The 121,896-nt window shown below is 48.5% G+C and overlaps 2 protein-coding genes and 1 long non-coding RNA gene across 17 annotated transcripts; 1 reads left to right on the top strand and 2 right to left on the bottom strand.

Annotated features, from left to right (window-relative positions):
• Positions 1-2,674: 2,674 nt before the first annotated feature.
• Positions 2,675-57,790, bottom strand: TSPAN14 (tetraspanin 14). Of its 10 annotated transcripts, none has more exons than XR_009536023.1 (10): positions 16,129-16,387; positions 14,370-14,420; positions 12,481-12,627; positions 10,776-10,946; positions 8,657-8,782; positions 7,310-7,354; positions 5,391-5,510; positions 4,924-5,001; positions 4,688-4,798; positions 2,675-4,291 (listed from the first exon to the last, which is right to left on the bottom strand). XR_009536023.1 is itself a non-coding variant. In XM_060125985.1 (10 exons), the coding sequence occupies exons 2-10, from the start codon at positions 31,053-31,055 to the stop codon at positions 4,220-4,222; spliced, it is 891 nt and encodes a 296-aa protein (XP_059981968.1). In that variant the 5' UTR covers positions 31,056-31,072; positions 57,701-57,790; the 3' UTR covers positions 2,675-4,219. The 10 variants fall into 10 exon arrangements, 8 of the variants coding, with proteins under 8 accessions (XP_059981968.1, XP_059981969.1, XP_059981966.1 ...); XM_060125985.1 differs by lacking the exons at positions 4,688-4,798; positions 16,129-16,387 and adding exons at positions 30,975-31,072; positions 57,701-57,790; XM_060125986.1 differs by lacking the exons at positions 4,688-4,798; positions 16,129-16,387 and adding exons at positions 30,975-31,072; positions 56,996-57,015.
• Positions 57,791-58,046: 256 nt separating this feature from the next.
• On the top strand, positions 58,047-62,486 carry LOC132506837 (uncharacterized). 2 transcript variants are annotated; one of them, XR_009535970.1, is made up of 3 exons: positions 58,047-58,248; positions 59,111-59,245; positions 60,900-62,486. It is a non-coding gene; the product is annotated as an uncharacterized LOC132506837 (long non-coding RNA). The 2 variants fall into 2 exon arrangements; XR_009535969.1 differs by having other exon boundaries at positions 59,985-62,486.
• Positions 62,487-89,412: 26,926 nt separating this feature from the next.
• On the bottom strand, positions 89,413-110,623 carry PRXL2A (peroxiredoxin like 2A). 5 transcript variants are annotated; one of them, XM_060125581.1, is made up of 6 exons: positions 110,485-110,623; positions 99,657-99,819; positions 97,226-97,317; positions 93,945-94,085; positions 93,177-93,341; positions 89,413-90,336 (listed from the first exon to the last, which is right to left on the bottom strand). In XM_060125581.1, the coding sequence occupies exons 2-6, from the start codon at positions 99,799-99,801 to the stop codon at positions 90,223-90,225; spliced, it is 657 nt and encodes a 218-aa protein (XP_059981564.1). In that variant the 5' UTR covers positions 99,802-99,819; positions 110,485-110,623; the 3' UTR covers positions 89,413-90,222. The 5 variants fall into 5 exon arrangements, with proteins under 5 accessions (XP_059981564.1, XP_059981561.1, XP_059981560.1 ...); XM_060125578.1 differs by having other exon boundaries at positions 99,657-99,836; positions 110,485-110,618; XM_060125577.1 differs by having other exon boundaries at positions 99,657-99,836; positions 110,434-110,592.
• Positions 110,624-121,896: the final 11,273 nt, after the last annotated feature.

The raw sequence follows: 121,896 nt of genomic DNA, 5'->3' as shown, positions 1-121,896 counted from the left end.
CAAGATTCAACCCTGGGGACAGGTTACCACAGTCTGGGGGCCCATATCCTACAAACCCTGTGGCCAGACACCTCACATGACCCTAGAGCTAGAAAGCGCCCACCCATGCAGGTCATACAGCCACCCCACTCACCGGGGACAGCTGAGGGCCCTGGACCACAAGGTGACAGGGCTGAGCTCCTGACACCTGAGGAGGAGGATGCCCTGGGTGCTGGGACCACGGCAACAGCCCCTCCCCTTTCTCTGTGCCTCTGCAGTCCACACTCTGAGCTTGCTGGCCGAGAAGCGATCAGGTGGTCTCTACTGGCAAGACTGAGTCCCTCCGTCCTCTGCTGGCCTCTCACCCCGCCTCCTCTTCTGGGGAGCTCTCCCCTGGGGTCCCTAAGATGGCAGTAGCCTACACTCACAGGCACGCCCATTACTGCCCCAGTGGCAGCCCCCAAGTAGTGTCTCCTGAAGAGAAAGCTATGCCCGATCCCTCACCGCCCAGCAGGCTTGCTGGGTGGACGGCAGCCCTGGCCATGCGAGGAAGCGAGCGCACTGCTGCTCAGAGCCGGGGCCTCCAGCACAGGGTGGGGCTGAGCTCCTTGGGGATGACATCATGCTCCCCCAAAGGTCCCCCCAAACCAAACCAGGCACCCAAATCCAGGTATAGAGACGGGGATCCGCACCCTTCCTCCAGCTGCTTGTCGACGTGCCTCAGAGCCCAGTAACTGGCTCATCCTCAGGACACCGATGCTTCCCAGTCGTGCCCTTGGTGCTGGTTTTGCTCCGCAGGCGCCAAGCAGAGGTTCAGAATCAGGAGCTGGCAGGCACCCAACCTCCTATTCTAGTTGCAGGTGCAGGTTCAGGGGCAAGAGGCTCCCAGAGTTTCAACCCAGCTCTTCCAAATCCTTGATCAGCAACTTACCTCATGTTTTTAGCATAAAAATGGCTTCCCCGAGCTCTTCTGGTGACAATCTGTTTTTTTTTTTTGCGGTACGCGGGCCTCTCACTGTTGTGGCCTCTCCCGTTGCGGAGCACAGGCTCCGGACGCACAGGCCCAGTGGCCATGGCTCACGGGCCCAGCTGCTCCGCGGCATGTGGAATCTTCCCGGACCGGGGCGCGACCCCGTGTCCCCTGCATTGGCAGGCGGACTCTCAGCCACTGCACCCAGGGAAGCCAGACAATCAGTTTTTAAGTGTTAGGTACTCTGTGTACTTCCTAGGTTCCAGGAAGTTCTGGATCCATTAATTTTTTTGTTATTCATGTGGAGAAGACCAGCACAGTCTCATGCACCAGCACAGATGGCTTTCCTGCCCGGCTCACAGCCCTGCCTTGGGGGCACGGGAGCCCCAGGAGATAGGTGAGCCCTGGCAGGTACAGCTGAAGGTGGGACAAGGATGGGCCGGAGAGACCTGAGAGCCCTGGCGGCAGCAGAGGACTTTGAGGATGGGGTGGTCCAGAGTGCCAGGTGCTGCAGAGGCCAAGAGAGGCATGGAGGCCGGTGACTGGGGTGTGTGGCTTTCAGTCAAGTGAGGAGAGTACTGGGTGGTGGTGGGAGGGGGACAGAGCCCGGACGAGCAGCCGCCTGGGAAGGAAAGCAGTGGTGGGGCGTGGGCCGGTAAGAGGGCAAGAGGGCCAAGGCAAGCTTTCTGGGATGGGGATACGTGGGATGGGGTGAGGACAGCAGGTGGGAAAGATAACAGTGCAGAAGCCCCAGGAGGAGGTGGGCAGGAGGGTCACAGGAAGGATGAGCAAAGACCCTGAAACTTCAAAGCGAGAGTGTATGGGGGGCCAGGAGGGGAAGTGCAGAGGCACAGGCTGGCCTCTATCCCAGTCTGAGAGGACAGGGAGTGGCTGGAGACTCAGGGTAGGCTGGGCAGGGAGCGACTGGGAGGGCTGCACTGCGGCTCCATGGAGGGAGCCCAGTGTGCTGGAGATGCCACGTGAGCATCCCTTATCCTGCACTTCTTTTCTATTCTCATCCAACTCAGAGTCAGATGAGATGGCTGAAAGTGGCCAGCAAGTTCGTAAACTAATTGGAAAACAAACCCAAACTCTGAAAAAGTCACAGCTAGACTTCACCCTGAACTGGGCTGTGACCTGTGAAGACACTTGCAAGGGGTCCAGCCACCAGGTCCACGTGAATAGATGGGACAGCAGGAGCTGTTGGTGCCCACACACCAGCGGTGAGGGCCTGGGGCCACCGACTCCCCCAGGGCAGCCTGGGTCAGAGGTACCTGGCACTGCCACTAACCTCCTCCACAGATGGGCCAGCAGGTCTAAAACACACAGCTCATGCAGTGGCAGTGCCCAGATTCCAACCCAGTGTCCCCAAGCTCTTTTGCCTGGACCTTACTGCCTGGGGCTGTACAGTTATAACCTAAAATAACATTTCCTCCGGGCCTGTGGAGTCAAAGTTCTACCTTATGCTTCCAGCTGGGCATAACTAAGCCACAAGCCAGCTTGTTCCAGGTGTAACCTCCACACAAAGAATCACTGAAAGTGGCACACAGAATCTAAAAAAAAAATCACCCGATGAAATTTATTTCAGATTGTGCCAACCACCTACCTTCCCGTCATGCCTACCCACACCCGATCCCACCGTTTCCCTCGGCAGCCAAGTTCACCACTGAGATGCTTAATGCCATCTTGATATGACCCAAAACAAAAACAATCACAACAACAGCATTAATATAAAGATATATTCCATAAAAGAGTTTGGCAGTCAAAGAAAAGCATCACACTTCCTAAAAACACAAGCATTCTTCCCCTAGTCTACAGAGAAAATTGTAAAAAAACAAAACAAAACCAACATCGTCAACAAACACCCACCAGTATATACCATTTTAGCATGTACACTTCGGCAAGTATGTGAAGGTGGCACTCCATCCCTGAACGACGAGGACAGAACGGGTACGAGAGCCAGAGAGGCGTTAGGGTGTAGACCAGCCAAAGATGCACGAACGCCCCAGCTCCGCCTGGGGGGTTATTCAGTACATAAGACAGACTTCATTTCCAACAGCAAGCCCCCAATAGCCCTGACAGGAAAGGTGGACACGGTGACCACAGATATCCCCGTCAGGGGTTGGAAGGTCACCATGAAAGTGAGCAACGAAACGTCTGAGCCTCTACGCAGCTGCAGGCTGGGGTCCGTGGCTCGGCCCAGGGGCCTGGCTACGGGGCTTCTCTTTCCAGGGAGAGGCGAATGCCAGGCCGGCCAGCCGGCCCTCAGCATGTGGCCTGGAGAGGAGCCCTGGCCAAAGGGGTCCAGCTGGCCATCTCTGGCTGGGGCTCCCCGGCCTTGCAGTGGGGGAGGGTCAGGATCACGATTCAAGTTCCGGGTAACAGTTTCAGTAGCACCAAGACCAGAAGACAGTGAGGCCAAGTTGGGAGGGGAGTGGGGGTATGCATGTGGGGGGTGCACAGACGAAGGGGGAGCATGTATGTGCAGCTGGGTTACTAGGGGTGATATGGAGAAGCTGCTGGAGCTGGTTCGTGGGACACTCAAGGGAACTGAAAGGGACGGCGTCAGTCCCAGACGCCGCGTAAGGCTGTTGAGAGGAGAATGCCAGAGGAAATGAAGATGTGGTGTGAGAACATTCTTGCCCTATAAATAAACTATTTACACACTTCAGGAAAAGGAGAGCTGACTCCGCAGGAGAGCCATGCCCACTGCCCCCTCGGGCCCTCAGGGCATAATGCTGTTGAGGCTGGAGACAGTTCCCGCCCTGGGCGCCGGGGGACGATGGACGAGGCACTCCCGTGGCACCAGCCCCCGCACTGGCTCAGGCTTACTTCACTTGACATGGCCGAGGATCCTGCCAACACCCCGACCTGTGCGGACACTGCGGGCCCCCCTGGCACTCAGAGGGCCACAGAAGGTGTGGCTGCCCCCTAGGCCAGCACCAATGACATGAGCGGTGAGGAGGCCAGGGTGCAGCCACCAGAGCCGTCTGTCCCTCAGAGTCACCTCCCCCACTTAAAGACATACCCTCTGATTCCAGGCAGACCCCAGCGGGGCTGCTGGTCACAAGTCTGTGCAGGTGCGAGGGGGCCCCTGGGTCTCCAGCACCAGCAAGCAGAAACAGAGATCATGTCACGCGGATGCTGAAGGCGGGGTGCTGGCTCGGGCTGGGTGCGTCCGTTTCTCTCCCTCTGGACATGAAGTTGATGGCGGTGAAGGGCTTCGGCCTCCACGGCGTGGCTCAGCTCTGCTCGCCCACCTGTGGCTCCTCAGAAGTGGTGGCCTGCCTTCACTGCCTCAATGTCCGAGATCAGGGTCCTCGCCAGGAAAATGCCAAATATCTGACAACAAAGCCGGCAGAGGCAGCGGCCGTCAGCATCGGGGCCGAGGGGGAGGTGGGGCAGGGCACCCCGCACTTCCCATCACCTCCACGCCCACCCGCAGAGGCTGCAACTGGGTACGTGGCCAAACGAGACCAACCCACAGTTAAAACAAATGAGCCCGGGCTCTGCTTTGCTGTGTGAAAAACAGTGGGATCTTCCCTAAAGCCTTGAAGGGGCAAACAGCAGGCACCACAGAAGCAAAACGGACGTTCTGCCCTGCCTGCAACATGACCACGCACATCCCATATCACAGGCCGCGACTCGCTTTGTACCCGGGGTGAAACGGAAAATGACAGGGTCACCCTGACTGGTTCTGATTCCCCAAATACCAAATCTCGAATGTTTCCTGCAAACCTGGATTCCACCATAAAAACAAGACTGTCCCCGATTTGGGCCATGCTGGTGTCTGAAGCTACACCCCGACCTCAGTGACCAGGATAATCACGTGGGAAGGCTGATCTTTTCCTACCAGAAACAGACTAATGTGAACTTGGTGACCTGAGGAATTCTGCTCCCCTCACCCCCCACTTTCAATCCCTCTTGTGGCTGGTAGCTGATGGGCCAGGCCTTCTGAAGTAAGAGATCCTTGCCTGCTTTGCAAGTAAATTTTTTTCTTTCTTTTTCCAGATGCTTCTGTCTCTCGGCCTTCCTTTGAGATCAGTCAACCACTGAGTGAAGGAGGAAAAAGGTGCGTGGATGGCTGGTGACCCCGAGTCCACCCCAGTCACCCTCTTCAAGGCAAGGTCAGAGCCGAACATTTTCTAAATGGTGGGTTTTCCACAGAGCAGTAGCCTCCGCTGCCTCCGAGGCTGCCTGGGGGGCTGCCGGCTTCTCCTCCCAGCCCTGGGCAACCCTGGAAAAACTCCTGGTTTTTCTGATTCACTGAATTCTTGACTTTCTCCCACCAGTTCTTCTCCCGGGAGACACTCAGCAGCCTACTCACCCTGGGCCTCACGCGCCCTCGGCCACCGGCATCTTTCCCAGTGTAAAATCTGGCTCAAGGGAACAGGTGCGGCCACAAGGGGAGAGGAAGCCACGAAGGGCAGCGGGGGCAAACCTGCAGCAGTGAGATGGCGATGAAGACGCCGGCCACGATGTAGATGTTCCGTGGGAGCCACCCCTCCAGCGCCTGGATGCAGCCTTTCGTGAAGATGGACTCGTCCCATTTGCTCTTCAGCTGCAGGGAAACAGGACAGCGGCCTGAGCCCGAGACACGCAGGCTGTCCCCACCCTGGATCCCCAGAGGGCTCCCGCCGGGGGCAGAGCAAAGCTCGGCGGGGGTGGGGGGGAATGAGGGATCCGGGAGGCTGGTGCCGAGGACAGACGGACAGACAGAACTCTCCAGGAGAAACACGTCTATTTGCCTCGGTCTCTGCCCCTCCCCGGGCAGTTCGCATTTTATAACCTGTCTAAGCAAAGGCTCCCTGGCTGTGATCTTTAACCCCTTTCTCTTAGGGCCTCCACACATTTCAAGGTCAGCTTGTTCAACACACCTCCACAGCCCACGTCTGGAGAAAGGGGAGGGGGATGAGGGCTTGGGGAAGGAAAATGTGCCTTAAAGAGAGAAACTGGGGAAAGAGGGTTCAGCGTCTTTTGAGTCAGGAGAGGGAAGGGACAACGGCTTCTCAGAGTGTGCCCCCGAGCCCAGGTGAGCCTGGCTCCAAGAAGCAGAGCCAGCAGGAACAGGCTGAAGTCGACCCTAGCGGAGGCTCAGGCAGTACACAGGGATGTGGCCTCGGCAGACACCGTGTCCTCACCCACCCCGAACACAGCAGTCAGCCCCGGCCCCCCTCCCCTATCAGCCTCACCCATGAAACACTGACGGAACATTCATTCGTTAGCAGTGTTAGGGGCTGAATTATGTCCCCCTAAAGTTCCTATGTTGAAGTCTTAACCCCCCAAGACCTCAGAATGTGACTGTATTTGGAGAGAGGCTGTTTAAAGAGGTAAATAAATTACAATGAGGTCATTGGAGTTGGCCCTAATCCAATATGACTGGTGTCCTCGTGAGAAGAGATTAGGACACAGACAGACACAGAGGGAAGCCCATGTGAGGACACAGGGAAGAGGAGGCACCATCCAAGCCAAGGAGAGGGGCCTCAGAAGGACCAACACTGCTGAGGCCTTGACCTCAGACTTCTAACCTCCAGAACTATGAGAAAATTAAATCTCTGTTATTTTAGCCGCAGGGCCTGGGTACTTTTTTACAGCAGCCCTAGCAACTGATGCAAGTGGCGAGGAAATTGGTCACTGAAGAAGCTGATGCTGACATAGGCCCACCGCTATGAAGCGGAGCTCACTGCAGAGGGAGTTGAGGTTTCCCAGCCTGGAGGGTCACATCCCTAGTGTCCACGGCCAACGGCAGGGTGCCTGCAGTTTCCCCGAGATCCCTCTCCTTCAGAACAGCTGTCATTCACATCACCAGAGGCCACCACAGCAAGGACTGGGGTGGGTCCTCGCCTCTTCACGTGCAAGCGCACACTCCGTACGGCCTGAGGAAGCCCTTAGAGGGCTGAGCCCTGCTCCTGCCCTGAGCCTATCTCCCTCCCTGTCAGCATGGCCTCCATAATGGCGGCTGGACCAAGCCATGTGCCTCCTGCAACTCCACCCTGAGCCCCTACATAACAGACACCTCCTGGGACCCCCAGGGCCTCTTAAACATGTCGCCTTTGTTCCCCCAAACTTTCATCCACCTTATTTCCACTAACGTAGCAACTGCTAGATTTTGTGACTGTGGTTCACAGAGCTTGAAATCACACCCATTACTGTTCCCATGAATCTCGACTTGCCAGCGGCTCAGGGAAGGCGTGTGCATGGCCGTGTGCTCCCGCTTGCCTGGTTCCCAGCTTCGGTGGCCTCTCTGAGCTTAGTCTCCCCTGGCTTTCCCACTCCAATTTGCACTTGTGCTAAATCGGGAAGGTGGACCCTAGAGAATAAACCTGAAGAATTCAAAGTCATATGCATTGGAGCTCTCACCTGAGTCCTGACATCATAGCCACACTGTGTGTTCACAACTTTTTGCTGTAAGAAAAGCAGAAAGATTAGTCATTTTTGTGCTCCAGAAGCCGGTGGTAGAAAGCTCTAGAAAAGTCACAACCAAACACCAGCAAACACCTGCACCAATTCCATTACAGCTCATGCCTTTCCATCATGCTGCCAACTAACCTTCCATGCTAGGACAAAGGTTGGCAAATTTTTTGTGTGAAGGGCAAGATAGTAAATATTTCAAACCCACCTACGTAGCTACTATTCAACTCTGCTGTTGTAGCATGAACGCGGCCATTGACAATATGTAAATGAACAGGTATGGCTGTATTTCAATAAAACTTTATTTATGGACACTGAAGTTTGAATTTCATGATTTTCACGTGGCACAAAATATTATCCTTCTTTTGATTTATTTTCAACCACTTAAAACGGCTGAAACCATTCATGGCTCACAAGTCATCCAAAAACAGACAGCAGGCCAGATCTGGTGCAGGGGTTGTAGTCTGCCAATCTCTGAGCTAGAAGGGAAAAGCTACACTTGCTAAAGATTTCACAGTCACGGTGGAGAGGTCAGACACCGCTGTGCAGCCTCTGCAGACCTGAACCCCTCCCGGGCTGGGGAACGCGCCTAGAGCCCCGTGGCCCAGCACCAGGCAGTGTGATGGTACTGACGGCCGTAGGGGCTCCCTTCTGCTCAGGCTAGGTTTGGGCAAACATTCAATGCTCCTTCAAGGACACCCAAGGGAATTTCCTGACAGTCCATTGGTTAGGACTCGGCGCTTTCACTGCTGTGGCGCCGGGTTCAATCCCTGGTCAGGGAACTAAGATCCCAGAAGCCGTGCAGCGTGGCCAAAAAAATGGGGCGGGGGGCACCGAAGAGCTCAGTTTCTGGAACCCAAGGATGTGGCCTGTGGCCTGGGGATGAAGACAGGTGAAGAAGAAAGAACAGTGAAAGAATTCTGCACCACCCCCGGATGGCGATGTATGCCACCGCCCAGGGCTTCGGAGGACTGAGTGTTTGTTTTCTCCAAAGAAAGGAGACCAGGCCTCATTATATTCACAGCATCTTGTCCAGGCGCCCCTGAGTGAGAGCCCCTCACGGGAGGGGGACCGCTGTTTTTTGCCTGCTTCACCCAGCACACCAGAGCCAGGGTGGGCCATGCAAAAACACTTATGGAATTTATAGGTATAGGATTTCAGAGCTGCAAGAGCCCTGAGGCGAGTGGAGGGGGAGCCGGGCACTCAATCCATCCGCAGAAGAGAAGAAGCCAGAGCCCTCAGGGAGGCAGGAACTGCTCCGCTCCAGAGGGACCGTCCATGCTCGGGCAGACTCACCGCGGGGTCGGGGACACAGCAGGAGAAGGGCACCCCACACTTCTCGCGGCTGTAGCTGGCGCCACTGCAGTTGAAGTAGACGTTGAGGTCCCAGTCTTCAGGGCCATATGCCCCACAGCACTGGTTCTGCAATCATAAAGCCGAGAACTGTCGGGGCTCTGAGCCAGGGCTGTCGTTGCCCCACGTAGGGTGTCTGTCTTAGGGACATGGGGTTCAGTGCACCTCTGTGTATCACACAGAGAAATCGAAGCCCGCCCCACGGACCTCCCATCACTGAGATGTGAGCGAGGTGACCCGAGTGGACCCTTAAGAAGGAAACTGTGTCCAGGTCCTGTCTGGGCCCAACACACCAGGCCGGCTCGGCAGTGCCCTGGGAGTCAGCTCCACTCCCTCCTCACCCTGGAACTTCCCCTTCCTCCCCAACTGACCCTCAACCTGGGAGAGCGGGCTTCTCGCTCTCCTTCTGATGTGGTCCTCTACTGCCCCCCGAGAGAACACCTCTTCGTGGGCAGTGTGCTTTCCTCCCCAGGAAAGGTCCAAGCTGACCCCAGTCACCTTTCGTGCCTCTTTACAGGAAACAGCTGCTGAAGTCTACTCCCAAGGAGAGTTATGACTGGGGTGAAAGGTAACGCAATCAAAGCTCTGCCCCTGACCCGGGGTCTCCACCCTCCCTTCCCAGAACCCCCCACTATCTGGTGAAGCAGCAAAGAAACACCCCATTTGTCTAAAAAATCGTAAAACCAAACACAGTGAAAGCGGCACTGTGACGTCAGTGGCGTCCCAATCCGAGAGCAGATGTCGTTTTCACGCTTGCCCTTACAGCTGTCACGGTTATGGCCATAATCACAGGCCCACAACCAGGATTTTGGCTTCACTTTCGGTTCTAAGGTAAAAATCCCGCCTCCCCTGCCCTGTCCTCCGTGGTTCCAGGTGCTCTAACGACTACCTGATATTCTACCATGAGGAAGCTCCATCATTTACTGAATCTCTAAGGAAAGGTATTTTTTAAAAGGAGAGGAAGGCAGTGGAGAAAACTACAATGTCGTTGAGGCCAGTGCAGAGAGGAACCACCCTGGCATCCTTGACACCAGCAAGCCCAAGGTTATGTGGAAGTGAAGAGAGAATGGCAGCCTTGAACAGAAAAGGAAAAGGCACAGGAGGCAGTGATGTCAGAAGAGGGTGGGATGGGGACTTTCGCAGACGAACACGGAAGAGATCTAACAACAGAGGAAGGATCTAACGACACAGGAAGGATCTCTGATCACATAAATGGGTTTTGTGGGATCCTACAATACATGAAATAAGGGGTAAACAAGTTCTGGTTAATAAGGAGAACAGCTCATAGTTATTTTTAATGCTCTTCTATTTTCTCCTCAGAACAAAAGGGTTCCATATAGAAAGTTCCTGAGGAAGCTAGGTTTTCTGGCAGAGCACAGATCAAACAACAGCCTTGCACAGGCTGGCATGGTGGGGAGCTGGTTTCTCCTGGGGCCGGGGGGGGCGGGAGGGGTGGCAGGGATGGGGGACAGCAGTGGTCCCAGCCTCCAGGTACAGCCACACACAAGGGGGAGGAAGGCCTGACAGAGAAAAGGCCACGGCCTGGGACTGCTTAGACAAACCCCCAGGAACAGAGTCCAGGGAGGTCACATTCCTCTCCATCTGAAGAACCTTCCTCCAGGCAGCTCTGCCCTCCCAAACAGGAAGGGGAAAAGGTCCCGAGGAGGAAGGGGACAAGAATAGCCTCAGTCGGGGAGTCACGCGCCCAGCTCTACCCCTCAGCACACACAGCACCTAGGAGACTGCAGCCGCCCGCGTGGCCAGGGCTGGAGAGACCCGGGCCCTGCGGGGGTAGAGGGTAGGGTGGCCGTGGGTGCAGCTGGACTGCCTGCCCAAAGCAGATGGGGGAGGGCGCCCTGAGAGCAAGCCTGGCCCGCCAGCAACCACAAGCAGACAAAGCTAACCTGACCAGAGTCGGGGGGGAGCACCTCCCCTGGCCTCCCGGCTGTGGGCAGAGCTGAGAAGGGAAGGCCCAGTGTTCCCCACCAGCCTGGCCCCCGAGCCATGCACACAGACTGAAGCCAGAAAAGCCAAGCTCTATCAGGGAGAAGGTGGTGCTTACAGCTTTCTGAAGGGAGTCGATGAGGTTCTGCAGGTCAATGTCATCCCGGTAGGATCTGATGTTGCTCTCGAAGAACTCCCGGAACCGGTCCCTCACCCAGTCCTGGAACAGGAAGGCCAGCACGGCCACGGCCAGCTCCAGGAAAAAGATGAGCACAATGGCACTGCAGAACTGCAGGGGGACAAGCACAGGAGCAGAAGTCACTACACCTCTGGCCTCCCAGCCAGACGCGCATCCTTGTCCGACCCAGAACCTCTGCCTGCTGCAAACAGCACGAGCTCGGCACCCAAGAGACCCACGTTGGAGTCTGGGGAATCCCACGTTATTAGCTGGGTACTCTGGGCAACTCATCCCTACTCACACTGCTGCACTGTTGGTAAAAGTCAGATGAGTGAAAGTATGAGAAAGCTCCAAGACAATGTACCAACCACCTCCTATGAAGTAGCCCCCACTCCAAGGAAACTCCATCACGGGAATGAATGGCTATCCTACCCCACCAGGTATCAGCTCCTTCAGGGCAGAGACTGTGCTCCAGACACGCTATCTGACCACTCTCCTCGCACATACAACCATCCCAGTTGCTAGAAACTTGTTACTCCTACTTTAGGGATCAGGAAGCTGAGGTTCACTCAGGTTACATACCTTAGATACAGGACATCTGAGTTCCCTGGCAGGGCTCTTTACAACTCTGGAGTTGCTAACGTTATCAGTACCTACTCTGTATGTGTGTATATGATAGTCAACTGCATAAAAACCTCTGCAGAAGCAGAGCTGTCCCTGGCCACAATAGTGGTGGAATTCTGTAAAGGCCACTGCAGTCACAGGTACACACCCCCTCCCATCAAGGTGGGGCTCCAGCCTGTAGAGCTCAAGTTATCACAGCCGTTATCACTGGCCATACAGCACACTAAGCAGCTATGCAACAACCAACAATATCTCAAAATAAGACAGGCACATGTACAAACATATACACACATAAGGCCCTCCAGAATGAAATCTCCATTCATAGAGAAGCAAGGTAACCAAACATAATCTTTAAGAGAAAAAACAATGAGAAAAAGCCCACGTGTTTTGCTTTCTAAATGAAGCCCAGAAAAAAAGGCTTGATCTAATAAATTCAACAAAAACTATAGTGCAAAACACAATTATGTGTTTTCCCCACCAGGTGCTATTTAATTTTAGCTGAATGCATTTCAAAATGAATGTGTACCTAAGTATAAAACTAAACTCTTAGTAACTCGAAGTTCTGCCAGGAAATTAAGGATTCTGCATTGCACAGCCAACAGTTTCACACACCCTGGAGGAGGGAAAAGATTTCCTAACATTACTGACATCTTTTGATCTTAGCCAGGAAGGGCAAAGGTGAGTAGCAAACAAACAACTGGAACTTCTTAAGGGAGATGAAAGGCAAGGGAAGGGGAGGAGAGCAGGCCAGGGAGCAGCCGACTCTGCCCACTAGGAGATAAAATCCAGAGGGGCCCAACCTCTCCAGAGATGAGGATCTGGTTCATCTGACTGTTCCCTGAAATCTTACCTTTCGTTAGGCAGCAGGGCACCAAGGGCTGCCTCCTCCCCCCACTGCCAGATCCTGGGGGAGGCTCATAAGAGCTGCTACCCACCCCCCAGATAAGGGCTAGGCCTGCCCGGCAGAGCCCACACCCCTACCTCCCCAGCTCCTCCCACCCACGTGTCTAGGGCCACTCACAAAGTTGAGCAGGCAGATGTTCTCCCGCAGGGCCCCCACACAGCCAGCGAAACCCAGCGTGAACATCACCACGCCCACCATCAGCACCAGAACCACAGGGTCAATGCCATGCATCCGGGTCACTTTGGTGAGGTCGGACAGCACCCCCTGAAAGAGGCAGAGAAAGCAGGGTAACATCAGCTTCAAAGAGAGTCGAGGGTGCCCTGGGGGGTTGTGTCCGGACCTAAATGAGGACAGGGACCCGCCTTCCAAGGCTCAGTCTTGTCATTAAAAGCCACGGCATGGCACGGCCCCTCCCCACCTGCCCCCTTAGAGGCCCCTCTGCCCAGTAGATCTTTGCCTACGTCAGCCCCCAGCCACTCTCCCGTTCCTGGTCTCCATCTAGGCTGTGACCGCCTCCCAGGCAGACCCCACACTTCTTTTGTAGCCTGCAGGGTACTGACGCCAGGCCTGGGGTGGAAGAGGCCCTGAGGGGCCCTCTGGTCCGTGGTCAAGGCACCCCAGGGCCCTGGCCTCTGGCCATCTGGTGGTTGACTTGGCACTCAATTCATGGAGCACCCCACTATCCTGAGATGAAAACAGCTTCAACATGAACACGCTTGTGAACAGCACACCCACCAAGGACAGGCGAAGGCAGCGCCACCCACTAACTTTCTGTGATGATGCAGATGTTCTATATCTGCACTGTTCACAATGGTAGCCATTGGTCACATGTGCTGCTGAGCACTTGAAATGTGGCCTGGTGGAACTAAAGAACTGAATTTTAATTTGTATTTCATTTTAATTAATTTAGATATAATTAGTCATATCTGGCTAATGGCAACTGAAATGGACAGAGCAGTTCTACAGGATTCAAAGGAGGATAGAGAAAAGAGCAGCCGGACCAGGCACCCAGCTAGAATCAGGGAGCCAGGGTAGCCAGGCCTAGGCTCAGGGCTCCATTGGCTGAGATGCTGCTGTTCCGGAGGCGGTCACACGGTGGCACTACGAGTCATGGTTTGCACCAGCTTCTTGGTCACTAGGGCAAAGTGACATTGCACTACAAGCTCTTAAAGGGGCCCAAACCCAAAGGCAGACCTTATCCAGTTCCTAAGGCCATGGCAAGAAAGCCCACAGACCTAAGCGCTCCTGTCTCCTCCTCCTGAAAGCAGAAAGAGATTCCACTGAAGGAACAGAGGGCCCTGGGCCTGAGACTCGAGAGGAAGCTTAGGCTCCCACTGTTTCCAGCCTGGTCTCTCTACTTCCCCAGCACCCACCTACCTGCAGAGCAAAATGTGGCACCAAAGCTCCACCCTGCCCACACCCAGTCTAGTCCCATCCTTGGAGTTCCAACTGCCCGTTGTCCTTCCGGACAGTAAGAGCCTGGTCTTCTCTCCTCCCCTCTCCTCTACAGGCTGGGCAAGGAGATTCAAAGGTGCCTATAGGGCGCCCAGGGGGCACATCCCAGAGCCCTGCTCCCTGACTCAGGGGTCCTTCCCGTGGACGAGAACAAGAGCTTCAGGAATCAACACAACTGTGTTCAGGGTCCTGCTGGCTCCCAGAGGCACAGACAGGGTCCATTCCAGAAGGTAGCCCCAGGCCTGCCCTGGACACAGCTGTAGACATGCCCCAGGGTGACTCAGGGCTTCTGGGAACAGGAGAGAGGGCTCCCCACACTCACAGGGCTCAAAATCCCAACCAGCCCAACCTTGACCTCTAGCAGCGACCCTACCATGGGGAAACAGGGCCAGCAGCAGGACCCCAGGAGTTTTCATCATAAGTTCAGTAACTTCCAAGAGCCTGCTCTGTAAAGATTAATGACTACGAACCTCGTCAGGGAGGAGTTTGGAGGAAGGGACAAACAAACCTGGCGGACTGATGCTCAGGGTCCTAGTGACAGTCACACCTACCTTTTCGCTCCACGCCCATAGTCCGACACCCAGGAAGACAACTCCAGCCAACTGAGCAGGCACAGCGGGAAGAGAGAGAGAGAAAGGTAGGTCAGAAACCAGCTCCACGAACATGCTTCTCATAGAGGGACCACACTGCCAGTCAGGGCGTGTTCCTGGCTCGTGTCCAGGCTGGGCAGAACCAGGGCAAGGCGGCCCCCTTGGCCCCTGCAGATGACAGGGACTCTACACCAGCACAACAGGACGGTGAGGCTCTTCAGATAACCCACACCTATCTTCCCTGACCACTGGGACCAATTCCTTCAACCCCAGAGGTCCCCATGCTCTGGAGAGCAGAGACAAAGATCTCGGAGCAGACTCTGTCCAGGAGAGACTATGGAGTTAGAGACGTCAGGCCACGCCCCATTTCTTCCCCATTCCACAAGCCCCCTACTCATTTCAATGCACTCTCTGGTGTGTAAGAAGACATCACCCCTCATGATGGCTGCCCCAGGAGCCTTCATGGGCTCCCAGTGCAGGTGAAGCCCTGCCTAGGACAGAGCACCCCCTGTGCCGCCCGCCTCAGGCCTCCAGCCCCGGAGACAGACTCCAAGCACAGACAAGCAGCCGCCCAGGCCATCTGCTGGCAAGGCTCAGGCTCCTCACTGTGGTGCCCACACTCGGCACTGCAGGGCATGCCTGCGCTCAGGAAATGCCTGGTTATGTTACCGAATTAAAAGAAGCCTGCACCAGGCCAAGTGCTCACCCCAGAAAAGCAGTGCCCCCCAAACCTGACCTCCTACACACAGGAACCCACCGGGGCTAAGGTGCCTCACGTGCACCATGACAAAAAGGGACCCCCAAATACACTCCACAGATTCCTACACCCCGGAGGATTGTTTCATAGAAAACAGACACCACGTGGCCTCTACAAATTAAGCAGCCCCGCATCTTTCTGCTTAACTGCTTTATACTCTGCTGGCATTTTGCTGCCGTTTATCAGGACCTCTCGGTAAACAACAGGGCAAGGTTCTCTGTGGCTGCAACTTTCCCAAGTGTATTCTCCAGCTTTAGGATACTCCTGTCTACTTCACTGCAAGCCCCAGAAGGCTGCACTCGGAAGAAGGGCCTTCAGAGAAAGCCCCGGAGTTCCCAACCTCCTCTGGGTCACAGGCCACTTTCAGAAAATGTGCACATGCCCAATGTTTTGGAGGGAATTTCAGAGGGTTCTCAGACTCCTTACTGCGGGTTCCCACAGCAGTCTGTGGACCCCAAGTGATGGAGTCCTGCCAAGACCTGATTCCCCCACCTAACAAAGCAGCATGAGAGCTGAGAGGGCCAGGACCAAAACTCTGAAACCGAGTCCCTCTGAAACCGAGTCCCTCTGAAACCGAGTTCCTCTGAAACAGAGTTCCCTGACAAGTTGATGATTAATCTCTCTATCCACAACTTTATTCCCTTTCTCGTCCCGCCCCTGTTTCCCTCAAGATTGAGGAATATCAAAGAAAAGGGGTGACTGAAACCGAGCAGGACCCTGCGGGGCCTTCTTGGGTACAATGAGCCCCTCTGTGCCCGCTGCTTCTTGTTGGTCTCCCCTCCCCTTCTCCCCCCATTCCAAAGAGCAGACTCAAGCAGCTACTGATTAGAACAACAGAGTCACAGGACTCCTGGTTCCTCCAGAAGGGATTTAGATAACAATATGACACTATCTTTGAGCTGTTCTGCAGAAACTAAGACCACCACCCCCCAACCCTGTAGAGGATGGTGATTACCCGCTGACCTGAAGAGGTATGTGGATCCCAGACTGACTGGAACCGGAAGGCAGATGATTCAGATTCCCCAACCATCTCCCTGTTACATCACCACTAACCAAGCAGAAGGAAGTCCACAAGTTAATCATATACCCTGTGACTCTCACCCCTAACATTTCCTTTAAAAACCCTTGACTGAAAGCCATCGGGGAGTTTGGGTCTTTTGAGCACGAGCTGCCCGTTCTCCTTGCTGGGCACTCTGCGATAAACCTTGTACTTCCCTTCACCACAACCTGGTAGCAAAAGGACTGGCTTTGCTGCAAGTCGGGTGAGCGAACCCAAGTTCAGTTCAGTAACAATCCCAAGCAGTAAGTGAGAAGGCCCAGATCCCAAGTCTCTGTTTAGTTCATTCATTTACTCACTCACTCATTCATTCAACAGGCATTGAGTAAGTGCCAGGCACCATCTCAAGCACTGGAGACAGCACTGCGCCACGTGGGCAAAGACCCCTCTGCTGCCAGAACTTAGGCTCTCCGGAGCCGACACGTGGTCCTTTCCACCACATTGTGCTGATTTCCCACTTTTCCATCCTCCCATTGGATTAATGAGTTGATGAAGAGGGCTTCGTTTGCCTTGACGGGGTACACGACCAGTTCCCTTCCCTTCCCGAGTGTCTGACACTGCACGGTAAGCAAGCCTGAAGGTGACCAGTCGCCACCTGCCGAATCCCCGTAGGCCTCTCTCCCCACCATTCCTCAAGGTCTCCAATGACTCACTTCCCTCTTGCCAAGCGGGGGGGTCACGTCTTTTGCCTCAGCTTACCTGATCTCACCCAACACAGCTGGTCATTCTCTCTGTCACTGAGGCACTCAGCTTTGGGACACCAAGTGTACACACACAATTGTCTTCCACCCTCCCTGTTGTTTCTTCTCGGTCTCCTTTGTGGGTTTGTCCTCGTCTTTCAGAGCCCTCTAAATGCTGGAGAACCTCACTGCTCAGTCCTGGACCCCTGCCCTCCCCTGATCCCTCTAGATGATCTCATAACTAACACGGCTGACTCACAAATCCTAACCTCCAGCCATAGCTGCTCCCGAGTCAAACACCCCAATGCCTACTTGACTTGTCCAATGAATATGACTAGTAACATTTCAATCTTCACGTGCCCCCAAATGGAGCTGTGGTCTCCCAACCCCGGAGCAGCTCCTCCCCACCTCTCCCCTTCTCACCAAATGGCACCACTGACCATCTACTCATTTAAGACAGAAAACCTAGACCTCAGGCTTGACAGCTCTCTCCCTCCAACTCCACATTCAGCCTATCAGGACCCCTCTGTTAGTCCTACCTTCAAAATACATAGCATACCCTCTCTGCTCCCACCTGTCCATGCTTCATCCCTGCAGGGGCCTCCCCACCGTCTCCCCACAGGTCCCCAAGCAACTAGAACAATCCTTTAAAAATATGTCTAGATCACTCCCCTCCTCAAAATGCTCCGATGACTTCCTTTCACACTTAGAATAAAATTCAAACTCCTTGCCGTAGACCACGAGAACATGGGCAGCCATGCTGTGGTGTGCGTCTCCAACACCATCTCCGACCCGGCTCCCCGGTCCCAATCCCCTTCTCTGGGCCACCCTGGTATTGTTACTGTTTCTTGAACTCACCAAACTCATCCCTGCCTCAGAGCCTTGACTAGATCCCTCAGCCTAGAATGTTCCTCCTCCATATCCCTTCCTGGCTTCCTCCCTCATTCCATTCAGGTCTCTTCAAATTTCTCCTCCTCAAACACATCTCCCTTTGCCATGCTATGTGGACGCTCCCCATCCATCACTCCTGATCTCCTTCCCTGCTAGATCTTCTTCATGGCACATATCCTAGACCACATGAGCTGTCTGTCTGTCTACTGTGCCTCCCCCCCACTTAAGCCCTCTGAGGGCAGCGATGTTTTCTATTCTGTTCAGGGTTGCCTAACCACTTTCCATGGCAACCCACCCACCACCCGGTGCCAGGAGGGACAGTGAGGAAGGTCTGCCCCTCGGAAACCCTTCGCCGAATGCAGTCAGCTTGAGACACCAGCTCCCTACCACCGCAACCCAGTTCTCCTTCTCTCACAACAACGGGGCTCTAAGAATGAGAGCTTGTGTTTTTTTCCATTCTGTTTTACAGGAAGAACTAAAGTTAACTTTGCACCAGAAAGACAGGAACTGGGGGGGCAGGGACCCATGTCAGATCATGGGTTCAGTGAACAGTGGTCCAAGGCAGGACCTTCAGGGACCAACAGTTGTTTTAGAGACAAGGAGACTGAGGGAGAACCAAACTGGGGAAGTGACCTGTCTGGGAGCTCACGACAGCCCCCTGAATGATCCAGGACTCTGGCCAGCTTTGCCTGGCTCCCCGTGGAGACCCTTCCCTGGACCTCCCTGGGACAGATGGTCTATGGAGCTGGGCTGTCCTCCTGGCTGCCAACCACCTGGGAGTGACAGTTAAGGTGCCTTCCGGCCTCAGAGTAACCTCCTTTGTCTCTCTTCTATGACCTGATTAAATTCCTTACCAAAGAATGGAGCCCAACTCCCACCAAGCCCAAAGGGAGGCCAGCCTTGGACCATCAGGTGCATACCCTGCGGTGGTCACCAGGGCACCACCCCTTCCTGGGTGCCAGGTGCTGCATTAAACACAATACACCTAAAGAGGCCCTCCACACCCCATAACACTGGTACTATTACCCCCATTTTTCAAATGGGAAAGTTCCGATGTAAAACTATTTGGTTATTTGCCCAAAGTCAGACAGCTAGCTGGTGGCAAAGTCAAGAAACAAACCTGCGTGTCTCTGTCCTGACATCATGTCATCTCATTGCCCTCAGGGCAGCCACCCAAGGCAGGAAGAGCGGGCACCAGCCTGTGCCCTCCACCACACGGGGCAGTCACAGTGCCCGGCGGCGTGGCAGTCCGCAGGAGGGGCTTCTAAGCTGTGCAACCCTAAAGCCAACGTCCCACATCATCAGGTGGGGAGGATCACTCTGTGTCCAGTCAGGCCCTCTTTGGGGGTCACTGTGAAGATTCAGTAGTGATCTCTCCACCTTAGGCAAAGGCCTCTGTGAAAGAAGGTGAGAGGTTTCCTGGGGGGCATTCTGGGCTGGTCCAGCCCTGCCTTGTTCCGGAAGCCACACGGAGTCCACTCACCAAGTGGGCAAGCCTTTACCCAGCAGGTCCCAGACACAGCGGAAGTGTAGACATGTAGCCAGGCCCTGCTGGACTGGAGGAGGATTCCAACGCCAAGGAGGTCAAAAGCAGCCCCTCATCACCCACGATGTAGTGGGCTTGGTCTCCTGTAAGATTTCACTTCAGTGCGCGAACGCACTTAGGCAATTCTTGCGGGCTCCAGAGGACTTTCCTCCACAAGCTCGAGACAAACCGCCAGCAGCTGCGAGACGCTTTCAGGCGTGCCCTGCCGGCCCCTGATTCTTGCAGACTCCCCTGGCTGAGGAAGGGTGACATTCACAGAACCCCTGCCCCTGGGCCACCAGAGGGAGCCTCAGAAAAAAACAAGAAGGAAACCCAAGAGTAAGCACCGAGACCCGAGGGAGTCCAGGGCAGCGCTGAAAAAATAGCATGGGTCAGCCAGTCCTGGTTCCGGCTCCACCCTGCAACAAATGACAGGACTTGTGCGAGTCCAGAAATTTCTCTGAGCCTGTTTTTCTTTGCAAAATGGGGATGACCCTTCCTGGGTCATAGGAGGGTTGTAAGAATTCAAAGAAGTATCCCGAGTGATGTGCTTACCCTGGAGCACTGAGCGAGCCCTGCCCTGACATGGAGGCAGAACAGAGGTCGCGGGGACCCTCAAGACGCCACAAGCATTTGCTGGATTGAAAGCACTCTGCGCACCATCCCCCAACGACTTGCAGCTTTGTCCTGAGACAAGGTCCTCCTTTCCAGAGGCATCTGTTTCATTGGGCTTCTGGAGACAAGAGTAAAGCAGAGTTTAAGGAAACAGATGCCTTCTGGAGGCTTTTCAAGTGAGGTGGGGAAAGGATGATGGAAAGAAAACAGGGCAGGGAGTGGAAGGAGATAGAACTGTCTCAGCTCTGTTCCTAACTCACCCTGTGGCTCTGAGCAAGCCATCCCTCTCTCTTGGACTTCAGTTTGCCAACCTGCAAAACTGAATAGGTAGAGACCAATGATCTCCAAGGGCCTCTGCACCTCCCACTGCCTAAGCTCTGCCACCATAAATCATGCCAGGTGGAAACCCAACAGTCCTTGGCACTCACTCTCCAGAACTGGAAATCCAGAGTCCAGGTCTGGGGAGTCCAGGGAACACCAGAGATGCTCGTGGTCACTTGAAAGGACACCAGAGGGCACAGACCCTAGACCCAACCTGGCCCTGAGAGCCAGTGCACTGAGGGGGAGTCCCAGGACATCTGTTGGGATCAGGAGGCCTTGCCCCTCCAGACTGCGATCACTCTGGACCCTAAACAGAGCATAAAAGGATCGCCTCTTTCAAAACAGTCCCACATGAATAAAAAGCTTAAACCAAGCCAGTTCTTTGTGGGAGTTTGGAAGTTCTGGGAGCTGGAAGGGACGCTAAAGCCCAGCTTCTTTTCCCGGAGGGAAATGGGCCCAGGGCAGGATGGTGCCTTGCTCAGGGTCACACAGCTATCACACACCAGCTCTTCCTCCTGCCGGAAGGGTGGTTCTGAAAACCAGAAGCACATGTGCCCTTCCCGCAGAGCCAGTGAACTCCTGCGAGGGGCCCGAGGAGGAGGTGGGGAGGACTACCCACAGGGCTCTGGGGCAGCTTCCACATAATCTCCGTGCTCCCTGATAACAGGGAGCTGACGCCCACCACACCCTGCCCAGGAATCTGACTGTAGCAGCCTTTGAACGAAAGGAAGGCAGGGAGGCAGAGTTCTCCAAGGGAGGTTACAGGCAGCGCCCCAGGCAATGGAGAGAAGGAACCCCCACCCCAGCCCCTGCCATCGCTGGCACAGTTCAGTGATTAACAGTGAGTAGAGAACAAGATACTAAGCTAGGGGTTGACAGTTCTGTAAGCCAGATAGTGTTTTCAGCTTTGCCTGCCAGAAGGTCTCTGTTTCAACTACTCCACTCTGCTGTTATAGCGGGAAAGCAGTCACAGATAATACGTAAACGAATGGACAGGAGTGTGTTCCAGTAAAGCTGTACGTGCAAAACAGGCAGACAGCCAGGTCTGGCCTGCGAGCGTAGTCTGCCAAGTCCTGCACTAAACTATCACACTGAAACCATCTGGACCTAGACAGGATTTCCTTCAGCTCAGCCACACGAACCCCAGGACATCCCTATAATCCGGATCCCCAACCCTGGTAGGTTTTTATATTACTTCAACAGGTCTTAATAGCCTAAAACTGCAAATAACCCAAATGATATATTCCCACAATGGGATATTCCACAACAATGAGAATCAACGATCTACAATTACGTACCACAGCATGAATGAATCTCACATACAAGATTTAACAAAAGATGTCAGACTCAAAAGATGTCCCTCCAAAATACATATCTTGAAGCCCTAACCTCCAGTGTGATGGTATTTGGAGGCGGGGAGGTAAGTAGGGTTACATGAGGTCATGAGGGTAGAGCCTCCATGATTAGAGGAAGAAAGACCAGAGCTTGGGTTCTCTCTCTCTGCCACATGAGAAAACAGCAGGAAGGCAGCCATGTGCAGGCCAGGAAGAGAGCCCACACCAGAACCTGACCATGCTGGCAAACTGATTTCAAACTTCCAGCCTCCAGAAATGGGAGAAAATAAATTTCTCTTGTTTAAACCAAAGAGCCTGTGATGTGTTGTTATGGCAGCCCAAGCTGACCAAGACAGGAAGAATACTTCGGCAGAAAAATGAGATCTAGCATCCAATCAAAAGTTACTAGATAGGCAAGAGGGAAAATAAAAACATGACCTATAACAAGGAAAGAAATTCAGTAACTATAAGACACAGAAATGAGATAGAAGATAGAATCAGCAAAGACTTTAAAACAGATACTGTAAATATGCTCAAACATTTCAAGGAAAATAAACATAATGAAGAGACAAACAGAAAATATAAAAAAGATCCAAATAGAACTATTAGAAATAGAAAATACAACATTAGAAATGAAGAATCACTAAATGGGTTTAATCGCCAATCAGGCACTATAGAAGATGAGTGAACTTAAAGAAAAAGCAATAGGAAACTTCTAAACTAAATGGTAGAAGGGGGTTAAAAACAACAACAACTGAGCAGCACCTCAGTGACCTGTGGGACAACAAGGAGTCCAAGGGAGGGAGGGTGTCCGTTTGAAGAAATAATGATGGGAGTAATCACATATTTGATGAAAAATACAAACCCACAAATCCATAAAACGCAATGAACTTCAAACAGAGCACAGAGAAAACACACCAGCACATATCATGATAAAATTGCTGAAATCCAGTGACAAAGAGAAAATCCTGAAGTAAGCCAGAGAGGGAAAGAAAAGACACATTATATAAACAGTATGCATATACAAGACATTTAACCAAATGAAATGAAAACATATCAAAATGTGTAGGATGCAGAAAACGCAGGGCATCAAATATAGGCATACCTTGGATGTACTTGGGTTTGGTTCCAGACCACCGCAATAAAGCAAGTCACACTAATTGTTTGGCTTCCCAGTGCATAGAAAGATTATGCTTACGCTATACTGTAGTCTATTAAGTGTGCAACAGCATTATGTCTAAGAAAACAATGTACATACCTTAATTTAAAAATACTTTACTGCTAAAAAATGCTAACCATCATCTGAGCCTTCAGTGAGTCATAGATCTTTTTACAACAGTAACATCAAAGGTCACTAATCACAGATCACCATAACAAATACAATAATAATGAAAAAGCTTCAAACAGTCTAAGGATTGCCAAAATGTGACAGAGACTCAAAGTGAGCCAATGCTGCTGGAAAAATGGTGTCAATAGACTTGCTCAATGCAGGCTTGCCACAAACCTTCAATTTGCTAAAAATGCAGTGTCTGGGAAGCACAATAAAATGAGGTATGCCTGTACTTATACTATAGGAAAGAAGAAAGATCTAAAAGCAATGACCTAATCTTCTGCCTTAAGAAGCCAGACAAAGAACAAAATAATCCCAAGATAAGTAGAAGAGAGAAGATAACAAAAAGAGCAGAAATCAGCGCAATAGACTGGAGATGGATGGTGGTGACGATTGCACAACACTGTGAATGCACTTAATGCCACTGAACTGGGCACTTAAAAATGGTTATAATTCTAAGTTTTGTTATGTATGTTTTACCACAATTTTTAAATATAAAAATATGATTTTTGAAAAACTTTTAAAGAAATTAATAAAATAAAAGCAGAAAAACAACAGAGAAACATCACCTAAACTAAAGGAAGTCAGATCGGAGAGTGAAATCTAATTTATATAAGTGACAGGAGGCAAATCAGTGGTTGCCAGAGGAAGGGTGGGGAGGGAGTGACTACAGAAGGGCATAAGGACAGTTTCTAGAGGGATGGAAACGTTTCACATCTTCATCGTGGCGATCATGATGAGAGGGGAGGGAGGATACAGCTGCCAGCTCAGTGCACTGAACACTTGAAATGGGTACAGGTTCATCCTTCCTTCCTTCCTCCTTCCTTCTTTCTTTCCTTCCTTCCTCCCTCCCTCCCTCCCTTCCTTCTTTTTATGTATGTATGTATCAGTATGTATATTAGAAGTGGATTTATTTATAGAGATACATATTCCATAGTCAGAATGCAGTCCGTCTCAAAAGGCGAGAATGGCCTTGGGAGAAATACACTCCACAGACAGAGTGTGGGCCATCTCAGAAGGCGAGAGGCCTATTCTATTTAATCTACACTTCAATAGAAGTGATTTTTTTTTTAATTTATTTGGCTGCGTCGGGTCTTAGTTGTGTCACGTGGGGTCTTTCCGTTGCAGCGCGCAGGCTTCTCCCTAGTTGTGGTGTGCTAGCTCCAGAGCGCACGGGCTCAGTAGTGGCGGTGTGTGGGCTTAGTTGCCCTACGGCATGTGGGATCTTAGTTCCCTGACCAGGGATTGAACCCCCGTTCCCTGCACTGGATGGCGGATTCTTAACCACTGGACCACCAGGAAAGTCCCTAGAAGTGATTTTTTTTAAAGCATTTCTAGGAAAAAAAAAAAAAAAAGGTACAAACAAGATGGGAATAGGGTACTCCCCCATAGATGACAAATCACCCCAGCAGACTGGGCCACGCTGACTATTTACCGGCCAAGGAAGCAGAGTTATACACACCACCAGTTACTTAGACCTGACGCCACCCTGTGAGTGTGTAATAATCATATGTCCTGGGGAATAATCACAGTGCACCATACGGCCCATCCTCACAAATCCCTCCTGGTGGTCCCAGCCGCAGATGCGCCTGAGCCAGTGAGATCAGGAGCTGAGGCCCTAAACGGATCAGCAACTCCTAGTTCTAGCGGAGTCTCTAATTAAGCAATCCTCGCCCTCTGTCTTGGCAAGACAAAATGTGGAAAAATACACAAACACACACCCCTATGAGCCAAAAGATAAGGCGGTCTATTTCCTATGAATTGGGGCAGCCCTTCTGGAGAATATGACCATATAAATGTCAGGACGGTCAAAACGATGGACACACCTTCTGACTCATTTACTCTCACTCCTGGGAATCTATCCCAGCAAATAATTTCTCCCCTTTCCCCAAAGGGAAGAATCTGTGTTACAAAAGCTAATCACCGCTCCTTATCTAGGATAGTAGAAAAATTGGAAACAACCTAAATGTCCAATATAGGAATTTCCAAAAATACAATCAGGAAGACTGTGCGGCAACCTGGAATGTTCTACACTAGGTGATGCTGATACGAAAACGCACACTTCAAGATCACGTGGATACTCTCACCAAGATGTGAAACTATGTGTGACTGCAGACAGGAAAATGGAGACTGAAGGAGGGAACACAGTCAGGTTGGGATGCCTTGTGTAGTCTTCTAGAATTTCCATGCAGTTACAAAAGTTTAGTAAATAAAACTGGAAGGGAAAAAAGGTACCACCTCTCAGCAGTGGAAGTGAAATAGTCTACACATGTTATTAAAACACTAGACTTTCCCTTTCTGATTGCATTGAGTTACCAAGAAATGGAAACAGAGAAACCATCTGCGCTCAGACCTAGGGATCAGGCCTTGGGGTCTGATATCACATGAACAGAGTTCAGCTCAAGTAAGGGCAATTCTCTAACGGTTAGAATGATCCAGAGTCAACAGCCCATTGTGGGGCCAGACAAAGAGAGTTAAGACCATCCACCCACAAAAATGCCACAAACGGGAGCAAGGGTAGGGAGCTGCCGTTAGGTCCTTCCACATCAGACTGGCTTTGCCTCTCTCGGGAAGGGTTAGGGTTAGGGACTGTCCTGGTTTGCCTGGGGCAGTCCTGGGGCACATCTGTTGTTCCGGCAAAATTCTTAATAATCTCTCTTTCATTCTTAAAAGTTTCCCAACTTGGAGCACAAATTACATGCTCACCCTACTCGTGGGAGGCATCTGTTACTTCGAAGGAAGGGGCCTCAAGCCATGCGGGTCACAGAGCACAAATGTTCATGTTTCTCACCCAGAAACAGGCTGCACATTAGGGTCAGCAATGAATTCCCGCATTTTGCAAGCAGGGAAGCTGTGGCTCAGACCTGCCCTTGTCACTGAGAAGGTCCACAGCAGAGTGGGGGGCTCTCTGTCGTCTGTGCCTACAAGCAGTCTCCGTTTTTCACTTTTAATCCACCTCTGAAATAAATCCAGGCAAGGGCTTTATCAGAATCTTTGCAGATTAAACTCAGTGTCTGTGGTGGGAGCTGCAGGCATCATCAGAATCATCCCTCGAGAGGATTCATTCAGCAAAACCAGGGAAGCTCAGATTCTCTGTGGAATCAGGTGGGGTGAGAATGAACAAAGACAAAGGCTGTAAGCCCCTCCCAGCTTCCTTTCCTCTGCAAGTCAAAGTGAGATTTTTTTAAGAATTTTAATCATAGTAAAGTACACATAATATAAAACTTACCACCTTAACCATTTTTAAGTGTACGGCTCAGTGGCATTAAGTACATTCACAGTATTGTGAAACCATCACCACCGTCCACAGAACTCTTTCCATCTTGCAGAACTGACACTCTGTCCCCATTAAACAGTAACCTCCCATTTTCCCCTCCCGCCAGCCCCTAGTACCCACCATTCTACTTTGGGTCTCTGAAGCAGACTACTCTATGTACCTCATATAAGTGGAATCATAGAGTATTTGTCCTTTTGTGTTTGGTTTATTTCATTCAGCATAATGTCCTCAAGATTCACCCATGTTGTAGTATGCGTAGGAATTTCCTTCATTTTTAAGGCTGAATAATATTCCACGGCCTGTATAGACCACTTTTTGTTTATCCATTCATCCTTCGGTAGACACAGGGGTTGCTTCTAGCTCTCAGCTATTATGAATAACGCTGCTACGAACAAGGGTGCACAAATATCTATTCAAGATCCTGCTTTCAATTCTTCTAGGTATATGCCCAGAGGAGAACTGCTGCATCATATGGTAATTCTATTTTTTACTTTTTGAGGAACCGCCATACTTTTTTTCATAGCATCTGCACCATTATACGTTCTCACCAACAGTGCACAAGGATTCCAGTTTCTCTACTTCCTCACCAACATTTGTTATTTTTCTGGTTTTTAATAATACCCATTCTAATGGGTGAGAGTGATATCTCATTGTGGTTTTGATTTGCATCTTCCTGTGTCAAAGTGAGATTTTGCCCTAGAAACAGGTCTAACACATCCAAGGAATGATTGTAATTTTAAAAAACCAGGCTTCCCTGGTGGCGCAGTGGTTAAGAATCCACCTGCCAATGCAGGGGACATGGGTTTGAGCCTTGGTCCGGGAAGATCCCACATGCCACAGAGCAACTAAAGCCCGTGTGCCACAACTACTGAACCTGCGCTCTAGAGCCCACGAGCCACAAATACTGAAGCCCGCGCACCTAGAGCCCGTGCTCCACAATAAGAGAAGCCACCACAATGAGAAGCTCGCGGACCACAACAAAGAGTAGCCCCTGCTCGTGGCAAGTAGAGAAAGTCCAGCGCAGCAATGAAGACCCAGTGCAGCCAAAAATAAATAAAGAAATAAATTTATAAAAAGAAAAGAGAGAAGCCACCGCAATGAGAAGCCTGCACACCGCAACGAAGAGTAGCCCCCGCTCGCCGCAACTAGAGAAAGCCCGCGCACAGCAACGAAGAGCCAACAAGCCAAAAATAAATAAAATAAAATAAATTTTAAACTAATAATAATAATTTTAAAAAACCGAGAAAGGGTAAAAAGTGCTAGTGCCCTCAAAATGCTGTGGTGGCAGCATTTTCCTGACATCCCTGTGATAAGATCCCCATGAAGCCCAGCTCCATGTACACCCAGTAAAACATGCAGTTCAGAACACACACAAACACTGCGGGCATCCACATCTCTCGCCTCAAGCAAGTATTAATGGTCCCTTGGAAAAATCTTGGCCTTGAAGTTGGAAGGAGACAGCTTAAAAAGAAAAAACACAAAAAAAACAGTTAGAGTGCTACAGGTGTTTGCTATAAAGAACGTTACTGTGAAAATAATTCTGGATGGAGCAAACTGTTAAATAAAACCTCTGCTTGTTCCAGCACCTGGAATTGGTCAAAGAATTCAACAGGTTGCTTCTGCATATTCAAACCTGCCTAAGGAGCCCAAGTCCACCGTCAAGGCTGTCATCCTTCTGCTCCGCTTTCTCACTGTTAATTCATCGAAACCAAACAAAAACTCTCTGCAAAATGATCCATCTGTGCTTTGCTTCAAAATAATCCAAGGTGGGGGAAGATATAAATTAAACATGATAGGCTGAGTTGGTAACTTCTGAAGCTAGCTGATGGGAACATGGCAGCCGGGGTGGGGGGTTCATTATATTCCTCTACTTTTGTATTTTCTCCATTTAAAGAAGAAAACTTCTCTGAAGAGGTAAGGGCTTGGCACATCATCTTACTCATTTTCAACAACCTTGTGAGGCAGGCAGCAGGCAGGTGACAGCAGTATTTCACAAAGAAATCAGCTCAGGTTGAGAGTCCAGACCGGCACCCAGGAACCCCCGCTGCACCATGCACTTCCCTAAGGGCTCTGCGCCCCAATTCCCAAGCCTCATTCCACATTCCCAGCTCCTGTGCAGATGAAGACAGCAAATCTCCGCCTAGAACCCAGCAGGGAGGGGCCGGGCAGCCTACCCCTCTCATTTTCCCAACAGAGCTCTCATGCCTCGTTTTCCTGACTGTTCCCGTTTGTCCTGTCCTGTTCTGCCCCAGTGCACACTAACCGAAAAATGATTAACTCTCGACCACGGACACTGCCAATTCTGCAAAACTCCGATAACGCTGTAGCCCCCTTGAATCACCAAGCAGACTTGCTACAATTCTGGATTCATGAGCTCTGCTATGTGAATCTGGTGCTGCAAATGTATTATATTGGGCAAGTTAGTAAAGCTTCCCAAGAGCAAAGAATCTATCCCGAAGACGCTCTGAAGAAACAGAGATTACCAGGGCCCTGGGCCACAGCAGCAGCAGGAGAGTTTCACCCCAGATGCAAAAATCAGGATGCGAGTTAGAGGTCAGGATGTAAGGCCAAGCAAGCACAGCGGGCCACCGGGCAAGGGGTACAACAGGAGGGTGGACAAAGTGTCTAAAGTGTCAAACCACCTGCCTAAGCCAGGTGGCCCTCAACTGTGCACCTGGCTGGGGGCTGGGGACTCCAGGTGAGGCCAGAAGGCTCTCCTCCAGACAGGGAGCAATGCAGGTCTGAGAAGCCACACATCTCAGGGAAGGGGCAACCACAGTCCTCCCATTAGGAGGGGCCCACAGGAACCACCTCAAATGTCCAGCACTGCCCTACCTCAGGGGCAATAATGAGGCTGCTGGTGAAAGGTTGTCTGGGCACCAGAAAAGTCCTGCGGTGAATGGCCAAGCCACTGAATCGCACCCTACTTCTCCAGGACAGAAAACCCCCCAAACTTTGAGATAAATCATCAGGGGGTGATGCTGGAAAAACAAGGGTGAAAGGCTGAGAGATCCTGGTAAGTCGGCCTCGATGTCAAAAGTTCCAGTCCAAATAGGAAATGCCAAAATCCTCAGTAGAGGCAAATGTGGCATCATGACCACTTATCCTGTCCCTCCTTCTCCATCAGGCCCCACCCAGACACTAGCTGCAGACTCGACGCTTGTATTAAATGAGGTTTTAAAACCCTCTGTGCATGGTCATGTCACCGTGCTCTCCTGCACAGAATCAATGTCTGCCTCCCCCTGGACCAATGCCACTGACATGCTCTGATATCTCCCTTAACCCCTTGACCAGTTCCAGCCAGTACCCATTGCTCCTCTTTAAGGCAAGAGTCCTTGAAAGAACTGTCATGAGTCACTGGTCTCCACTTTCTCATGTCCCATGGGCTCCTGGACCAACTCCAGGTGGGTTTCCATCCCCAGCAGTTCTGGTCAAGGTCATACCCTCCACCTTGTCAAAGCCAATGTCAATTTTCTGTCCTCATCCTACTCCCCTCTACATGAAGGGCTTCCTCTCAAGGCTTCCACGACACAAAATCTCCTGGTCTTCCTTTTACCTCAGGCCACTCACTCACTCACAGCCAACTTTGGAGAGGACTTTCCTCCTCAACCCCACCTCTAGCATCCCCACCTCAATATTCAGACCCCTCCTCTCCTCAGTCAATACACTCTCCTTCGATGATCTGGTCACCCCTTCCTCTGATGGTGGCCAAGACTTTCATCTCCAGGATGGCCACTGGTACGGGACACTGACATGTCCATGTGGCTGGCTAAGAGACCATTCAAACCCTTCTGCCCCAAATGCCCATCTCAGAACATGGGACCACCATCCATGCCTTCACTCTGCAGAATCACTCCAAAATCAGATGATACCATCCAACTTATAACCTACCAAGAGTTACTGACAGAAGTAGAATTCCAGCTACTTACTGGGAACCATACAGTCCTGCATGACCTGGCTTCTTCATGCCCGCGTCCTCACCTGTGTCCCCTGTGCCCTGTACTCACTCAGCTCCAGCCACATGCCCTTCTTTTTGCTTCTTGCACATGCCAAGTTCATTCCTGCCTCAGGACCTCTGCACATGCTGCTCTCCCTACCTGGAGCTTTCTTCCCAAGACCCCATATAGCTGTGTCTTCACTAGTACTCAGGTCTCAGCCTACAAGCCACCTCTCCTTAGAATGTGCTTCCCAACCACCCTGGCCAAGCGGCTTCCCCCTCCCTGCTCTGAGGCTCAGTAGGCTAACACCCCTTCTGATTGAACACCAGCACCACAAGGACAGAGTTTACTCCCCTTGTCCACCCTTACCTCCCAGAGCCCAGGACAAGGCCTGGCCCACAGTCCAATGTGCACAGAGGACCCGGCAGCTGATGCCTCTTTGGGGCATTCCTGGGGTGTGGATGGAGGGAAACCGACACGCATCTGGGTCAGAGCCCCATCTTCCTAAACCCCCACAGCTGGGGTAGGGCCCCTTAATCTAGTCTTCAATCACCTTGGCCTTCCCCATCACAGCACCTGATGGTCTACTTTATAATTTATTGGGTTGGCAAAACAGTTTGTTCTGGTTTTTCCGTTTTGAACGGAACTGGATTTTCCAGTTTTTTGAACAAACTTTTTGGTCAACCCAATACTTGTCACTGGTTTCATGAGGGCAGGACCCTGACTGTCAGCCACCTCACCCAGAGCCTCACGGGGCTCTGGCAAATCAAAAGAACATGAAGAAGCATGATTTACTAATTAAGGACTATGCCAGGGAACATGGCTGCTCTCATCCACTCACCCAGAAGACGATGTTGTAGCTGAAAAGGAGGTACTTGTACCAGCAGCTGACCTCGGCGTTGGAGTATCTATAATAGTGCATCTTCTGAGAAGCAGGATCTGTGGAGAGAGGAGGAGTGATGAGACAGCTGGTTCAGTTTGGAAACATCTCCCCAAAACCTGCTCCCCAAGGAAAGAGCAAAGGCAAGATACAGACTCAGGCTCCAGAAATCCCCAAATTGTCCCCTGTGCTCTTTTACTAGTCCAGACGTGGGTTTACTATCAATGGCAGCTACAGGTTAGACAAAAATCAGGTGAAGTCAACTTTCCATAAACAGCCAAAAGAATAAGAGGAGAATTTTTGAAAGAATGGAGAACGGTGATTTTTAAAAAGTGTGTTCTAAATACCAGGACTTCTGCTGGGAACCTTCCCAAACATTATCTCATCACCTCTCCATTGGGTTGATTTCCCCACTTCCTGATGGGGAAACAGGAGTTCAGAAAGGTCATGTGACTTGCCCAACAGCAAGACAAAAACAACAGGGCCCAGGATCTAAACCAAGGCGGGGGCAGGGGGGGAGGTTGGGGGTTCCCCACAGTCCACATTCTTTCCACCCACGGCTACCTGGGGCAGAGCAGCCAGGAGTTGAGGGAACCAAAGGAAGAAATGAGGGCTTGACCACTGAGAGCCGCGTTTAGGAAGAAGAGATGAAAGGGCAGGCCTGGACGTGACCTAACAGTGACCAGTCAGGAAAAGCCATATTTGTTCATCTAACATTTTCTGAGACAACCTCCCAAGCTCACCCTCAAAGGGTAAGGAAGGCAGATCTCCCGGGCAGGGAGATCCTGTGAGCCCACAGCAGCCAGCCCTCACCCCATTGCCCCTTCCTCTGCCTAACCTCCCACCTACCAGGACCACTGTTTTGGCCTCTTGGGGCTGCAGTAAAGCTTGGATTACAGAACACTGAACTGCACAGGGTGAAGGAGGGGCCACTCTTTTTCATCTGTGTCCATCCGCCAAAGCCTGCACAAACGAGGGTACCCTCAAAGGGGAGTGAATTCCGAGGGCCTGGTCCACCTTTACAATGTTCCTTTTTGAACCCCAATGGCAACCTAGGTGAACCCTTAACTCCTCCATTATCCCCTGCTGTCAAACAGTGGCTGAATGGTGGGGAAGGAGGCAGGTGCCTGCCCCAAGCTGACCCCCAGGGTGGGATCTAAGGCTCACGGGGAACGCTCCCCCCCACCCCCTATTCGCCCCACTCCCCAGGGTGAGGAGAGGAACAAGATGTAACCCAGAGCCTAAGGCAAAAACGAACAAGGCTACTCTGGCAGTGGGGAGACAAACCACCCGCAACGGCAAAATCCCTTCCTGTAAGGTGGCCTCGGTGGCCTGGCCACTGGTCTGTAACGTTCTGAGAAAGTGTTGCCAAGCAGGGACATGAAAACCACATCCTTCTGGAAACGGGTGCTCTGACTGCTCCACCATCCTTCCCACAGAGCAGAACCAACAGGCAGAGCCTGGACACCACCATCCACTGGCTCCCCTCCCTCCAGGAGCAATGGGAGCGTGGTCAAGGCCCAGCTGGGAGTGCAGGCCGGCCTGGCCTCAAACCCAGCCAGGGAGGGGCAGTGACCCAGCAGCCCCATGCCCACTTCCCCATCCCACCAGCAGAGCAGCAATTCTACAAAACTGCCCTCCGAGAATGCGTGTGAACACAGCCCCAGGTAATGAGGGACAATACTGGACACAAGGACACACAGGAGGCCTGAACACAGCCTGGGCCACACAGGGTGGCTGCAGGGAGAGGAAAAGGAGCTCTCAGGCAGAGATTCCTTCCTTCAGCGACATGACCTGACCTGGGCAAGCGTCTGCCTCTCAGGGCCTCAGCATCCTCAACTAAAATGGGGCCTTAACGACTGATTCCTAATGTCACAGGAGATCAGCCAGCAGCATCAAAATGACTTACTCTAAACACAGATTTCTGGAGATTCTGATAAGCAGGTCTGGGTTGGGGCCAAGAATCTCCAGTTTTGACAAATTCCCCAGGTGATTCCTGCCATGCCTAATGGACGAGGTATCAGCTTGGGCACAGAAGGCTGTAGTCCCTCTGGGGATCTTGCAAAGGTGGAAGGACCTTGTCAGCTGTATTTGCAGCACAGAGACTGGGAATGCAGTAGTGATGGCTCCTGGTAAGGAATTAACTAAAAGTAACCAAAATTCACCCACTTGTGTTTTGCAGATTACAAAACCCCAAAGCACTGGTTTGTCTTCCTAGCTGCAGATGAGTGAATTAATCCACACAGGAAAAATTTTTTTAATCTAAAACTCAAGTAAGTTTAAGACAGAGAACAGCCAGCTTGGCTGGAAATGACCTATGAGGCAGAAAAATGTTTAAGTGGTAGAAACCCCGTTCTTTGTATGGACAAGACAATCCTGCTCCCTGGAAGGCCAAATGCACCTCCCCATCTGTGCATCCTAAAGAAGCCAGAAAGTGGATGGCCGTGCCCTCCATGGAACTGGGCCCCAGAGACTGGGGAGGGCTGCTCAGGCATGGTACCCGAATGTTCAGGAATCCAAGAGGGCGCTCCTTGGACATCATTTAACCTAAGCATAGTAAAGAGCTCTCCCCAGAGCTCTGAAGCAGTAAACAAAGCCAGGTTCCCTTCTTTCTCCTTGGTCTTGGCTCCACAAAGAAGCCAGCTAATTAGCACTGGCCTGTATGCTTTCCACAGCACTGCAGACCTCATCCCTACCCGCTTGCCCAGGGCCTCTGAAAAACGATGACCCTGAGGTGACACAGGGACTCTCCATGTGGAGATCCCTGGTCTCCTTCAGCTCCAGCCAGGTAAGCAGGGAGAACATGGAAAGGCCACAGGGATCTCCTTGGCACACAGGCTGCAGGGAGCCTGTGCTCTGGAATGTGGATTCTCTGCAGCGGGCTGCTTTTCTCACCATCTGCTCCCCTCTCCTCCACTGGGCTCCCAGGGTCTCACCCCAGCAAAGACTCACAACCAGGAAATAACTCTGCTTTCACAGATGTCAGGGTCCGAACCCACACCCGGAGAATCTCAACAACCATGACGTAAACCCCAAGCCCTCACTCCCTGGTAACTTAAACACTCGAAACTATACCAGCCAGGTCCATGCCAGGGAATGATCAGAGAGAAACACCCTAATCATCCATCAGATGATGTGTCACACTCAGATATGTCCCCTTACATGCCTGCCACCCCCCTCCCCCGCCAGAGCACTCGCATGAGGACTGTGCCATTTGTGTTGGACCAAAATAACCTTATGAGGTCTTGGAGCAGGGTGTCTCAATGACACTTATTTCCCCATTCCAACCCACAGAAGAGGAAACTGTTGACAGGAAACCGTTTAGTCTTTCTTCACCCACTTGTTTATTCCTCCTCCCCATGGGAAGAGAAGGCACTCAACGAACCAGGAGGTGAGGAGAGTGACCCCAGCCCATACTTCACCTAAGGAGCAGGGAGGAAAGGCTGCCTCTCACTCCTGACCTGCTCGCTCTGTTCTGGGACCAGGAGGTGGAGAAGCAGGTCCTGAACTTCAGCCAGAAGATCCAGGTCTCCACACAGGCAAGTCCCAGAATTTAAATGGAAGGAGGTAACAGTTAGACCTGTTTGGACCCTAGCCTAAGCCACATCCTCCAACGCAGGGCCTTGGGTTTGGGGGGGAATGAAGCCAATGAGCATCTGAGGTCTGGCTTGGCAGCTTCAGAACCTCAGTGAAGGAGAAAAGACTGTTGAGTGCTCCGCGGACACCAGCCTGAGGTGTTACCCAAAATTTACCAAGGACCAAAGAACAGAAGGCGATGAGGACAGCGGCGCTGAAACCAAAACCGGATCCGACCCAAAAGTTAGCCAAAGTGACTCCAGAGTGACTGTGGTCCCTGACTTCTCACCTTCTTTGGTCACCCTAGTCACGTCAGAGGAAGGCAGAACTCAGCTCTCTACCAGCTAACCAATTAACACCAAGACCATTTACCCTAAAATACATACACAGACTAAGAACTTTGCCTCCTAACAGAAGATGAATAAACTTCTCACAAATACTAATTACCACCACAATTGAGAAGAATCTCCAAAAGCTATTTTGTGTTTTTTGCATAGAAAACAATTATCAGAAAAATTTAATTCCAAGTCCACAAACTGTCTCAACTCCAAAAGTTATCAAAACAGAATAAAGCATTTATGTGGCAAATAGGAGGCATGTGTTTGTCGAAACATCAACTTCTTAAAACAAGGGGGAAAGTCAGAATTATTTTAAGTGTTGAGATAGCTCCTTTGCGATCAGAGAGGAACTGAATAACACACTAAACCAATCTAAATATTAAAGGCTACATGTACACACACACACACGCACACACACACACGCACCAATCTCCTTCACTTTTGAGCCAACAGGAAAACACAATCAAAAGTACAAAAATATCAATATAAAACAGGTAAGTTTTTAAATTCCCATACAATTAAAAGTAACATTAAAATTAAAAAGGAAACACAAATGATAAGCTACCTGCAGCTGCAGCTATTATGACAAAGGGTAAATACCATCTGCAACATATAAAAATTCATACTTTAGTCGATTTACAAAGTTGTGTTAGTTTCTGCTGTACAGCAAGGTAATTTTCCATTATGGTTTATTGCAGGATATTTTCCATTATGGTTTATTGCAGGATATTGAATATAGTTCCCTGTGCTATACAGTAGGACCTTGTTGTTTGTCTATTTTATATGTACTAGTTTGTATCTGCTAATCCCGAACTCCTAATTTATCTGTCCCCCACCCCCTTTCCCCTTTGGTGAACATGAGTTTATTTTCTATGTCAAAAAAAAAGAAAACAAAAAATTCATACTTAACAAAAGATCCTAGTTTTAGACAAATAGACAAAGGATACGGGCGTTATACTGAAATGGAAGGACAATACAATTCATAAATGGAAAAATATTCATAGTCACTGGAAATGAAACTTAAAGACAACTCGCAGATAGTGTTTTACACTTTTTAGTTTAACAAAATCACCACCACTATTGCTGGCAAGCCACGGTGAGGCTAGTGCATGCATACCTTGCTGGCATGGGAGTAAACTGTTACTAACTCTTTGGTAAGCAATACAGTTACAGACATTCAAATTCAAAAAAAGAAAAGTCAGACCCTTAATCCAGTAAACTCATGACTCAGAATTTGCCTCAAGGAAAGAAACCAAAAGAAGAAAAACAATATGAGTTAAGTATGAAATCTAAACATGCTGGTTTGCAATTATGAAACAATTTGTAAGCATGCGGTCAAAGGTCAAAGTGGAAACTAAAAGCGTGAAAATGGTTTCATGGGTTGGTAGACATACAAGTGATTTTCTAAAAAGGTTTTCATCATCGCACTTACCATTACCACCTTTGTATTAAAACTATAAACTGAGGGTCTTCCCTGGTGGTGCAGTGGTTAAGAATCCGCCTGCCAATGCAGGGGACGCAGGTTCGAGCCCTGGTCCAGGAAGATCCCACATGCCGTGGAGCAACTAAGCCCGTGCACCACAACTACTGAGCCTGCGTGCCACAACTACTGAGCCTGTGCGCCACAACTACTGAAGCCCACGTGCCTAGAGCCTGTGCTCCGCAACAAGAGAAGCCACCGCAATGAGAAGCCTGCGCACCGCAACGATGAGTAGCCCCCGCTCGCCGCAACTAGAGAAAGCTGGCACGCAGCAACGAGACCCCAGGCAGCCAAAAATAAATAAATAAATACATTTATAAAAAAATAAAATTTAAAAAAATAAACAGAGGCCACTGCTGGTGGAGGATGCTGGCCCCCCAAATGTGATGACCTCTGTAGGCAAAGTAAACAGGGCTCGTCTACTTTGGGATAATATTAACTTGTAAGATTCCTTCCTCTTCCCTCTTCCTCCCACTTTTTAATTTAAAAAGTAGCACACGCTCAACTGTAAAATACTTGGACAATTCAGAAGTGTGCAAAGGGAACTGGCAATGAGAAGTCAATGGCTTTCAAATTTTTTACGATGGTCCACAGTAAGCAGCACATTTAACAATCAATCCAGGGCACACATAGTTACATGCACCCCTGAGTTTTGTGAAACAGGACTTCCCCTTATCACAGGCCATGTATTCTAGATTTGCTGTTGCTTTAATTTTTTTCAAAATTGTCCCTGCACATAATCTACGAATCAGCGACTGTAAAAGCTGTGTTGAGAAAAACAGCAGATCCCAGGTCTCAAGGCCAGGCCTTGCCCTTTCCAGGGACTCCCTCAACTTCTAGCTGGTCTTGACGTTAACTTCCCAAATATCTCTTAGAAATTTCTGTATATGATATGTTTGTCTTACCATGATTATTTTTCCTAGACAACTTTTTGTTCTCTGGAGTTAATAATTCTTATTTTTCTGTTTGTTTAATTTTCTATGAATTTATTAATAGTCAACCCCAAATTCAATGCCAGTTGTCCAAATCTCCTCTCAATAAGTTCACTCACATAAGATGTCCTACTTCTAGTTCTTCTTCCAGAAGAAACCTCTCCTGGAATCCTCTGAGCGGCTTTAATCTGGACTGGGTCCCAGAACTCCCTTTTGCCTCATTTGGAATACAGCCTACGAGAGAGCCAGTCTTCGTTCACCTTTGTGGAGGAAATCTTCAGGGCAAAAGGGAAGTTTTTCAGACCCTGTATGTCTGAAAACATCTTTATTTTACCTTCATTTCTGAATAAAAGTTTGGCTGTGTATAGAGTTCTAGGTTGGGAGTCAATTCTACTGAGAATAATGAAGGCGTCGCCCTACCTATAATCCAGGGTATTGAGAAGGCTGAAACCACTCGGATTCCTGATCTTTGTATTTAACCTGTTCCTTTCTCTCTGTAAACTTGTAGGATCATCCCTTTCTCCCCAGCACACTGACATTTCAGGGTACTGGTCTATCTTCATCCACTTGGCTCAACATCTGATGAGTCCATACAATATGGAAACCTATATCTTTCTAGGAAATTTTTTTCTGGATGATTTTTCCCACTTGCATTTTTCTCTGTTCTCTCCTTCTGCAGCTCCTATATTAATGGATATGGGAACCCGGGCTGATTCCTTAAATTTCTTACCTCTTCTGCTCTATTATCCATCTCTTCATCTTTCTTGTCTATTTTCTGGAAGACTCTTTCAACTTTATAATAATTCTAATTATTCTAATAATTCTGATATTTTTGCTCTGCTCTTACTCTTTTAAACTTTTAATACTTTTTTGTTTTCTAAATGTTCCTTTTGTATAGTATCCTATTCATATTTCATAGATATAATATTTCTTATCTCTCTGAGAAAATGTCTAATTTTTTTCAAAATATTCTCTCTAAATAGAATATTTATTTCAAGTTGCCTTTTCCCCCCTACTTGTTTTGCTTCCTTTCATGTTAGGTACTTTCTTCAGATATTAGCAATCTTTGGTAATCCTCATGACTACGAATAGATGCCTAAGAACTGACTAGTAGCACTGAGTTCTTGGGCAGGTGAGTTTCTGTGCAGGGAGATCTGGCTGGGCCATCTGCTAAAGATGTCATCAGCATCTTTAGTTCTTTCCTCTTAGGCCGGTCAGGTTCCCCAGTGAAGTGTCTTTTAATCTCCTGCCTGAAAGGTAAGGGGCTGGCTGTCAGTGTTTTAGAAGCCAAGTGGGATAAAAGGCTGGGGAATGGAGGTAGTCTTCATATGAACCTCCCAGAACACCTGGAGTCTCCCAGGCCCTTGGTTTCTCCTTCAGCAGAAGGAATCTCCAATGTCCAGCTAAAGGGAAGAAGCAGTCACCAAGCACCACTGAGAAAGGAAAGGGCTCTAACCACATCAACTGCTTTCAAACAATTCTTATATTTAGCCACCTCTGATGCCCCTCCCCCGCAAACCCCCCTAAAATAATAATATGGTGACACCAACTCCTACATTTCAAACTGAGCGCCTCACCCATCTAATTATTGGTTTGCAAATTTTTTCTTGCTGTTGTTTCCTTTCCCATTCTCCCTGTCCTCGTAGATTGATTGCTTTTTAAAAATTCCCTTTATCTTAACTTTTGTGGGGTTTTAGGATAAAATAAAATTAGGTGTGTCCACTCAATCCACCATTTTTACATGGATCTCTAGGATGACTTCAACATTTTTTTAATTGCCATCTTTTTACTGAGCAAAGTCAAAAAACAGGAAGTATAATTTATAACCATATAGAAGAAAGGACAAATGAGATTTTGCAGATGTAATCAAGATAATCAATTTACTTAAAATAGGGAAACTGAGTGGGTCCAGTGTAATTACATGAGCCCTTAAAAGCAGAGCCTTCTCCCAGCTGAGGGCAGTAGTCAGAGAGATTCCAAGCATGAGAAGGATGCAATGCATTGTTGCTGGATCTGAGACAGAGGAGCCACATACAAGGACCAGAGAGGCTCCAGGAATTAAGGGTAGCCCTGGTTGACAGCAAGGAAACAGGACCTCAGTTCTACAACAAACAGCAAGGAACTAGGTTCTGCCCCAGAACCTCTTCTGAATGCAGCCTGCCTACCCCTTGATTTGGGCCATGTAAGACCCCTAAGCAAAGAACCCAGCTGAACTCTGTTGACCTGGACAACACCATCCACCCATATCCCGAGCTAGAACCCAAGTTATCCTGCTGGCTCCCCCCTGCCTCATTCTCCAGACTCAGCCATTCACCAAGATTCAACCTTTCTACCTGGCCTTCGAGGCTCCCAGTACTTGTACCTGCCCACAGGCCCATCCCAGGGAAGGGCAGCCATATTCCCAATGGAGCTGGGAACCCTGCTGCACCTCCAAACAGCACACCTTAGGCCCTGGACTTTCCAGGTCCTCAGTACCCACTGAGTACTGGCCGCAGGAATAGGGAGGCCCAAGGGGAGAAGTCTAGGAGGAGACAGGTGACTTTCAAGGGAAATGGGTTCCAGTAGGAGAGATGGTCACAAAGGCAGGCCAGAGTAGGCTGCCTCACTGCCCATGGGAATCACACACAGGAAGGACGTCCTGCCTCAGCCCTGGGGCACCGCCACCCTGAGAGGGGAAGGAGGGGTCAGGTCCACGGGCTCCCCACTCAGCTCTGACTCACCCTCAGAAGTGTCTAAGTCCTCCCCTAACCCATACCCCTCAGGACCCAACTCCCCATACTCAGAGTCTGCCAGAAACAGTGCAAGGTTGGACATGGTGGCAGCAGCCACTCACAGGGGTCTGGAAGTTTGACTCTTCACTATGGGAAGACACTACAAAGCCAGCCAGGCGTTAGGGTGGGCCACCTTCCCTTATCACAGGGTCACAAGCACAGGCCCTGCCACACAGGTGTGGGAGAAGGGAGGTTCCCAGAGTTCAGAGACCCTCAGGCCCTTGACTGCCGGACCTGGGATAGCCTCCAGGTGGAGGTCCAGGAAAGCCTAGGCCACCAGCTCTGAGCCCCACCAGGCTCTCCAACGGGCCTAGGATTCTAAGTGCTGTATGAATTGGCTTCCTGTATGAAACTCTGTTCTTAGCAAACACGGCATTATGAGCTTCCACCACCAAAAACCCACAACCCCAAACCTGCTGAGTTTGAGGAGCACCAAGGGGCCCCTCACTAATCTGGTGAGGAGACATCTGTCTACCTCAGTGCTGTCACCAGGGAAGAAGCTGAGGGAGCGAGGGATGTAGGTCAGAGGAGGGAAGTGGGGAGGTGAGGGCTCAGCGGGAAAAATGCTGGGCCTGGAATGGAGGTCACCTAATGCAGCAATTTTCAAACTTACTATTTTTATTACTTTTCAAGCTACAAGAGCTTTTGTACAAAGAGACTCTGACCCAGAAACCCAGCATGGAGGTGGGCATAGCAGGCCTCTTCAGGTGGCTGGTGGAAAGGGGAGGCTCCATGAGCTACACACTTGAAAATGACCGGCCTGGTCCAGCTGATCCCAAAGTCCACAGAACAGGAGAATCCCTCAAGGAGCTTTTTCCAAACTGCACATAGAGACTAGTTTAATAGGACTGTGACAGACCTGGAAATTCACATTTTTAAGAGCTGTCCTTCACAGCCGTCAGTTTGAAGGGACCCCCGCTGGCCCAGTCTGGAACAATGTGAGTGTCAAAATAAACAATAATACTAATACATTTTAACTCATTGAATAAAGTAAGAATCCATGAGTCCATTCTAATATATATAAATGGATAAATAAACAAGTGGAGGAGAAGGGAAAGTTCTTTACAGCAGAATGATAAATGTAAAATTAATGTAATTAAATCATTGCCACTCAGCAACCACAACAGAAATAACTGATAATGGGTTTTCAGTCTGTTCAGGCTGTTATAACAAAACACCAGACTGGACAAAATACCACAGAGCAGGCAGCTTCTAAAGCACAGAAGTTTACTCCTGACAGTTCTGGAGGCTGGGAAGCCCAAGATTAAGGTGCCAGCATGGCCAGGCAAGGGCCTCATCCTGGTTCAAAGCTGGCGCTTTTTCACCATGTCCTCACAAGATGGAGCAGCAAGGGAGCCCTGTGGGGTCTCTTGTAAGGGCACTAATCCTATTCTTGAGGGCTCCACCCCCATGACCTAAGCACCTCCCAAAGGCCCCACATCCTAACATCATCAAACCAGGCACTAGAATTTCAATATGTGAACTGGGGCAGGGGATGACACAAAAACATTCAGTAAACAGGTTCTAAAACCAGTTGATCAAAGTTTGATGAGAAAGCAGCATGTTTACCTAGTCTCAAAGTATCTCCCCATAGGACACTTACTAATTACAAAGAACATAATAGTAGCTCAGCAGTGGAGAAACCCAGCAGATACCGCCTTAACCAAGTGACCACCACTGTCATCACTAGTAATGAGGTCCTCAAGCCAACATCCATCCCTCCTGAAGGGATACACTGAGGACACACCACAAAATGCATAACCTGAGTCTTATCATGACGAAAGATCAAAAAACAAACAAAACAAATGAAGGCAGAGTCTACCAAATAACTCACCTCCAGTAAAATGTAGAATTTGTGGCCATTTTCCATTAAACAAACGAACAAAAAAACATTTGGGCAACAAACAAGTCTGGGGCCCAAACACAGATCTTGAAGATGATTCATCAGGAAGCTTACTCAACTGCTCAGGCAGCACCAGGGTGGTGCCTGCCCACCCAGATGAGGCAGGGCCAGGTCACCCACAGCTGCTGCCCCCCAGCCTCTCAAAAGGCTGTGGGGAAGGAGGCCTGGCACCGTCCTGGCCTCCCAGCTGCCCTCCCTCTGCTGCTGCAGGTGAAGCCGCCTGCTCACGTGAGGATGGGGAGCCCTGCCGTCATGGTGTACGGCACCTTGTGCCCCGATAATCACAGCAGGCCTGTTTCTGAAAACCTAAGTGCACACAAAATGTCTACACCCAGAAGCCAGGTGCACACAAGACGTGGTAATCTGGACCCAGTTTACAGCAACATCCTCAGCATGGACAAGAACCCATGAGGCCTATGTGCTGTGACCTCCAGACCTCAGGACCCAGAGGCCTGGACCCTCTGTCCACCCTGAGGTTCCCTACGAAGGGCGTAAGCCAAGGCCAAGGCGCGACTGAAGCCAAGGGCACAGCAATCCACCAGTGCCCTAACTCACTCTGCGAGCCCCTGGGGGAAAGGCTTTTGTTGTGGGAGATGAACACCTCAGGACCTGTTTCTACATGTCCCGGCACCTGCTGCGTGCCAGGCACCTAGAATGGGGCTGTGGACACCAAGAACTCGAGTGAGACCCGTGCCCGACGCAGGGGGCTCAGGACACGCTTCCCTCTGCTAAATGCAGTCAGGCAGGGGCAGGAGGGCAGGATGGGGCCCAGGAAGGAAGGAAGGAGGAGGCGGGAAGCTGGTCAGGAAATGTTCCCCACAGCAGTGGGTTTAACCGCTACAACCCAGCATGGTGGCAGCCGAGAGTCTCAACAGAGCCCCAGTGTGGCCCCAGCTCTGGGCCAGGCCCTGAGGATGGCACCAAGACCCCACCGGTGTGGCTGCCCTTGCAGGACTGACACAGTTGCGGTAGGGGCCACTCCTAACAGCCGCAAACATACTGAGTGGCAAGTGGGCCTGCTCTCAGAGAGGAGTAAATTCTGCTCCAATAGCTGAGTCCTGGGCAGCCCTCAGGGGAGCTGCTCCGGTGCGAGGATGTGACCTGCCCGTCTAATGTAGGTGGGAAATGTTCTCTTTGCAGGGGTTGCCCTACCCCCACCCTCCTCTGCCCCAACACAAAGAAACTATATAGGAGAACTTAGAATTACACACATTTACTCCTTTTCCTCCATTTCTCCACGCCTGAAAGGCATAAAATACTGTGGCTCTAAGATAGTCAAAATCTTTGTATCCAAAATTGCACAGTTCACTACAATATACCGTGTTGTAAGACAACCAAGCAACCCACTTCACTCCGAGGTCAGCATTGGGAGCACCCCCTAATCCTGCCCTGGGCAGACAGGGGCTCACCAGGCCAGGGCAGAGCCTGGCTCCTGGCCTCCGAGCAAGGCAAACAGCCTGGGGTCAGGCTCACAGAGGGACGAAAGCAAAAGGTGAAGCCCGCTGGAGAAAAATAAATAAATATAACAAAGTGCATTGAAAATGTAAAAGAGAAGAGGAATAAGAGGGGTGGGGGAGGGAGAAGCAGATTTTTTAAAAAATGCAAATCAATGGTGGAACTCTACTGAAAAAAGCTGAGAAGAATCCACAAAGAGACAGAAGATTACCGGCTTAGTCTCTAAAACAGTCCCGGAAAGCCAGGGCATCCCCAGGCCTGGGGGCCCAAGCTCACACCCACGAGCCCTCCACCCACCTCAACCAGAATGCAGGGGGAGGGCAGGCAATCCTAGCGAAATCAGGAGAGTCATCTCAAACATTTTTCCACTAAAAAAAATTAATTTACAATCCCTTTTCTGGACTTTTTATTTGAACTTCAACGTCTACCAAAACATCTTTATATATAGAATGCTTTGTGTTTCTACAAAAAGCAAACAACATTTACAACCTGATTTTGATCTCCTGTCGCCCAGCTGGACGGATGGGGCGGGGCAAGTGGCACCAGATGGCCGAGGGAGGCTCTGCACCCCCTTTCACAAAAGAGGGCTCCAATTACCTCCTCGGCTCAGTGCCCCAAAGTTGACCTCGCCAGCAGGCTTCAGGGAGCCAGCTGCCCGCCAAGGCTGCTTCCACGATCCCCAGACCCACCTCCCAGACACCGCCAGGGCCCAGGGCTACCTGCTGCAAACTGCGCGCCCGAGGGGGTGGGAGCCACGGAGCCGGAGCTGGCAGAGCCCTTTAAAGTCGGCAGCTTTAAGGAGGGCAAGAGGGTGAAGACAGCAAAACCACAAAAGAGACAGAGGAAGGTGCGAGAGTCTCAGGGTGGTGCAGGGCGGGACGAGGTGTCTGAGCCAGTGCTTCTCAAACTTGAAAGCGCATGAAATCACCTGGGAATCTTGTTCAAAGCAGATTCTGCGTCAGCTGCTGTGAGGCAAGTCTGCAGCGCTACAGGCTCCCAGGTGTTGCCAGTGCTGCCCAGTGGGCAGTACTCTGAACAGTGGGGTGTAAGGGGCCCAAAAGAAAAGCAGTAACACTGATGGAGGGAAAGGACCTTTAAGGCAAGTCATGGGGGAAAGCCCACCCACCTAATCGTGCGTCCACTGACAGGGATGCAATCAGCTCTCTCGGAGGAATGCTTTAACTGTGGAATTTGCTCAGTATTTTAGTGCATCCCACTGGATCCTCACAGGTTATTTTTATTCCCATTTCACAGCTGTGGAAGCTACTCTAAACCAAATGTTTATCAAAGCTGGACTCCCTGCCCCTTGGATATCTTCCAAGACCACAGACCTCCTGTGACGCAGGGCAGAAACACACAGCCCAGAACAGTGACAAGGCTGATCCCAGCCCAGCAGACAATGGGAGGAAAGCCATGGGGCACGGGAGGCCTCCCAGGGGGTGGAGGCTGGGTGGGGAAAGGCAGATAAAGGGCCAGAAACCCGTTTTTGCCTCCTGGAATTTTTAACAAAATAAAGACAAAATGTAAATCTAGCCGCCACCCCCAGGACCAAGTTGGATATTTAAGGACAGATGGTATCTCTGTCTTATAGGTTTTGTTTTTACTTTTAACAGCCTGGCCTCACTTTGGTGGGAGGTAAAATAAAGAGCTTTCTTTCCATCCCCAGAGGTTCACCAAAGAGGGAATGTGGTATTTCCAAGAAAAGGGTCAATGCCATTGTCTGAGGCAGGACTATTTCTCAGTGGGCTCCTTGGTGCCACACTCAGCCCCTGAGGACTGGCCGTGTGCTTTTGGGCTCAGGATGGGTGGGTTTCACCATCACCAGCCCCTCAAGAACCTGAGGAAGAAATGCCCCGGGGAAGAGATGCCCTCCGTTAACCCCATCTGATGACATTTCCTCCAAAAAGGTACCCTGAGTTGGTGCGAGGGGCTCAGTGTAGCGACCAAGCATTTTAGACTTAGATTCATAGAACTCAAAGAGTCACGGCTCAAAAACGTCCGAAGTTCATCTGAGCAACCCTTCCATTTTCCAGAGACCTACCCCCATGGAAATGAATCGCCAAGGTCACCCAGAGGGCCAGTCGCACAGCTGGGACCCAACCTCAGCCTTCTCCTTACTTCCCGGCGCTTTTCCGGAGCAGCGTGCTGCCTCAGTCACGACCTTTCCCACACTTGTTTGGGCCCAACTACCCTAAAAGCTGCGTCTGTGTTTCAATGCATATGACTGCGAACTTAGCTATTTTTGCTGAGTCTTGTACAACATTTGCTGAAACAAGGGCACTCCAAGGGGCAACCCTGTCCAGGGCTGGGACTTGCTTCCTAATTTGCGAGGTTGGCTGATAAGAGTCAGATAAGACAGCCAGGCTGATCTCAAGACGGATGGGTTTTGAAAAGATAAAAAAAAAAAAAAAAATGCTAAACACGAAAAAAAGTAGTGAGAGCTCCGGAGTTCTCATACCAAACAACTCTTATGTCAAAGGCAGAGGGACTACATTTCAGCTTCCGGCTGCGGTTTAGAAAGCTGGAGATGTATGAGTTGGGGCGGGCACACTTCCAGAAAGAGATGCCAGAGAGTAACCCTCAGCTTGGCCTGTGACCTCACACTGGGTGAAATCAGACCCCCAGGAGGAAGCTCCTTTTGCCCACCAAAAACTGGGGATGAGAGACATGCAGATGCAAAGGGGCAGGAGATGGATGGTTCCCCTCAGCTGGAGAAAAATTCCCACAACCACAGAGACCAAAAAAAAAAACCTACTGTTTTCTCAACTACCCCTGCCACTAAATGCTAAGAGCTTTTCCTACACAACTCTTTCATGGAGAAGGACCAGGAGGTAAAGGGATCAAAATTTACACTTGGGAGTGGCTTTTTCTGCCAAAGACCAGGAGGCTGGTGCTCCCAAAGGCATCCATGAACTCGCCCTCCTCCCCATCCTTCTCCCTCTCACACACCCTCAGTGGCACAAACAGGCAAGCCCTCTCTCTGTCCTCACTGTACAAGTCAGCATCACTGTGATCCAATAAGATGCAAGACCATCTTTAAACAAACGGAAATCTCAGCACCACCGGGGAGCTGGGGGTACAGCTGGGGGAAGTGACGGTACAGCCGGCAGACTGCACACCATCGGCTCAGTGGGAAGATTCATGTCGTGAGGGCTTCCGCTGGTGCTGTGCACCCGCTGCCTGCTGCCTGCCCAGCCTGCCGCCGCCTGCCTGAGATTCAAGAGCCCGGAGATGGCAGAACAAAGGAAAATGGCCGTGGCTCAGGCAGCGGGGTGGGGGGGCGGGGGTGGAGAGACTGCAGGCCGGCCTGCCAGCAAGCAGGCTTTTCTACAGCTGAGTGCTCCAGCGAGGCACAGGGGACACCGGGCTGAGCGCTGAGGTACAAAGGAAAATGGGGCCCTCAAGACTGACAGCTACCCAGGCACACGCCTGGCCCCCACCCAAGGGTGCAGCTGGGCCGGGAGAGCTCAGGCAGACACCACTCCCAGAGGCAGCGGGCAGGTGGCTGTTAAGACAGGCACTGGGCACCGCTGCTCCTTGCCCAGCTGCTCAGAGCTCTCACACCCAGGGGGGTTCCAGGCATAGCTAGGGGGCTTGAGGGGGGAAGGGGAATCTTGACAGAGGTACCCACAAAGGGCAGGGTCCCTCCAGATTTCCAGGGATGGGGAGCACTGGGAGAGGGCAGAGTTGGGCTAGGCAGCTCACCCAACATCAGAGAACATGAGTGGGGCCCTGGAGTGGCTAAGATCTGTTCACTAAAGGACTTCTATTAGCATAATGGGCTCCCGCTACCAGCAACAATGGAGCCACTGGCCACCCCCTCTCCTCCTCCCCTCCCCCCAAAATAATTCACAATGGGAGGCAGCAGGAAACCGGGGCAGAGCCCATGAATAGCTCCACTGTCAGTTCCCAGGCACCACCTCCTCAGCCCCACAGGTCAGCCCTAGCTGCCACCCGGCCACAACAGAAACTTCTGTGCTGCCAAGCTCCAAGCCCCTTACAACAGAGCGGTGGGCATGGGAAGCTGTGGACTTCTCACAGGGGCGGCATGTAAGGGCAATGGTGGGAGAGACAGGGCAGGGACGCAGGCCTCAAACTCACCAGGTCAGGGTCATATCGGGCACCTTTCTTTTTAGGGGGGCTATCTGCCAGCCAACCCTAAAATCTCCCCGCTTCCTGCCCTGCCCTTTGCAGGCACGGGGTGGCCAGAGCCAGATAGGGGAAGATTATGGTCCTTTCTGGGGTACACGGTGGCCACAAGGATGGGGAAACAGCCAGAGCACTCCCAGGACTCCCAGAAGGATCCCAGTAGATGGCTCCAACGTAAGCCCTCTCCCTGCCCCAACCCATCCCAGGAAGAAAACCTCATCTGCCCTCACCCCCTGCTTCTGCTCTGCAAGGAAGCCGCCTGCTCAAAACAGAAAAACCCATCTATTATTTACACCAGGTGCCTTGTACACAGGCTTTTAAAATCACAGGGTGGCAGTCAGGCCCAGAGCCCTGAAGCGGTACAAAGAAGGCAGAGCCTCTGGGCAGGCGGGAGATGGGGGATCCCAGAGCCGCGGAAGGTCCAGTGGGGCCTGGACAAGAGGCTTCACACCAACCCCTGAAACCCAGGGAGAATCTGCTCTTCTAAAAACTGATTCCCAATTCTTTGTGTGTTTCTCAGCCAGGATGCCGGACCTCACACCTGGCCCAATTCCTGCAAACTCCCGGGGCCGCTCAAGCCCAGGTACGAAAAGCCTCCCCACTCCCCGCCTCCCCAGAACCTCCCTAGACCCTATCTGGCTCTGACTGCCTCTTCACACTCTTACATCACACTTTTGGACACACAGGCAGGCCCACAGGGCACGGCCAAGAGCTGCAAACACCAGGTGCCCTGGAAGCAGGCTGACCTGAGCTGAAACAGACAGGCTCTGACTGCAGAAACACAAGATCCCTCCAAAAGAAAAACTCTGAAATGTTCATGCTCCCTCTTGGAATCAAAACAGCGTGTTTCTTTTCTGGTCAAGCACCCCATGCCTGGATTCCCCGTCTAGCCATCTCTACGACAGACCTCTGAGAATGTACATGTGAGGCATTCCTGCAGCTTGGCTTGGAGGAACCAAACACTGAAAGCAACCTCAATGTCCATCCACAGGGGGCTGATAAAGTGAATCATGGTTGACCACACAGAGGAATAACATGCCGCCGTTAAAAAGAATGGCCTGCACTGCGTGTGCTGAAATGGAGCAATCCCAAGATAAACTTTAGGGTAGAAATCAGAACACCCTAAGTAGTGTACGGCATGGTGATAAACAAGAGGAGGCCAGAGACGCTTCACTAGACACCCAACACCTGGTGATGGTGACAGGGCCTCAGGGGAGCAGAACTGAAGGGGTCAGGGGTAGAAATATTAATTTTCACTATATATTTTTACATATCTTTCATTATGTACTTTTTTAAAGAAAAAAGTTAAAACTAAATTGACATTTAAAATCCCTAAAGTTCGTGGCACAAAAAATTTGGCTTGTAGCTCTCTGCAGGCAGTTTCTGGCATCTCCCTAGAACAAGAAGAAGGGGGGAAAAAGGGGAAGAGAGTGCCAGCCTCTGGAATAAAGACAGACTTACCAACTCAGAGAGTTCCCTGTTCACAACTCCTCCCCAAGTCCCAAAATAGAAAGCCTTCCTAGGAAGACCAAGAGCCGATTTTGACCAAGGCAGAAGGGAAACCTAAGTTATTCCATACAGAGGACCATCTGTAGCCAGGTCCACTTGGTCCACGATGAGACTGTAAGACCCCCAGGTTCTGGGGGCACTGAGCCGCAGGCATCCCAGGCCTCAGCATGGACCCTTCTCAGGGCCCTCCCCAGTCATCAGTGAGGCTCAAGGTCCTGGTGTTACAAACTCATCCCAATTTTAGCAGCTGAAGAAAGCTATTTCAACAGATTTCTAGGCCTGGCCCAACTCCAAGAACAGGCTAAAAACAGTTTCTCCAAAATCCCAGCTCTAAACTCCAACCCCTTAACCACTAAACTCCCTGTACCTTTCAGGAAATGCAAGCTGCAAAATGGAGCTGTGAGATGGGTTTGCACATTTGTTCCTTACTAAGGGAATACGCACATGTTGTTTAAAAGCCTACTTTAACTGACGCGTCAATAAATACTCTGCACTCAGAAGCACTGATGTATTTCCTCCAAGTGATTTTCCCCCTAAGGAACAATATAATAACCATCCCAGTCTCTCTCCTGCTTCTGAGGGGTATGACACAATGCCTATTAGAACCAGGACTGGCCAGACCGTTTGGGTGAGACCACTTGGCGGGCGGGGAGTGGTTCCTGGATGGCGCTCTCTCTACCTAGCAGAAGTTCCCTGGCCCACCTCGCAGCCCACCACAAAGACCTCCTAATGACTCGCAGACCATCCAGACCACAGAGAAAGGTGGCTGGAAAGAGGGAAGATGTTAAGTTTGGCTCCCCTATCCTATTAGAGGCTTTCTGATGAGTGTTCAATGTTCGACAAGCAGCCCCCAAATTAAGGAGCACAAATGAGACTCCACAACAAGTAGAATCACGCAGGCACTTGGAGCCCTCAGACCTCAGCTGCTGGAGACAAGTTCCTGGGCCCTCAGTGGGCCCTCAGCACCTCCGGTGCAGAATCCTACAACCCTCCATCAACCCAAGGCCGGCCCCTCTCTGACCGCCTTTCTGCATGAGCACGCAGTGCCCTACACCCAGGTAGGCACTGACCCTCAACACAACGAATCCTGCAGCCCCCCAGCTGGCACTTGCCCCACCTCCCCGCATCTGTCTTCCCACAGAGAGAGCTTCAGGACTCCCTAGCCCAAGGGGCCCCCGACAGGCCTGCCCATCCCACCCCTCCACCAGGGCACACACCACTCGCACCTCCCTGCTCCCTCGGGAATGAATGAATACCCCATGGCTACCACCAGCTCTTTTGTTGACAGGCCCCCTTGTCCATGTTTATATCATTACTTGTATTTCACAGGAAGCAGCTAGGACACCAGGAGACGATGACAGTGGAGGTAGGATGGCTGCACAGAGCCACTGTCCCCTGCAGGGGTGGAAGCCAGCCTTCAGGAAGGGGGGAAGGCCCGAACTCGCAGCCGTCAGATTTTCTGCACACACCCTTTTTTCTCACAACAGCGGGGGGTCTGGTTCCTAACAAGCTGACTGTCGAGACAGGAGCCCCCCCAGGAGTAGCAGACACACCCAACAGGGTCATCTGCGCAGGGTGTGACCAAACAGACAAGAGGGGCAGAGAAAACCAGGAGGATCGAAGGCCTTGGGCAGCGGAAGGAAGCAGCAGGGGATCAGGCCAGAAGGCCCCTGGAGCGGCATTGTGGGGGAGGGAGGGGATCACCCACTGCACCTCCCTTGGCCCAGCTCAGGCAGATTAGACAGTCGGGTCCCAGGCCTGTGGGAGAGGGAGATCCATAAAGTTGTCAGACTGGTTTGCCCAGGATGCAGTGAACAGGAAACACAAGGTACACAGGTCAAGGAAAGAGGGTCAAGTAGGGAGGGTTGTCCAGAGTCAAATGGCTGTTATCTGGCTCCCAACAGATCTGGCAACAAGGGCAGCCAGCACTGGCCTGGGGGCAGGGGGCGGGGGCACAGGGAACCAAGGCCACGGGTCCATACTGTTTCCTGGATGCAGAGGGCGGTCCAGGGGCCAAGAGTGAAGGAGCCAGGGGCCAAGGAGCCAGTAGGTGCTGAAAAGAAAAGGACTAGGTTTCTGGAAGCAAGGGAGTGACGCCCACAAAGCGGGCCACCACTCCTGAGTGACAAGCGTGAGTGCTGATGAGCTCAGGCTAGTGCCTCGTACACTGACAGTGTCTTTTTGACCAAACTAGTCAGGATCCTCTGAGCCCTCTGCCCCATGAGGCCCAAACCCGGGCTTCTGTCTCTGTCCCTGTAGAGTCCAGTTTTAGCAGGAATCCCGCTAAGGCAGTTTAGCCAGGATCTCCCACCCTCCATAGCTGATCACCTTCCACATCTGACCAAATTCCTCCTCCTCCCCGTGTAGCACCTGCCACATGACACCTGATCACCCTAGCCTGCCTTCAGCAAGAACTGTCAGGTCAGTTAGCAAAGAATTACCCTCCCCTCCTATAAATTTACCATCCATCCAACCACCCACCTCTGCTCCCTTGTAACATCTGGGGTTGAGCCCAATCTCTCTCCCCTACTGCAAAACCCCATTCCCCACTGTTGTGGTCCTTATACCTATCACGACACTCCTGAATAAAGCGTGCCTTACTGTTTTCACGAGTGTCAGAATGATTTTTTTTTAAACAATATGGAGCTCCAAGTCTTCCTGGACCCCTCACCCAGAGTGTGAGAACCGCTGGGGCTGGGGCTGGCCTCCCCGACCAAGCCCTGGGGGACAGACCCTGTCTGTCTGGCGCAGGGGTGAAGGGCTGAAACCAGACAGCCAAGCTGCAGGGTGGCTGGACATTAGGGAGGTCATCTGGAGAGGAAACAGGGTCTCTTCGTGGCAATGGTCACTCAGTGGGCAACCAGAGCCTTTCCTTGGAGCAGCTGGTGGCAGCAGCCAGAAGCCTGGAAAGAGCAGGGACCTGAGCAAGCTGAGTGGGCACCCCAGACTGGGGATCAAAACACTCCAAAAGCTGAGAGTCACACATGGCCCGAACTGCTGCAGTGGGTGTGTAGGGCCCAGTCGCCCATCCCTGGGAGGCCAAATCTGAAGCTGGGGCGGCCATATCCCTTATTTCCACCTGCCACTTTCCAACAAGCCCGGTTATCCCATGGTGCCCTGATGGGCTTCTGATGCATCAGCACAGACCCTGCCTTGGAACTGTGTGTCCTGGGATATGCTGCTGCCCTCGACCCTCCCAGGCTCACCACTCAGACTTCAGGGTGTGGATGAAAGAGATACAGGGGACACTCATTTAATTCCAGCTGCTGTGAGGGCCCCTCTCTGGAGTATCAGGACGACAAATTCCTCAAAGCCGCTTTTTCTTTTTTAATGCTTCCTGGGCCCTGCAAAATAGACTGGCACAGGCCCCAGCAGCTAGTACAGGTAAACAGGGAAAACACAGAGAGGGGGTTCATCGAACCTCTCCTCAGGGTCAACCTCTGCCTAGCCCCACGTCCCGACCCCTCCCCAAACCTTACCCATGCAGGAAAGCCCAGCCTCAGCTCTCCCAAATTCCAGGACATACGCAGAGTCTGAGGCAGCACCAGAAGTGTAGCTCTGACCCAGGATCCCGATGGCCCCGCCACGGCTCGCAGCCACGCAGCACAGGCTGACAGAGCCCAAGAAGGGAGGAGCTGGTCCCTCCAGCTATCCAGCTGATAGACATCAGGGCTCTAGGAACTTCTCCCTGGCTACTGGGCAGGCGAGACGTAACAGACCTCCAGGAGCCTGCCCAGGCCCACTTACTCTCAGATTACCAGCCTGCGGCCTCCTGAGGAAAAACCACAGCAACGCCCAGCCAGGCCCAGCCCTGGCCAACACCACCAGGCCCAAGAATGGAGGAAATGGGCTTCCCAGAATCCTTGGCTGGTGAGCACTTTGCTGAGAGCCGTCAGCGTGACAGCAGCAGTCCCAAACCAGGGTATCACCCTAACTCAGGGGCTGCACACACTGCTTCTCAAACCTGAAGGGTGTATGCTTCACAGTAACCCCACGAGGGACAGGAAGGGCAGATTCTTCTCACTTCACAGATAAGAAAACCAAATCCAAGAAAAAAAGAAAGAAAAAACATCAAAGACTTGACTTCTACTCAGCTAGAAAGTAGATACAACTCTAAAGCTGGCCTCACCACTGTCCACTCTAGGTGCTGGACAACATTACTCATCGTTATGTTTCATCGGCACTAAACATTTCCTACTAGCCAGGCCCTTTGCTGGTCCAACACAGCCACTTGCCCTGTCTGAACCAAAAAAAAAAAACATGCCCTTAAGGGAGAAAACAGATGTTGAGACATTATGAATATCCCACTGCTATAATGAAGATAAGACAAATCAGGAATGCTGGCATTCACTTAGACCAAAGATTTTCAAAGCACAGGTCTACACAGTCCCCTGAGGACTCCGATGGCCAGCCAAGAATGGGACCACTGCTGTAGACCACCGTTACCTCTCCCTCTATTCCAGGTAGGAGAGAAAACAGAAGCCCTGAAAAAGGAGGAGACAAGCCTAAGGATAGTACGTTAACCACGAGCAGAAGAACCTGAAGTCCCACCACCTCCACCAGTGTTTCTTGACCCTGCTGGAAGTCACCAGGGACAAAGTCGGTGACAAACCACAAAAGCAAGGTCCACAGGGTAGCCAGCTCTTTGACACCCTGCAAGCGTGGCCCGGGTGGAAATATGCAATTAACAAAGGGGTTCTAAACCACTTTGCAAGACAGAGAACCACCCCAGCCCCATATTCAAGCCTGTCCTCGTGTGGCTCCATCCTTTAGTAACCTCACCACATTACCTTTCCATACCCCTAGGCCTGCAGGCTCAGCCCCAGAGTCTCACAGGTGGAAGGGGAAGGGCAAGGCCTATAGAGGTGCTTCTACATGCTCCTGCTTCCAAGAAAGGTGGCTGCCCCTACTCGCCACATACAGATAGAGCATGAGGAAGTCCAAGAAGTCCAAGGGCTCATGTGCCAGGGCAGAGAGAAAGAGCAGGAGCCTGCTTCGCTTCCCATAGACAATAATATCCTTCCTTAAAGGCCACCAGGACCCAGCAGCAGGAAACAGGAATCCTGGAACCCAGTTTACAGCCCCTAGCACCAGGCTAGGAGCTAAACAAGTGCTTAGTAAGAATCCCTGGCCTGGGACTCATCACTAGTCCTTGGGCTCATAAACTAATGCATGAATAAATGAATGAGCAAAAGAAGACCCAAGGGGCTCAAATAACTTGCCCAGGGTCAGAGGAGCAAGCTGCTTCTGCAGACAACCTCTTACTACCCTAATAAGCATTTTTGTTCACCATACCTCTGCCCTTCAAATGTGGCACCTCAATTCATCTTTAACCTAAATGACATTTCTTTGACTAATTCATGATCGATGTTCATGGTGACACAGAAACATACGACATTCAGACCCAGACCTTGGGAAGTCACAGAGAAGGCACAGTGGTGGGCAGATGGCAGGCATCAGTGCTGTTCACCAAATGTTCCCAGTCCTCTTTTGCTCCCCACCCTGCAGGGAAGTACGTGGCCATGTGACTGCTTCGACCATTGAAATGCCACTTCCGGGTGGAAGCTTTAAGAGCCAGGGTGAGATTCATCATGTTCTCTGTCCGTCTGTCCAAGTGACCAGGAACATTTCACTTAATCAGCATGGGTCCCACGGTGAGAACAACATAAAACAGACATGCGATGGATGTGGTATAAGAAATAATCCTTTGTTGCTTTAATTCTCCGAGATTTGAGGATTGTTACCACAGCAAACTCTGATCTATCTAGACAGATACAGGCAATGACTCGCTCTTACTGTGCATGGCCGTGCCGGTCTTCCCATTCCCTGGCCTTAGGGAGACAAAAGCTACATCACCAGTCAACCTGCTATGTGCCCAGATAGTTGAGATGCTTTCAGAAGCAGGGAACATAAGGGCACCTGCACTGAAGAACTTACTAGTTCCTCTGTGGGCCAGGCTTGTTCAGTGTATTAATCAACTTTATTCACTTCTGAGAGGAAGGCATTATCTAATTAGGTATGAGGAAACCCAGTTCACATTCAGACCTTAAGCAAGTTACTCTGTGACCTCTCTAGGCCACAGTTTCATCATCTGTAAAATGGGACGTTAACATTATCTACCATACTGTGTCGTTTCACGGATTAAATGAATGAATACAAGTAAAGCTTCTAGGATAGTATGTGGTGTAAGTCTCAATCATTAAGTCTCAATAAACTTAACTATTACTACACATTTTAAAACCAGCAAAGGTTTCCCAGGACCGGCACAATGGCACTTTACAGGCATTGCCAAACTGAATTCTATCTCAGTTGAAGTTAAACAAATAACAAGTCAAATCCCTGAGCGCACTGTAACCTAGAGTGAGACCTCAGGAAATGTTTCCACAAGCCAGAGCTTCCAGAACTCCCTGCTCCCTCCCCTCCTTGGGAATTCACTACCACCAGGACCTGCAGGGCAGGGCCCCCTCCTCTCCCACACAGAACACGTGCTTTGTCCTCCCACTCCCAGTCACCGGAAGGGAGGCGCCCTCACCTGTCCTCAGAGATTTGCACAGCTGCCCAGCTGGTAAAGCGGGGAACTTCCCTGGGCAGCCAACCCTTCTGCAGCCCCTTTCTTCCTAGAGGCTGCCACAAACCTCCAAATGCACCAGTGGCCTTGAACTCCTGTTTGCCTGAATAATGCTGCTAAGCAGAGATCAAGCTCAGATTAATAAACGCTACAGAGCATCTACTACATGTCCAGCCTGGGTTCTAAGACCACACAGAGCTGACAGTCAGCTGTGAGCCTGGAACAATGCTTGCAACAGCTCCTGGCACCCCACAGACTCTCAACCATGCTTTGTTGAATGAACTGAAGACCATGTTTGGTAGTCCAAAAGTGGAGTTCAGAGATGTGGGGATGCAATAAGAGGGGAGGGGAAATCCGTCTGGTAGCCTGGGCTTCCAAGGCCTGACCCCCAGACGTTATGGATCCTCAGGATGAGACAAAGCTTGGAGACAGCTGAGAGAGGAGGTGAAAGGGCAAATGGGGCCATCATGGAGGAATATGCGCTTCATTCTGAGGGTGCCAGGGCCCAGGAGGATCCCTGGAAACAAGGGTGCTTTGGCCTTCCACAGGGCTGACTGAATGTAGAGGGAATGTAGGGGTGCTGGGGTGCTCTGATGGCCTAGGCCCCAGGTTTCCCTTCACCAACAGGGAGGGGTGACCTGAGCACTCTGCAGGCACTAACTTCCCCTACTTTGAGGTCAAGGGTAAGGGGGAAGGCTACTTTTGAGGATTTGGCAAGCAGCTCCACCCACTCCTATCAGCCCCAAGGCAACCCCCATCTCAGAAGAGAGAAGGACTCCTACAGAGCAGGCCATGGGAGAGAGCACACCTGCAAAGGCTCCAATGCAATGCCCTGAACTCACGGCCCAGGATGACCGGATGCCCCCAGACCCCAGCGCGCTGCTACACAGCGCCGCAGCCAGCCGCCAGGGCAGTACCGGGGCCAACCATTTCCCGACTCCTCACAGCACCGACCCCTTCTAGCCTGAGACCAACTTCTTCGTGCCTCCCGGATTCGTGTCCCAGCAGTCCCGGTACCCAAGTGTTCCTACACACACACACACACACACACACACACCCCATACCCACTGGCGGCAGTGTCCCTACACACACACACACACACACACACACACCATACCCACTGGCGGCAGTGTCCCTACACACACACACACACACACACACCCCATACCCACTGGCGGCAGTGTCCCTACACACACACACACACACACACACACACACACACACCATACCCACTGGCGGCACCACCACTCCTCCCCGCAGGAGCAGTGGCCCCGGGACAAGCCAACTCCGCAGCCACAGACCCAACTCGACCAAAGCTCCAGTTAGATCAGGAGTCGGGCTTTGCTCCAAAGCACAACCCCAAACGACCAGCACGGAGAAGCTGGATCACCACCTACTCAAACTCCGCCCGCCCCAAACCCGTGCAGGGCAGAGTGGTACACACCGCCGGGGTGGGCGACTTGGAGCACACTCGAGGCGGGGCGGGGAAGGGGACCGCCCTCCCCAGTCCGCGCCGCCCTCCACCCCTGGCCCGAGCTCCGGGCAGCCGAGGGTCCGTGACGGAAACGAAAGGAGTGCCCAACCCAAGGCTCGAGGCTGGAGAGAGGGGCAGAGCCCAGAACCGCGGCGGTCCGACCCCTCCCTCCCCGAGTGCTCCCACTCGCGCCCGGTCGCAGCAGGCACCCGTCCGGGGACACGGACAGGGCGAGGGCCGCAGAACCCCGAACGCCAGCCAGGTCGCCCGCTGTGGCTCTCACTCCGCCCGGCGCCCGAGTTCGGCTCAGCGGGGTCCGGGCCAAGGCCTCCGGCCCCTCACGGGCGATCTGGGCAGACAAAGCCAGCGCCGCCCGCCGGGCCGCCCCCGGGGCAGGGGCGAGGGAACCGGAGGGACCTATCCTGGACATGGGGAGCAGTCCTAGTCCCCAGAGGGCGCTCAGGGGGATCGGCCTCAGACAATGAGGGCGGCAGGGCCCGACGCTCCAGCGGGGACTCCGCGCTCTACTCACCCGGGCGCGGCAGCGGCGGCGGCGGCGGCGGCGGCGGCTACGACGACTGCAGCGGTGCGGCCGGGCTGGGCCAAGGAAGTTAGAGCAAGTTCGGCGGCGCTGGGCGGGAGGGCGCGACTCAGGCCATCCGAGCGCGGGGGCGGGGCGCGGAGGGGCGGGGCCGGGGGCGCGGCGCCCGGCGGCGGCTGAGAAAGGGGCGCCACTTCCCTGCGCCGCCTGGCGCGGCCCCGCCCTCCACGCCCCGCCCCCACCGCTCGCCCCGCCCGGCCTTCCAGCCCGCGCCTGGGCAGAACCCGCGGCGCCCGGTCCCCGGCCCGCCCCTTTGTCCCGCTTTGGGCGGGGCCGCAGGCGGGGGGCGGCCCTGGTCGGCGCTCGCCCCTTGGGTGAGCGGGGCAGGCTGAGGCCGGACCCGCACCCAGCGTTTGGGGGCCGGAGCAATACGTGGACGCCACGTCGGCCTTGTCACTGACCCCACCGGAACCCAGCCTGAGAGAAGCGCGAGTTGTGGGTGTCACAACTCGGGGCTACGGGGGTGACCGGGTAGAGAGGTGAGCGCAGGGTTAGAAAAATGGCTGAATTGAAAGTGCTGGAAGGCATTCCTGCCGGGCCTCGGAGACTGGGGTTGGGGTTGGGCTTCAAGACTGGGGTAGTAAATTAACATTTATTCTTTGTAAACCGGCCGGTAAAGACTGGCTGCTTGTAGCCTTCGTGCTAAAAATACCACGCTCTCTTTCGACTACCTGCCGAGATTCGTCCCTCACCTTCATCCTGACAAGATGGCTGAGAGGATTCTTGCGGGGGGAGGGGGTACTGAAGGTACAGCCTGTGTTAGAGAGGTATTCGCACCGCTGGCTGGGCTCTGATGTTAAAAAGGCTGACCTCTGGGGTCTCAATCCACCTATCTGAAAAATGAGGCCCGAGCACGCCTCATTTTTTAAGGAGCCTTAAACTCATTCAGATGGAGGAGGGCTAAGCGATTTGTTCTGGGGACAGCAGGAAACTCGGATCTGTTAAAATTGGGTCAAGAGACTAGTTGCACCACATTCTAGTAAAAGCAACCAACAGGTTAAGTCCAATGTAAGGAGGAGATCTTGAACTGTTCAGTCCATTCCCAGTTTTTTCTTATTAAGGGGGATGCAGTCTGCTTGTGACACCCCAGGCAGCTCAGAGACCCCCTTGCAGAACCTGTCTGTCCATTCATCCTCTAGCAGATAGTGGGTGCTTGACTGAGCGCCTGGTCTGTGGCCAGGCCCTGTTTTGACGCTGAGGATTCAGCAGTAAACGAGACAGCTGAAGCCTCTTGCTACATAAGGCTGATTTTCGGTGGAGGGCACATTATTGCAGGTTGAAATAAATGCTGGGACAAAAACAAAGGACTGGGATAGAGAACAAGAGCTGTTTGTACTTTAGGTGGAGCCAGCAGGGAAAATGTCTTTGAGGAGGTGATGGTGAAGTTGAAGTCAAGAAAATGAGGAGATAGCTTTGGGAAAAGCCAAGCAGAGACATTCCAAGTCAAGAACAGTTTGTGCCGAGGCCCTGAGGAAGGTAAGCTGTGAATGTGTGAAGGAGCTGAAAACAAAACCTTGTGGCTGGAGTTCAGCAAGCCTGGGAAAAAGAACAAGGATGAAGTGGGGAAGTGGGCAGGGACCAGGCCATGCAAGACTGTGTTTAGGAATGGAGACTGTTTATTAAACCATCGAGGGTGGGCTTCCCTGGTGGCGCAGTGGTTGAGGGTCCGCCTGCCGATGCAGCGGACGCGGATTCGTGCCCCGGTCTGGGAAGATCCCACATGCCGCAGAGCGGATGGGCCCGTGAGCCATGGCCGCTGGGCCCGCGCGTCCGGAGCCTGTGCTCCGCAACGGGAGGGGCCACGGCAGTGAGAAGCCCGCGTAATGCAAAAAAAAAAAAAAAAAAAGTAAAAAAAACCATTGAGGGGTTTTATGCAGAAGACTGTGTTTTGATTTTCTGCTGTGTGAAAATAAATTGGGTGGGTGGCAGGCACAAATAAAAGCAAGGAGATAATTAGACTGTTATGGCAGCCCCGGCCAAAACTAATGGTGGTTTGGACCAAATTGGTGGCCACACTAAGGTGAGTAGTTGAAAGATGCTGTTTTGGACATGGACACTGATAGGATGGATATAGGGGCAGGGAATAGAGAAACCAAAGATAACTTTGAAGTTTCTGGCTGGAGTAAGTGGGTGAACAGTGTCTCATTTATTGGGTGGAGTAGCCTGGAGGAAAGAGACTACAGTTCAGGGAGACACATCAAGAATTCTGTTTTAGGGGCTTGCCTGATGGCGCAGTGGTTAAGAATCCGCCAGCCAGTGCAGGGGACAGGGTTTCAATCCCTGGTCCGGGAAGATCCCACATGCCTCGGAGCAACTAAGCCCGTGTGCCACAACTCCTGAGCCTGCACTCTAGAGCCCGTGAGCCACAACTACTGAGCCCACGTGCCACAACTACTGAAGCCCACGCGCCTAGAGCCCATGCTCCACAACAATAGAAGCCACCGCAATGAGAAGCCCACGCACAGCAATGAAGACCCAACACAGCCAAAAATTAATTAATTAATTTAAAAAAAAAGAATTCTGTTTTAGTCATGTTGAGTTGAGATGCCCGTCAGAGATCCAGTTCAATTGTCCAGTCACTAGGTGCTCAGAAGAGAGGCCTGGGCTGGGAGTGGGGCTTTGGGAGGCATCATTTTAATGATGGTAAACACCTTGGGATCTGAGGGAGTCACCTAGGTTGAGGAGGTAGATGCAGAAGAGGAGAGGGTTCAAGAGGGACCCAGAGGAGTCAGACAGAGGAGCCAGAGCAGGAAAGAAGACTGAAAAAGAGGCTGGGGAGGCGAAAGGAGAACCGGGAGAGTGCTATGTCCCGGAGACTGACAAAGCAGTGTTTCCAGAAAAGAGTGGTCAGCTGTGGTAGATGCTACTTCCAGCTCAGATAAGATGAAGAAGGGGAAAGATCCTTTGACTCTGGCCCCATGAATGTCATTGGTGCACATGATAAGGACAGTGTTCCAGGAGTAGTGGGGTGGCAGCCAGACCATGCTAGAGCTATAGTGTTTGGACAGCTTGTCCAACAGGGAACACAGAACAGGGAGAGGTCTAGAAAGGGATGTGGAATCATAGGAGGCTTTGCCAGAGAATGCTAGATGACCCTAATAGCCATTCTCCCCCATTTCCTTTATTATAGACTTTCCAGTTCCAGCTGGCCACATGGCTTGCCTGAATAAAAGCAAGTTTCTAGGACTCCCTCATGGCTGCGTGTGGTCACATGACTCAGTTCCAGCCAACAGGAAGGAAGTGGAGGTGTCCACGTGCAACTTTTGAGAAGTAGCTTTAAAGGGAAGTGGTGTGCTTATCTCAGCCATTGCTCTCTCCTGCTCACTGGAATATGTAAATAGAGCTGCAGACAGCCTATCGAACTTTGAAGCCATAGCCATGTGTTGAGGATGTTAGTGCAACAAGTTAGAATAAATCCGGGTTCCTAATGTTTAGGGAGCCACCGTACGTGCTCTGGGCTATTACCTCTTGATTTTGTATTTGAGAAAAAGAAATTTCTGTCTTGTTTAATCCTCTGTTTTCCAGTGCTCATAGCCATATCTAATTTTTACTTCTGTTAGGGTTTTGTTAAAATATGGAAGTTACTAGAGCAGGTTTGAAGAGTGATAGGAATGATGCAGGAGTGATGATTCTGAAGAAAAGGTGGAAGGAGATGTTATGTGAGCATGAATGGTGAGGACACCTCTGGTAGAGGGATGACTCCACCATTATTAGAAAGGGGGGTGTGGAGACAGAGAAGATGTTTCCAGGGAAAGTTGCAATTGGGAAGATGATCATCCACACCTGATGATTTCTGGTTAACCCTGGATGTGAAGGAGGTCCTGAGCCTAGAACAAGGAGGAGAGAGTAAGGCCAGGTTTGTGAATCATGGACCCGATGATGTTGGAGGTCCTGCCAGCCTGAGCAGCCTCAGGGAGACAGCTGCTTTCTGGAACAGTTGGCCACACTGCTGCAGGGCATGAAGAGGGTGAGGGGAGTGCCCACAAAACCGGCAAGGCCTCCACCCCTCCCCCACCAGGCCTCACTGACAGTTACTTATGACACTCGCCTGCCATTTCCAGCTGCCCTTTGAGACCCACCAAGCTTTACCTGACCCATTTTTACAATAATACGGGGTGGCTTCAGAAAGCATCAGGGACACTCAAAGCAGGGCAGGCCCATTTTCTCTTCCTTTCTTAAAAAGTAAAAAGAATTGCAGTGGTGATTATTTAGAAATGTATAGAAATATCAGATCTCTATGTTATGCACCAGGAACTGCCATAGTGTTGTAGGTCAGTTATATACTTCAAAAAGCAAACAAGCTCATAGAAAAAGAGATCAGATGTGTGGTTACCAGAGGTGGGGGGGTGGGGAGAAGGGGAATTGGATGAAGGTGGTCAAAAGGTACAAAATTCCAGTTGTGAAATAAAGAAGTACTAGGGATGTCATGTACAACATGATTAATTAACACTGCTGTATGTTACATATAAAAGTTCAGAAAGTAAATCCTAAGAGTTCTCATCATAAGGAAAAAATTTTTTTTATTTTTCTTTTATTTTGTATCTGTATGAGTTGATGGATGTTCACTAAACTTATTGTAATCATTTCATGATGTATGTAAGTCATATCATTTTGCCATATACCTTGAATTTACACAGTGCTGTATGTTAGTTACATCTCAATAAAACTGGAAGAAAAAAAAGTACAACGTAACCAAAAGACAAAATAAATTAAAAGAATTGAGATATGGACAGTCCCAACTCATAAAAGGGCTGTATTGTAAACAGTGACTTAGTTTCCGGGCTAGCCCCCAGAACTGTAATTCCCAAGAATATAACTGAATTATTGCACAGACTGCAAGCCTTCGGTATAGATTATGGGAACAAAAAACATTACAAGGAGGGGTAAAAGAAAAAAGCTGAGAGTTTCTTCTCCTCCTGGACCTGGAGTTGGCTATAAATTTTAAATGGAGGAGCTTGGCCTTTATCATCCTCAGACTTCCTCCTTACCCTCCTGTCCCAGTCTGGTCCCTATCCCAGTGCTGCTTTTACTATCCCTGGGCTCCGCTCTGTAGCGCCTATGTGTGTGTGTGTGTGTGTACAAGCTGGGGGGCAGGGGGGCGATGAGGGGAAGCAGCTTGAATAGAAGAGGAACTTGGTGTCCAAGTGCTCCTAATTCTCAGCCTCTGGATCTTGAGCAAAATACTTTACATCTCTGAGCCCTACTTTTCTTATCTGTAAAGTCAAGATAATAATAAAACTCACCTCACGAGCTTATAGTAAGAATCAAATGAAATAATGTTTATAAAACATGAGCTGGAAGGAACTCTTATTTGTTTTGTGGGAACCACCAGACAACCAAGGATCTTCACTTTAGTCAGGGTGTTTTGGTTGGAAGTGAGAAAAACCTATTCAAATTAGCTTAGGCCAAAGGAGGGAAGATTACTGGAAGGATACTCAGGTCACACACAGAATCAAAAGACGAACTGGAAACCAGATTGACTCTGAACACTAGGGGCTGATCCTGTGGGCTGCCCAGTCCAAGACCCCCTTCCTCTGCCTCTCCTAGTGCTCAGAGTTTGCCCCATGTTGGAGATGTGACTCCGAATAACTACACTCTAGGTTGGTTTGAACAAATCCCAAGGGAGGCCTCTAATTGGCCCAGCTCTAGTCACGTGCCCAGTCTTGGACCAATCACTGTGGCAAGGGAGAGGGGTTTCCGTAACTGAACCAGGTGTAGGTCAATATTCCCATCCCTGTGGTCTGTAGAGCAACACCTATGCCAAAGAGGTGGTGTTGCAGGACCAACATCATAATTCCGGCAAAGTCTTACAGTATATGCCTGGTATTCCTCAGGCCCTAAGCCATCTCTGAAAGGTTTTAGGCAGAGTAGTAACATTATTACATTTGTGCTTTTAGAAGATCCTGCAGTAGGGAGAATGGATTGGAAGGAGCAAGATTAAAAAATAGGAAGGAAACTGTTACAATGGTTCAGGAAGTCGGTGATGAGATCTAAGAGGTGAACAGATTCAAAATATATTTAGGAGGTAGAATTGAGGGGTGACAAATAGGATGGTGACTGATAGGATTCTGGCTGCATAGATGGTGATGCTGTTTACTGAGACCAGGAATCCAAGTGACTCTGTGTGTGTGTGTGTGTGTGTTTCGTGAGGGGTGACAACTTGGACCTCTTCCATTTGAGGTGTCTGGACAGAGAAAAGAGGTCCAGTTTGCTGTTTGAAGTTCAGGAGAGACATATAAGCAAAAACTGTACATTTGGGAGTTGTATTAATCAAAACTTGTGTTCAGCTCCTGTAACATCAACCCAACCACATTGCTTTGACTAAATAGGGTTTGTTGCATTTTGCTGCTATACTCATTGAAAACTCTGACATAACGCACAGTCTGAAGGTAAGTGGAGTAAGACTGGTCAGCAGTGCCACAGACATTCAGGTCCCAGGTCCGCTCTGTCAGTCTGCTCTGGCTCTCCTTACTGGGAAGCTTGCATCCTCAGAGCCAGCTGTGGTCATACCATGGCTGCTCCAGCTCCAGCTTCCTACCTTCATTCCATATAGGAGAAAGAGCAAAAGAAGGATGAAAGAGTAGCACCTATGTTGGGACAGCAAAACTTCCCCAGAAATCCCTGCCGACTGCCGCTTATGCCTCATTGGCCAAGTCTGGTCGCATGGCAATCCATAGCTCCACAGGAGGCTGGGAAATGTAATTTTTAAAAATTAGGTTATATATGTTATATATATTTTACCACAATAAAAAAACACAACATTTTAATGCTAAAAAAAAATTAGGTTCCGAGCCTGTTTGAAAGAAAGAAGAGGAGAATGATTATTGAGAGAGCTGCACAGAGTTGATGATTAAAACCGTGAAAGTAGAGGAAATTATCCTGGGACTGGGAGTTGAGAAGGAAAAACGACAGAGGCAGAATCCTGATGAATGTGGAGACGACTAGGAAGAGAAAAAGGAGAGGGATTAAGGAGCCTGAGAAAGAGCAGCCAGTGAGATAGAAGCAAAGCCAGAAGGATGGTGTGTGTGCAAGTCAAGGGAAATGAATGTTTCAGGAAGGAAGGAGTGGCCCCCAGTTTCCAGTGCTGCAAGGAAGGCTGCGAGACAAAGGCTGAGGAGTGACCACAGGTGTCGGGAGCTTCAGAGAGCTGGGCCAGTGGATAGTTGGGTCACAAGCCTGTTAAGTGGGCTGGAGAATAAATGAGGATCAGAGTGAGGTCTTTAGCTGGAAGATGATGAGGGTGAGAGGCTGAGGGAGAGGTTTGTTTGTTTAAGAAAGGAGAGACTTGAATATGTTTAAATGATGTAGGGAAGAGGCAGTAGAAGAAGAGAAATTGAAGAGTCTGAAGGAAAAAAGATGATGCTTGCTGGAGAAGGTGGGAAGGATTGGGGTTCAGAACAAGAGGGCAGCCAAAGACTGGAGGACAGATAGGCCTCCATGGAGACAAGAGGATGGGGGAAGAGCTGAGTGAGATGCAGATGTTTGTGGATTTAGTGGGGGTTCCTGAGTGAAGGCTTCCTTTTTTTTTCTGAAAATAGGAGGAATAGGTCACCTGTTTAAGGAAAGTGGATGTTTGGTGGGATCCAAGGATTTCAGAGAAACTTAGTAGAAAATGAGAGAGGCTTCTGAGGAGGGGCAGACAGAAGGATTTGAGGAAGGATTGGGAGCCCAGGTGAGGATGGCGAACCAGAGTCAGAGTTACAGCTCAAATGGCACAGCCTTCATCAGTCTTCAGCGGCTGGGGTAAGTCCAGGTGCAGAGAGCACAGGCAGTAGGATTGATCAAAGTTTGAGGGTCTGCTAGAAAGGCATGATAGAAAAACAATAGTGCAGAGGATTGAAGAATATTGGAAGGAAAGCACTGAGGTGTTGTATCATGAGTCTTGGCTGGTAGGGGAGAGAAGTGACAGCTGGAAGGGCCAGTAGATGGGAAGAAAGGAGAAGGTAGGGGTGAGGCAGGAGGGCCCTCATTGACCGCAGAAGACAGGAATGGTTGCACGTGGCTACGGTCAGACAGAGGGATGTATCCACGGGAGTGAGTGATCAGGATGAAATGAAGGAATCAGTGGCCCTTGCAGTGAGGAAGTCAGGGCCAAGAGGCCAGTGGGAGGATGGGTCACCCCATGAAGTATGGCAGGACTTGGCTGAGCCAGGTGCTAACATCTTTGGTAGACCTTTCACTCCGAGCTGTTTTGAATTGATGTTGCCTTTCTTGAAAAGATCAAGGAGCCCTAGAGAAAGGTGAACAGAAAAGAAATTAATTTCTTGGCCTGTCACCCAATGCCTGCCCTATTTGTTCCAGAACCATCTATTTTTTTAAAAATCTGCAGGACTTCCCTGGTGGCACAGTGGTTAAGAATCCACCTGCCAATGCAGGGGACACGGGTTTGAGCCCTGTTTCGGGAAGATCGCACATGCCACGGAGCAGCTAAGCCTGTGCACCACAGTTACTGAGCCTGTGCTCTAGAGCCCGCGAGCCACAACTACTGAAGCCCGAGCACCTAGAGCCCACTGAAGTGGGAAGCCACTGCAGTGAGAAGCCCGCACACCGCAGTGAAGAGTAGCCCCCACTCGCCTCAACTAGAGAAAGCCCGCGCACAGCAATGAAGACCCAACACAGCCAAAAAAAAAAGAATAAATAAAATAAATGAAATTTTTTAAATGTTAAAAAAAAATCTGCAATTTCCCAAGGGCTTCTTGCTCCTATTTGCATCTGCAGCCACAGCCCTGAGACCTCTGTCCTCAGACAGTGTCCCCTACCACACTATAAAGATTTGTGATAGGAACCCATGTGTTAGCACACGACACAGTGGAGCATACTTTAATGATGGAGGCCAGGACTCATAGATGATGGTGACAAGGAGTCTTATCACCCCTTAGCCCTTAGTTGTCCAGGTGGGAGGGAGAGGACAGTTGTTTAGTAGGTAACCTCCCAGAGCCCTTCTAACCCTGACTGCCTGTGAGTCAACCCTACTGTTATTTCTCCAAGTGGAAGAAGACGGTTTTGCCAAAGAAGGAAGTCCAGATGTGGCCAATAAGACATCAGAGGGAGGAGGCCAATCAGAGAGGTCGAGAGCAAGGTCAGACTGCCTAGGTTCAACCCCAGCTTTGCCCCCTGAAAGCTCTGTCCACCAGGGGAACTGTGGACTATGTGCAAATGTGAATATCACTTGCCAGTGAAAATTTTTTTTCTTCTGAAATAATCTCATGTGAACTGACTTTCACAGAGCTATGCATTTGTAGAACAAATGTGGAAAGTAGGCTCAGAGGGAGTCACTCTCCCCATAAGTGGTAGAATCAGAAGTGTTAGCTTTATGTCCAGACCTTTGTGTCTCAGTCTTCCACCCAAGACTGTAGAGTCACGAACACACGGATTTGGGGGTCCACTAAGCCCCTGGGACCCCTATGTTCAGGCCCTGCCAGGAAGGACCCTGATAGGAACCCCTAGGAAGGGGAGAAAGAGGCACCTGCCCCACCCACCTGAAGCAGAGCAGAGCACAGGTGGATGCTGCAGGCATCACAGGTGCCTCTGCCTGTCCCCCGCACGGCTCTGGGGACTTTTCCCTGGTCCCCTGGGAGAACCTGGCCTTCCCTGGGGAGCAGTGTGGGACAGCTGCTGCCGCATGCACACACTGCCATCTAGAGGCAGCCGGCTGAACTGAGTTTACGGAGCCACAGCTGGGTGTGTTGGGGCAGGAGACAAGGTCTTTTCAGTCTTGGTCTGAAGATTCCTTCCTGGAGCACTTGTTCTCCTGGCTCCCTCTTCTAGTTACCCACTCAGGCAGCACCACATATTGTAGTAGCGGGACCACGCACCTACTCCTCTGAGTGTCCTGATCTCCCCTCCCTGTAATTGTTGCTGCTCTTCCCCGTGCCCCCATCTCCACAGGGCCTCTGAGGTCTCTGCTGTTCCTGTGTCTTTAGATGCCTTCCCTGGCCACACTTCATGTTTATCCCCAGACTTGCTCTCTCTCCTGAGCCCCAGCCCCAGTCTAGAAGGAAAATCTGATCCCATCATCCCCTTCCCCCAGACCATGAGAAATTCATTTCACTGAACACTCTTCAGAGGCCGACCACACCTGGTCACTATAACCACATCTGAGCAGGTCTCTGTAACCACATCTCTGACCACAGGCCTCCTTCACACTCGGTCACCCAGTCTGTCACCTCTAGTGTAATGGTGACCACACAGACTTCAGGACCAGGTATGGAATCTGATAGGGAATTGCCCCGGGTAGAAGGGAGCTACCTCAATCAGGGTTCTTGGGCCCAAAGCTCACCAAATCCCCCTTTGCTCATTTCTGGACAACTAATGAGTGATCCCGGCTCCAGCCTCCCCATGAGGTCAATTGAGGCCTCCCTTGGAATAACCTCACAGTTCAATTTCTCCCCCCACCCTGTCCTGCTTCCCTCACTTCCTGCACATAAATCTCCGGATCAGCTTCTGTTTTCTGTGCACTTAGCCTCAGCACATGTCATCACCTGAGCTCAGAACATCTTTTGCCCATTCCTTTTGCCTGTGTGAGAACACTCAGGGAAGTAGAAACTAGCCAGCCTAGCCCCTCAGCCAGGCTCTTCAGGAGAACGGGCCTGGGTGTCCCCATGTCACCAGCTCCCAGATGGTCACTCATGCTCTGGCACCAGTGTCTCACTTTGTTTCTCCAGCTCCAGCTGCCTCTGGCCAGCTGGTCCCCAGCTTCCCCTCGGGCCCTGCCTGAGGTCTGCCCACTGTCTCCTCTGTGAGTCTTCAGCCCTTGCCCCCTTCATCTCTCAGAGAGGCACATTTATGTACCCCAAGAGTGAGATGCTGATTGCTTTGCTCAGCTGTCACCATCCACATCCCTTCTTGGGCAGAACTTTTGTGCCAGCCTTGCAGGTTGGCATGCCTTGCATGTCTGGCCAGCCTATGAGGTCCTGACTCAGAGTCCAGGACCAGTGACTCTGGTCCAGTCACTCTGCCCAGGACGGACAGTTTGGGGTACAGAGCTCTGGTGAGGCCAGAGCCGCGTGGCCAGCTCTCTGAGATCCCCAGGAGAGGGCAGTGATGGGTGACAAATGGGCACAGAGTGTCGTGTCTATCGAGTCTGCTGCTAGGGCTGCTGACTCGAGATAATAAACAAATTTAGACCTACACATTAGCATTTGTCATTTTCGGGATGAGTTTCGGTATGAGTATGCAGATCTGGTTTTGTGATGATTATATTCTTATTTGTCGATTTTTAAATGTGTTTGAAACATTTATGAGACTGAAGCATTAGAATTGGGAAGAGTGTAATTGATTACATTTAACTTCAATTGTTCAGGGAACTCTACTTTGTTAAAATTATAAAAAGTCAGTTTGTTAGTTATACCAATAGTATGTGAATATTTAGAGAAATGTTAACTGTTTCAGTTTTCCTACATTGCACGTGAGACAAGGTGCGGAGTTGGCTATGTTTCTCTGTGGGTAAAGAGCTCCTTGGGCATTAAAGAGCAGCTGTGGGGAGCCCATGGGGTGCTGGGAGCCAGTCCAGGGAGCAGGACCTTCACTGTCTATGCACCAGGAGGTGGGAGGGTGTCTGTCCTGTGCTCTGCCCCATGGCCCAGCTGGGGCCGGTGAGGGGCCTGACCCTGTGCACTAGGGTGAGGGGTTCACTGCTGGTGGCCCCCAGCCCTCACCCTACATAGGCCCAAAGTTACCCCAAGGTTCTCTTGAGTCACAAATGTTGGGATAGAAATGAGAGCCAGATAAGGGCAGCCAAGGCCTCTGCCTGGCAGATGCTTCAAAGGCTTTCTGCTTGAAAGGGCAAGCCTCACGGCCCACCCCAGGAGCTGGCTGTGTCTCCAGGCCCAGCTCCCAAGCCCCTCCTGTCCAGAGGGCGCTGGCTGCCTCCTCCTTTTGAGTATGATCGGTGCTGGGGTAAGGGCCTGGTAGCAGAACTGCCTTCTGTCCCCCTAAACAAGCACAGTCAGGAAGGGCACAAGGAAGGCCCAGTGCCAACTGGGTCCACTGTCAGGGAGAGCAGCTCTCCCAGCTGCTTATCTGAATTTGCATTCCTCTCCAGGCCTCTGCCTGTGCAGGCCCACAGGGCTTCCCTGGCTCCTCAAGCCATACTGATTTAATAGAGCTTAATGTGGCCCAACTTTCATGCCACATCTATAACCCTCTCTGAGGGGCTGAGGGTGAGGGCACAAAAAACTTTTGATCAGTGAATCAGATATGGAGGTTTACTAAGTGCATAGGATATTGCTATTTTATTACTTTGTTCAAAATATTTAATTAGTTAATGCATTCACATGTATTAAAGTTCAAAAGGGCATTAAAAGGGACATTTTCCTCTCACCTGTGTTCCCAGCCACCAGTACCCTATTCCTAGAAGCAAATACTGTTACTGGTTTTTCATGTATTTTCCTCTCAATGTTATGGCAGACACTGTTGGTTGAACCCTAAAATCCATTCTGTTTCCTTTTTTTAGGGAGAGAGTCACCAAAGTTTGGCAACATATAAAGCCATCCATGAGAAAGACTACATTTCCCAACCACTCTTGCAGTTAAGTACAGGCATACCTCATTTTATTGAGCTTCACTTTATTGTGTTTTTTACAAATTGAAGGTTTGTAGGAACCTGCATCAAGCAAGTCTATAGGTGCCATTTTTCCAACAGCATTTGTTCACTTTGTGTCTCTGTATCACATTTTGGTAATCCTAGCAATATTTTAAACTTTTTCATTATTATTATATTTGTTATGGTGATCAGTGATCTTTGATGCTACTATTGCAAAAAGATTATGACTTGCAGAAGGCTCAGATGATGGTTAGCAGTTTTTGGCAGTATTTTTAAATTAAGGTATGTACACTGTTTTCTTTGACATAATGCTACTGTCCACTTAACAGACTATAGTATAGTGTAAACATAACTTTTGTATGCACTGCAAAACCAAAAAATTCATGGAACTCGCTTTATTGCTATATTTACTTTATTGCAGTAATCTGCAGCTGAACCCACAATATCTCCAAGGAATGGATGTACGGCCCTTAGTCCTGGCCAAAGGGATGTGAGCAAAAGTTATATGTGCTTCTTCCAGGTCATACCTTAAGGGAAAGAAGTATGTTTAGCATTTGACAAAATTCAACATCCTTTCATGATAAAAACTCAACAAATTAAGTATGGAAGGATTATTCCTCACCATAATAAAGGCCATATATGACAAGCCCATAGCTAACATCATACTCAATGGTGTAAAGTTAAAAGCCTTTCCTCTGAGATCAGGAGCAAGACAAGGATGCCCACCATCACCATTTCTATTCAACATAGTACTGGAAATCTTAGTCATAGCAATTAGGCAAAAAAAAAGAAATAAAAGTCATCCAAATCAGAAAGAAAGAAGTAAAAGTATCTCTGTTTGCAGATGACATGATATAGAAAACCCTGAAGACCACCAAAAAAACTGCTATAACTGATAAATGAATTCAGTAAAGTTGGAGGATACAAGATCAACATACAGAAATCAATTGCATTTCTATACATTAACAATAAACTATCTGAAAGAGAAAGAAAGCAATCTAAGCTTTCTAAGTTAATACACATCTAAGCTAATAGACATCTGTAGAAAACTCCATACAACAGCTGCAGAATACATTCTTCTCAAGTGCCTATGAAACATTCTTCAGTAGAGACCATATGTTAGGCAATCAGATAAGTCTTAAAAAATCAAAAGAATTGAAATCATACAAAAAGTTTGTTTTCTGACCACAATGGAATGAAATTAGAAATCATTACCAGAAGGAAATTTGAGGAATTCACAATTATGTGGATATTAAACAACATACTCTTAAATAACCAAGAGGTCAAAGAAGAAATCACAAGGGATATTAGGAAATATTTTGAGATTAATGAAAACAAAAACACAGCATACCAAAATTTATGCAAACAACACAGTGCTCAGATGGAAAATTATAGCTGTAAACATCTATATTTTATTTTATTTTATTTTATTTTTATTTATTTATTTTTGCAGTACGCGGGCCTCTCACTGTTGTGGCCTCTCCCGTCGCAGAGCACAGGCTCCGGATGCGCAGGCCATGGCTCACGGGCCCAGCCGCTCCACGGCATGTGGGATTCTCCCAGACCGAGGCACGAACCTGTGTCTCCTGCATCGGCAGGCGGACTCTCAACCACTGCGCCACCAGGGAAGACCAACATCTATATTTTAAAAAGAAAGATCTCAAATCAATAACCTAACCTTACACCTCAAGACACTAGAAAAAGAAGAGCAAACCAAACCAGACACAAACAGAAGGAAGGAAATAATAAAGATTAGTGCCAAAATAAATGAAATAGAGAGTAGAAGAAATATAGAGAAGAAATCAACAAAACCAAAAGTTGATTCTTTGAAAGGATCAACAAAGTTGACAAATCTTTAGCTAGACTAGTAAAAAACTAAAAGACTCAAGTTGTTAAAATCATTAATAAAAGAAGGGCCATTATTTTATTTTCAGAAATAAAATGATTATAGCAAAAAAATAAAGCAATTGCATTTACAATAGCATCCCCAAAAAACAATAAAATATTTAGGAATAAATTGAACCAAGGAGGTGAAAGACCTGTACACTGAGAAGTATAAGACATTGATGAAAGAGACTGAAGAAGGCACAAATAATAAAAGGGAAAAAGAAGACACAAATAAATGGAAAGATAGTCCATATTGCTTGATTGTAAGAATTAATATTGTGAAAATGTCCATCCGGCCCAAAGGAATTTACAGGTTCAATGCAATCCCCATCAAATTTCCAATGGCATTTTTTAAGGATATAGGAAAAACTATCCTAAAACCCCAAATAGCCAAAGCAATCCTAAGAAAGAACAAATCTGGAGGCATCACACTTCCTGATTTTGCACTATATTACAAAGCTATAGTAATCAAAATAGTATGGTACTGGCATAAAACAGGCACATAGACCAGTGGAACAGAATAGACAACAGATGACATGATAATCTGTGTGGTTTTAAAATAGATATCAAGTTGAGGAAGATCCCCTCTTTTCCTGTTTACTGAGGAGTTTTATTATGAGTAGGTTTTGGATTTTGTCAAATGCTTTTTCTGCATCTATTGATTTGATCATGTGGCTTTTTTCTTTAGCCTGTTGATATGATAGGTTACATGAATTGATTTTTGAATGTTGAACCAGCCTTACATACTAGGATAAATCCCACTTAATTGTGGTGTATAATTCTTTTTATATATTGTTGAATTTGATTTGCTAATATTGTGTTGAGGATTTTTGCATCCATGTTCATGAGAGATATTGGTCTGTAGTTTTCTTGTAATGGCTTTGTCTGGTATTGGTATTAGGGTAATGCTGGTATCATAGAATGAGTTAGGAAGTATTCACTCTGCGTCTGTCTTCTGAAAGAAATTGTAGAAAATTGGTATATTTTCTTATTTATTTATTTATTTTTGGCTGCGTTGGGTCTTTGTTGCTGCATGTGGGCTTTCTCTAGTTGCAGCAAGCAGGGGCTACTCCTAGTCGCGGTGCATGGGATTCTCGTGGTGGTGGTTTCTCTTGTTACGGAGCACGGGCTCTAGGCACGTGGGCTTCAGTAGTTGTGGCACGTGGGCTCAGTAGTTGTGGCTCACGGGCTCTAGAGTGCAGGCTCAGTAGTTGTGAAACATGGGCTTAGTTGCTCCGCAGCATGAGGGATCTTCCCAGACCAGGGCTCAGACCCCTGTCCCCTGCACTGGCAGGCAGATTCTTAACCACTGTACCACAGGGAAGCCCGAAAATTGGTATATTTTCTTCTTCAAATGTTTGGCATAATTCACCAGTGAACCCATCTGGGCCTAGTGCTTTATGTTTGCAAAGTTATTAATTATTGATTCAATTTCTCTACTAAATATAGGCCTCTTCAAATTGTCTATCTTTTCTTGTGTGAGTTTTGGCAGATTATATCATTTGTGGAAATGGTCCATTTCATCTGGTTATCAAATTTGTGCATATAGGGTTGTTCATAGTATTTCCTTAATATCCTTTTAATGGCCATGGGATCTATAGTGATGTCCCTTCTTTCATTTCTTATGTTAGTAATTTGTGTCCTCTCCCTTTTTTTCTTAGTTAGCCTGGCTAGAGGCTTATCAATTTTATTGATCTTTTCAAAGGATAAACTTTTGGTTTAGTTGATTTTCTCTATTGATTTCCTATTTTCAATTTACTTGATTTCTGTTCTAATTTTTATTTCTTTTTTTCTTCTTACTTTGGATTTAATTTACTCTTCTCTCTCTAGTTTCTTAAGGTAGAAGTTTAATTATTGATTTTAGATCTTTCTTCTTTTCTAATATGTGCATTCAGTGCTATAAATTTCCCTCTAATCACTGCTTTCACTGTACCCCACAAATTTTGTTAAGTTACATTTTCATTTTCATTTAGTTAAATATTTTTGAGATTTCTTCTTTGACCCATGTATTATTTAGAAGTGTGTTGTTTAATCTTCAAGTATTTGGGGATTTCCAGCTATCTTTGTGTTATTGATTACTAGTTTAATTCCATTGCAGTCTGAGAGCAGACACTGTATGATTTCTTTTCTTGAAGAACAGAAGTTACGTTTGATGGCCCAGACTATGCTCTATCTTGGTGAGTGTTCCATGTGAGCTTGAGGAGATTGTGTATTCTGCTGTTGGACAAAGCAGTCTATCAGTGTCCATTATATACATTTGATTGATGACTGTTGTTGATTTCAACTATGTCCTTACTGGTTTTTTGCCTGCTGGATCTATCCATTTTCTGATAGATGGGTGTTGAAGCCTCCAACTGTAATGGTGGATTCATCTGATTCTCCTTGCAGTTCTACTGATGTTTGTCTCATGTATTTTGATGCTCTGTTGTTAGGCGCATACATATTAGAATTGTTTTGTGTTCTTAGAGAATTTATCCCTTTATCATTATGCAGTGCCCTTCTTTTACCCTGATAGCTTTCCTTGCTCTAAAGTTTGCTCTGTCTGAAATTAATATAGATACTTCTGCTTTCTTTGGATTAGTGTTAGCATTGTATGTATTTCTCCATCCATTTTTTTTCTTTTAATATTTTAAAAATAAATTTATTTATTTATTTATTTATTTTTGGCTGCGTTGGGTCTTTGTTGCTGCACGTGGGCTTTCTGTAGTTGCGGCGAGCCGGGGCTTCTCTTTGTTGAGGTGTGTGGGCTTCTCATTGCGGTGCCTTCTCTTTGTTGCAGAGCACGGGCTCTAGGCACGTGGGCTTCAGTGGTTGTGGCATGCAGGCTCAGTAGTTGTGGCTCACGGACTCTAGAGCACAGGCTCAGTAGTTGTGGCGCACGGGCTTAGGTACTCTGCGGCATGTGGGATCTTCCCAGGCCAGTGCTCGAACCTGTGTCCCCTGCATTGGCAGGCGTATTCTTAACCACTGTGCCACCAGGGAAGTCCCCATTTGTTTTTAATGTATACATGTCTTTATATTTAAAGTGGGTTTCTTGTAGATAACATATAGTTGGGTCTTGTTTTTTGGTCCACTCTTGACAATCTTCTTTTATTGGTATATTTCAAACATTGACATTTCAAGTGATTATTGATATAGTTGGATTAATTTCTACCATATTAGTTTTTATTTGTTGACTTTTTTATATTGTTCCTATTTTTGTCTTCCACTTTTTTTGCTGTCTTTTATAGTTTTAATTGAACATTTTATATGATTCTGTTTTCTTTCATTTCTTAGTATATCACTTATCCTTCTTTGTTTACTTCTTTTAGTGTTTGCCCCAGAGTTTGCAGTATACATTTGCAATTAATCCAAGTCCACTTTCAAATAACACTATACCACTTCATGGTGCAGTGTGAGTACCTTATAATAATAAAATAATTACAATTCCTGCCTCCCATCCATTGTATCATTGCTATCATTCACTTCACTTATACATAGCATATATATAAGCATACATAATTGAATATATTTTTACTATTATTATTTTAAACAAACTTATCTGTTAGATCAATTAAGAATAAGAAAAATAAAAATTTTTGTTTTCCCTTCACTTATTCCTTCTCCAATGCTCTATTTTCTTTATGTAGATCTGAGTTTCTGACTATATCATTTTCCTTCTCTCTGAAGAACTTCTTTTAACATTGATTGCCATGCAGATATACTGGCAACAAAGTCCCTCAATTTATGTTTGTTTGAGAAAGTCTTTATTTCTCCTTCATTTTTGCCAGCTACAGAATTCAATGTTGGTGTTTTTTTCCCCCACCACTTTCTTTCTTTCTTTCTTCCTTCCTTCCTTCCTTCCTTCCTTCCTACCCTCCCTCCCTCCCTCCCTCCCTCCCTCCTTCCTTCCTTTCTGCCTGCCTTCCTTCCTTCCTTCCTTCTCTTATTTATTCTATTTTTTTGGCTGCACTGTGCAGCATGTGGGATCTTAGTTCCCTGACCAGGGATCGAACCTGCACCCCCTGCAGTGGAAGCACAGAAGCTTAACCACTGACCATCAGGGAAGTCCCTCCCCCAACACTTTAAAAATTACACTTAAAAGTTACACTCTACTCTCTTCTTGCTTACATGGTTTCTGAGGCAAAGTTGGATGTAATTCTTATCTTCATTCTTCTAGAGGTAAGGTATTTTCTCCCCTGATTTTTCAAGAATTTTTCTTTTTGATTTTCTGCAATTTTAATATGATATACCTAGGTGTAGGGTGTTTTTTGTTCTTGTTGTTTTGTTTTTGCATTTATCCTGCTTGGTGTTCTCTGAGGTTCCTGGTTCTGTGGTTTGGTGTCTGACATTAATTTGGGGGAAATTCTCAGTCATTACAGCTTCAAACATTCTTTTGTTTCTCTGTTCTCCTTCTGGTATTCCCATTATGCATATGTTACACCTAACTTTTAGTTGTCCCACAGTTCCTGGATATTCTGTTCTACTATTTTCAGTGTGTGTGTGTGTGTGTGTGTGTGTGTGTGTGTGTTTGCTTTGCTTTTCAGTTTTGGAAGTTTCTTTCTTTTTTTTGAATTTTTGAATTTTATTTCATTTATTTTTTTATACAGCAGGTTCTTATTAGTTATCTATTTTATACATATTAGTGTATATGTCAATCAAAATCTCCCAATTTATCCTACCACCACCACTGCCTCCGCCACTTTCCCCCCTTGGTGTCCATATGTTTGTCTTTACATCTGTGTCTCTATTTCTGCCCTACAGATGGGTTCATCTGTACCATTTTTCTGGGTTCCACATATATACGTTAATATACGATATTTGTTTTTCTCTTTCTGACTTACTTCACTCTTTATGACAGTCTCTAGATCCATCCACATCTCTACAAATGACCCAATTTCGTTCCTTTTTATGGCTGAGTAATATTCCATTGTATATATGTACCACAACTTCTTTATCCATTCGTCTGTCGATGGGCATTTAGGTTGCTTCCATGACCTGGCTATTGTAAACAGTGCTGCAATGAACATTGGGGTGCATGTGTCTTTTTGAATTATGGTTTTCTTTGGGTATATGCCCAGTAGTGGGATTGCTGGATCATTTGGTAATTCTGTTTTTAGTTTTTTAAGGAACCTCCATACTGTTCTCCATAGTGGCTGTATCAATTTACATTCCCACCAACAGTGCAAGAGGGTTCCCTTTTCTCCACACCATCTCCAGCATTTGTTGTTTGTAGATTTTCTGATGATGCCCATTCTAACTGGTGTGAGGTGATACCTCATTGTAGTTTTGATTTGCATTTCTCTAATAATTAGTGGTGTTGAGCAGCTTTTCATGTGCTTCTTGGCCATCTGTATGTCTTCTTTGGAGAAATGTCTATTTAGATCTTCTGCCCATTTTTGGATTGGGTTGTTTGTTTTTTTAATATTGAGCTGCATGAGCTGTTTATTTATTTTGGAAATTAATTCTTTGTCCATTGATTCATTTGCAAATATTTTCTCCCATTCTGAGGGTTGTCTTTTCATCTTGTTTGTAGTTTCCTTTGCTTCGCAAAAGCTTTGAAGTTTCATTAGGTCCCATTTGTTTACTTTTGGTTTTATTTCCATTACTCTAGGAGGTGGATCAAAAAAGATCTTGCTGTGATTTATGTCAAAGAGTGTTCTTCCTATGTTTTCCTCTAAGACTTTTATAGTGTCTGGTCTTACATTTAGGTCTCGAATCCATTTTGAGTTTATTTTTGTGTATGGTGTTAGGGAATGTTCTAATTTCATTCTTTTACATGTAGCTGTCCAGTTTGCCCAGCACCACTTATAGTAGAGACTGTCTTTCCTCCATTGTATATCCTTGCTTCCTTTGTCATAGATTAGTTGACCATAGGTACGTGGGTTTATCTCTGGGCTTTTTTTTTTTTTTTTTTTTTTTTGTGGTATGCGGGCCTCTCACTGTTGTGGCCTCTCCCATTGCAGAGCACAGTCTCCAGACGCACAGGCTCTGGACGCACAGGCTCAGCGGCCATGGCTCATGGGCCCAGCCGCTCCGCGGCATGTGGGATCCTCCTAGACCGGGGCACAAACCCGTGTCCCATGCATAAGCAGGCAGACTCTCAACCACTGCGCCACCAGAGAAGCCTAGTATCTGGGCTTTCTATCCTGTTCCATTGATCTATATTTTTGCTTTTGTGCCAGTACCATATTGTCTTGATTACTGTAGCTTTGTAGTATAGTCTGAAGTCAGGCAGTCTGATTCCTCCAGCTCCATTTTTTTCCCTCAAGACTGCTTTGGCTATTCGGGGTCTTTTGTGTCTCCATACAAATTTTAAGATTTTTTGTTCGAGTTCTGTAAAAAATGCCACTGGTAATTTGATAGGGATTGCATTGAATCTGTAGATTGCTTTCGGTAGTACAGTCATTTCCACAATATTGATTCTTCCAATCCAAAAACATGGTATATCTCTCCATCTGTTTGTGTCATCTTTGATTTCTTTCATCAGTGTCTTATAGTTTTCTGAATACAGGTCTTTTACTGCCTTAGGTAGGTTTATTCCTAGGTATTATATTCTTTTTGTTGCAGTGGTGAATGGGATTGTTTCCTTAATTTCTCTTTCTGATCTTTCATTGTTAGTGTATAGGAATGCAAGAGATTTCTGTGCATTAATTTTGTATCCTGCAACTTTACCAAATTCATTGATTAACTCTAGTAGTTTTCTGGTGGCATCCTTAGGATTTTCTATGTATAGTATCATGTCATCTGCAAACAGTGACATTTTTACTTCTTCTTTTCCAATTTGTATTCCTTTTATTTCTTTTTCTTCTCTGATTGCCATGGCTAGGACTTCCAAAACTATGTTGAATAATAGTGGCGAGAGTGGACATCCTTGTCTTGTTCCTGATCTTAGAGGAAATGCTTTCAGTTTTTCACCATTGAGAGTGATGTTTGCTATGGGTTTGTCGTATATGGCCTTTATTATGTTGAGGTAGGTTCCCTCTATGCCTACTTTCTGGAGAGTTTTCATCATAAATCGGTGTTGAATTTTGTCAAAAGCTTTTTCTGCATCTATTGAGATGATCATATGGTTTTTATTCCTCAATTTGTTAATATGGTGTATCACATTGATTGATTTGCATATATTGAAGAATCCTTGCATCCCTGAGGTAAGTCCCACTTGATCATGGTGTATGATCCTTTTAATGTGTTGTTGGATTCTGTTTGCTTGTATTTTGTAGAGGATTTTTGTATGTATATTCATCAGTGATATTGGTCTGTAATTTTCTTTTTTTTTCTTATCTTTGTCTTGTTTTGTTATCAGGGTGATGGTGGCCTCATAGAATGAGTTTGGGAGTGTTCCTTCCTCTGCAGTTCTTTGGAAGAGTTTGAGAAGGATGGGTGTTGCTCTTCTCTAAATGTTTGATAGAATTCACCTGTGAAGCCATCTGGTCCTGGACTTTTGTTTGTTGGAAGATTTTTAATTACAGTTTCAATTTCCTTACTTGTGATTGGTCTGTTCATATTTTCTGTTTCTTCCTGGTTCAGTCTTGGAAGGTTATACCTTTCTAAGAATTTGTCCATTTCTTCCAGGTTGTCCATTTTATTGGCATAGAGTTGCTTGTAGTAGTCTCTTAGGATGCTTTGTATTTCTGCGGTGTCCATTGAAACTTCTCCTTTTTCATTTCTAATTTTATTGATATGCGTCCTCTCCCTCTTTTTCTTGATGAGTCTGGCTAAAGGTTTATCAATTTTGTTTATCTTCTCAAAGAACCAGCTTTTAGTTTTATTGATCTTTGCTGTTGTTTTCTTTGTTTCTATTTCATTTAATTCTGCTGTGATCTTTATGATTTCTTTCCTTCTACTAACTTTGGGTTTTATTTGTTCTTCTTTCTCTAGTTCCTTTAGGTGTAAGTTTAGATTGTTTATTTGAGATTTTTCTTGTTTCTTGAGGTAGGCTTGTATTGCTATAAACTTCCCTCTTAGAAATGGTTTTGCTGAATCCCATAGGTTTTGGATCATTGTGGTTTTGTTGTAGTTTGTCTCTAGGAATTTTTTGATTTCCTCTTTGATTTCTTCAGTGATCTCTTGGTTATTTAGTAACGTATTGTTTAGCCTCCATGTGTTTGTATTTTTTACGTTTTTTCCCACATAATTGGCTTCTAATCTCATAACATTGTGGTCAGAAAAGATGCTTGATATGATTTCAATTTTCTTAAATTTACTGAGGCTTGACTTGTGACCCAAGATGTGATCTATCCTGGAGAATGTTCCGTGTGCACTTGAGAAGAAAGTGTAATCTGCTGTTTTTGGATGGAATGTCCTATCAATATCAATTAAATCTCTCTGGTCTATTGTGTCATTTAAAGCTTTTGTTTCCTTATTAATTTTCAGTCTGGATGATCTGTCCGTTGGTGTAAGTGAGGTGTTAAAGTCCCCCACTATTATTGTGTTACTGTCGATTTCCTCTTTTATAGCTGTTAGCAGTTGCCTTATGTATTGAGGTGCTCCTATGTTGGGTGCATATATATTTATAGTTGTTCTATCTTCTTTTTGGGTTGATCCCTTGATCATTATGTAGTGTCCTTCCTTGTCTCTTGTAACATTTTTTATTTTAAAGTCTATTTTATCTGATATGCGTATTGCTACTCCAGCTTTCTTTTGATTTCCATTTGCATGGAATATCTTTTTCCATCCCCTCACTTTCAGTCTGTATGTGTTCCTAGGTCTGAAGTGGGTCTCTTGTAGACAGCATATATATGGGTCTTGTTTTTGTATCCATTCAGCCAGCCTGTGTCTTTTGGTTGGAGAATTTAATCCATTCACGTTTAAGGTAATTATCGATATGTATGTTCCTATTACCATTTTCTTAATTGTTATGGGGTTTTTTTTGTAGGTCCTTTTCTTCTCTTGTGTTTCCCACTTAGAGAAGTTCATTTAGCATTTGTTGTAGAGCTGATTTGGTGGTGCTGAATTCTCTTAGCTTTTGCTTGTCTGTAAAGCTTTTGATTTCTCTGTCAAATCTGAATGAGATCCTTGCCGGGTAGAGTAATCTTGGTTGTAGGTTCTTCCCTTTCATCACTTTAAATATATCGTGCCACTCCCTTCTGGCTTGTAGAGTTTCTGCTGAGAAATCAGATATTAACCTTATGGGAGTTCCCTTGTATATTTTTTGTCATTTTTCCCTCGTTGCTTTCAATAATTTTTCTTTGTCTTTAATTTTTGTCAATTTGATTACTATGGGTCTCGGTGTGTTTCTCCTTGGGTTTATCCTGTCTGGGACACTCTGCACTTCCTGGACTTGGGTGGCTATTTCCTTTCCAATGTTAGGGAAGTTTTTGACTATAATCTCTTCAAATATTTTCTTGGGTCCTTTCTCTCTCTCTTCTCCTTCTGGGACCCCTGTAATGCGAATGTTGTTGGGTTTAATGTTGTCCCAGAGGTCTCTTAGGCTGTCTTCATTTCTTTTCATTCTTTTTTCTTTATTCTGTTCCACAGCAGTGAATTCCACCATTCTGTCTTCCAGGTCACTCATCTGTTCTTCTCCCTCAGTTATTCTGCTATTGATTCCTTCTAGTGTATTTTTCATTTCAGTTATTGTATTGTTCATCTCTGTTTGTTCTTTAATTCTTCTAGGTCTTTGTTAAACATTTCCTGCGTCTTCTCGATCTTTGCCTCCATTCTTCTTCTGAGGTCTTGGATCATCTTCACTCTCATTATTCTGAATTCTTTTTCTGGAAGGTTGCCTATCTCCACTTAATTTAGTTGTTTTTATGGGGTTTTATCTTGTTCCTTCATCTGGTACAAAGTCCTCTGACTTTTCATTTTGTCTGTCTTTCTGTGAATGTGGTTTTCCTTCCACAGGCCGCAGAATTGTAGTTCTTCTTGCTTCTGCTGTCTGCCTTCTGGTGGTTGAGGCTCTTCAGTTTTGGAAGTTTCTATTGAGATATCCTCAAGCACAGAGGTTCTTTTCTCAGCTGTGTCCAGTCTATTTGAAAGCTCATCAAAGGCATTCTTCGTTTCTGTTCCAGTGTTTTTTATCTCTAGCTTTTCTTTTTTATTCTGTCTTAGAATATCCATCTCTCTGCTTACATTGTCTATCTGTTGTTTCATGCTGTCTACTTTATCCATAAGAGCCCTTAGCATAGTAATCCTAGTTATTTTAAATTCCCGATACGATAATTCCAGTCATCCCTGCCATATCTGAGTCTGGTTCTGAGGCTCATTTTTGTCTCTTCAAACTATGATTTTTGTCTTTTAGTATGCTTTGTAATTTTCTTTTTTTGATTGCAGGGCATGGTATACTGGGGGAAAGGAATTGCTGTTTAGCAATTTAGTAATGTGGGGGTGGGGTAGAGGGAGTGTTATTAGTCCTGCGATTAAGTCTGAGTCTACTCAGTCTACTACACAGTCTACTGAGCCTGTGTACCTGGACTGTGAACTTCTCAAGTGCTTCTTAGTATCCCATCCCCGCATAGGTGGGACAGGTTGGCTAGAGTGGGCTGTAGTTAGGGATTTCCATTTTCCTACATGGAAGGCTAGAGTCTGCTGGAGTAGGGTATTTCTTTTCCCCCATGCCAGCTAGGCTCTGGTTAGATAGCTCTGGCATAGTTCAAAATGGTTGCTTTTCCCCTCCCCCTACCAGAAGCATGAGGGGATTTTTCTCCAATACTTACTGTGAGAACCTGGTCAAGTTTCTGGAGGTAAAACTCACAAAGGTGTGGGAACTCCCTATGACTTAGTGCCCTGGAGTTTTTGACTCGAAGACTTGCCCACACTGAGCCTCCAGCAATTCATCAGTTACAGTTTAGGTATTCCTGTCCTAGAATTGGTGCCCACAGAGGTTTCTACACATGGATTTGTGCTTCAGTAAGTTGTAATTCTCTGTATTGGCCTGTTGGACTCTCCACTTTTGGGGCCAGCAGTTTTCCCTGTTGCCTCATGTCTTTTAAAGATCTAAGAAGAGTTGTTGATTTTCTAGTTTTTTACTTGTTAGGATAGAGTATTAACTTCCAAGCTCTTTACTTGGGGGGACTGGAAACTGGAATTCTGTTAACCTTTTATTGATTTGTAGGAACTGGTATTTGAAAAACCATCCTTTTGTGGTTTGAATTGCAAGTGTTTTTTCCCCATTGTTTATTGGCCTTTTGACTTTTCTTATGGCTGTTTTTGCCATCCAAGCTCTATTATTTATTGAGGAACAGGCTCTATACTGGGTGCTGAGGAACCAGGATGAACAAGATCAACAATTCCCTGCTTTCCTGGAATGTCCAGTCCATTGATCCAAGGAGGGCTGGTTCTGTAACAACAGCATAGAGATCTGGGCTATAGGTTTGACCTGATGAACGAATTATATGAACTATACAGGGCTTGTAGCTACCAAATCTAGAATAGCCCATAGATGACACAGATGAAGAAATAGGCCTAGAGAAGGAAGAGACCAGCACAAGGTTTCCTAGCAAATTGGTGTCCCAGCTCTGGAGGCTTAGTTCAGAGCTCTTTTCTCTCCCATCAAAAAGCTGCTCCTGACCAGTTCGGGTCCTATAACATCATCTCCCCAGAATTCTGTTTTCCCCCATAAAGTGAGGGGTAGGATCAAGATTTTAACTGACTCAGTCTGTACTGAGGGAGCATTTGGAGTAGGAAATGGAACCAGAATGTCTTGCTGGATGTAGAGAGTAGTTCGAGGCATCATCTGCTAGGAGGAAGCTTGTAAGGAGCTGCCCTGTGGACTGAGCCAGAGAGGCATTTCCAGGGACTTGGCCTCTCCCACTGGCCACACCGCAACCACTCCCATTCTAACTAGGCTGGACCAGCCCTGAGCAAGTACTTCTGTAATGAGAAACTTCTCTCATCAACTCTTTGGTTACTGTGAAGCAACAAAGATAGGATAAGTGCTTATTTCTTTATTCTTTTCCAGGTTTTAAAATGAATTGATTTCTTAGTATCATCCAATGATTGTTTTATTTTTTAAGGATCATTATGAACTTATGGATATCTGATGTGTTTTAGTCCATTTTAACTAAAGATGCTCATATTGTCCCATCTTTAGCAAGAAAGAACCTTTTCAAGGTGGATCCTGGGTCCTTTCTTTCTCCAGGCCTTCAGTAGTGTTTGGGAGCTTGCTTGACAACCGATATGACAAGATGTTCCAGGCTCATCTTGTACATTCTCTGCCCTAAGCTTGTAATCAGCCATTTCTCCGAGGAGGTCCTTGGATGTTAGAAGACCACAGTCTGGGCTCATCTGCCTCTTGGGAGAGTTTCTTCTTGTGTCCTGGCTGAACAACATCGAAATTAGGGCATGGGTGTCTCTTGCCTAGCTCTAAAACAGATACTCTATTCAAGCCTTAGATATAAAAGGGGAAAACTCCTTGTACTTCTCTAAGATATCACAGTTGTTTCTCAATTTAAGGCAGTGGTTTTCCACCTTGCCTACATACTAGAACCCCCTAGGGAGCTTTAAAAAAAATACTGGATCCATCCTGGATGCATGCCCAGAGATTCTGGTTTAACTGGACTAGGATCTGGCCTGGGCAATAGAATTTGTAAAAGTGCGAAGCAGCCAGATGGTGTGGAACCCTGGCTGCACGTTGTTTATCATTCCATATGTGTTGTTACACTTTACTACCTTGTTTATGGAGTTTTAAAGGTTACTGTTGTGCAGTCTTAAAAATTTGTATAAATTGTATCCTACTGAGTATACCACTGGGAGCTTGTTTTTACCTAGCATTGTTTTGATGCATCCCAGTTGATACTTACACCTCTGGTTCATTCATTGTAACTATTATAGCTGGTTAAAACCTTACTTCTACACCATCATTTTCTGCTCTCTTTTACTGCAAAATTCATGTGCAGTTAGTGGTTCAGGTCAAAAACCTTGGAGTCATCCTTGACTCCTCTTTTTTTAATGTCCCAAATCCATTCATTTGGAAATCCCCTTAGCTCTGTCTTCAAATATATCTGACAATTTCTCATCACCTCCACTGCTACCACTGGGTTCCAGCCATCATAATCTTTTGCCTGGATTATTGCAGTAGCATCCTAAGTGGTCTCCCTGGTTGATCTCCTATAATTGATTGTCTCAAAGCAGTCAGGATGATATAAATCAGATCATTCCTCTTCTCAAAACCCTCCAATGGATTCCCATCTCTCTCAGTAAAATCAAGTTTTACCTGGGCCTGCCAGAACATGGCATGCATTTCTACCATCTCACCACCTTCTGATCTTGTTACTGAGTCCAAGATCTTACCGCTCACCGCCACATGTCAGGCCATTAAGTCGAGAGAGGAGTTGTTGGGGCAAGGAATAGCAACTTTATTCAGAAAGCCAGCAGACCAAGAAGATGGTGGACTAGTGTCCCAAAGAACCATCTTACCCGTTAGAATTTGGGCTTCTTTTATACTAAAAGGGGAGGCAGGTAGCTGGTTGTTGCCTACTTCTTGATGCAGGAATCCTTTGTTCTTGCAGCTGTCCACAGAGGTCTGGTTACACTGTTCCTATAAATTTCCAACAAGATAATTGCTATTTTCTATTCTGCAACTTTTTTTCTTAATTTTTTTAAATTTTTGGCTGCATTGGGTCTTTTTTGCTGCGCGTGGGCTTTCTCTAGTTGTGGCAAGCAGGAGCTACTCTTCGTTGTGGTGCGCGGGCTTCTCATTGCAGTGGCTTCTCTTGTTGCAGAGCATGGGCTCTAGGCGCATGGGCTTCAGTAGTTGTGGCACATGGGCTCAGTAGTTGTGGCTTGCGGGTTCTAGAGCACAGGCTCAGTAGTTGTGGTGCACGGGCTTAGTTGCTCCGCAGCACGTGGGATCTTCCCGGACCAGGGCTCGAACCCGTGTCCCCTGCATTGGCAGGCAGATTCTTAACCACTGCGCCACCAGGGAAGTCATATTCTGCAACTTTTTGAAGGTCAAAGCCTTAAGAATGGGCTATCCTGTATACTTCAGACTATAGGCAACATTCTTTTACAAAGGTGCAGAGCCAGCATGACTAAGCACAGGCCACAGAGCACAAGAGTTAGCACTAAAGGAATAGATCCAGTATGGAGTCAGGCTTGTTCTTCTGTTACAGTCTCATCTACCTCTGCTCCTCACTCATGTTGCTGTAGCCACATTCGCTTTCTTTTTGTTCCTTGAACATAATCCCATCCCCACCTCTGGACCTTTGGATTTGCTGTTTCCTCATTGATCTGAAAAGGGTACTGCTTTTGAGAAATCAGTGTATTGGCGAAAGGAACACAGAATCAGGAAAACAAAACAGACCCGCCTCTCACCTGTTTTCCCCATGCCGATTCACTGTTCCTCTGGTTACCTCTTGGTTCAGGGGCTTGATCCTATCTGAAATGACCTCTTTACACTGGCCACCTACCCAAATCTTCTCCACCTTGAAGGTTCAGTTCCAGCCCGGGCTCCCTCTACATCCATGTCCATACCATCCCTGACCCTTGCCATCCAAACACTATTTTCCAAAACTCATCAGAGATTACCAGGGGCAGCCTGGTTCTGGGTAAGTTCTCTTAAGTTGTGAGTGCTGGTCTTCTAGACTTGATGCTAAATTCTTTTAAGATGGTTCTCAACTTTGGTTGCATATTGGAATCACCCAGGAGGTTTAAGAAGTGTTGTTGCCTGAGTCCCATCCCTGAGATTCTGATTTAATGGGCCCGGGTGTGTGGCCGGGACATCAGAATTTTTTAAAACCCCCTCAGGTGATTCTACTGTGCATCCATTTTGAGAACCATCAGCTTTCCTACAAGGACTGTCTCGTATATTCTCTTGGTAGTTTGAATTATTATGGATTCTCGATTAGTTTATAAAATAAAGAAAAGAGAACCTGCTAATGCTTGTCAAAGGCTAATCACAGCGATCAGTGCCCCCACCTGCTTTCTGTCATTTTCCACTACTCTGACTCTGCTCAAGCCCCCGCTTGTCTCCCCTCCCACTTCTTCATTTTCCCTTTAAAATTCCAGTCACCTTTGTACAGAGCCTGCCTGAATTCAGTTCTATACTGAGGGCTCTCCCCTAACTACAGGAGTTACCAAGTAAAATCTGTCTACACTGCCTTTAACTAGTGTTTGGCTTTTCTTTAACCATCTCCATTTAACAAGATCCTTAGGTGATTTGCATGTATATGAAAGTTGGAGAAGCACTGTTTCATAATATTTATCATTCCCTAAATGACTTCTAATAAACAGCCCTCAACTATAGACAGGAATTATTATGCCCATTCTACCATTGAGAGATTAGGGTCAGAGCTTTGCTCAAAGTCACACAGTTAAACTAGAACTTGAACCCACTACAGAACCCAGTCTGGTGTTCTTTCCATAATGCCATGCTAATTGGAGAGAGAAGACACAATGCACATAAAGACCCAGGAGTAAAACAGCTGGTGAAGGAGATCACAGTAAGGTTCCTCTCTAAACATCCATTGCAGCAATGTGCTTGCAGGCTCTGCTCTTCTTTGGTTGCAGGAGAACTGTTTCAGAATCAAGTGTCTTCCAGGCACCAAAGAATTCTCATCTGGGGGCTTACCTGTTGGCTCCGTGGTTAAGAATCTGCCTGCTAATGCAGGGGACATGGGTTCAAGCCCTGGTCCAGGAAGATCCCACATGCCGCAGAGCAACTAAGCCCGTGCGCCACAACTACTGAGCCTGCACTCTAGAGCCCACGAGCCACAACTACTGAGGCTGCGTGCCTAGAGCCCATGCTCTGCAACAAGAGAAGCCACCGCAGTGAGAAGCCCACGCTCTGCAACGAAGAGTAGCCCCTGCTCGCCACAACTAGAGAAAACCCGTGTGCAGCAACAAAGACCCAACTCAGCCAAAAAATAAATTAATTAATTGATTAAAAAGAATTCTCATCTGGGTTATCCTATCAATAGCTGGAGTCCCAGAGATCACAGCTACTGGGGGCTGAGTCACTGTATTGACCCTCTTCAAGTACTAAAGAGCACTGCCTCAACGTCTGCAGGAGCCCAGCACTTCAGGGGCCCCTGCACATACCACATAGCCGCCACCACATGAAGTCAGACCCAGTCCTGGTCTTAGTCCTGAACTAGCTGCCCCTACTTACTGTACACTCAGTGTCGACACGCCTGCCTTCCCAGCTTTACCTCCAACCTCAGTCTTCATCCTTGCTTTCCTGGATAAACACTGACTCCCCTCCTCCTGGCTGTTTTGGTTCCTTGGGTAAATATAATAGTTTCCCCTTATCTGTGGTTTTGCTTTCCACCCTTTCAATTTCCCACAGTCAACTGCCCTCTGAAAACATTACATGGCAAATTTCAGAAAAAAACAATTTATAAGTTTTAAATCACACACCATTCTGAGTAGCATGATAAAATCTCGTGCTGTCCCACTCTGTCCTACCTGGGATCCCCAGCCATCAACATCATCCGCTGCTGACATCCCACCACTGACATTGTCATGGCTCAGTTATCCAAGATCACCTGAAGCAGACAATCCTCCCTCTGACTTAGCGCCAAAAGGTCAGTAGTAGTCTAACCCTACATCACAATGCCTACATCATTCACCTCACTTCATCTCAGCACATAATCATCTCACGTCATCACAAGAAGGAGAAGTATGATAGATGTTTTGAAAGAGACCACAGTCACATAACTTTTATCACAGTATAGTATTATAATTCATTTTATTATTAATTATTGTTAATCTCTTATTGTGTCTAATTTATAAATTAAAATAATAGGTACGTATGTATAGGAAAAAACACAGTATGCATAGTGTTCAATACCTTCCATGGTTTCAGGCATCCACAGGGAGTCTTGGAACATATACATATGAGGGGACCACTGTACTCCTCTTCTCTGGACTCCCATCCCCGCCTTCCTACTCCTGGGCCAATTTGGTGCCTTGAGCAGACTCCCTAAGGCAGAGCTCCCTTCAGGCTCTTGCTGACCTCATACTTACTCACATGACAAAATTTCAAAGATAACAAACCAATGAACTAAGTTACATTTCATCTTCTCTGTCCTTTTTCCTCCTCAGTCACCAAATTAGGCTAGAAAACCATCAACAGGAAAGCAGCTACCAGTTTTAAATGCCAAGTCATTCCTCTAGGAAAGTCAGTAAAATCACTACCATGAATGACAGGATGAACTTTTCTGGGCATTTGGAAACCTCTTAGATCATTAGAACTAGAGGAACTCCTCCCCCGACCCTACCCCATACACATGCAGAATACTGATTTTTCATGTTCAGTGTCTTTGGCCCCACTGATTTAATAAATTCAGCCGTTATTACGGTAAATATTTTTATTGTTAGTTTTGTCAGAAACATTTGTACATATGGGCAATTTCTGATGCCTGATTTTATTAGAGCCTAATTTTACTGATCATCTCTTCTAGAAAATCAAATCTCCAAGATTAGAATGGAAGACAATGAAAAAATAGATTTCACTTTATAGTTTACCTTTATCGAGCCATCCAAAGCACAGTCCTTTTATACGAGTATTACTTTAACATAATATAATAAATCATAACAAACCAGTGAACTAAGTTACATTTCATCTTCTCTGTCCTTTTTCCTCCTCAGTCACCAGATTAGGCTAGAAAACCATCAACAGAAAAGCAGCTACCAATTTTAAACGCCAAGTCGTTCCTCTAGGAAAGACAGCAAAATCACTAACATGAATCATTCACTGAAAACACAAGCCAGAACCTTATACCGTTAATCTTCAAGTCAATCACCAACTTTTCTTAGATTTTTAAAGACACGAAAATGAAAATCATTTCAAATAACAGCACTCAAACACCATATATGTTTGTAATGAGGTGTAGCAGTCAACTTTAAGCCTCAGATTTTCCAGGTTTTAGCTGAAATAAGCCTTATTAATTAGCTTTTTAGATTTTTATCAGTCTTGTTTGGGGGTTATTTTGCCTTATTAGGCCTAAACAGAGTACAATATTAAAATACGTTAATTGTCTATACTGAGAATATGGCATAAATGGGTTTCTAACTCCTTAGGGACAGCAGTGGAAACACAACACATCCCATGAACACGGGTGAGAGCCCTAGTTATCCCTGAGCTGGGCAGTTTCACACAATCATTTCTTCTCTGAGGCTGAAGTCTGTGGTTTGATCTTCTTAGCAGCTTCCAGAACAGAAACTAGGTTTACTTTGTCTCCAAATTCTTTTTCTCGGTGCTCCAGAAGAATGCCCTGAAAGGAAACAAGAGGGTACATCAGTCCTCACTTTGAGTCATTCATTCATGAGACAGACACTGAGCGCCAGCTGTCCGTCAAGGCCCTTGCTTGGGCAGCAAGGAACAGAGATCCGAATCGGTCCCGGCTCTGCCCTTGAAGAGTTCAGTCTTTTGGGGAAGGTAGATCGGGGAGGCTCCTCTGCAATATTTGGACTGTACAAGCAGCACTTTGGGAGCCGGAAGTCAGGAGGCTTCACAGGTGATAGAGCATGTCTACAGGTAGAGATGCACGTAAAAGAACATTCCACGCAGAAAGAACAGAATGAGCTTGCACAGAAAAGCCTGGAGTTGTGGAAGTAGAGCTCAGAGGTCAGACCTTGACAGGCACTAAGTGAACACCTGAAAAGGGAGACGCTATCTTTAGTTTTCCTACGAAACTGGAGGCCACTCACTTCTGATACCATGAAGCAAAATGCACTAAGACATACTACACCCCAAAATACCCTAAAGTTGTAAAAAAGATAAAATGAGTTTGAGATCAGCATCAAGGAATCCTTGTTAAAGGGTTCTTTGATAGGTGACAAATTAAACTCAAATTGAATTTAAAAAATAAACATTTATAAACATGTTCTTTATACCATTATTTATAAAGACTTTTAAAAAGAAAAGTGCCACCACACTGTGGTGACCACAGAGAAGCAGATCAGGAAAGTATATTCACTCGCTCATTAGCGCGGTTTGCAGACGTTAAAAACACTGAGGAAGAACATATGACGACATGGGGAAATATTCATGACACGCTGTTAAATGAAAAAAGAACATCTAGTTTAGTAAGGTACCGTTTTCTTAAAAAAAACAAAAGGCCTGGCAGCTCAGCTGTGTCCTAACAGGTTGTCCCTGATAGCTGAGCTTATAGAATGGCTCTCCCCACCTTCTCTGTTTTCAAATTTCCTATGTTGAAAACACACTGCTTCTTTAAAGTTAAGTATGCTTTAAAGATTATTATGACAAAGGAAATCCCTACTGAGTGGCACCTGGCACAGTGGGACTGCAAAAACTCTGCTCTGAAGAAACACGGAGGTAAGCCCTGAGGCCAGGCCAGCCTGGTCAGCCTTCCACCAGGAAGGAGGAAGACAGGAGCTCCAGGGAGCACCAGCAAAGTCAAACAACACCCCAGGAGCGAGCCAGCCAGGCTTGGGCAGCCCGTGAGCACCAGGTGAGTCACTGCCAGGCAAGAGGAGGCTGGCAGGTGAGCCAAGCCCTTCCCTGGGGGCTGAGGAAAGGCAGAGATAGGAAGGGGAAGGAATGCCAGGGGCCCGGAGTGGGAAGAGGCTGAGGGATCCTGAGGAAGTGGCCTGCCCAAGTGCAAGGGTACCTGGAAGGGGTCTTTGGGAACCACCTCCAAAGAGGGGCTATGGGCAAAGGAAGGGCAGGGTCTCTGGAGCAGGACAGATCGGAGTTCCTGAGTTTCATTCCCTTTGCACCACATACTAGCCCCATATCTTTGGCTGAGTTATTTCATAGGCCCACTTCCTTACATGTAGATAGGAATAAAAATACCAACCATCCCAGACTGGTTGCAGAGAAGACAGGAGATCACGTATATGAGCACCTGGCACAACGCAGGCACTCGCTGGCAGCCGTTATCACTAAGACATTTCGATACATTACCAGAAAGTTAGCAAACAGGTTTATGTTATATCAGACACCAATTCATGCTAGATTCTCACACAGACAAGCAACTGCAGATACCAAGGTTTAAAAGGAAGAGATTCGAAATACAGCTTAAAATTGAAGGCATTCTAGTCCCACTAGCTTTCCTCCCCAAATGGGGAAAGTATGCAGTTATCAACGTCAGTGGTGAGTTCCACCATGCAGACCAGCCCTGTCTTCTTTTTTCTTTTTGGCCGCACCATGCGGCTTTTGGGATCTTAGTTCCCTGACCAGGGATCGAACCCGTGCCCCCTGCAGTGGAAGCACCGAGCCCTAACCACTGGACCACCAGGGGATTCCAACCCTGTCTTTTTACAGACAAGCTCAAATGTTAATGTCATGCCCGAAGTTGGTGAGACGAGCCTGGAAATCAGACCACTGGGTCTTCCTGTCAGGCCTTGAGCCTGCACTCCCTGTACCCTGTCCTTTCTCTGTGCCCACCCGGCCTCTGCTGGCACTGCCGTGAGTCTGACGTGGAGCATCCACCCACCCGCCTCCTGAGCCCACAGAGACCTCATCTCTCCACACCTTCCCTTAAGCCCCCGTGCTGACTCTGGATCCCCACAGCCAGGGCCTGAAATAGAGTGTGCAGAGGAGTCTGCTGCCCCTCCCGAGACAGCCAGGCCACCAGGACCCCCGCAGGGAAAGCACCACCCAGCACAGCTCCCTGCTGCTCCCCCAACAAGGTCTCTTTCCATTCCTTCTCTCCTTTTCACTTTTCTCTACTGTCCATCCTCGATGACAGGGAACACTGCAAGGGAGTAAATTCTTCACAGAGTCAAGACTCTGCTTTTGTTCTACTGTAGAAAACAGAACTTGACATCAGGAAACCCGGGTCCAGGCTCCTGAAGTGCCACTGAGGAGCCGTCCTCCTCGGTGCAGTCGCTTGCCCCCTCACAAGTTATTTACCTGCAAGACTCAGACTGTGTCGCCATGTTACCGTGACGAGGGAGGGGGTCGTGTGTGAGGTGCCGTGAGAGCAGGCGTGCAATAAACCATCATTTCCCTCCCTTCCCCTTCCTCATGCTCCCCGGCTTTCTGGAAGGAAGGCTGGGAGACTCCGAGCAGGGAAAGCCACCCTCCCACCCAACACATCAGGGTCTTATGCTCACAGACCCACGAGTGAACACGCTAGCAATTTACCTGCTTTCCTGGTCCCACCACAAAAACTCCCCCAAGGATGAAGCCCTCGCCTTCCAGGTTTCCAGAAAAGCCTCCACTCCGGGCCCGGAAGAAGTTGTACCAGACACCCAGACGGACAAATCCCATGAACATCATCTTCCGCCTTTCCGGACCATAGAACTTCTTCTGTAGGAGCGAGGAAGACAGACCCCATATGAGTAGCCCATATGCCTGCCTTCCCCAGGGAGGAAAGTTCCCAGCAGGGCATCTGTTTTCAGACAAAGACCCAAAGGCTGCTGGTTCCTGTCCTCCACCACCCGACACACAGCTGCCACCCAGGAGCGCTCTCAACTGCCCGAGCTGAAGAGAACCCTGTGGCCTGCCACCCTAACTCTAATCTCTTGCTATGGACGTACAGGGTTCCTGGGCCTGACAGAGTGATAACAGTCCTCCATTCTGCAGAGGTTAGTAGAGGGGAAAGAACTATGGCTGCAATGAATTAAGGGACGGGGGCTTGTGCTGGGCAAACCCCTGCAGCGCAGGGAAACCGGTGGAGCTTTCAGCTAGTTCCAAGGCTCCCATTCCCGGGTCACAAGTCAGGAAGGGCTCAAGTAATAAATGAAGGACAGCTCTTAAGTTTTTTCACTCATGCTCTGCTCAGAGGGCTAGGGGCAGCTGAAAGGGAGGCCGACTCCAACTCCTGTCCAGACATGCTTTGGGCCACCAAACTCTCCACACACCAGCGCAATCCCCAACGGTCTGTGTCCGACAGGCTCACAGCACACGTACCTTTTCATCCAGGAAGATTTCTCCTTTGAAATAAGGCTGGAAGTCCTTCACTTCAGTCTTGACGTGCTCCTTTACCACTGCGTAGAGGGGGATGCCCAGCTCGTCCAACTTGGGCTTCAGGGAGGACAGGTCTGCAGCCTCCTGCGGAAGACAGGAAAGGTCAGGGGCATGAACTCTCGGGGCTCTGCAGCCAACCAACACCCTCTTTCCTACAGGCCCAGAGCGTGGCTGGCACCGAATGCAGAAGAACAAAGGCAACAAAATGCCAAGAACAATTAAGGCCTGTGTAGACCAGCAAAAGACTGTCCCAGCTGGGCACGAGGCCTCAGGATAGAGTGTCAGGTCCTCTCCTCAGCCCAGGTTCCTGTCCTGTCCATGGAGGGAAGGAGAGGCCAGTCTCCTGTTCTGGGTGTCCTAACCATGGCCTGGGGAGCATCCGATAACTAAGAGCTTGCACCCAAACTCAGTCCTCCACTCCTAGCCACAGTGCTTCTCTCCTAATCTCCCAGCCCCTCCACTGCACTAGAGCAAACTAGCACAAGGGCCTAGCAGTCGATCTCCATGCAGGCCATGTGAACAGCTGCCTCCACACCTCTGCTCAGCTGGCCCCCTCTCATTGCAATAACCTTCCTTCTTTCTCCAGCTCAAATCCTACCCTCCAGAAAAGGATCCCTGTTCTGAAAAGTTCTCCCTGGCTAGCGCAGCCTGGAGTAAAGGCCTGATTCTCTGTGTATATCTAATCTTTCCTGCTTGGCGACTTTTTCTGTACTGAGTCCACTGGGTTCCACTAAGTTGAGCTTTGTCCCTTAAGTTCCCAAATGTGTCTCAGAGTCAGAAACTGCCTTCCATTTCTTGTATCCCTCAGTGCCTAGCACATGGCTGGATATGCAGAAGGTACTGGGTACCAGGAGGAAAGATTCCAGGTGAAGGTGGACAATGGGGAGACTGCAGCTGAGCTGGGAAGTATGGACATCCCTGATTCTCAGGAACTGCGGGCTAGATGAAAAGATGAAACTCATACATCAGGGTAGAGCTTCGATGTTAAGAACAAACTACTTTTTCATATTTGGTGTCAGAATGAAAGAAACAGCAGGAAATCCTATCAGAAGCAGCCTACTTGCCTCCAATACATTGCTATACGGTGGCAACTGCATTTAATTTTTCATGTATTTTCTAGAACAACAACAAAAGGATAGCTAATGAAGCAGAATTCATTACAATGCATTTGTCAAGAGGTTCAGTGAGTGGCAGACTCTGCCCAAGAGCAGAGAGGACTACAGGTCTGATGTGGTCAAAGAGCACCTGTGTGTGAGAGGAAAGGTTTTACTCACTTTCCCTGGGCTTTACTCAGAAAAAATGTGAAGTGGAAACTGAGTCACATGTCTCCCCCCTCAAAGTAACTTTGCCTGCCATCCAACCATCCTTTTAGAAACGTAAGTTTCCATAAAATTCTCTACCAGGGTACGGACCAGAGCCCAGAAAAACAGGTTGTAATTAGAGCAGGTGCTCCTGGAACCTTGGGGTTTAGCTGGCCTTGAGAAATCAAGTCACAACAGGCTTCCATGTTGGTATTTGGAGGCATCAGAGATTGGACTCAAAAGCCCTGAGTTTAAATGTCACCCCCTGTGGTAGGCAGAATAATACCGCCTAAGGATGGATGTCCACATCCTAATCCCAAGAACCCGTGAATATGTTTTGTTACGTGGGAAGGGGGAATTAAGGCAGCAGATGAAATTTAGATTGCTAATCAGGTGATCTTAAAGGAGATTATCCTGTTTTATCTGGGTGGTCCCAATGTGGAATCACTAAGGTCCTTAAATGTGGGAGAGGAAAGCAGAACGGTCAGTGTCATAGTGACACAACGTAAGAAAGACTTGGCCAGCTATTGCTGGCTTTAAAAATGGAGGAAGGGGGCACGAGCCAAGGAATGCAGATGGCCTCTAGAGGCTGGAAAAGACACAGAAATTATTTATCCCCTGGAGCCTCCAGAAGAATTACAGCCCTGCTGATACCTTTATTTTAGCTGACCTTTAGAACTGTTTCAGAATTTCAGAATGCTGACCTTTAGAACTGTAAGAAAATGAATCAGTGTTATTTAAAGCCACTGAGTATGTGATCACGTGTTACAACAGCAATAGGAAATTAATACACCCCCTACAGCAGTATGACATTGTCACTACCTCTGTACCTCAATTTCCTCCTCTGTAAAATGAGAATAACAACAACAAGCTGTATTTTCCAGGGATGCAGTGGGGAACCAATGAGGTACCGACGGAAAGTGCCCTGAATGTATAGTACGATAGTGCACCATGCAATGTAGGCAGATTCTCAGCCAGCCCGACCACACAAGCAGGGGAGAGCTCTGCAAGGCTGAAAGGAAATGCCTCAGGATAAGACAGGACAACCAGGGGAAGGAGGATGGCAACTCGGACAGGACCAAGACTATGACCTGAAAAGCAAAGTTTTCTCAAGAGCTGGAGTACTGTCGTTCCCAGTTCTCCCCCAGGCAAAGCCGTGAACCTCGGGACCTGGGTCTTCTGTCACTGACTGTATGACCATGGATAGGTCAACAAACCACTCTTATCCTCAGTTTACCTATGTGTAAAGTGACAAGGCTGGACCCTGCCTTCCCTTGACAAGCTTCCTCACTTACTGAACAGACGCGATGGCCTCCCTTTGAGGGGCCAACCTGGAGACCTCCCAGTCAGTGAGCCCCAAATTGCACCACACTCTCATGCCCACTGCACCCACACTATCGGCATGACCAAAATCCCCTGGGCTTCAGATCCAACGCCGAGAGCACAGAGAGGCAGCAGAGTCACCACGTGCGGCTCTCAGCCGTCCGGCAGGGACACCAGCGGGCTCCCCAGGAAGAGGCAGACAGGCAGGTCCATTCTAAAGATGTGGCCCTGTGCTTCCCCGGGTGCTGTAGCTGCACCACAGGCGAGGCTGCCCATGCCTGTACCAGTAACGATCCAGGCACCTCATTTCAGTAAGCAAACCCCTGTGCTGAGAACCAGGGACATGCAATTGGACCTGGTCCAGGACACAGATACTACAAGAGTGAAAGGCCTTGGAATGCCAAAGAAAAGTCAAATATGTTGCTAACCCTAGGATACGGTGAGCTGTTAAATGAACAGAAGCAGAGAATTAGGCAAAAAACAAAACAAAACAAACCTAGAGTAAATAACATAATGGGCCACTGTTGGTCCTGGCTGGAAATGCCCCGGTCCCCCCTTGCTAGGATCCCTTCCTCTGAACAGATCCTCAAATGCACTCACCTCTCGACAGAGGAAACAGCCTGGCCTCCGCACAGCCATAATCACAGCTCCATTATTTTCCCAGAGTGCCTTTGCTTTAAAAGTCACTGGTTCTGAGGAGAAGAAAAGGGAATTCAGTATCATTTCCTCTCAGCCTGGCCCCAACCTCTAAGCACCTCATAAACAGCACCAGGCCAAACAGAGGACCTGCAAAACTATTTCACATGTGGGAAAAAGCAAACAGGAAACACGGGTAGGGAAAATTCATCTTTCCAAGGAAAATGAATCCAGTGTAAGGGTCCTACTGTATAACCAGAAGGCCCCTCCCCCATAAAAATCTAGTTGTGAACTTGAACATCCCAAACTGGAACATTTCTGGAAAAATAGCATATTCCTTTGCTGTCTCAATGTAACTTGTAACAATCCTTTAGGGCAGATACGTGGCCAAAACTTGAACGAGATCTTGCACTTTGGCCAAGAAAACCCCAATTCTTAAAAAAGTATTCAAAGAAATTAGTCAAAAGAAATTAAAAACAAAAGACAATTTAACCTAAATATGTTAACCGCACCATTATCCACAGGAGAGGGTAGAAGATGTCCAACAAGGAAATTCTTTGGGTAGCAGAGTAGTGTAGCTCAAGCCCGGCTCCAGTCACGCTGAGTCCGCATCTAGGTGTGACCCGGGGCAGGCTGTATCTCCGCCCTGAACCTCCATTTCCCCATTTGTAAATGCAGATGCCTAGCAGCTCCACTTTGGGCCACAGGGAGTATTAAAAGATGGATATAAAAGTGCTCTCCAGGCAATACAGAGTCAGTGAGGGCTCAATAAGTACTAGCCCTTATTATTTTAGCATTTCTCAGAGGAATCCATGTCCCTGTGGGATGTTACATAGGAAAAAAAGAAGGTGGGAGGGGATCGAAATCAAATGACACTGGGAAACGCTGGGTCGAACATAGCTAAATAGGACTCTCTCTGCAGGGCTTCTTAGTCCCTTACTGAGGTGACCTACATCATAAATCTGCAGTCACAGTTCCTGCCTTCCCTTGACAAGCTTCCTCACTTACTGAACAGACGCGATGGCCTCCCTTTGAGGGGCCAACCTGGAGACCTCCCAGTCAGTGAGTCCCAAGTTGCACCAAACTCTCATGCCCACTGCACCCACACTATCGGCATGACCAAAATCCCCTGGGCTTCAGATCCAACGCCGAGAGCACAGAGAGGCAGCAGAGTCACCACATGCGGCTCTCAGCCGTCCGGCAGGGACACCAGCGGGCTCCCCAGGAGGAGGCAGACAGGCAGGTTCATTCTAAAGGTGTGGCCCTGTGCTTCCCCGGGTGCTGTAGCTGCACCACAGGCGAGGCTGCCCATGCCTGTACCAGTAATGATCCAGGCACCTCATTTCAGTAAGCAAACCCCTGTGCTGAGAACCAGGGACATGCAATTGGACATAGTGTTTCTCAAATTTATTGGACTCAGGAGCTCCTGTCTTTGAAGATCCAGGAGCCTGGAATTCCTCAGAACACACTCTGGAAGGTTTGGTTGAGTAAACAGTGGTACAATTTTACTAAATATTATGGAACGATTATCATTATATTTAGAGAGACAACATGAGAAAATGAAAAATGCTTTTGATAAAAAACTAATACTCAGCCATAAAAAGAAACGAAACTGAGTTATTTGTAGTGAGGTGGATGGGCCTAGAGCCTGTCATACAGAGTGAAGCAAGTCAGAAAGAGAAAAATACCACATGCTAACACATATATAGGGAATCTAAAAAAAAATGGTTCTGAAAAACCTAGCGGCAGGACAGGAACAAAGATGCAGATGTAGAGAATGGCTGAGGACACGGGGACGGGGAAGGGTAAGCTGGGACTAAGTGAGAGAGTGGCATGGACATATATACACTACCAAATGTAAGGTAGATAGCTAGTGGGAAGCAGCCACACAGCACAGGGAGATCAGCTCGGTGCTTTTTGACCACCTAGAGGGGTGGGATAGGGAGGGTGGGAGGGAGACGCAAGAGGGAGGGGATATGGGGATATATGTGTACGTATAGCTGATTCACTTTGTTATACAGCAGCAACTAACACACCATTGTAAAGCAGCTATACTCCAATAAAGATGTTTAAAAAAAAAGAAGAAATAGATTTTATCTCTTAAAAAAAAAAGAAAAAGCTAAAATGTAAAAGATCAATATACAAGTACACCAAGATCATAACTACATATTATTACGTGTACACCTGGAAAAATATGTGTGAAAATAAAAGAGATTATTGTGTTAGGGTAATGGAATTATCAGTAATTCTTAAAGTGTTACTAAATTTTTCCTAATGTTATATTGCCTTTTCAATTAAAAAAAAAAAAAAGAACTACTTCAGAGAGAAAAAAACTAAGTAAGCCTGCATCCCAGCATCTTGGAAAAGTACTGACACCAGTGGAGTCACTGCTTACCCTTCTCCAGTGTTTTCAGGTCTATATCCTCCAGATACTCCAGCGTGGCTTTCTGGGGCTTGGGCAGAAATACGTCTGTGTTGGCCAGGAACAGTGCCAAGGCAGCAGCCCCTAGGGCCCCCGCACCAATGGACCACATTCCCATGGTGAAGAAACTTGGATCCTGGAGGAAAGACATTTCTGGGGATTGAGAGAAAGGAAGACGACGTTACTGCTCCCACAGGACAGCCGGAATCTGATCTCCCGGACAGCAAGGCTCTGGCTGGGCAGCCAACCAGGGGGCCAGAGGCAAAGGGAGGAGAAGCAGCAGTGTCAGAGATGGGACTGGACAAGGGCTGCTAACTGAGCCGCTGCCCACCTGCCGCTCCAGGAGCCTGGGAATACAACAGACATGTGGAGGTTCCTGCCCCAGGGAGCTCACTAGTGGGTCAGCAGCCACGAGAGAGGCGACAGCCTCTCTTGGTGCTCCCTCTCCCTTGCTCAAGGCTGTGTCCTCCCAGCTTGATGGCGCTCCTCCAGGCTGTGTCACTGCCCTCCTCATCAATGTCTGCTCTCTTCCTTCACAGTCCAGGAGTGGCAGCTCCCACCTCCCTGGGGAGGCAGCAGCCTCTCTGTGTGATTAGATCACTTAGAGACCAACCACCCTGTTGTAACCCTACCCTTCCTCCTCGCTGTGAATCCCTTAGACACAGAGCCCAGGTCCTATTCATCCAGCCCCCAGACAGTGCCCAGCAGGGCCTCACTCGAAGTAGGCAGGCAATCCCAGTACATTTCTCCAACTGAGAATACCTTTATTTTCTACTCATTATACAAATAAAACAGGCTCACGGTGAAAACAAAACAAAACACCAAAAAAGCAATACATAAAACCACAGCTGACAAGAAAGCAAATATCCTCTCAACATCTACCACCTATTAAATTATACAGTTTAATAGAGATGGCCACTATTAGTCTGACATTTTTCCCTGTGAACAGAATTATACAGATGCCCGTCCAGTGAACAGGTAGAGAGACTGAGAGAGAAGGCAACATGTAAGAAAGAGCACGGTGCTGGGGTGTCTGCTTCAGAGGACTGGGCAACAGACAGTCTGCACTGGGCAGGGGGCTCTGTAGTTGAAACGGAGGTCCAGGCAGGTCCTATAGCATCCGGCCTCCTCCCCAGCTCATGCTTGGGGGCCTCGCCAAGGCTTCCTCTAGTTGGGAAGCCTTGTGCTTCTGAGTGGGAGCTCCTGGAAGCAGCCCACCCCTGTAACCGCAGCAAGTACCCCACCCAGGCTTTGTTTCTTGACAACCACTTACAATACCTATCTTTCCATCTGGCCCTCTCGCCATCCTAGGATCTGACTTACGCCGGAGCCTTCCTCCCCAAGTACCTGCACGACTCTGTGTGCTCGGATCACTGGGTACCGACCTGAGGTGTGTGTCTACGTGTATGTGTGTGTGTGTGTGTGGCCCACCTGACCTCATCCCACCCAACCAAAGGCTTAATTCTCCCCTGCAGGACTTGACTCAGGAGAGGACCTCTCCAAAGGATTAAGCAAAGGCCCAAAAATCCGCATGTCACTGCCAAGGGAGGGGGCTGTGAGGGATCACTGCCATGAGGTAGGGTTGGGAGTAACTTGGTGGTGATAACTTTGGGAAGAAAAGGGTAGGCCAGACTAGTGTTTAGGCCAGCCCGGGAAGTTCAGACTTGAGTTCAGAAATAAAAGGGAACTTTCAGACAGGGGATGTGGAGTGTGTACTGGGAATGACCAAATGAAAACAGCCTTTAAGAAAGAGGAATTAAAAAAAAAAAAAAAGAGGAATTTGGCATCTGTACACTAGGGGAGAGGAAAAAGAAGGGGACTGTGTGAGTTGGGGGAGGAGGTGAGCTGGGAGAGAAGAGTTTCTTATAACCTCAAAACGTGCTCTCGTGCGCTGGCAGCATTGGCATCGTGGAGAACTGCAGAATTTCCAGCCTTACCTCAGAACTAAAAAGTCATAGCCTGCGTTCATCAGACACGGCAGGCAATTCACACGCACATAAAAGTTTCAGAAGCATTGTCTTGGAACAAAGAATTCAGGTTTTGTGGTTGGTTGGCCATAAGCCACAGAACAAAGTACAGCCATGAGCGCAGGCTGGCCTTGGAGAGCTGGGCCTTCCTCAAGGGCCAGCTTCTGTTTCCTCAGCTCATTGTGTGAGGGCAGCCGCGGAGACGAGAGTCAAAAACCAGGGCACAACTCCACGCCTCTGCCCGGAGTGTCCTCCTTCATTCACTCTATTCTGCATGACTCAGACGCCTCTTCCAGGGGTCTCCTTGGATGCTCTGCCTACCCCCGTCCCCCAAGAGGGGACTATTCACCCCCATCTGTGTCCAAATCACAACGATCCTTCTGATGTGGACCTGTTTGCAAGTTTTCTCTCTTTTGACTCTTCCTCAGTTTATCTCTGAATTCCCCCGTGCCCAGCACAGGGCCTGTTTGTGGTCCACAGTGGGCTCTCCATAAATGTGTGCTAAATTGAATTCAGTAGGATTGAGTGATGAAAAGGATGACTTATGGAGGACCGAAGCACTCGGGCAAAGCAGGAAAGAACATTCCACAGGCCAGCTTCCAGTTCTTTTATGTGTCAAAGTTACACATTATACTGCATTATAGTTCACAGAACAATCAGGAGGAAAACCACAGCTCTCACCTGCCTGCTGTAAACAGGAGATTCCCCAGAGCCTGGAATAATTTCTGTACCTTGACGCACTTCCAAAACCTCCCTGGACTGCTGACATGTGTATATGATTAAGGCCCACATGGCACGGTCTCTGATCACAGATTTGCTAACATTTCTGCATCAGTTCGCAAAGGCCAGCTTACACCTACCCTCCAAAAGGACTCACTTCAATTCCTGGGACACATCAGAGCGTTGCAGGAAGTCCAGGGACCCTTCCAGTCAGCTCCACACCCTTCTAACACACCACTGGCTGTTTCTGCAGGCAAACAGTCTCCGGCTCCCCACTGCCCATCAACAACCATCGAGCCTGTTTGCTCGCGAGCACAAGGGAATCAGACTCAAACAGACTCAACATTTATTTCCAAACATTTATTCAGCACTGACCTGTTGAATAAATGGCAGTTTGGGATGACATAAAACTAAATGATAAACAGTCCTCAAGGAGATACAGGCCTAGTACACAGATAACAGAAATTCAAGTGGAAAGCTATGAACACGGGGCTAAGGCAGTGCAGCGGTGAGAACCAGTTACATCCGGTCTGGGCAGCCGTAGAAGAACCCAGAAGGAAATGGCTTTGAAGCAGGCATAGGATTCAGAGAGCAGGATGGAGCAGCTAGGCCAGGCTTGGGCTCAGTAAGCCTGGGAAACAGCGGACTGGCGGGGGTGAACGTCCCAAAGGCGCCCAACACCCTACCTCAAGTTCACAAGATATGGGCTTCAAAAGCCCCAGGAGCATTGCTTAGCACCCCAGCCCCCGCCTCCAGCTGTGATCCGGAAAGCATAAGCACAGAGTCACCCCTTTGGGGAGCTTGGCCCCGCAGCACTGAGATGTGAAAACACTGTCAGCACCAGAGGTGAGAGGCTGGCCTCTCCGTGAACATATACTCCCAGCGGGCCTCTAGCAGCTGCCTCTTCTGCCAGGGGAAGCAGTGAAAACTGACTTCCGGAAACACCTACAGAGTGTATAGATCTGGCCTCTCAGGCAAGGCCCCCTGAGCTGCAAAGCAGTTCCCATCCCAGCATGTCTTTGGAGCACGTGCCATGCAACTCGCTGGCTCTGCATCCTGCATCACAGCTATTCCCACCCACAAAAAAGGACTGGAGGTAGCAGGAAGCTTCATATCTACACGGAACAATGCATTTTCACATGGGCCTCTAAGGCTACTAACTGGAGAGATACGGAGGCCGGTAAACGAGCACTTACTCAGCGCCACTCGAAATGCGTGCTTTAATTTCACACAGTTGTATGAGGCAGATAGTATCCTGTTATGCAGCTGACAACACTGAAGTTCAGAGAAGTTCAGTACCTTTTCCAGTGTCACAGAGCCAGCAGGACAGTGCTGCGTCCTGGACCCAGATCACTAGGACCCCAAAGCCTGTAGTCTTTCTACTCCACAGGCCTCCCCACACATGCACTGGTGGGTTTCTGGAGGTCAAGACGCATGACCCCTTTTGTCTTAAAAGAGAATTTTAAATGATCGACCTATTTTTTTTCAATCATCACATACAGTCAAACCATGTTTACTCTAAAGGAAATGTACCGTGTGACAGATGTCCCTTCTCTTTCCTCCCCTCTATCCCCTTCTGTTAAGGAAAGGGTCAGTTTCTCTGAAAGATAATAGCAAGGCTGTTTACAGAAGAGCCAGCCACCACCTGACACAGCCATAGTATTCAGTTCCCCACTGTGGCACTTATCTGATCAGGTCTCTCCCACAGAAGAACGTGAAGCGTGATAAGACCACAAACAAGCAACAGCTGGGGCAGCTCAGAGTGGCAGCGCTGGTCTGGGATAAGCGTCTCAGGGCAGGAGACCCAGCTGGGCTCCCTAGGCCCAGATGGCTTGATCCCTCCCTCAGCCTCATTTTCCTTAACTCCAAAATGAGGGGGTTGGATGGGGTGAATGGCAAAGCTTCTAAAGCACCCAGCGACATCGTGGGATTCTATCAAAAACAGCTCACTTTGGAGCCTGCACATTCTCCGTTCCTCATCACAACTCTACCCCACCCCACCCCCATTTCAATTTCCAGAGTGTTTCCTCCCCGCTGCCCAGAGCGTCACAAGCCACCTCCCCTCGCCCACACATGGTCCCTCATCCCCAGCCTCGGGCACCAGGCACTCACCATCCGCAGTGCGCACACCCTGGCTTCTGCTGACCCACGGGGAGCTGGCAGCAGGGGAGGGCTGGAGGTGGGGCTCTGGAGTCCCGCCTATGGTCCTAAGCTCACTCCATCGGCAGGACCGGGCCACCCAGAAACCCTGGGGCTCCTTCTGCTGCGGACAATCTCCAGAAAACATCAATATGGACAGCTGCCAAGATCCCCTAGCCCTTCAAAATGCGGAGCAAATGTTGAGTCATTTGCAGTCACGCAGATTATAACACTTATCAAGCGCCAACAGACTCCCTCTCTGCTTCCCCGGGCAGGCTAATGAAGTGAAGCCCTTAATGTGGCCCTTAATGCAGCCCAGGGGTCACACTAACTGAAATCAAAGGAAGATGTCCCTTTCCCCCTGGCCGCTTGTGTAACAGACAAACAAGCCTGACACCATAGTGGATCTATTCCTTTAGCTCTAACCCTTGTGCTCTGCAGCCTGTGCTTAGTCATGCTGCCTCTGCACCTTTGTGAAAGGATGTTTCCTAGAGCCTGAAATATACATGATAGCCCATTCTTGAGGCTTTGACCTTTAAAAAGTAGCAGAACTAAAAATAACAATTGTCTTGTTGGAGGTTTATAGCAACACTGTGATGACACCTACATGGACAGCTGCAAGGACAAAGGATTCCTGCACCAAGAAGTGTGCAACCACCAGCCACCCGCCTCCCCTCTCAGTATAAAAGCAGCCTGAATTCTAACTCGGGTAAGATGGTTCTTTGGGACATGAGTCCATCATCTTCTCGGTCTGCTGGCTTTCCAAATAAAGTCGCTATTCCTTGCCCCAACACCTCCTCTCCCGATTTACTGGCATGTCGTGTAGCGAGCAGTATGAGTTTGGACTTGGTAACACTTGTGCAGCCTGCTCCCTTGCCCTGCCCTCCACCCCACACCACTGGGGCCCCTTACCTGCTGTCTATTCTTTACCTCCCTCTGCCTGCCCTTCTTTTTCTGCCACTTCAAGACTCCTCTCAGTCCACACTCCCTGCCTCAGTGACCTCACCTACAGCCAGCACTTCACTCACCACCTTGGTAGTGACTTCCGGGTTCCAAGTGCTGCTCCGGACTCAAAAGTTTCCACTTGGGGGTTCTATAGGTTCTCTCTGTTGCATCATGACCAAAGCTGAGTCAGTTTCTCTTCCGGAGTTCTTTTTCCCTAGCTCAGTGAATGACACAAGCATGGAGCCAACTGCTCAAGCCAGAGACTGCAAGTTGCATTTTACTCTCTGTTCTCCCTCATTGCCCACATGAAGTCAGTCAGGAAGTTCTGACCATCCTATGACATGGGTTCGCTACCCATCCTCTTCTCAGCCTCACTGCTGCTGTCCACAGCAAAGCCCCTATTACTCTGTACCTGGCCTATCTCAGTAACTACGGAACTGAGCTTGGCTGGCTCCAGCCAGGTCCTCTTCAGCCTATTCTCCATGCTGTAGCCAGAGCGACTGTCACACTCCCTGGCCTGATCACGTGCTTCCCTTGCTTTCAGACCCTCACTAGCTACAAACCTCTCAGCACGCCGCCAGGGCCCTTGACAGCTCAGCTTCAGGCCACCATTCCGGCCTCATCTCTGGCCACTTCAGCACCCTCATCAGATCACTCAACGTGTAAGGACTGTAACATGTTTTGTTAGGCCTTTGCACTGTTGCTCGTGTCGTTTCCGTTACCCAGAATGCCCTCCCCGCCCATGCCAACTAGGGAAAGGCCCAAGCACATGTAACACTTTCTCTCCGGAGCCTTTCCTGAAAGCCCCGAAAACTGACTGCTCCCTCACCTCTAGTCAGATAGCAGGCACGTATGTGCAAACACACACATACCTTTGCACAATGCACAAGCAGATGGACTTAGTGCATTTAGTTATTTACATGTCTGTCTACACAATATGGTGGAGCAATCTGAGGGCAGGGGCTGTTGTCTTATTCATTCCTGCAAATTCAGCATTTAACACAAATCCTGGCAAATAGTAGGTATTCAATCTCTGAATGAAATGATCTGAATTTTACTCCTTAAACTCCGCAGTGAGGCAGAGCTGGAACTAATTTGCAGCTGGTTTGACCTTAAAGAAACACTCAAGCCTGGGGCTTAGGTGACCTTAGGTTGGGTCCTACCTCCACTGCTCGTCGGCAGGGTGATCTGACACAAGCTATGAAGACACTGGGCCTGGGTCTCCTCATCTGTACAGAGGAGAGAACTAGAAAATCTACAAGTTCATCTCAGTTCTGACATCCAAAGACTCTGAAGTACTGCATGATTGCAACTCCAGGGTTCTGACATCCAGAAAGCCACGGGGACACCTGCCACTACTGCTCTTCTGCTGGGTGTGTACAGTCTCACCCTCTGCTTCCCCAGGCCTCATTCTACCTGTTCAAGGAGCTGCGTCTGGGCAGGAACTGATAAAGTCTTACTAAGACAAAGTATCAGCCCTGGGTGGGTTAATTCATGCCTGAAACAAGTAGAGACAGCATCATATTCCAAACATTAAGGGTACACCTGCCCAGCCAAGCCCGACCCAGGGAATCCTCCCTCCTCAGAATGAGCGGGCTTGAGGCAGACACAGGGCAGAAGGAAGAAAGGGGTCCTGAGGGAGACAAAAGGAACTAGGAGTGTACATGGGCTTTCTTGTCTCAAGCCCTCAGTGAACGAGGCTGGAAAGGATGCTTCATCTTCTTTTCTTTGCTCTCCTCTGTTCCTTCAGAGCTCTAGTTCAGCCCCTCCTTCACTGAGCAAAAGAAAAAACTAAGGCCCAGAGATGGGACCAGCTAGTCCCAGGTCACTTGCGGGGAGGACTGGTTAGTGGCTGTGCCGGGACTCAGGTCTCTCAACTCCCAGTCCATAACTATCTATCCTGCATTGGACACTCCTGCATAGGCCGAAACAGTGTGGGATCAGAGCCCAGGAAGAGGGCCTGCAGGTCTTCAAGTCTGCTCACTGGCCTGAAGAAGGCTGAAAGCAAAACTGCTCCTGGACAAAGCCTGAGAAATCGGGTGGCTAGAGAGAGCACTAATCTTTCCCAAGCCCAGTACTTTGTGAGCCATTTATAATTCAAAGCCGAATGTTTTAAGGGTCACATTGCCCATTCTCAGCTGAGAAGCCACTCCATACCTCTCTTCCCCACAGTAACAAGGTCCTGTCAATTCTGGATAGACAGCCTTGAAAATGTGGTGACACGGGCACCCAGGGCCCCAGAGCAGTAGGACATACACTCCCACCCACCCTTGTTGTCAAGCCCCATGGAACTAGCCAGTTGCAAGGAGCTCTCACCTACTTGCCTCGGTCTCTGACTTCCTACTTGGCGTGACTGCTTAGATCTTAAATGCCAGATTCAGAAAGTTCTGATCAGATGCTGAATGTAGAACAAGAGGACTGGGAAACACTGAGTCACTGCCAGTGTGAGGAATATGGGGGCTGGAAGAGGTCTTTGATCAGCTACCCTGCGGCTACAGAGCCCCACGCAAAATGCCTGGCTGTTCTGCCCCTTGCTTGCACAGCCTCCTGTCTGGGCTCAGTGACATGAGTGTGGGTGGAAGGCAAGGGAGATACCACAAAATAAACTGGGATTCAGGACAAAAATCCTGGGTTCTCACTCTTCGATTATGAGAGGTCACGTCGTCCCTCTGAACCTCAGTGTCTTCTTAAAAACAGGGCACTTTGGGCTTCCCTGGCGGCGCAGTGATTGAGGGTCCGCCTGACGATGCAGGGGACGCGGGTTCGTGCCCCGGTCCGGGAAGATCCCACATGCCGCGGAGCGGCTGGGCCCGTGAGCCATGGCCGCTGAGCCTGCGCGTCTGGAGCCTGTGCTCCGCAACGGGCGAGGCCACAACAGTGAGAGGCCCGCGTACCGCAAAAACAAAAACAAAAAAAACCCAGGGCACTTTGAAGGGTTGTTGGGAAGACTGTACGAGCAACAGGGAACAAACTGTAAGGCAGCAGCATCTTTCTCTTCTTTGCAGGACTCAGATTCACTCATTCTCCTATGAGGGCAGGAGATTTGAAGCAGAACAGACACAAAACACTGAACAACTTCTTCAGTTGTGTCACTGCAGGCCTGCCTCTTGGGCGGAAGTTCTGGATCTGGAGGGAACCCTGGCTTTTCTCAGGCCCCTGTGGTCTAACTGCCACCCCACAATGCATACTCCATGCTGCCCGTCTGCAGCCTGCCAGCACCAGAGAAGGCAAACAGCCCTGCCCAGTTGTAATCTCCCTGTGTCAGAGGCCACTGAGCTCAGGGGTGGGCTGGCTACCGCACAGTGTCTCCAGACAGTTCTTGCCACACACGCCTCAGCAGAAGGAGGTTTGGAGTGTCTCTGCTCAACATTTCACAAAAAGGCAAGTACCCAGCTGGCAGGAGAGCTGCCTTATTTCTGGGATACTAATAGAGGCTGGGGCTTTGAGCCTCAGAATTCCAGTTCTTACCAAACTTTCCAAGCACCATTTAAGTGACAGAAGCAGGTAAGACAAAATAAGAAATGTCTTCATACCCCTCAGGAACAACACATAAGATGTCAAATGAATGGCATGCCCTTATAAAGAACAGCAATACAGTAATGGCCACACCAAGAATAGCTCAAACCTAATTCAAATTCCTACAAGCTGTTAGAACCTGGACAAGGCACTGTTTTTGTATCAGTACAACAGGAATGATTCCCAAATTACAAAATGTAATCTTCCACAGAGTTGTAAGAATCAAAGGATTAAATGTATACGTGGTGCTTTGTAAGCTACCTTACAAAGAGTGACATGACGTGAGGTGTAATTCTTACTCATTTCTAGATTAGTCAATGATTGCCCCTAAAATGTTGATTGTACATGAGATGGAGGGTTTCTGATGACCGGGTATGTTCCCAGGAGACAGGGTTTCTGATCTCCAGGACTGGGCTGGAGCAGAAGCATCGGAGCCTATACAAGCTGGCTCCCGGACAATGCTTTGCTAAATAAATCCCAAGTAATTATTTTCTGCTTTTAACCACCTGACAAGTTCAAAGGAAAATGCATTAAAACAAAGACAAAAACAAAAACTACACAGGGTTAGAGAATTGGGTTGTGGAAAGAGCCTCGTGTTGGTAAGGAAAAGAGGCCCAGAGTCAGCTGGGACTGGACCCCAAGCCGGCTTCTGGCCCCCCCGGGGGTGCTGCCTCCCCACGGCCCTGGCCAGGCTGGGTCTTAAACATCTTCTCCAAATGCTTCAGCTCCGATCCCTGCAACAACCTCGAGGAGAAACTGTCCGATCATCAGTGCCTTGTCTTTTCACTCCCAGACTTCAGCACAGTGGTTTAAAACGTACGGCTGAGCTCTTTTCAAAAAAAGTTGCCAGGGGTTGTAACCTTTGGGTAAGGGAGGCAAAACAGGTGCCTCTGAGATGATGAAAAACGCGAGAAATCGCGGCGCCATAAAACACAGGACCCTAAGCAGGCACAGAGCCCAAGACGACCAGGCTCTTGGCCTCCACCCGCACATCGCCCATCGCCAGCTGGTCGGCCCGCCACCCACAGGCAACCCCGCAGGCCCATCCCGGGCTCGGCCCCGCAGAACAGACGCGCCAGGACAAAGCCCCTTTCTCAGTTCTTTGTCCCAACAATCCAGGCAAGCCGGTGCCATTAGCCTCTCTCAAAGCCTGGGGGCGGGGAAGAGGGGGGTTTCTCGGCCGGTCAGATCAGCGCAGGGTCCCGGCCCCGGGTTTTCTGACCGCAAACGCTGGGTTTTTCCGCGGAGCGCGGGGCTCAGGGGCGGGGGGGCGGGCGTCGTCCTCCGAGGGAGGTGGGGGCCGCCTCGAGACCCGCAGGTGTGGCAGCGCCCTGCCGGCTCTGAAGCAGCTTCCCGCGGGCTCCGAAGCTGACCGTGGGGCTGACCTAACCAGCCCCGCATCCGGCCAACCCGCGCGCGCCCCGACCTGCATCATTCGCCCCTCCCTGCCTCAGTTTCCTCACCTGCCTTCGCGGACGTCACGTGCCCCGCAGAGCTCTGCGCGCCGCACTTACCGCTCGCGCTCCCCTGCAGCCCGCCTCCTCTCGCGCCCGACGCACGGTGGCTGGCGGATGGAACACTCCCCGGCCCCAGGGGTCCCAGGGGTGGCCCCAGCGCCTGCGCAGGTTCGCGCCTGCGTCTCCCCGCGCGCCACTCCCACGTGACCCGCCCAGCCCTCCCCCCCCCCGTGGCTCAGTGCCAGCCCGGCTGTGGCGCTGTCGCCAGCTCGGAGCGCGCGTCCAACCCTATGCGGCTCTCGGGACCCGTTCGCATACGGTCCCTGGTTCTCACAGCTCCAGCTGCTTTCAGTCCTTCACGAGTGGTGACCCTAGGCTCTTGATTCATTGTCAGGGGCGCCTTCTGGAGCAAAAGGAGGCTCTCGACTGCCCTGCTGGGACCTGGAAGTCCTGTAGCCGAGGACAGTCCCCTTTCAGTCCTCAGCGAGTTTCTGAGCAGTTATTTTTTCACGGTTTTTTGGCATAGGGAGGGGGAATCTTTAGGACCGACACACTTTAGCAACAAATTCAGAATTGCCAGCCTCTGACCCCCATCCCACATCCTCTTTCACCCCCAAATGCTGGCCATTGGGCAGAGCGTGGTGAGTGGAGATGGCTGGCTACTGGGATGTTGCCTGACTTCACAGATTCTGAAGTCGGGGTCTAGTTTGACCCACATGGTTCTTCCGCTCATTCATTTACTCCTCATATTTAAGTGTCCACGTTGTTTTATAAAAGTAGGCAGTTGAGAGAACACCTTTTCAGAGACAGGAAGCCCTGATTCACAAGATAACACTTAAAGTAACACTGGGACAACTGATCAGTCACAGGGCAGTGTGCAATGAAATAGCAAAGCAGGGCTGCCACACCCACTGGTCAGAGGTAGCTGTCTGCCTGCAGTTTGGCCCCTGAGTTCACCTGGCACCGCCTCCTGGTGTACAAAGTCCAAAGCGTTCCCTGTCACCTTCCTGACCTCCCACCCAGACTCCAAGCTCCTTGTAAATTTATGGGCCATTTAAGAGATCTCTCCTTCACCAGATTGTGAGTTCCTTTGCTCCATCTCTGGGAACCCAGAGCCTGGCCCAAGGCCAGCATGGAAGTATACAGGGGAAGTGCTGTGAAAGAGAGGATGTTTCTAAATTGGAGGTGAGAGGAATCAGTTTGAGTGATCATGCAGCCTTCTTGCAGGAGTAGGTATTTGATTTGAAGGCCTGAAAATATTTGGTATAATTTGGTACAATGTGGGTGTAGTCATAAGAAGGCAATTTACCCCCAGAGGGCCTTTCTCACTGCTGCTTAATACCTTCTTACCCGGTGAAGGGGAGGGGGGAAAGGCTTATTCTATCCATCCTGAAATAGGATATTTGGTCAACAGGGAGAAAGGTTGCAGGGGAAAAAACCCACTTAGAACAAAACAGGAAGCCATTTCCCTTGAGTTTGGGTCCCCGGAGACTGACCATTAATGACAGAGCCATTCAGGGATCACCGGTAGCAGAATCCTGGGGTGGAAGGCTCCCTGAGGCTTCAGCTGTGGTATAATTACCAAATACAAAAAGCCATGATCATATTTATACTTTTGTAGCATTCCAAAGCTCTGGACTTCAACAGCCAGGCTAGATCTGATAGCTAATTAACACACTCTTCACACTCCCAATTTGTCCAAGAAGGCACAGGCTGAACTCATTAAAAAGCAGTCATCAGACCAGAATAAAAAGTAGACACAGGAAAATTTACAAACTCAGGGATTAAAAACAAAAACATCAAGCTACCAAGTTTGAAAAAGAAGAGTAGTTCTGGTGTTGTAAAGACCATGACATAATCTAGATTTTAATTTAAGGGGGTAGAAATTAAGGTCGACTACTACGAGCTTTGTGACAATTTGGGTGTGGTACCCTCTCAGCAGGGGCAGGGAAACTGCTCTGTCCTTCAAAAATCCCCTGGGGCAGGCAGAAAACATTACTAACAGGAGGCAGTTTGGGTAAAGATTTGTGATTCTTTCAGTGTCACAGACACCCCTAGATTCACCTAGCTTCATCTGCTCACTCAGCAGTGACCCAGGCCAGCATCATAACATGATTTTTTAAGCTGATGGTCCTGCAGTGTGTCTGGGCTCATTGGGGACAGTTCTGGAAGCAGCTAGCATCAACATGAAAATAAAGTAAAAATAGGTGCTTGATTTCATTGTTCCAAGCCTAGGTTCTTGTTCTGTGAATGCATAAAAGTCAAATCAAAATCTGGAAACATGTATGAACCACAAAAACAGATGTGCACGGATCAGCTCCAAATATCTTTCTACTTGTCAATATCCCTGAATTCCACTTTCTTATTTTATAAAAGCATATAAAGATGCTCTACTTCCACAGCGCACCTCACAGCAAAGCCTTTCTGGAGCCCTCAATAGACGTGACCAGAGGTTCACCAGATGGACCAGTGACTGACCCAGAGCTGGATAGTAGGATAATTCTGTCCCCAGGTTGGGGAAGCAGGGCTGCCTTGAGTGTCCTCACTCATTACCTTTTTCTCTATCCACTAACATTCATTTAGGAAGCTTTAGTGTGCAAGTAACAGAAACCCAACTCAGACTGCCTTGAGGTGATCCTATGATTCAATAAAGTTATCAACTATCCAGGTCCTTTTGCTTCTTTGCACTGTTAGCCAGGTGTTGGTTCATGTTAAGACTGGTTCATCTTGTGGTCACAGGATGGCTTCCAAGATCCAGCATGGGGAGGGGCCAGTTAGACTAAGGAGTGAACAAAGCCCAGAGCCAGTCAGCCACTCTGATTGGCCAGTCACTGTGGTCAGGGTATTGCTGCGCTCTGATTGATCTAAGTCTGGGTTAGTGCCCATCTCATACATTATTGCGTGCATAGTTAAAAGGATAAATAGAAGTGAAATAAATGTCTTAAGATATTCCTAAGACATTTTCACATCCAAAGTCCAACTCTTCTCCATCATTTTTGGACTCAGAATCACTGATGTCTGCATTTATCACACAATATTATCCTTGGGCTATTAGAAACACTGGTGATGCAGCATTTCTTAAAGAGTGCTCCACTACACTGCAACGAGAAGCCCACACACTGCAATGAAGAGTAGCCCCCGCTCGCCACAACTAGAGAAAGCCTGCGTGCAGCAATGAAGACCCAATGAAGCCCAATAAATAAATCTTTTTTAAAAAAAAGAGTGCTCCACTATTGTCTTCTGCTCAAAACCAGCAGGAAGTTTTGATAAATAGACGTTACATCTTAATGGTAGTCCTTCAAAACACAGGAATTGGGCTTCCCTGGTGGTGCAGTGGTTGAGAGTCCGCCTGCCGATGCAGGGGACACGGGTTTGTGACCCGGTCCGGGAAGATCCCACATGCCACAGAGCGGCTGGGCCCGTGAGCCATGGCCACTGAGCCTGCGCGTCCGGAGCCTGTGCTCTGCAATGGGAGAGGCCACAACAGTGAGAGGCCCGTGTACCGCAAAAAAAAACAAAACAAAAAAACACATGAATTGTGATGGCAATCTCTCATTGCTTTGGAATTTCTTTCATCTATTTCAAGAGATTTGGGAAATTTTCCATTGCATTACAATCCTTTTGCATGGATCTTGTAGTAAAAGATAATAGACTTCATATGTGTGTGAAGGGGGATTGGGGGTAGCTTTATTTCTTGGTTCTATAAACCTCTTGATTTTGCTTTGCAAGAAAACAGAAAAATGAAGTCATTCCTTTGATAACAAAATTCCCTTTACTAATATAAATTTATTTTCCACTTGCTGTTTCCATGAATTTCTGTGTTCACAATAACTTTTTCACTTTAGTGCCAAATCCTAATGTAATCTCTTAGAAGATTTTTATACAGCAATTAAACTCAACTCATGGAATATAAACAATGTGCACTTGCAACTGGAGGCAACTTAACAGAGAAGCCAAGCTTTATAAGGAAAACAAATGTCTGAAAGTAGTTGTGAAAGTTACATGAAAAAACAGACAAAATTTGCCTTACCAAATATCAAAATACACCATAAAGTCGTTGTAATTCAAATAAATATGGTATTTTCTAAAAACTCTGCTTTATCTCTAACTATATCCCAATTTTCAATCCTGGTATTGATTTCCTTCTCACTTCTTTTGCTGGACACCAAGGTCCAGGTGAGCTTCTCTGGTTGCCAATACTCTATGCATATTGTCACACATCACTGCTGGAAAAGTAACGCTTTTAATGACTCCATAGTTAGAGGAAGACCGGAAGTTCTGAGTTTGGTACTTACTCTGCCCTGTGCACTTCTTCCCTTGGCTAATTTCAATCTGTATCTTTTCCCTATAATAAAAATATAACCGTGAGCATAATGGCATTCAGTGAGTTCTATGAGTTCCCCTAGTGAATTATCAAACCTAAGTGTGGTCTCAGGGACCCTCAACTGGAAATTGGTGTCAGAAGTCTTGCTTCCCTCAAACTCCTCACTGTCCTTGACAGGTTTAGGGGCACCTGGGTTATCTAGCATAGTAAAACCTGTTAAGAACTTTCCTGTTGACTCAGTTTATTGTTATATTTTTCTGAAAAATTGTCCATTTCAACTAAGTTTTAAGATGTATTTATTTAAAGTTGTTCCCTAGTGATTTTCTAAAAACTCTGCTTTTCCTGTAGTTATAGCCCATTTCTCAATCTGGTTATCACTTTCCTTCTCACCTATTTTTGCTTGAATTAAAAAAATGTTTTGGGGACTTCCCTGGTGGCGCAGTGGTTAAGCATCCGCCTGCCAATGCAGGGGACCCGGGTTCGAGCCCTCATCTGGGAAGATCCCACATGCTGTGGAGCAACTAAGCGCATGTGCCACAACTACTGAGCCTGTGCTCTAGAGCCCAAGAGCCACGACTACTGAAGCCCGTGTGCCTAGAGCCCGTGCTTCACAACAAGAGAAGCCACCGCAATGAGAAGCCCACGCACCGCAACGAAGAGTAGCCCCCGTTTGCCGCAGCTAGAGAAAGCCGGCGCGCAGTAACGAAGACCCAACGCAGCCAAAAGTAAATAAATAAATTTTTAAAAAAAGTTTTGTCAGCTTTAGTAAAGTACAATTTTTTATGAAGTTAGAGTTGAGGTAAAATTCACCAATTTTAACTGCTGAATTTGAAGAGTTGGAACCCACATATGCAGACATCTACCATCACCACCACCATCATCATATAGAACATTTCTATTACCCCCAATAGTTCTCTCATGGCCCTTGTGGTCAATTCCTTCCCCAGGTCCCTAGCCTCAGGAGATCACTGATGTGCTTCCTATCGCTATAGTTTTGCTTTTTGTAGAATCTCATATAAATGGAATCATGCAGCATGTAGTATCTTGTTTGGCTTTTTTCACTTAGAATAATGCTTTTGAGATTCATCCATGTTTCTGTGTACAGCAGTACTTCATTACTTCTTATTGCTAAGAAGTATTCCATTGTATAGGTATGCCAAATTTTGTTTCTCCATTCACCAGTTGATGGATATATTTGGGTTGCTTCTAGCTTTTGGGCAGCTATGAATAAAGTTGCTGGGAACATTTGTAGGCAACCTCTGGACATATGTTGTCATTTCTCTTGGATCAATGTCTAGGAGTGGTCATATGGTCAGTGTATGTTTAACTTTATAAGACACTCTCAAACTGTTTTCTAAAGTGCCTATATGATTTTCATTCTAATTCTAAGAATTCCAGTTTCTCCACATCCTCACCAAATTTAGTATTTTCCATCATCCCCTGTGGTTTCCTCCACTGACAGCACACTTGCCATTAGACGCTTGAGGCCACCGTCAATGCTTTAGGGCATATGGTCAAGTTTCTACAGAGATCCTGCAGCAATCCAGGGACAGAGAGGGCTCAGGCCCTCCATCATGTCAGGTAACCCTAGACCCATCTCTTCTGTTTGTCTTAGAAATCTCAACATCACCATGGGTCTGGCTTCTCCAGCCTCTCCTTCCTCCCAAGTATTGGCTTGTCTCTCCCAGTGTAACTGCTCAGCTGGCTGGAAACGGAAAATGTGTACTCCTCACTCCCTCTTCCCAAGAGCTAAGCTCTTCTGTTCTCTGTTCCTGATGAACAGGAAGGGACAACTGACATCAGCTGTGTCTCTATCCTTATCTGTATCCCAGTTCCGGTCCTGTCTGTCTATCTCTTCATCTAGCTATGTGTAGGTCTGTATTGACACATGCTGACGCCCTATGGGCATAGAACAATGTCTAGAAGGAAACCCCACAAATTGATAGCAATTGTTCCATTTTGGGAAGGAGGAAGATATACTTTCGACGTGTAGACTCATGTTGGTTTTTTTAAAGCAATATAACTAAAAATAAAATAGCTACAATGCTAAAAAAAACTGTTTCCTCATACTCCACACTTTGGGCATCCCCCTGCTCTGGGAGTTCTCCATAGTTCTGCCCAGCTCTGCCTACCTCTCATTAAATCATTCATTATTATTTTAAAAAATCACCTACAGTTTCTGGAGGCTAGAGAAGACATTCAGAACTCCCGGACAAAGAGAAATCTGTCTAGTGAGACAGGCTGCTCCATATTCATTAGAGGCTCTCCCAGGAGACGCAGTTTCAGTCTAAAAATGTTTAGAAAGAAGAGCACCCCAGAGAGAGTCTAGGTTTGCCTAACACTGTCTAATTTTTCTCTCTTTTCCTAGTGTCCCATTCAGTATAGCTTGTGTCCCAGATAGAAGAGCCATGGTTGGGATGATAAAAAGCATTGTCTCCCAAACCACAGGTAACCTGCTTTGGACAATACCGGGCTGCCACCAGCCAGTCCTTCTGAGAGAAAACGAAAGCTTCCTCCCCGCCTGCAGTCACCTTGCCTTAGGTTCTCTTGCTGCTATCTCAGAGTGTCACCTTCCCCTCGCTGGCATGCTGCCAGGACACCCAGGGACCTGGCTGGAGCCAGTGGATGCTGTTTCTGCATCCCAGGAATGTTGGTGAGTTCAGGTCACTGGCTGGGATGGCCAGGGCTGCTGCAGAAAGGAGCCGAGAGGTGAGTGTTCTTCACACTCTCCTCAGCCTCACCGGAGGAAACATGCCCTCAAAGCTGGCAAGGTCTCCTCGTTGGTGATTGAGGGCCTCCTCCCCACACACGGCCATGAACGTGGTGCCTGTGCCACCCGTGAAGCAATGCCTTCTCCATCCTCGGTTCTGGGCACGCAGCTGCACAGTGTAAGCTGTGGTTTCTCCCTGGTCAGACACTGTGGGCAGCCAGGGAGACCAGGAATGGCATCGCATCCCCCCAGAGCTCCTGGCAGGGGTACGGCGGGCCTGTTCTGGAGTTCTCACACTTCATTAAGAGGCCTTCTCAAGTCTCAACCTCACCCTCAACCCTCTGCTATTCAGCCATCCTGCCATTCTTACGCACGCATGCTGTTTCCCCCGGCCTAGACTGCCTTTCCTTATGCTTTTCTGCCTGTAAGACTCCTCATTCTTCAACACCCAGGTCAGAAGTAATCTGTGCAATGCTTTTCCTCTCACTCTGCCTGAGTTAGCTCTGCTCTTCTGGGCTCCCAAGGCTTGTTCCTACTTCTGTTCCCACACTGCCTACCTCTCTCTGTCTCCCCCACTGGACTAGGACCTCGAGGGCAGAGACTGTGCTCATCACAGCCACACTCCCAGCCAAGGGCTTGGCAAGTGTTATTAAGAAGAATGGCTTGGCTCTCCCCCTACCATCCTGAGAGAGGCATTCTCATTGTCGCAAAAACCGAGGGCGGAGAGTTTCAATGGCTCAGCCAGGTTTCACTACAGTTTTCTCTGAAGAGGATTCTGCGATTAGCGATTTAAGTTACTTCTGTGCCCCAACCAGCAGGCACACCTATACTGAAACATTAATCATCTAGCAAACACCCACCACCCCACTGAGTCATCGTGCTGAAAGCAGAGGTTCCGATATTTAGTAACATGCCTGCCAGCCTGATTGTTGGCCAGACCTTTCAACCATGCTATTCAGGAGAGGAAAAGCAAACCTTTATTTCAAGGGAAACTGTATGGATCCTAAATGTTTTCCCCTGAGGGTATAGTATAGGTGACTGAATTTGAAGAATGTTTTTCCTGCACACCTGGCATGTAATCTCCCGTATTTTCCAACAAGTCAATGCATAACTCATCCAGCAAATGATTTATACGAATAGATCCCCATTATCTCTGCTGAAAGGGTTTCCTAGATAATGTTGTGACTGAAGAGCATAATGATGCCGGGGCTTTCTCTGCAAGGCCCCAGTTTAGGGCTATTCTAGCTCCTCCTGGTGCTGCATCTTTGGGACTTTGTTGAGTGCCAAAATCTTAGCTTTGAGTGTCCAAACTTCCCAAATTAATGTCACCCTGCAGCATCTGAAGTGTTCATCTCAATTAGTTCACTCTTCAAAAGGCTCCATGTTTGTTTATTTGTTTGTTTAAAGAAAGCAGTAATAAAACACACAACCAAACTAATTGCATCTTAAACCTGAGAGTCAAGCTGGGTCTTGAAAAGATGTTTGCACACCCATGTTCATAGCAACATTATTCACAGTAGCCAAGGGGTGGATGCAACCAATTGTCTGTCAGCTGGTGACTGGATAAACAAAATGTGGCATATATATACAATGGAATGTTATTCAGCCTTAAATGATACTGAGCAGGGCCCTTTGGGGCTCCTGGGCACAAAGCCTTTCTGTGTTCCCCCATTTCTTTGATTACAGGAAATATCCTGCAATCAGCCTACATGACCTTCCCTGAGTTCCAGTGGGCAGATTCAAATAGTTGTTAATTAGGGAAGGGAGGGGATGTGAGACCAGGGAGAAACAGTCAAGAGAAACAATAGGGCAACCTTGGGACAAGGTCCCCCATTCCCCATCAAAGGATACACACAACAATATCCTTGAGCTGTTTTGCAGATACTGAAACCCCTTCCAGGTGGGAGAGGTTAACGATTAACGATGGTATGCTGCCCACAGGCATGTAGACCCCAGACCAGTTGGAACCTGAAGGTTGATGATGCTGACTCCTACTTACCTCATCACCAACCCATCAGAAGAATGTCCATGAGCTGATCATGCCCTCTTTGAACCACTGCTATAAAAGGTCTCACTATCCTCTCCAAGTGGGGACACATAGTTTTTTGAGTCAGGAGCCCGCTGTGTCCCCCTTTGCCTGGCAAAGTAATAAAGCTATCCTTTTCTCCTTCACCCAAAATTCTGTCTCCGAGATTTGATTTGGCACTGATGTACAGAGAAGCTGAGCTTTAGGCATCAAAAAAATCCTGTCTCATGCTACAACATGGATGAACCTTGAGGACATTATACTAAGTGAAGTAAGCCAGCCACAAAGAGACAAACATTGTATGATTCCACTTATACGATGTATCTAAAGTGGTCTATAGAAAGAGAACATAACATGGTGGTTACCAAACAGAAGGGGGCTGGACATGGGAGTTCTTATTTAATGGAGTTTCAATTTTGCAAGAGGAAAAATTCTGGAGATCAGTTGCACAACAATGTGAATATACTTAACACCACTGAACTGTATACTTGAAAATGGTTAAGATGGTAAATTTTATGTTATGCATTTTTTTAACCACAAAACAAAAACAACAAAACAAAGTTTCTTCAGGATCACCTGGTTTGTCCTACTGTTTTACAAATGGCGCAAAGATTTACCCAAGGTCATCATCCACATTCAAGGTGACCTGACTCACGGCTGGATGCTTTCCATGCTCCAGCAGCTCTAGTGAGTTTCCCCTCCTTCATTAAGGAAGGGAGGAGCCCAAGGCCCCCCATGGTGGTCCCAAGAGAGCCAGGGCAGTAGGGGAGGCCCTGCTAGACACTAAATTCTCATCAGTTCCACTCTCTTCTCCTCATCTGCCTCCAGGCTGGCTCATTTTTACTGGGCACAAATGTGTATAACCATGGAAACAAGTCACGTGGCCCTTTGGGTCTAAAGATGACAGAAGCCCAGACTGTTGTCCAAGAGTGGCAGAGTGAGCACACCCAGCACCTGGGGAGACTTCCTCTGTGCCCTGGAGTCACACTCCCAGCAGACACCATCTTACCTCAAATCAGTTTTTCTGCTCCCCAGGTTCGGTTGTGTGTAGGCTTGGGTCTGCATGTACCTTTCTGCTCAGGCTTAAGGAGATTCCACCACAACCTCGGATATTTCCAAAATGTTCTCACTCCAGAGCTTGCGCTTCCCTGAATGCAATGTTCTTTGCTAGGTATTCAAGGCCCTCTCTGACCCAATCCTAAGGTACTTTTCCAATCGTATTGGAAGCTAAGATTGCACAGTGACTTAAGTCTTAGGGTCAGTGCTGAATTCCACTTTAACACGCTTTATCTCTGTAGCCTTAGATAGTCACTTATCTCACTCAGACTTTCTTAAAGAAAAACACAGATAACAGTATCTAGTGTGTGAGGACTTGATGAGATAAGGCATGCCGGACCTGAGCCTAGAACCCCGTACAATGTAAGCACTCTCTGAAGCACTTGGAAACTGGACATATTGTCAACAGTACAGGTGTCCTCTGCTCCAGCAGAGTAGGATAATTTACCAGATGTACACTGTATACATGGTCTGTGCATTCCAGTCTCTGCCTCTGTCTTACTTCTCTCTTCTCTCTTTCTAGAGCATCTTCCCCAAATCCCCCCAAGGCCCAGATCAAAGTCACCTCATTCTTGAAGACTTCATTGACCCTCCCAGAAGGAAAGTATCTGTGCTAGAGGTCGATTTGTGTAGCTCTGGGCTATAAGGACACTGTGTCACAGAGGCAGTTTGCTGAATGTGTCCTCAGGTGGTCATGAATGCAGGAGGCTCTAGGACCTGAGACAGGGGCTTAGTCTTTCTCTGGCACTTTGGAAATTTCTGTGAGCAGACCCACAGCTTCTCTCTTCACAGGATGTCTGTGAGACCTTAAGGGGGCACCTATATGACCCAGTTTGTCAGCTACTGCAAGCCTTGGAGAAGAAGGAAGCTTTCTTGAGGATATTGCATGGGCACTCCTAGTAGGCTGCCGCCTGCGTTCTGTTTTTCCCAGTAAAAGCAACCCTGGGTGGTGGAGTTGGCTCCCTCTGCACCATCTTGGGTCCATGGGTCTGACCTTTGCCCCCTCCATCCCCTACTTGTGTTTAGATCAAAGGTCTAGGCTAATTCTCCTTTCCTACATTCACAGCAACTCTCCTGCCTTGGATTCTCTAACAACTTGTGGTTCCTCTCTTGGCATGTGATTCCAGTCAGTCTGTATGATCATTATTTGGTGTATAATTTGCTCCTCTATTGAATTAGAAGCTCTTTCAGTGCAAGGATTATGTTGGATTGATTTCTCTGCTCTGTGCAGAGCCAAGCACGGTACCTGGCTCATGCTTGGTACCTGGTGGTTTTGGGTTAACTTAATTGTTATAATAGGGACGCTAATAACTACCAATTACCATGTGTTCATGATCTGTCTGGCCCAGTGCT

The sequence above is a fragment of the Lagenorhynchus albirostris genome, chromosome 16 (assembly GCF_949774975.1).
Source record: "Lagenorhynchus albirostris chromosome 16, mLagAlb1.1, whole genome shotgun sequence".
Taxonomy (NCBI): domain Eukaryota; kingdom Metazoa; phylum Chordata; class Mammalia; order Artiodactyla; family Delphinidae; genus Lagenorhynchus; species Lagenorhynchus albirostris.
The sequence above is the reverse complement of the archived record's forward strand: the minus strand, read 5'-3'. Positions and strand labels throughout refer to the sequence as shown.

Bases quoted from the DNA above. Each gene is read 5' to 3' on its own strand.
- TSPAN14 (XM_060125981.1), bottom strand. From the start codon at position 16,305: ATGGCTTTCAGTCAAGGGTTTTTAAAGGAAATGTTAGGGGTGAGAGTC. The intron at 14,421-16,128 runs GTCAGCGGGTAA...GTGCCTGCTCAG, and splicing joins GGATCCACATACCTCTTCAG to TTGGCTGGAGTTGTCTTCCT. The intron at 5,002-5,390 runs GTTTGCCCCCGC...TCCTTCACTCAG, and splicing joins TCGCCATCTCACTGCTGCAG to TGGTTGACTGATCTCAAAGG.
- PRXL2A (XM_060125578.1), bottom strand. From the start codon at position 99,834: ATGTCTTTCCTCCAGGATCCAAGTTTCTTCACCATGGGAATGTGGTCC. The intron at 97,318-99,656 runs GTAAGCAGTGAC...TCTTCTCCTCAG, and splicing joins CCTGAAAACACTGGAGAAGG to AACCAGTGACTTTTAAAGCA. The intron at 90,337-93,176 runs GTAAATTGCTAG...GTTTCCTTTCAG, and splicing joins TGGTGGGACCAGGAAAGCAG to GGCATTCTTCTGGAGCACCG.